Source organism: Tenrec ecaudatus, unplaced genomic scaffold (genome assembly GCF_050624435.1).
Source record: "Tenrec ecaudatus isolate mTenEca1 unplaced genomic scaffold, mTenEca1.hap1 Scaffold_1967, whole genome shotgun sequence".
Lineage (NCBI taxonomy): Eukaryota > Metazoa > Chordata > Mammalia > Afrosoricida > Tenrecidae > Tenrec > Tenrec ecaudatus.
In genome coordinates, this window is record NW_027458251.1 from 82363 (window position 1) to 226541 (window position 144179).

Consider the following 144179-nt stretch of genomic DNA (forward strand, 5'->3'; position numbering starts at 1 on the left):
CCCTATGCCACATTAGCATTTTTTTTTTAATATTTGCCTCAGCAGGATCATGTTTTACTTTTCCTTTTGTACCTGACTTACTTCACTTAGCATGATTTCCTCCAGTTCCTCCCAAGCCGGTATGTGCATCATAGTTGAGTTTCTTTCCCTGTGATCTATCTTTCTCAGAGTGGTGTGTTGAAGTCACCCACTATAATTGTCGGGTCTGTGATTTTTTCTTAATCTTTTGGAGTGTTTGGTTGACATATTCAGCTGGTCTCTCATTCAGGGAATATATGTTTACAATGCTTAGTGGTTCATTGTCTATGATTCCCTTGAGCATTAGATAGTATCCTTCCTTATCTCTTTTTATGGTTTGTACTTTGAGGTCAATTTATTCCGAGATTAGGATTGCAACCCCTGCTTTTTTTGTATTGCTGTGTACTTGGTAGGTCCTTCTCCAGCCTTTGATTCTCAGCCTATTTTTGTCTGTAGCCTTGAGATGTGTCTCCTGTAGGCAGCAAATGGATGGGTTGTGTTTTCTAAGCCATTGTGCTAGTCTCAGTCTTTTAATGCCTGCGTTCAGGCCACTGATTTCAGGGTTATTATCTCCATCTGTGGACTCTGTGATGCCATTTTATACCTTTTGTGTTGGGAGTTTTCCTACTTTCCTTTCTCATTAGTGTGTGTTTTTTGTGTGTATCATTCTTGACTTCTTTCCATCCTTAAACCAATGCTATCTTGGGGTCTCTTTTCTCCTTGTTGTGCTCTGGGTGAAGTTGTTCTATGTATTGGTCTCTTATTTGTGCTTGGTGAGTGTTGTTCATCTGCCCATACTGAGTCGGCGAGGATCTTTTGTAAGGCTGGGTTTGTTGTAATGTAATTTTTGAGTTTTTCCTTGTCTGGGAAGACTTTTACTTCTCCATCGATCTTGATCGATAATTTGGCTGGGTAGATATTCTTGGAGTTGCGTTGTTTTCCTTCAATTTTTGGAGTAATGTTACTCCACTCTCTCCTTTTTTTCATAGTTTCTGCTGATAGGTCTGAGCATATCCTTATGTGGGAACCTTTATATGTGACTGCTTGTTTTTCCCTGGCTGCTGTCATGATTTTCTCCTTTTCCTCAAAGTTGGATAGTTTAACTATTATGTGCCTTGGTGATTTCATCTTGGGGTCCTGTCATGCTGGTGTTCTTTCAGCCTCCTGGATGGTTGCCTGGTTTTCATTCATTAGGCTGGGCAAGTTTTCCTCCAAGAATTCTCTCGCTATTGTAGCAGATGATTCTTTGTTGTGTCTTCCTCCGGTAGGCCAATAATTCTAATGTTCTGCTTCATAGCATCAGACATAGCTCTTAGGTTTTCTTCAGCTTCTCTGATGCTCTTGTTAGATTTTTGTTCACGTTTATTAAAGTCTGCTTGGCTGTCCTCCAAGACACTGATAGGGTTCTCTGATTCCTCCAATCAATTTTCAAGGAACATGATTGTGCTATTGTTTTTCATTATCTCCTCGCTAAGCTCCTGTATCGTTTCATCCTTTTTCTGTATTGTTTCCCTCATATCCTGCATGGCTCCAAGCAGCATTCTGAGTTTCTTTGAGTGGCATCTCAATGTCTGCTTCTTCTATGTATGTTGTTATGTTCAGGACATCTTCTGCCTTTGTCTTTTTTTCTCCTGTTTTTTTCGTTGAAGTCGTTAGGGGTGATGGCTTTTTGCGTTGAGTTATTTTAGAGGGACCAGGTGCCATTTTCTAGTCTCTCTCTGGAAGACTTACAGGAATGCTTCTTCGAACTGCCTACAGCTGATTTTGCTATGGTATTAACCTACCACTTTATCTTCCTGTGGCTTCCCTATCAGGGGAGTACCCCAGATGGCAGGTCGGCTGCCTGCCCCAGTGTTGCACAGGCTGGGCTGATGTTCCTGTTATTGGTTTGAATGTTGAAAAGTGTTGGCTGAGCTGCCTTATGTCCCCAGGTACTCAGGCAGGAACTCCCTGGTGAGAAGTCTGAGGAGTATCCCCTAGAGAGCAAGCAGGCCTTTCCCTAGCCTTTGGCTATCTAAGCAGGGTGGAGCTCACCTAGCTGGGTGTGGCCAAGGCGCAAATGCCCTAGGGCAATGGGAGTGCCCCATATGTCTGCAATGGAGCATGAGAGAGCAGGGTAGGAATAAAGAGCAGGGGGAGAAAAATTAAAATGTTAGACTAGACTCTGCAGGGGTATAGGGAAGTGAGGGAAGCAAAAGCAACTATGTAGCTGAGTCCCACTCCCTGCCTGTGGAGCTACAAGGGCTTACTCCCTGCCCCAAGCCCCAGCTGCTATCCACAGCTGAGCCCCAAGAGTCGCAAGAAAGCTGCTGAGCAGCCCCCAAAGAAGTGGGGGGACACAGAGCAGAGATGTTAACAGATGCAGCAGTGTAGCTGAACCCTGATCCCTGCCTGTTGGGCTGTGGGGTGTTGGGTTTAGTCCCTGCTCAGACCACGTAGGCACCGCAAGCTGTGGCCATGACATGAAAAAGCTCCTGTGCAGCCCTCCACGGCTGTGTTGGAATAGAGAGCAGAGATATAAACAGAAGCAACAATCAATGTAGCTGAACCCTGATCCCTGCTGGTGGAGCTGCCAGGGTCCTGTCCCTGCCCTGAGGCAGGCAGGGGAAAACTGTGGCTGTGTTTAGACCAAGCCCTGCTACAGGCTCCAAATGGCCCCGGCTCTGGCAGATACATTGGCTGGGCTCCAAATGGTCCCGGCTCCAGCAGTTACAGCGGCTGGGCTAAGGTCAAGCCCCCGGCGGCTTCCAGTGATGTAAGCCAAAACCCACAGCCCTTCAAAACCCAGTGGATATGCGCCTACTTATCTTTATGATGCACCTCCTGCGATCCAGCAGCGTTGAATTTCCCTCTAAGCAACTCTCCTGGGCTGGATTCTGCAGAGTCCCCCTGGCATGTGTGACTACGTTGCCATCGTCCTGTGGGCTCGAACTGATAGTCCTTAAATTGGGGATAGGATTTAGTGCAAGCCCCAAACCCATTCCTTGATCTATTACTTTATTACCTTTTATTTGATAAAATTAAAATTATTTAACTTGGCAACCACTGTATAGGTCATATTGTTCCATAGTTCAATTCTGTCCAAACGAATTGTGCAATTTCTTGCATACTCATACATGTTTTCCAAATGATAGGGTTCCTTCCTAGACTTCTTCAAATCATCTCCCTTTTTTCTCCTCCACCCTTCAAGCACCCTAAAACCTTGTTATGCTTTCTTTCCCTGTGGGCACAACATCCCTAGGTTTCATTTTCTGAAAAATAACCAAACAAATTACACTGCTTCAAGACGGTGAGCTCCAATGGCGGCACACCTGTGAGAAACAGCCTAATGTAGATGAGTATAAGCAGACTGCAACAGAACAGCCACACAGTTGCCAGGATAATACGTCTTAACACAGCACACTTGCTGTACCAAGACTTGTTTGTTAGACAACCAATAGTAGACAGCTCTTGGTACAGCTATTTTCTTCAACCCCAGACACCATGTGTTTTCCAGCTTAATTCCTCAGGTTACAGTGAGTCTGGGGTAGAATCCAGTTCCCCCAGTGGAGTTCCCATTTGGGGATCCCACAGAAGCAGCTCTGCAGCATGACTTGTACTCTGAGAGTCAGGATTCAGTTTCCCACTGTTCTGTGACATCTGACCTGGCTTCCCAGGTAACCCCAGAGTCCTAAGTCAGCTCTGCTCTCCGAGTGCAAGTCATGAAATACCCTCCCTACCTGTTGATCCGAAGAGCACCTGCAGTCTCTCCTTACTCCACTTGGCTGTCAGCTCTCCTTTCCCACACCCGAGCAGACACGCACTTACGTTCACCCAAAATTGACTGTTCCATCTCCCCTCTTCAGTGCTGCCCACGCCCTACCATCACTAAGCCTCACCCCTTTGAGAGGGCCACCACCCTCTCCAGGGGACCTCACCCCAGATCCATATTGCTACTACTCAGCATCCTGCCCCCTTTCCCCCACCAATGGATCCCAGCTATCAGGAGATCAGGAAGTGTCCTCTGGCCAAATGACCTCCACTATACTTACCTTGACCAGAGGATTTGTGGTTCATGGCACTGGTCCAGCTCTTTCCCAGGCGATCTAGCTCCTAGCCAGAGGGCCTGATGACGTGCAAACTTGAGCTTGTGCCCTTTCTGCGACTTTTTCCAAGTGGAGTGAACTTAAATAGCATTTGTCCTTTTGTGCTTGACTAACTTCACTAAGCATGTCTTCCAGATCCTTCCACGACTTGAAGTGTTTCAATGCTGCTTTTTAGGGATTCATATTATTTGTGTGTTTACATCAGAGTTGTTTTTTAATGTATCCACTTTTCTCTTGATGGGAATTTAGGCTGGTTCCAGCTTCGTGCTATTGTGAACTGTGCTGCAATGATCATGGGGGAACACATGTCTGTTCGTCATCTCTTTCTTATTTCTTTGGGGTATATGCCCAGTAATGGTATTGGTGAGTCAGATGGTAGTTCAATTTCCATATGTTTTAGGTATCGCCATATCTCCTTCTATAGTGGCTGTACATATTTACATGACTACTAGCAGTTGTACAAAAGTCCTTATCCCACCAGACCCTGTCCACCCTTTATTGTTCTGTTATGTTTTGTTTTTAAATTGGGATACATTACTGGGCTTTAGTTGGTATCACATTGTTGTTTTGATTTCCAATTCCTCAATGACTACAGACCTAGAACATTTCCACATGTGTTTATTAGCCATTTATCTATCATCTTGTATGAATTGTTTGTTCAGGTCTTTAGCCCATCTTATCAAAAGTTTTTTTCTTGCTATAACCTTGTAAAATTCTGTGGATCTTAATCATTAGTCTTTTATATGATGTGTCATTACTAAATATCCTTTTCCAGTCTGTGGGCTCTCTTTTTACTCTTTTATTAAATAAACTCTATTGATTTACACAAGTGTTTTCTTTTTCATAGGTCCCATTCATCTATGTTACCTTCTATGGAGTATGTTTCTTTTGTTAATTCTGCCAACCCATGTATTCCCTGGACTAATGATCCTGCTAGCTCTGGATTTTACATGTAGGTGTTTAATCCACCTGGAGTTATTTTAGTACATAGAATGAGATATTTCATTTCATTCTTCTGCAGGTGGTTATCCAGATTTTCCAGCACCATTTATTGAGGAGGGCACCTGCTTCCCATTTAATGTCTTTTGGGCCAATGTAAAAATCAATTGTATGTGGATGTTTTTATTGTTGGGTTTTCTGTCCTGATTCATTGACCTGAGAATATTGGTCTTTTAAAATAAATTTATATGCTGTTGGATTCTATTGACCAGGGCTTTGTTGAGGATTTGGGCATCTATATTCATGAGAGATACCAGTCTGTATTTCCAGAGGTTATTGTGGTTTGGGGCAAGGGAGGAGTATAACCAATCCACTACAGTCCCTTATGTACCCTGTGAATTATTTTTAGAAGAGTGCACTTTTATTGTGCTTATAACAGTGGTTTCCTAAACAGCTCAGAATTATCCGCTGTTTATGCGTGGTCCTGGGGTGTCAATTTTCTATTACAATGAATGGCCCAGGGAGGAGTGTACATTCAGAAGTGGATCAGGCTACAGTCTGGGCACCAGTTCTGAAAGGTACCTGGCCTGTGCAGGACAAGTGCCGGAAACCTGGAAATACCAGGTCCTATTTCTACTAGCACGGTGAGGCATTTTGTGATTCCTTTCTCAAAGCAATATAGAAACACCTCCACCGACACCTAGCCCTGCACCTGGCAGATTCCAAGCACTCCTGTTTCCCCAGTGCTGAGACTCTCTCCACGTGGCCTGATCTAATCATCTGCAGGAAGGAGCTGGGCATAGCTAGGGATTATCACCAGTGGGAGCTCTCCTCCCTCTGCAGACCATGTGGTTCACCATCAAGCCTCCAGTTGTCTCTGCAGGCTTCTGTGGGATGATCCTGAAGTATCAACAGTTCGGCCGGGAGTTGCCACAGCACCTGCAAGGGAAGCAAAGCACAGGAAGGTGCTGTGAACTCCGACGGCATGATTGAGAGCACAGCTGTGCTCTCTGTGGATAAACCAATTTAAAGGACACCTGGTATTATATCCCAGGCCCCAACCCAGCTACCTACCTGCAAATTTGGCAATCCCACAGCAGTGAGCTGTTCACAGGGCCGATCCAACACTTAGCTTTCCTTTTAAATATATTTTTTCACTTGCTTTGCTTCAATTTAAAGGTAGATGTACAAAAATAGCCTTATTCTTCCTTCCAATAGTATCCCCCTCTATTGTAATGTAAGGTCAACTTAACAGCATGAATCTGTTAAACCATTGTCTGCGGTCCCCAGCAAAAGCACAGTTTACCAACAAATACTGCATGCAACAGTACTTTGCACACACAGAGAAGAGATGGAGCTGGCTCATCAGTAACGGGTCTCACTACCCCCAGCCAGCAGTCTCACTTTGCGGCCAGTGCAGGGATGTTGTTTTGTAAGCATCCTTCGTTTGAGCTGCTAAAAGAACAGTGTTCCCTCCTCACCAGCAAAGATGACAAAATAGGGCTGTGCTATGAGGGAGAATCTACTGGAAGGCAGGGAGTTAGTTTTGTCGTCGTCGTTTGTATTCCTTGTAATATATTTAACAATCAGTTTGGGGAATGTTAGCATGTGTTCAACCAAAGGTAGAAGGGGCAGGCTGTAGGACACCAGACCTAAAGAGTATGTTTGAACACAGAAGCCCCTGAAAAGGCAGTGATCCAGCAAGGTCACCACATCCCAGGAGCCAGACTGACATAATTGATCCTAAACACAACTGGTTCAGTCCTGGACTCCAGGGAAGGACAGAAGAGTACACTTGGACTGCCTTCTTCCTCAACTTGCAATTCCTTTTGGGTTCACCTCAGATGTATTTTGCAATTGGGGGTAATTCTCTTGAGTTTTGTTATGTGTATTTCTGTTTAACAGTATACGAACCCAGAATTGATAAATGTATAGAGGCAGCAAGACAAACAAGGATTTCTTGGAGATACAGTGGGGCAATGGGTGGGGTAAAAGGGAGCCGATATTAAAAAGTTCAAGAAAGATGTTTTCCTCCTGCTTGATGTGATGGAACTGTGGGATGATATGATATCTATGTTACTATGGGTAGACTAGAGAAACAAATTCATAGACACTCACGTCCTTGAGAAATAGCTTTATGTACAAGAGAACTCAAATATCAAGAAAACATCCCAGCCCAGTCCAGATCAATTCCTTAAGTCCAATCTTAGACCATATGTCCGATACGTATTTTTAAAGTCTTCTTCAGACTCACAAAACACATGCAATGATGCCAAATGCAGCAAGAGCACAGGCCAGTGGGTGGGAAGTCTTCTGGATCTGGTGGCATTGTAAGCATCTCAGCGCTCGCATGGGTCCACGTGATTTCTCCAGCTGAGAGCACTCACATAGTTCCACATGTCTTGTCAGCTGCAATGTCTCCCAGGAAGTCAACAGAAAGAGACAGAGAGAGACAGACTCCTACATTCAAGGAGGAATGAAGGAGTTCCCAGAATCCTCAGGAGGCCACTCCAACACAGAGGCCACATTGGCTATGATCTGATTAACTGGCTAGACTCCACCCCTTCACTCTTAATCCTGTGAAATTGACAAATGATTATATGACGACCACAGCTAACTATAAGATGGTTTGGGCAAAAAACAAATAATCAAATAAAATAATAAACATAGACTATTTCATTATGAAATTTTTTATTGTAAATTCAGTTATTGGTTTATATCACAATCCCTTTCCTGTTCAATATTTTAAAGTTTTTGAAATATTGTACTGGCAAGAATTTCTGTCCGTTTGCAGCTATGTGTGCAAAACTTTCTGTCATGTATTGGAACATATTTTTCTCATGAAACATGCAACAAAATACTATTTGCAACATTCTTCTCAGGTGTAGTTCAGTGGCATTAGAGTATTGTTTTCAACAATTAAAAACATCTGCAAAATTTCCCATCAAACATAACAGAAAACCACCCCCAAAATAATTCTGACTAGAAACTTTCCCCTTAACATCAAATAATTAACTAAAACGTTCCAGTTTCAATTATTTTGAATAGAAGCCTGATTTAAATACTTCCCCGTTCCTCTGTAAAGAAGGCAGCCTAAATCCTGTAGAATATCTTTGTCTTTGAGCCAGATTTTCTTTACCAGTATTTTTTGTGGCGTATATCTCAATATCAAAATCTGTATAAAGAGCTATGTCTGTAGATCATACTTCCTTTCACTGTATCCAGCTCACAGTGTTTGCAACTTGTAGCACTCTCTACCTCTAAAGCTTTTCCCACTGAGGGACCAGAGGTAAAAATAACCTCAGGGAGAAAGTTGACTTGCAGGGGTGCTTAGGCCCCACAGGAGCCTGGATACAGACTGCAGTTAGAGCTGCTGTGCTGACCACTATGGTAGCTCCAGTGCCCGTGTTTGGAAATCTGCAGAGACAACTCCAGGTAACACTCCTGACCAACAATCTGAATGCTTATGACCAGAGAAAATGTTACTGTGTGCCCCACAGAAGTTGGAAGACTGTGTAAGCCCAGGAAACACCTCTCCTGTATGTGATGGGTTGCTGTCAGCAGGGGGCTCAGAATACCCATCACCCACAGAGGGTACTAATCCATGGGAAGAAATATGACCTTCTTAAGACTTCTGTGGGTTCCTGTTTCCCCACAAATAACCTTGTTGGTAGGAAACACTTTTTTTCCAATATTAAACATGGACTATAACGCAGTATATTTTATCCTTTCCCAAATATTCTGAAATGTTATAGGGGAAAGGAGTTTTAGGGAGACATATACTTGTTTCCCTACGTGGTCAAAGGAATGAAAAGATTCAGGTAGGCCTAGTCTTGATTCCATTGCATGGTAAGCATAGAGATTGTCTTTAATTTCACCAGATCATCTGTGTACTTCTGATGGTAATAGATGTAAAGCTACATTAAACTTAAAATCTGCACAGATGTCCGCATGATTGGTAGAGTGAAGACCTCAAAGAGAGGGCTGTGTTCTCTCAAGGACTCCACCAGCATCACTTTTCTAGTGTGAGTCCCAGAGGCAGGGGCCCCATTCAGCCCTTTCCACCTTTACATACCATGCACCTCCCACACGCAAATGCCTGACAAGAACCCAAATAAAACCACAACATGCAAGGACTTAAATTCATAATCCTTCTCACCTGGAGAGCATTTTCTGGGTGTCACGAATCTTATCCACATGAACATGAAGCATGTGTGGGTTTTCCTCTTTCTGGCAACTCAGGGTGGTGAGTGGTTCAGGGAGTCAGACATGAAGTCTGGGAGTGAAGAATCGGGGCACATGACTCACTGGGTTTCTCTCTATCCCCAGCTGTATAGGCCCAGGTGCAGGTACAAGAGTCAGGCCCTGGACTAGTGAGGCCCTCACAGACCCTATCTCTCACTTGTGCGGTCTCTAGATTGTCTTTAACCAGCTATCATGTGACCTGGGTCCACCGGGCTCCAGGAAAGGATCTGGAGTGGATTGGGATAATATGGGAGAATGGGGGGCGCAAACTATAATCTAGCTCTCCAGTACTGAGTCAGCATCACCAGGGATACATCCCAGAACCAGGTTAATTTAAAACTGAGCTCTGTGAATCCTGACGTCACGGCCATGTATTACTGTGCAAGTTACACAGTGATGGGAACTCAGTGTGAGCCCAGACACAAACTCAGTTTCAGCAGAGACAAGGGAATGAAGGCAGTGAGGCTTTCCTCTCAGAAGCTGTGGTTTCCCCACCTTGTCAGCACTTCTCCAGGGACTACCGTGTATAGTCTAGGGAACCTTCATGCATCTGAGGAAGAACATGCACTCTGTGGAAGTCTGGAAGGTCATCTGTCGCCAAGATGGTGGGCCATGTCAGTAGAGGGACAGCAACACAGAACACGGGTACCCATATGGTAAGTCACAACTGTCCGTTCACACACTTGGCCCAGGCCAAACTCCAGCACCTCTTCCTTTGTTTTGAAAGCTTTGTTACACTAACTCCAATGAAAGTTTTTCTTGTTGAAAATTTCTCATGATTAACGAGATCTGATGTCCACATATAAGATGTTCCACATTTAATTCATGCAAAGGGCTTTTTTCCTTTTGTCAAATCTCTGATGTGCTGTAAGGCATTGTGTCTGGCTGAAAGCTTTTCCACATTCATCACATATATGGGGTTTCTCTCCAGTATGAGTTCACTGATGAACAGTAAGAGAAGCCATCCAGATAAAGGCTTTTCCACATTCATGACATACATGGGGTTTCTCCCGAGTGTGAATTAGCTGATGAACAGTGAGAGAAATCTTCTGGATAAAGCCTTTGCCACATATATAGGGTTTTACTCCTGTGAATTTTTATATGAGTTTTGAGATTTCCTTTACGAATGAAGCTTTTGCCACATTCACTACATTTATGTGGTTTCTCTCCACTATGAGTTTGCTGATTAATAGTGAGAGCAGTCTTCTGGATAAAGCCTTTTCCACATTCACCACATACATGGGGGTTTTCTCCAGTATGAGTTCGCTGATGAACAGTAACTTTACTCTTTCTGATAAAAGCTTTTCCACATTGACTACACACATGGGGTTTCTCTCCAGTATGAGTTCGCTGATGAACAGTGAGAGCATGCTTCCGAATAAAGGCTTTTCCACATTCACCACATACATGGGGTTTCTCTCCAGTATGGGTTCACTGATGAATGGTGAGAACATTCTTCGTGAGAAAGGTTTTTCCACATTGACCACATACATAGGATTTCTCACCAGTATGAGTTCGCTGATAAACAGTAAATTTACTCTTCTGGCTAAAGCCTTTGCCATATTCACCACATACATGGGGTTTCTCTCCAGTATGAGTTCGCTGATGAACAGTGAGAAGAGTCTTCCTGATAAAGGCTTTTCCATATTCACCACATATGTGGGGTTTCTCTCCAGTATGAGTTTGCTGATGAGCAGTGAGATCACTCTTCCTAGTGAAGCCTTTCCCACATTCACTGCATACATAGGACATTCCTGCCACATGAGGTTCCTGATGTCCCTTGAGGTATGATACACTGTGAAAATTTTTCCCACATTGCAAGCATTTTCCTAGCTTTTGTCCTTCATGACTTTTTTGATAATGTTCATTGAGTTTGAACATTTTCTTGAATATTTGCCCACACTGACTGCATTCGTAGGTCTTATCTAGTATACCAATAATCTGGTGTTCATAGAACACAGAGTCTTCAATGAAGGTTGTTCCACATTTATCGCCTGTGTGTAGTTTCTCAATTTCATCAGACTCCTGATGCTGAATGCACTGTGACTTCATGAACCTGGGTGGTTCACACTCAGGGAATTTCATTTCAGTATTAAATTGCTCTTGTTCACTGTGGAGAAAAGTTTTCTCATCTTCTGTATTTTGTTGCTTCTGTTCTGATTTAATTCCAGAATGATTAAATCTGATTTTACATTTTTTTCATGTAATCCAAACATCTCATAAGTTTCCTTTGGAGGAAAATTATTTTTATGCTGAGAATATGTATTACATTTGTAGCACCATTCCATTCTGTCAATGCATCTTTCACATTGCAAGTGCTCAAGCAAATGATCATCATCTTTCTGGATTTCTATAAAAGAACACAACATTGACTCTTTTAAATATCTTGGTTTTCAATGGACCCCATAAAATACACATTGATATAAAGTAGATCTTTAGTGACAACCCTCTTTTATGACTATAAATAAAACACTATGCTTAATGTTTATTGCCCATTGGACGAAATACAATCATGTAAACAATTCAAATGGTAAAAATAGTTACTATAGAAATCAGGTTGGATATGAAAGTGATAAATGGACACAGGTTTGATATTTGCTTAAAGAGGTACATGAATACATACAACAAACATAACAGAAGGAAGACATGAGACCAATAGACCACAGGAGTGATATGACTTGCTAATTCCATTTGGTAGAGGTTAAATGTATTCATTTAATCAATCTTTACTGAAAGATAACTAAGTGCTAGATAAAGTTGGGAATGCGAAACATGGCGAATATTCTACTTGGGAGAAAACCATTTTTACAGGTATATATGAAAGGGATTATGGTACAGAAACACATTCCTTATGTTTGTGGAGCCTGTATTTTAGCTCACAGCACTCCTCTTACAGTGCTGTCCTGTGGTGGCGTGCAGGTTGCTGTGATGCCAGAAGCACTGCCACCCAGTGTTTCAAATACAAGCAGGACCACCCATGGTGCACAGGTCTTAGTGGATTCTCCAGAAATAGGGACTGGGAGGAAGATCTGGTGATCGACTTCTGGAACATGAACCCCTCAGGTTTAATGGCAATGAAATAACACTGAACAAGTACTAAATCCTCAAAGTACAGTCAACCATAATGATGTAGATGGAGGAAAAGCTTTGGGGACCTTCAGTGCTTGACATGGCATGACTGAAAATGAGAAAAAATAGCTGCTAATATCCTCTAGTAAATGGAAAATGGCATACATGCAATATTGTCATGAAAAATTGCAAGTTGTCAAAACAAAATGGAATGGTAAAAATTGATAGTGTATGCATTATTCAACTTTAATAGACTGGTACTGGCTATTTTTAATTAGATAATCAAGTGGTTTATAAGGCTGAGATCGACAAATTCAAGAAGATTGGCATCATATTCATTATCCAAAAGCACACTGCAATATCTTCCCTGATGTATAATTTTGTCAGTGGTAGGCTAATATTCATATGCCTGCAAGCAAGACCAGTTAGTACAAGTGTTATTCAGTTTTGTGCACCAATTAAAGCAAACATAGAAGCATTCACAAAGTTGGAGAAGAGTCCCAGTCACATACTCTTAGTTAAATATCATCGCCACACTATCCTTTCATTGTAGTGCCACCTTAATGATACCTCATACAAGCGCATGGCTAATTACTATCTGCCAGCAGCTTTAACGACAAGAGCAGACATGTTGTTGTTATTGTTCTCCCCGCTCAGGAGACAATTACTCCACTCCACCTACCCTCAGCACCGGTCTTAAGTTGCTCATCCAATTATTTCAGGGATCCCGAGGCTAAAGATCCTGCCTACCTTGTTAGGTAGCTAGGTGTCTGCCTGTGTTTGTGTGGGAGGCGGGGGAGCTGCATGCCCTGAGATTATATAAATTGGTGAAAGAATGCAAAGCCTTTTTATTTCTGCCCTTCAATTACACACCAGTCCTTTAGGACCCATCCAGTGGGCATTTAAGAGAGAAAGAGATAATTGATTCCTTAAGTGACAGCAACAAAGGGAACCTGATTGCTTTCAAAGCTAGGCATCTTTCAGCTGAGAAGCAAGAAGTCAGGCACCTGTAGCAGCTGTATACTAACATCTTCCTGGAGGGCAGTTGGGGGGAAATCTCTGTCTGGAGATTGCTCATTAGCAGTTCTAGCTTTGGGACTTGTGGGGGTTTTCTTCCAGCACTAGAACTGGTCTTCCAAGCCCTGTGGTCAGGAGTACAGATATAAGGCTGCTGCTCACACTTTCATCCAGGTTCTGTTTACCACCACAATAATGAAATTGAGGGGAGAAGGGATAAAGGAGAGCTGATATCAAGGAATTAAAGAAGAAAAAGTTTTCAAACTGTGGTAGCTATTGTACAGGACTGCTCCATGTAATTGAACTATGGGAAGTTATGATATCTATAAGAGCTCCCAATAAAATATTTAAAAATATATATTGAAATTTTCACATGAATTTTTCAGCCTGACATTGATCAACCAAACAATCATACACACTGATAAGTGTAAAATTTGGGGAAAGTAGCAGTAGTTGGAAAATGTGACCTTAGTAACAGAAATGACACACAGGTTCACTAATAACATTTTGAGACTAATGATGAATTCATAGCAAATTCCTTATTAAACACCAGAAATGGAAACTACACATATGGATTTTCCGGAATGGAACAAATGAAAATCAAATCAACCACATCTACAGAAAGAAATGGTGGAGAAGCTTATAAGTCAAAACACGCCCAGGGGTTAACTGTGGAACAGATCATAAATTGCTCAAATCCAAGTAGAAGCTAGCCAAAGTAGCTAGAGCACAGCTTAGAGACTATGTAAAGAATAAACATGAGGAATAAAAGTCTGACTGAAGACTAATGACAGAGACCAGATGAGATGTGGGATGAAATGAAAGGCAACTTACACATGGAAACCAAAAGGCTACTCAAGAGACAGAAAAGAAAAGAGAGCAATATTGAATGTACTATGCATTGTTTGAATAACAGCAATAAAACCTATTGGAATATACTGCAAAAATGTTCTTTAGAAGCAGCAACAGTCATCTTTCGTGTATTGGACCTGTTAAGAAGGGGTGGGCCTAAGGAAGGGACACTACATAGTAAGAAATATATAGCAGACATTGCTTAATTTAAAAAAAACATGCCCTTTCCACTTACAAAAATTATTGGAGGAACAGACAACTTAAAAAAATCTTACAGGTAGAAAAAAATGTAAGGTACAGTGCTAAAGTATACTTTAAGCTGATAATTTTCTTGCTAGGAAGATGATTTTAGATACCCGGAAACAACAGAAGTCATAAATATATTTCACCAAAAGGAGTAAAATATGGGGAAATATGTCTGTTAAAGAATTCCAACAGAGAAGGCAAATTGACCATCTCTCTAAGAAAACAGAAAGAACTGACATCACCTGCATGAAGAAAACTTTAAAGGAACAGGACACCAAATGAGAATATGGACACCAAATCTTTAGAGAAACTCCAAGGGGGGAAGCTAAGGAAGCACAAAGGAGACCCGTTTATGGTGGGAGCTCAAGATGCAAGATGGTGCTGCATACTGCAAATGGATATCCATTCTTACTCAGTAGGGGAGGAATGTGCTGTATTCAGAGGACAGTTACTAATTCAGAGTTCTCTGTTTGGAGAGAAGTGTGCAAGACAGATTTTCATAGTAAAGTGGAAACATAAAAGAAGGGAAAATTTCAGAATGTTAAAGAAAATTATGGAAGCAAACACACTTAGTGTAAAACAAGAAAATGGAAATCTAATCTCATAAGAGCTACAGGTGTACTTCCCTCAACATCTTGGACAAGTGAACTCTCACATACAAAGTAGCACACACTTTTATGCATTTTCTGACACCTTTCATAGATATGAGGCCTTCTCCCTGTTCAATCAACTACCCCAGCCAATTCCCCTTAAGGTGTTTTGACCATGCATCTGAGAAAATTCCACTATAGTTTGCTTCTAATACCAAACACAGTTCTCTTGTTCCAATTGAGAGAAAGCTTCTGGGGTGACAATTAGATAACCTGTTTAAGGGAAATTACAGAATCTTGGACACACCAAAATTAACGTAAAGTGTGTAAAGACTGCAGTTTTGTATTTCTAGAAAAATAATGTTCAAAGGAACAAAGTAAATAGCATTCTTTCAAGGGTAGAAGACCTAACCCACTAACCTAGGATGAGAAAATGCAATGAGAATCTACCTCTTTGAGAATACCACAAACACCGCAAAGTTTTTAACATATAAGACAGGAAAAGCCAGTGACGAGGTCAATGACTTGAGAATTCTCCTCACCAATGGAAACCAGGTTGTGATAGTTCTCCAACATCACATCCTGATATAGGGTTTTCTGAGCAGAGTTCAGGAGCTACAATTCCTTCCGGGTGAACTTTACAGCCACATCGTTGAATGTCAGTGGTTCCTGTAGTAAGAGGGGTCTACTTAATGAAGTATTTTCCATTTGAAGATTTAAAAAAAATATATCTTACAGTAAAAAAAGGAAAACAATAATAAAAACTATTGTGGTAGTTCATTCCATAATGCGTCATTAACTGAGGACTTGGTACAAAAATATTTTACCTTATTTCTACATTCACGACCATCAGCCGAGAAAACTAGCCCTAATTTTAGAAAGATCTCCAGTGTTCTGAGAAATAAATGTTTTCAAATACATTCTCCAGGTCAAATACAGTGCCCCCACAATAGCTAGCTCCACATTAAGGAGCAGGCTTAAAGGAGCTCCCATAGTAGAGGAATCATTTCTGTACCTGGCTACTTCACTATGCCTGAAGGTTATCTGTATATCTGAGCAATCAGGTTCTAGAGCCAGCCCAACATAAATGTAGCAAACACCTGGGGAGGGCACAGGGCCAGTTTGAAGTCAACTAACACTAGGTCAAGATGGTAACTCAGCATCTTGCTTGTTTAGAATTTTACCCGCTTATGATATGACCCATTAACTATGTACATGCTAACTGCATGACACGAACGCCTTATGGAAAGACCTGTAAGCTCCATTATATATACCCACTGGAAAATATATTCACTCTCTCAGGCCTGACATGGGAAGAGAGCCCCTGTGTCCAGCTGTCTGCTCTCTGTCTTTTAATATTTTCACAATTGCAATGTCACTCCTGAGGATCACTTTTGGAGTGTTGGGGACCCCAGTGCCTGAAAATAATGCACCCACTCTTAACATTAGAATTTTGAGTTCCAGTGACATTATCTGAATGTTCTAGAAATAGCTCAGCTTTATAATCACACAAGGTAGATAAAGACCTATTTGTTATTAAATGGCATTAGGATTTCTACCAGCATCACCATTATTAGAGGCTCGGTACCTTCAGTGGCAATAAGTACTGGGAACAGTGCAGATGGGGGAGGTCAAACATACCTCAACTCTCCAACACTTTTTGTCAACTCTAAAACAAGTCAATCCTTCCACACCACTCTGTCTCACTTCTGGGTTTGATAATCTGTTGCTGTGGTCACACAACACTCAATAGATCAAAGTGGTCTATTAATGAACAAGGTACAACTCGGGATCAGGAACAAGAAGCTATAAGTCAGAACCAAGATCAGAATGTTCATAGACATTATCTCCCTTACTGAGTGCAGAACAACTTTCTAAGCTCTTAAAGGCCACCTTAGGACAAGCTCCTCTTGACAACCTTAGGACAAATTCTCCTCAGCCACCTTTGGAGTGAATTATCTTAACTTTAATTGCAAGGTCCTCTTGAACTTGCCATCTTTCACCACATGCTCTCCAAGGCGCCCCCAGCCTAATTCTGCTGGGTGGATCTCTGGAGCCTTCCTAATCTTGCCTAGGCAGGGAAGATGCTGGGTTGGCCCAAGAAGCCAACATATTAAGAGGGAGAGAGAGAACTGCCTGCAGGCATGGTTTGAGAGGAGACAGTGAGGCATTATCCTGTCATCTGAGCTGTTGATTTGGGTTTATTAGCCCCTGCAGCCACACAGTTCAGAATGAACCCATGGATTAGGGATTTGCAGCTTCCAAAAAATTAATGTGGCATTTCCTTGAATGGCAACTATGAGCTGCCTGTGTGACCTGACTTGAGAGCTTCCTCCACTCTATGAGCCATTAGCTTGCTGTCTGACCTTCCAATTTGGGTTCCTCAGCCCCTGCAACCTATTAGCTGACGAGATTCAACAACTTCTCTTTGTGAGGCAGTGGACTGTGGTCTGACCTGATGATCTGGTTCATCAGCGTTTATAAACAAATCAATGAGGAAAAACCTACAGACTGATTCCTGACCTTTATATAGATCTGGAACTCACCAGCTTCCACATCTTGAAGAGTGATTTATTTACTTGATGACTTTTGAGTTTTGTGAGATGTTGCTGAGCAAATCATGGACCATCTTGAACCTCTACCACATAGGGATGGGTCTACTGCTGCTCCTGCAAAATGAACTGTACTATTCATGGGTCAAGAGCTGCACCAATGGAGACAATGACCAGGGCAGAAGGGACAGAGTGACAGAGCCAATGGTGTCAGGTCCAGAAAGGGCTTTTCAGCCAAGAAAGTGGGACAGGCAGGCAAGATCAAGAAGAGGATATCCAAAAGTAGTTGAGAGGACCATATAAAGATGGAACTAAGAAATGAGCCTATCTTTAGAAGGAAAAATGTCTGATAGGGGACAGGGAAAACAGGCCTTCCCTGAAGAAGAGCAAATGTGCCTACATGGTTCTTTAATATGAAAGTCAATGTGTAGCCTACTAATTCTGGTACCAAATTATACTCTGTTACTGAGTAAAACTTGTACCTGTGACTCTGGACTGTAATTAGTCCATGGCCACTGCAAAAAAAAAAAAAAAAAGAATCAGCTGAGTAGGAGAGGAGTGTGGCAAAGATACTGGTGTCAGACTGGAAAACCATTGGAGGGTACAGGTCTGTCTAAGCTCTGCCTCATATGAATCAGAGCTGATGTTGACAGTTAATTCTCTCTCCTGCATCTCTAGTTAGAGGAGGTGAGATGCTGTCTCATTTTTAAACCACTAATGCAACAAGACCCATTTTAGATGCATTGATGAGAATGCTGCTGTGTGGGAGAGTATTTAACATATCACCTTCAGAAATAAGCATTAAAGAAAGTTACTCAAACAAAAATCCCATGGACTACTGAACTCTCCTAAAGAAGTGATTTTATTTCTCCTTAAAAACCATGTATAGCATATAATTTGAAAGATATGCTGGCCATAGAATAATAAATTATGAGCTGGAAGATAATGTTATCCAAAGAATCCTCAGTGCTATATTATATTCAATGTCAATAGTTTATTGTTAATCCTATGATCAATATATTCCTAATCTTCTCCAGCCAAATGTTGAAATCAGAGTAAAAGTTTAGCTCTAAGTTCTACTATTTCAAATTTCTGCTTTTCCAATGAACTGAATCAGTATTATACAGGCTCCTACAATTCCAGTAGAAAATACAGAAAAGGATAAAACACATCAGAAGCACCTGAGCCTTGGCCATTTTCTTTGGTCCTTAGGACACTACAGGCAACTGGGATGCTCTGTCTTATCTGGATCAGCTCTAATGATGCTCACAAATTTCAATCTCTCGTGAGGAAATCCCAAAAGTAATAATACAAGGCACTCTTCCTCCTTCCTCTAAGCTGCTGGTGATGCACCATCGGCAGGCTGATGGGAGAATACAGTGTAACACATAACCAATAGGTCCAGGTGCTGTTACTGTTCTTTCCTTCTTCTAAACACCCAAAGTCCCCAATACTGTTAACGGTGCCCTTATTGAGTAATGGGAAACATGCTTATACCATGAGCAATAAAATCTAAAACTCATAATGTTCACACATGTGAATAAAAGATTATTTTATAACAAATAGAGATTGGGCAATCAAATATAAATATAAAAAAATAAACAAAGAGTTGGATCCCTACCCCACAGCATACAAACTACCAATTCCTTACTGTGTGACTCTCAAAGAGAATGACAAATCAATGAACCTTTAAGATGATTATGTTAATTAAAGCATCTGGAAACATTTTACATGGGATATATAAAGAGCTATTATAAACTAAAGATTATTTTATAGGAGAACTATAAATTGTAAAATAACTTTAGAAACACTTTTAAACTCACCATCAAGTAGAGTTAGACATATAAGCTGCAGATAGGACACAGGAGAACTGCTGTACAGAGCTTCCAAGATTCTAAAGCCATGACAGGATGCTAATGGGTGTGTACCTCTGACCTTGAGGATAGAAGTCCAACACTTAACACATGTCAAAAACAAGGCTCCATAATAAACATTTATATGACATTTATTAGATTGAAATTTATATCTATACATATATAAATTACATATAAATGTAAATGAAGAAGTATATATCCCCCAATAATGAGTGCACTTTTGAATCCCAATATAGATAATGTTTTTAATATACCATTATTTGTAGTACCTAATGCAGTTAGATCAGTGGTTCTCCACCTATGGGTTGAGACCCTTTTAGGGGTTGAAGGACCCTTTCACAGGGGTTGCCTGATTCATAACAGTAGTAAACTTACTGTCATGAAGTAGCAACAAAAGTAGTTTTATGGTTGGAGCTTCACCACAACATGAGGAACTGCATTAAAGGGTCGCAGCATTAGGAAGGTTGAGAATCACTGAGTCAGACAGGTGGTCTATACAAGTACACAGTCTAGCTATGCCCCCTTAACTTCCTCCAAATTATTTACCTGGGTTTGTCGCCTGCCAATGTGAACGAGGAAAAGTTGTCCCTCATAGTGGTTACTGTCAGGCTGCTAATTGCAAGGTCAGCAATTGGAAACCACCAATTTCTCCTCGAAAGCATGAGTGACATGGCTTTTTACTCCGTTATAAAGTTACAGTCTTGGAAACCCACTGGGGCTGTCATATAAGACAATCGGGCAGCTTGGCCAACAATACATTGGTACCGTTGTGCCTTGTGGTTATGTAAATAAACTGTCTGAAACCTAACCTACAGATTAGTTACTTTGGAATTCATGTTACAACTAATTGAGTTATTTCAGAGACAGAAATTGGGATCTCACTACCAACAAAAAAGAAGAACCAGGGGGACTTCCAGCAAGATGGCGAAGGAGTAACAAACACCAGAGGAACTCCACAGAATTCAAGCTAGGAGAGTTACTTAGAGATAACTGAACACTGCTGGAATGCAGGAGGAGCATCATAAAGACAAGTAGGCACAGACCCATGGGGTTTTGAGGGGCTGGGGGCTTTTGGTTTACTTCAGTGGAGGCCGGCTGGGGCTTGACCTTTGCCCCGCCACTGTCTCTGCCAGAGCCAGGACCATTTGGAGCCTGTAGGGCTGCTTGGTCTCAACACAGCCACAGTTTGCCACCACCTGCCTTGGGGCAGGCACTAGACCTTTGCATCTCCTCTCTGTCACCCTATCAGTCTTGGAGGGCTGTGCAGCAGCCTTTTCTCAACACAGCCACAGCTTGCTGCTACCACCTCCGAACAAGGATTAAACCCTTGCAGCTCCTCTGGCCTGGATAAGGGCTCAGCTACATTGTTGCTTTCTATCCATCTCTTCACTATATTCCCCCTCCCCCGCCCCTCATGGGCACATTTGGCTTGCTTTTTAACTTTTTTTTCTCCTCTTTTCCTCTTTCTTGGTCTCTCACACTCTACTGCTAACCTCCAGACCACTCCCTTAGCTTAGGGCATTTACACCTGAGCCACACGCAGCTAGGTGAGCTCCACCCTGTGTAGTTAGCAGGCTGGAAAAATCCCTGCTGGCCCCCAACAGGGGATACTCTGCTCAACTTCTGACTGGGGAACTCCTTCCAGCCTTTGTGCCTGTGGGGCATAAGGCAGCTCGGCCAACACTCCTCAACAAAAGTTACTGCAGGAGCCTCTGCCCAACCTCTGCAACACCAAAGCAGGCAACCCTTCTGGGTCACTCCCCCGAGAGGGAAGCCACAGGAGGACAAAGTGGTAGGTTAATTCCATAGTGAAATAAGCTATAGGCAGTTCAAAGTCTCCCAGAGAGAGCCAGTGTTCTTCGACTCCCTGGAAAATGGCACCTGGCTCATCTAAAACAATGCAACACAAGCAGCCATCAGCCCCAAAAACCTCAACAAAAAAAGGAGAGGAACAAAAGGCAAAGCCAGAAGATGTCCTGAACATAATGCATGCATAGAGGAAGCAGACATTGAGCTGCCACAGAAAGAAATTTTCAGAATGTTACTTGGAGTCAGGGGATATGAGGGAAACAATACAGAAAAATGATGAAATGATAGAAAAGGTAAAAACCATAAATCAAAGAGAAATACAGGAGCTTAGGGAGGAGATAACAAAAACCAGTAGCACACTCATGGACCTCGACAAGCAACTGGAAGAATCAGAGGCCCGCATCAGTGACTTGGAGGACAGCCAAGCAGACTTCAACAAACGAGAACAAAAATCTAATAAGATCATCAGAGAAGCTGAAGAAAACTTAAGAACTAAGTCTGATGCTATGAAGCGGTACATCATTAGAATTATTGGCTTACTGGAGGAAGACACAACAAAGAAGTCATCTGCAACAGTAGTGAGAGAATTCTTGGAGGAAAGCTTCCCCAGCTTAGTGAATTAAAACAAGGCAACCATTCAGGAAGCTGAAAGAATCCCAGCAAGACTGGATCCCAAGAAGAAGTCATCAAGGCACATAATAGTTAAATTATCCAACTTTGAGGAAAAGGAGAAAATCATGAGAGCAGCTAGGGGAAAACAAGCAATCATATATAAAGGTTCCCAAATAAGAATATGATCAGACCTATCAGCAGAAACTATGAAGAAGAGAGAGTGGAGTAACATTTTCAAAAAATTGAAGGAAAACAATGCAAACCCAAGAATACGCTACCAAGCCAAATTATCAATCAAGATAGATGGAGAAGAGTCATTACATTGCACGCTCATCTCGATAATATGATCACTGAAGACAGATTTGTGCATAAGCAAATGTGGTGAAGAAAGTTGATGGTGCTCAGCTATCAAAAGATATAGCATCTGGGATCTTAATGGCTTGAAGGTAAAAAAGCGGCCATCTAGCTCAGAAGCAACAAAGCCCACATGGAAGAAGCATACCAGCCTGTGCAATCACAAGGTATCAAGGGATCAGGTATCAGGCATCATCAGAACAAAAAATCTTACCATAGTGAATCAGCGGGGGAGTGTGGAGTGGAGACCCAAAGCCCATTTGTAGGCCACTGGACATTCCCTTACAGAAGGGTCTTGGGGAGGCGATGAAACAGTCAGGGTGTGATGTAGCAACGATGAAAAATACAACTTTGATCAAGTTTCTGGGTGCTTCCTTCCCCCCTCCAACTGTCATGGTCTGAATCCTGACTTGCAGGTCTGACTAGACCAGGGGATGTACACTGGTGCAGATGGGAACTGAAAATGCAGGGAAGCCATGGCAGATAATCCCCTCAGGACTGGTGGTGTGAGTGGTGATATTTGAAGGGCACAGTGAGGTTGGGTTGGAAAAGTGGAACCTATTTCAAGAATCTACATGTGACCTCCTCCCTGGGGGACATACAACAGAAAAATGGGACACAGAAATATATGACAAAATAACAATTTATAAATTATCAAGGGTTCATGAGGGAGGAGGGAGTGAGGAGGGAGAAGAAAAATTGAGGACCTGAAGCCAGGGGCTTGGGTGGAGAGCAAATGTTTTGAGAATGATGAGGGCAACGAATGTAAAAATGTGCTTTACACAATTGATATATGTATGGATTGTATTAGGAGTTGTATGAGTCCCTAATAAAATGACTTTAAAAAAAAAAAAGAACCAGGAGTAGGGGCCTTTAGATCCCAGATTCTTTCACAGAAATTCTTCAATCCAGCAGACAGGCAGCTGTGACACAAGAGTGGACATGAAGGGAAGAAGCAGCAACAGAGACATGGTGGCAGCAGAACCAAGAGCCTGAGACAGAGCAGTGGCATTCCCAGACCACAGAACAAGAGAGCTAAGTGCCTTTGGGCAGGAGGTTAGAGGTGAAATAGGGGTACATTTGAGTTCTTATCTGGGGAACTAGATTTGCCAACCCACATAGAGCTAAGTGTGTCTGGTACAAGGCTAAGGTGCAGAGAGAGAATTTATCCGCAGAACTAAGAGAACTTTGTAATTTTTGTACATTTAGGACAGAAGCCAGGGGGTTGTAGGGCCTGACCTCACCTGCAGGTACGGCTGTCAAGATGCTGTCCCAGAGAACTGTACCTTGAGGCACTGATGATGCTAAATTGTGTGTTAGGGTGGAAAAGTGACTTCTTTGTCAAACATAATTTGAGGAGAGCATTTATTGAACTTTAAGAGACAACAAAAGATACGCACACACATCATATGGATAAGGGAGGCCATTAGCAGTTCAAATGCAACTGAGGATTCAGAGTCGGGACCCTAGATAAATAGGACACAGAACAAAAGGCCATGTCACAGATCATGATTGGTGGCAAAGCAATACATCAGATACAGGTGGGACTGCAGCAGCAGGAATGGGACCATAATTGGGACATGCACATTATTAGATAGAAAGACTTAAAAGATTGGTCCAGGGCCTTCAAACTGAGGCAATCAAGGCCAGACTCATAACAATGGCCCCTGTGCTGTCCTCGCTTAGGTGAGCTCCATCAAGGATACATCTAGGCAGGCCCTTGGAGGGGGATGGATGGAGAGGAGTGCAGGCAATCTATTTTGTAAGGCATTTTCCGCAAGGGTAAGATGATCTACATTCTTGGCTAATTATCAAAAGGAATTCAATGGAGGCTTAATCAAACTGGGGAGGCAGCAAATGGACAGAGTTGTCACTGTCATCAGCAATGCAAACCTTAAACCCAACTCAGTGCCACAGAGTGGATTCTGGTTACAGTGACCCTTTAAAGGGAGGTGGAATGGCCCCTTGTGGATTTCGGAGACTATAACTCTTACCAAGATTGGAAACCTTGTTTTTCTCCTCAGGGGTGACTTGTAATTCTGAACTGCTGACCTTGCAGTTAGCAGTCCAATCTGTAACCACTATGCCACCCGCCTTTTGCAAATTGGAGTGCTCACAATTTAAGTTCTAATACAATTATACATGGTTACATTATCAGCAAATTCTATCATTCCGGGAGATGCGCAAATTGCTCGGACCCCGACCAATGGGGCAGCCTGGGTTCTTGTACACTGGTGTTTCCTGGGTTCAGACCCCAGAAAGCTCAGATCCCTCCTGCTTCCCCTCAAACTCCTCTGCCCAGTGCTGACCCCAGGAACCCCAGGGATGCTCACCCTGCTTGGAGTCAGGTGAATGGATTTGGTTCACGACCCAGTCAGAAGTTGAAGTCCTTCCTTGTCATGCTTCAATGTGCAAGACACTAGTACCAGATTTCTAGCTCCCTAGACTGGACTGTATTTCTCTGTGGCAAATCTTTGTTCTGAAACAGAAGAGGAGGCAATGTTGAAAAAGGCATATCACTTTCTTGGCCTGTACTTCTTGCGCTAAATAGTGACCACCCCCACCACCTGGGATCAAAATCCTGCTCAAAGCTGAGGGTTTGCATCAAACAAGGGTCCACTCTATCTTTGCAGAGCAATTTTACTAATTTCCCAAATATCATGATCAACTTTGGATCCACAAAGTGGAAGTACTTAAGGCCTCAAATTTCTCAAGCTCCATTGAAGGTAAATATCTTCTTTTCACCAGCAATCTAACTGAAGAACGGAATATTTTATGAAGAATGTTCTTTAAAAGCCCATAACGGAACCTCAGACCAAAACCCTTGACATATCTGGTGAAAGTGATCAAGCTGAATCACGCTCATATCTGCCACTCCAACTCAGGCTGAGCTTCTCATTAAGTAAAACCTACTCCAATCCCCTTGCATCCTGGGTATTCTTTACAATATCTATTGTGTGAAGAAATCCCTATGGTTGGGTAGCCCATTTATGCACAATAGTGTAGTAACTAGAGAAAGTTTTTGTACAGGTGGACAACAAGAGACAGAGCGACACCCATAGCACATCCTAGAGGTACCTTGGCCAAGATAGAGATATTCTAAACAAGAAAACAAGCCAGGGGAATCCTTATTTGCTACTCTCTTAAGCTCTTGTGTTTACAGATGTCCGATTTTAAAGCCTTTGGGAAAGACTGCAGCTTACAGTCATGGAATGGCAAGGGGTCATGGTAAGAGCCAAGGTGAGGGAAGATGCTTAAAAATGCAAGATGTATCCAGAAAAGAGATGACTGATCAAACCATTTTGTCATCTTGACCTAAATTCTGGATTCCAAGCTTTCTAGGTAATGCTGACTGATGGCAAACAACACACACTGTAGTAGTGGGCTTATTGGCTTGGGTTCAAGGATGTCCCATCCATAGTCTCAGGTGTGAGTGACGATTTGTCCCGTCAAGAGGGGTGTAAATCATTTATCACTCTAGAGGATCCAGCCAGAGCAAGTGATCTATGAGAGTCGAGTGGGTTTCAGGATGTTCAGAAAGTTTACAATCAACTGAATCACAATTCAATTCCATGAGAAACTTCAAGGCTAACTGTAAGACAGATTAAAGTTGAAGATTCTGGCAGCTAGACAGGAGAGTATTCACGCAATATGAATAGACGCTTTATTCTTTTTGTCTAAGTTCACGTTATTGGGTGAAACATAACAATAATTGTCAGAGTAACCTTATTAATATTTTCTATGAGACCAGTAATAACCTGTAAACAAGGTCAGATAATGATACTTCAAGAAAACTGTAGAGCAATATTGATAATGGATCTACATGAAAAAGTTCTTGAAAACATTGGGAATAGAGTCAGAAAACACATGAAAATAATTACACATGATAATTAAGTAGAATCTATCCTAGAGTTGATTTAATATAAGAAAATGAGCACTGTAATATATACCAATTAATGTAAAAAAGAATTAATAATCTAAATAGACACAAAACTTACTAACCAAAGTCAAAGACTTTTCATGCTAAAGAAAAATAACTCTACAAATCTAACATAAAACAAATATAGTTCAAAATGTTAATATGCTAATATACATTCCTAAAAAGAAAAAGTCATACTTGAAAAAACATCACCCCACGTCAGAAAAAGGACAACCATAAATGTCCACTTTTACCAGTGATATTAAAAATTGACTGTATGTTCTAACTAGAGCTACCAGGTTCACTTTTTTTTAAGGAAGAGGCTTCCAAAAAGACATAAAAATTCCTTTAATCATAATTTAATTATCACATCCATAAAATATTCACGATATGCCATGAATAGCTAATAAATGCTAAAACATTGTAGGCTACATTTAAACACGCTGAAATAACTCTTGGTACTTAACTCCCTAACTATTAATTGTTAATCAGAAGTGGAAGGGGAAGGTGGGGGGAGAAAGAGGGAACCTATCACAATGATCTACGTATAACTCCCTCCCCAGGGGGATAGACAACAGAAAAGTGGGTGAAGGAAGACATAGGGCAGTGTAAGAGATGAACAAATAATACTTTACAAATTATCAAGGGTTCATGAGGAGGGGGGAATAAAAATGAGAAGCTGACAGCAAGGGCTCAAGTAGAAAGAAAATGCTTTGAGAATGAGTATGCCAACAAATGTACTAATGTGCTTGACACAATGGATGGAGGTGTGGATTATGATAAGAGTTCTACAAGACCCAATAAAGTGATTTAATAAAAAAAGAAATACAGCATGATCAAAATTATAGCATTTATCTTACAGAAAAGGAAGTACAAATGTATTCAGATTAAAACCCTGAAACAGGGAATTTGTTTCCACCCATTCTGTGATGAAAGCATGAATTTAGAGTCCTGTAGTTTTCTGTAGTGTTGAAGGTCCTCATATACTGATGAATTAATAAACTAAACCAAGGCATTCGTGTGCACATATAATATTAGAGTGACTATATAGACACACATATATGTATGTGATACACACACATATATGTATGTGATACACACACATATACCAAGCTGGACAACAGATAGGATTGATGCTCACCCAAAAACTGAAGTTTGGGGACTTGAACACACTGAGCCATGGATGCTCTAGGTAGCATTGGACCCATGGGCTTCAGTTGGACTGGGCTGGGATGTTCTCTTGATGAAAAGCTCTCTCTTATGCATATGTCAGTGTCTATAGTTTTATTTTTCTAGAGAACCCAGCCTAAGGCAGATCCCCATCACATTAGTGTCATATGAGGGCGAAAAGGTGTACCTGACATGCTGCTCTTGGAGAAAAACACATCACAAGGAAAGTGTGAAAAGATAATCAACAATTCCCTGACACTGAGCCAGTCCTATGCTCCTCTAGGTCTGTGGAATTTTGGTGGAAGAAAATCTATTTATAACAAAAATATCAGAGGGGCCAGCCCCAATCCCAACTAAGAGGACAGCTGCCCCTTCCCCCAGAAGAATTTACTTCAGAGGACAACACTGAAGCTACAGCTCAGGGAAAGGGACATGTCTGATCAGAGCACACGGGAGAAAATGAAGGGGGAGGAAGAGAGAGTGGAGCACACATCCTGGCCCACCAAGCTTTGAGGACAATATGCCTGCTCTGAGCAGCCCATGCAAAAAGAAGCACTATGGCTGCACCGACTATGAGTCATGACATCACTCACTGACCTATAGCCCTATAGGGGACAACACTGGAGACAGTTTGGGAATTGCATCCGATCTGACCCCACCACACCCAGGCAAAACACTAAGGGTGTTGTGCAACAGAACAGCAAGGGAAGTAGAGCAAGGAAGTCCCAAGAGTACCAAAATTAGACTCGGGGGCCAGGGCGTGGCCCCCATCAGACTCCACAGAAAAGCACTCCTAAAGGTCAACATAGAGACCTCTAACTTTTTACAGGCTTTTCTCTTTTTTCCCTTTTTTTCTTGTTGCTGTTGTTTTGTTTTCTTTTGTCATTTTGTTTTGCTCTTTTGTGTGTATGTGTGCTTGTGTGTGTGTATGTGTGTGTGTGTGTGTGTGTGTGCATATTATAACTGCACTTCTAACTAGATAATATAGGCCAGATAAACAATCTGGAGGAGAAAGCAACAGGACCCATGGTTGGGGCAGGGAGCATGACATGGGAGAAGGGGAGGTGGGGGAAAGAAAGTGGTGTTAACCAACCCAGGGAAAAGGGAACAATCAATAAGTGATCCAAAATAGTGGGAAACAGAAAGATTTTTCCAAGTCATCTCCCCCAAATATATGTTAGACTTAGGACACTGCTCACAATTAATGGTAAATAATTGTCAAGTTACCTCCCTGAAGGCAATCAGCTGTCAGAGGACTGTCTAGTCCCACCACATATAGGGCCCATCCCTGCTGTTAAGGACAATGGGATACTTCCCCCTAAAGGCTTCAATTTAGACCCTGCAAGGTGGGTTTACAGTACACCTTACTGATAATGATTTCTACAGTGAACCAGAGAACAGGTCAAACCTGCTCAGTGACATCCAAAGTTAGGCTGCCATGCTGAATCTCGGGTCCGCCCATCTTGTCACATGCACACCCTTACTCCCTCCTCTTCCAACAGCATATGAACCCCTACAGCATCCCACTCCCATTACTATATTACCTATAGCACAACACTTTCCTGTGATGGATTTCTTCACCTGTAATTAGGGGGCCTGCACATCCCCAGATGATATAAAAGCCTTGGTTAGCAATAAATATTTCTCTCCCCATGTGGACCCCCAAGTGAGGCTGAGGTGAACATGCAACTATGAAATGTGTCTGACTCCATTATTTCAATCTCTCTTCTATCTCTCATGCTCCCTATGACTTTACTATAATCTTTATTTATTATCACTGTACAATTGCACCAACCGACCCGCTGTGATGTGTTAGGGTCTGGCCTTTCCCCTGACACAAAATAAGTGGCAAGGAGGGTGTAAGATGCCTGGTAGGGATTGATCAAGGCAATGTAACTGAGAAGAATTACTGAAACCCTGAAATTACTGAACTACAGACAGAGCATGATAGTGGGACAAGAGGAAAGTAAAAGGAAATAGAGGAAAGAACTAGGAGACAAAGAGCATTTACAGAAGTCTAAATACAAGCATGTGCATATGTAAATATATTTATATTAGGGTGGGGAAATAGATCTAGGTGCATATATTAATAGGTTTAGTATTACGGTATCAGATGGACATTGGGCCTCCATGCAAGTGCTCCCTCAATGCAAGAACACTTTGTTCTATTACCTGGCATTCCACGATGCTCACCTTCCTAAGATGATAGCTGAAGACAACTGTGTGCAAAGAAAATGTGAAGAAAACTGATGGAGCCCAGCTACCAAAAGATATAGCATATGGGATCTTAAAGGGTTGAAGGTAAACAAGTGGCCATCTAGCTTAGAAGCAAGAAAGCCCACATGGAAAAAGCACACAACCTATGGATTGATTACAAGGTGTCGATGGGATCAGTATCGGGCATATTGTGAATGAAGGGGAGTGAAGATTGGGGATCCAAAGCCCGTCTGTCAGCAACTGGACAGCCCCTTACAGAAGGATCATAGGGAAGAGACGAGCCAGTCAGGGTACAGTGTAGAAACAATGAAAATACAACTTTCCTCTACTTCCTAAATGCTCCTCCTCCCCTCCACTATCATGAACCTAATTCTCTTACAAATCCAGCTAGACCAGAGGATGCACACTGGTACAGATAGGAACCTGAAACATAGGGAATCTGGGACAGAAGATGCCTTCAGGACCAGTGGTGAGAGTGGTGCTATCATGAGGGTGAAAGGAAGGTGGGGCAGAAAGGGGGGACCCATTACAAGGATCTACATAAAACCCCCTCCCTGGGGGATGGACAACAGAAAAGTGGGTGAAGGGAGACATCGGACAGTGTAAGGATGAAAAAATAATAATTTATAAATTATCAAGGGTTCATGATGGAGAGGCAGTGAGCAGGGAGGGGGGAAATTGAGGAGCTGATACCAAGGGCTCAAGTAGAAAGCAAATGTTTTGAGGATGATGAGGTAACACATGTACAACTGTGCTTGACACACAATGGATAAATAGATAATAAATAGATAAAGCTATCATGTTAACCTTGAAAAAACACAGAGCTCTTACAAGGCACAATGCACACATAGCCTCTCTGCACCAAAGGTCAACACTCACATTTATAACACGTAAGGAAACTTAGTAGACTCATAGTCACACTTGATATAAGAAATCAGTATAACACTAAGAGCCTTATATTCATGGGGAAACATGACATCATGCTCCTGAGAGGAAAGTACTACACTTGTTTATATAACAAAGTATTCCCATTACTCAGCTCACATACTGCAATAGCATCACTGAGTATGAAACATACACAAATATACATATACACACGCACGCACACATCTTTCCGTTTTTAATGAAAATATTCATACCTACTGAGGCCAGGTTTCTAAAAGTTTCCATCATCCCGTGTCTCTATAGTTTCCTCTCAGAAAGGTCCAGCAATGCCCATTCTTCCTCGGAGAAATTCAGAGCCACCTCCTCAACAGCCACAGTGTCCTAAAACATCCCGTATATTCTGGCTTGGCAAGGTACCATGCATTCCACTATGTGAAAGGATGAAGAAGACAGTCCTGGGGAAACAGAGACTTCACATGGGCATTAGACACAGGGGTCTTGCTCTAAGGATTTCCATCAGGGTTTAGCTAACCCACTTCACCCACTAGATCAGCTGTTCTGAACCTGTGGGTTGCAACTCCTTTGGGGGTTGAACAACCCTCTCAAAGGGTTCTCCCGTTCATAACAGTAGCAAAATTACAGTAATGAAAATAATTTTTTGGTTGGGGGGTGAGCACACATGAGGAACTGTATTAAAGGGTTGCAGCATTAGGAAGGTTGAGAACCACTGCACTAGACACACTCCCTCACTAATTACATGTTATCCCAAGGACTGCATGCTTCTAGCATAATGAGTTTATCTCTGTACAGTTTGTCTGTGACCAACTGCAGCCTTATTTCTATCTAGCTGTTTCAGAATAGAGAACAGTCAGAACACATAAATCAGATGAATGATCAAAAATAAAAGCCTCGATTCCAAATTCATATCCTCTCTTCCATTGGAGGGAGGATTGAAATTAGAATATTTATCAGAACAGGAAGCACAGGGTGAAAGGAAGATGACAACTAGGAAACACTGCAGAATTTGTGCTTCTCCCTGTCGCCCCTCCTTAGCCATTGGAGAGCTGCTGGTATGAACTAACAAAGTAGGGACCCAAAGCCCTGGAGTCATGGTATCCTCTTGGAGAATTCTACGTGATCAAGAGCTGACGTGTTACCTGGTGATAGAGATGATTATTTGGGGAATTATGAAATTTTCTATAGAGTGTCTATGTTACTCGCCTACTTTCCAGTCACTCTGCAGTTGCACGCTTGTGTATTTTGTATTTTCAATGAGATAGGACAAGCTATTGAAAAGGGAAACCGGGCAAGAGTGAAAGGTAACAATAGAATATAGATACCCTCTGTACACTGGTACAGATAGGAACATGTAAACAAGGAATCCAAGGTGGATGATCCATTCAGGTCCAGTGGTGAGAGTGGCGATACCAGGAGGATGGAGGGAGGGTGGGGTGGAAAGAGCGAACTGATTACAAGGATCTACATATAACCTCCTCCCTGGGGGATTGACAACAGAAAAGTGGGTGAAGGGACATTTTGGACAGTATAAGATATGACAAAATAATAATTTATAAGTTATCAAGGGTTCATAAGGGAGGGGGTAGTGGGGAGGGAGGGGCAAAAATGAGGAGCTGATGCCAGGGGCTTAAGTGAAGTGCAAATGCTTTGAGATTGATAATGGAAATGAATGTGCAAATGTGCTTTACACAATTGATGTATGGATTGTGATGAGTTGTAATATAATGATTAAAAAAAAGAATATATGCAGATATCTTGAAAATTTTCCCACTGAGACAAAGCTACTGTCATGTAATTATTATGGACTGCTCCCCTCAAAAAATACTGGATACGCACATCAATACACACTAAGCTCATAGGATATACTGACAAAAGAGCACAATATATTCAGTTTCATAATAGCATGTCCTTTTTGCTGATTGGGAAAATGTACTTAGGTTCCAATTTTCTTATAAGTTGACTGAACTTCAGTGCATTTCAATGTTAAACTGTTAGGATACTAGGACTTACATACCAGGCTTTGAGATGTTTTTCACATTTTAGATTTTTAAAGATTTTTTCACATTTGCAGATCATGGAAGGACGACTAGCTGAACATGATGACCACTAGCATTCTCTCAGCTGTGGGACTGGCCTCCATGACTTGTCATACTTTTGTTCCCGCATCTTTTCAGGAGAGACCAGTCCCTGGAGAAGGACATGGTGCTTGGTGAGGGAGAGAGAGGCAAAGAAGAGAAAGGCCTTCGCCAACATGGATCGACACAGGGGCTGTCGCAATGGCTCCAACGTGGGAACATGTGAGGATGGTGCAGGACAGGGCAGTGTGTCGCGCTGTTACATAGAGGGCTTTAGGGGCTGGAATGGACACGAAGCCACCTAACAACAACATAGAAAAGGTTGCACTTTATGCTAAGATTTCACAGCATGGCCAACTAGCTATGGCATAAAGTCGCATGAGCTGTCACGGTCACTCCACAATTCTGCTACAACAGTGTAACCTAGTGTCGATCCAATAAGCCTTTCAAAATCTCATCCACAGCAGTGCATCGGGTGCCGGGTTTTAAAGCCTTCCCATTCCTTCATGATGAACCAAAACCAAATGGACTGCGGTCAAGTACATTTTAACTCATTTTGACCATAAAACAGGGAGTGGAACTGCTCGCTAGTGTTTCCAAGTCTGTAAATCTTCACGGGCCCACGCAGCCTCCTTGGCCTCCCTTGATGGGCCTGGAATGCTGGAGCCACAAAGGGTCTGGCCAGCGGCATCGATTAAACCAGTGAACCACTAGGGCCTCTTTCACACAACATGTTCATGATAAAACACTGCATTTATTCAGCAACCACGATTCTGAGGCAATTTCCAAAAAGATTTGGCCACATTGGCTCATTTAGTCCTCTTGTCACTCACTTTTAAGCAGATGTTGCTCCCAATGGGATAGAGCTGAAGTCACCAACATTACTCACAATTTCAGTATTGCTCAAATGAAAACTTGTTGAACCAGGTCAGCATGCAGGTCCATGTGTGTACAACTAAATGCCTGGCAATTACATTTCTGTTCATATGCCCAGAGCTTTTTATTCTGTCAGTCATCAGTTACAGAGATGATCTGGATCTTCTGTGTAGTACAAAGAGGAGACGAAGAAAACAATCTATTCAATTCAGATAACTGGAACGCATTGTCCTGGAAAAGCCAGGACCCTCAGACAATACTGCTTACCTCAGGGCCGTACAACTGGCTCTTGCATATAAGAAATTATTAGATTGATTGAGCAAATAAAAAACCATTGAGCAAATCAGAACAAAACCAGACCAATGTGTTCTGAGAGGGCACACCATTCCAAAACCAACAGTTCAACCCTGCACACATGAGGTGGCTATGAGTTGAAAACACTCCACAGTAAATAACAAGAACAAAAGCACAAGGCCAAATGATAATAACTCTTATGAGAAATGCAACAGAGGTGGAGTCTAAGCATTAACACATACATATTTACATTTCGTGAGCTAGTGTAGGGAGAAATAAAATGATCACTTTAGGAAACACTAGCCAGAGAACCCTGGCATGATAAGGAAATTCTAACAACATGGGAAGGTTCTGTGATGAATTTGCAAATGCTCAGTTCGATTTCCGTTTCTCAAACATACAGGCTAAGGAGTCAAAGAGCACCCAGGTCTTCAGGGGCCGGAGAGGGAAGCTCCATGGTCAGCCACTAAATGAAAAGCTCGTTAGCAATAAGCATTCATGGAACTTCCCACACTGGAAAATAAGTGGAGCATGAAGAAGCACCAGCAAGAAAGTAAAACAAAAGAGGCAATAGTTAAAAGAAATGCAAATGAGGACGTTCAGGTTTATGACCAATATGTGAAGAGCTCAAAGTCACCATTCCAGTCTCAGAGATAAAAGCTGACCATGTTGAAGTCAGAGTACGGAGGTCACAGGGCATGTTTTTCTTTCTGGTGTACATTTTTTTAAAAAATTACTGTCATTGAGTCAATTCTGACTCAAAGCATCCCCACAGAGCAGAGTAGAACAGGGCCTGTGCGTTTCTGAAACTGCAACTCTTTAAGGGAGTAGAAAGCCTCATCTTCTACTGTGGACCAGTGAGCGGTTTTGAATGGCTGAACATGTGGGTACCAACCCAACGCATAGCACACTACATCACCATGGGTGCACAGTGTTGTAATAAATTGGAGAAAACTAGATGGTAACTAACAACAAGAAAAGCATCCTTTTAAATGCCTCTAATTAATTACTCTAGTTAGGACCCAGAGCAAACATCTGTCCTCAATACAGAGGGGCGGTGAAAACAGGTACTCTCTCAGCTGATTTCATTGTGAAATCATTCTGTGTACCTGCCTATGGGGCCCTTTTGTTTACAAGTGGTTTTCCTTATCTGCCCTTAGTAGTCTAATCAATTGCATTCATTGAAAACAGTGATTTGAAGGATGTGATGGGATTAACTAATGGGTAGTCCAAAAGAGTTTGTTCCTAGAGGAGAAAATACCAGACCACAGGGTATTAGGAAGAAATGTACTTGCTATGTTTTAAGGATAGTCAAAGCCCAGGTTGAACAAATACATTTTTATAAGGATAAAGGAAGTCAGAAAGGTGTGTCGTTGGGATTTCAATGAAGAAATGCAAAAAGATTGAAATCAATAAAAAAGTAGCATGTTCCAAAATTTCATACCATTGTGTGCTCACTTTCCCTATAAGATCACTAAAGACAAATGGGGGATGAACAACAGAAAAGTGGGTGAAGGGAGACATCGGACACAGTGGATGGATGTATGGATAGTGATAAGAGTTGTCTGAGCCCAACGTAAATGATTAAAAAAAATAGCATGTTCCAAAAAACTCTCCTCCACTAATATATCAGTTCCCAAAACTGTCAACAAAAAATATTCTATTTTTTGCACTTCACAAGAGTCCACAAAAAATGTGAATCAAATTGCATTTAGCCTCAAATAGCTAATAAGGGGTCAAGAACAAGGGTTGGCATTGTCTGCACATAACTCCCTGCCACCACATCTGGTCCAACTCACAGCAGAGCTATCACAGAGCAGAACTCCCTGTAGGACTCCCACGCCTGCACATCTTTAGTGGAGCAGGCAGACTCATCTTCTCTGCACATTTCTGGTGAGTGTGCACAGCTGCCCTTGCAGTCAGCAGCCCAATATTTAACCCACTGGACAAAAGGACTCCTTTGTTCACGTGTCCCACATACAATAAAGTATCATTACAGGAACTCATGAAAGACCTACAGAAAAAGAAAAGCAGCTCCAGAAAGGCCCACCAATTTGTAAGGGAAGCTAATTCCTGACACATCAGGCTACACAGGGCTCTGCCTGCAAGCACTCACACTTCAAGATGCAGGTCCCTAAATGGAGTCCCTGAGTAGTGTGAGCAACAGAGTGCTCAGCTACCAAACAAATGATTAGAGACTGAAGGCAACCTTAGAAGAAATCAACAACTTCTGAAGTTAGCCAATGAAAATCTTACGGAGCATAGTTTTACTCTGAAACCACATACGGTCACCATATGGAACCCAATGGTAGGCAAAATGATTGATATTTAACAAGTATTACTTAATTGAGATACAAGGAGCTCATTGGTAGCCAATCCTTCATGCCATGAATGCACAAGGGGTTTTTGAAAAAGGCCATGGGAAAATGGAATAAAAATAATGGAATTTTTCCATTTGGAAGCTACTGCATATCTTTTCCTAATAGATTATGCTAAACAGTGCAAAATTATGCTAAATAGAATAATGTCATAAATCTTTTTTAATTCCTCAAATATTGTACATCTTAAAAGTATTTAGGATCCCTGTTCATCTTCCATGATAATTCAGAAAGAATACTAAGCTATTTACATATAGCATCTCTCCTAAGATCTATTAAAGCTGATATTAATTTTATTCTCTATCTATGGTAAAGAGACCAGTTAGGTTACCGTATATATGTACGATACACATAAAAACTTGAGAGCTGAAAATTTACAGAATGACTTTATTTTTCTGGGTCCTGCAAATTTTACAAATTCAACTGTGTGGTTTTTCATGTTATAGTTAGAAACTCAATCTCCTTGTAGTTTTGAATTTTCCTTCTTTGATAGATTGCCAGGTTTCATAGGTTCTGGCATGTGTGTACATACACACATGTGTGTCTTGCTTAGTTTTTTATGTCCCTGAGCATGATAATGGTTACCATGGATAGGTGTTCATGGAAAGGCTGGAAGTTTGTGTCTACTCAGTCTCCAGGGAAGAAAGCCTGGGTGATGCACTTGAGAAACCAGTCACTGAAACCCCTCGGCAACATCCCTGCACTCTGACTCACATGGAGTCCCCAGGAGTTGGTGTGGGTTTGATGGCAGATGCTTGATTTGGTTCATTCCTTTGGGGGAAAAATGAATTCTGGTATCATTTGCTACTCTGCAGGCTGGCAGTTCAACCTCACCAGCACATCTGCAAAAGGAAAATGAGGCTGGTTGCTTCTGTATAGATTTTGTTATCAGATACCTATGGAGGAACACTATGAGTCAGAATTGACTGTGTGGCAGTGAGTTTGTTTTGGGGGGTGGGACAAAGTTTCTAGGTGGCACAAACAGCTTGCACTAGACTGTTCCCCTGAGGCTTGATGGGGGTAAACAGCCGGCATTACTGTGGAAGAACAGGAGATCTGCTTCCACAAACATGATGCTCCAGAAAAACTATGGAACAGTTCTGCTCTATAACACATGACATAGCCATGAGATGGAACTAACTCCATGACACCTAACCAAAGGGGAAATTGAACATGATCACATATTCTTGTCTATGTATACACATGGATATTACATTGAAATTATGACTAAATCAAAAACAAATATAATTCCCATTAAGAATCACCATGTCTGCAATGAATAACATGTCAGTGTGGCCCATCTAAATTAGTCCGTGAAGAAGCCCCACTGCTCCAGTGGTTAAAGGACTGGCAGCTCCATGAAGTGGCCATCTGGTAACGCATGATTATAGCCTAGAAACCCCAACGAGGAGTGGAAGGTGCTGTGACATCACTCACAGAATCCACTGTAGCACAGTGGACAAAACAAGCCTCTTATCAAGAACGCGTGGATAAAAGGCTAGAACATTCAAGCATTACCATGCAGTGGGGCACAGAGAAAATAACATGCTATCTTACTATATATAACAGTTATATATCTGGAGGTTGCCTTCTATTAGAAATAATCATGACACAAATTTTAAAAGGAAGAGCTATTAGTAGGACTCTGTTCTTGAACAGAAAATGCAAACAAATTGAAGAGCTAACATATGAAAAAAAAGTAAATCAAAAGATTAATCAGGGCCACAGGGAAAAGGATCAAATGCAAAGCTTCACTGGAGCTGGCCGCCAGGAAACAGCTGGCGCTCAATCCATCTGGCCCCAAGCGCACTACTTGAACTCTGGTTTATACAGCAAGAAACCAGGAACGGTCGGGAATACTTTTCTCCTCCGATCACAACTGTACACGCTGACTAAGGGGGGTGGAGCAGCTAGGGAACTTCCTGCTGATATCCAACATGGGCATGGGCAGCAGCCCACTAACATTTTGAATCTGGTGGGTCCGGGGACCAATGCAGAAATAGCAAGCTGAAGCAATGGAAATATAGAGGCGAGTGTCAGCAGGTTAGCAAATGAGACTTAGGGTCGTTCAGTCACAGTATGCAGCCATTAGGATGTGGATGTATGTCCACTATTAATGATTTCAAAATAAATCATGTGGGGAGAGGGGGTTGGGGAGGATGGGGACCAACTCAAGCATAAGCTGGAAAATATAGAAGCTAAATTCATCTGGTTAATTAATAAACATCAGGATATTTCAAACGCTTTCTGTATCCAGTAGGATAAATGATGGATTTCAATCTATGTCACTGTGAAAATAAAATAACTGAAATTACCAAAAAGTGCTGACCTTGACCACATGTGCCACTAACTTACATCAATTCTGACTCACAGTGACCCCCGAGGACAGAGTAGAACTGCCCTGTGGATTTTCAAAACTGAAACACTACAGGGGAAGACCTATTATTTCTCCACATTAATATATAAAATGACTTGAAAATAAGTAAGTAAAATAATTGCTGGGTCCTGCAAATCAAAAGGATGTAAAAGGAAACCAAAACTCCCTATTAAAAATATGAGTGGATATTAAATCTGGGCCAGCAAGCTCTAAGAGCCAAGAAGGATCATAAGAGGGTGGCGGCAGGGGGGAAAGTGGCAGTTTAAAGAGAGATGAGCCATCAATGCAACCAATCTCTGAGATGAGGCTTATAGGGGAAACATCCCCCCCTGGGGCTCTTCACACTCCAAGTGGAAAAGTCCAGCATCCGCAGACACAAATCTCAGGAGCTGTATTAGAGATTAAAGTCTTAGCACTCCAGTGAGTAAAGCGCTATAGGATAGATGGCTGTAGATTAAGCCTCCATTGAATTCTTTCTGATCATCAAGCAAGGAAATAGATTAAATTGGCCCAGGGACAGAGGAACTGGGAAGGTGAACACCATTCACTGATCTCCAGGTAATGCAGAGGGTCCTATAGTCAGGAGCCCAAAATGCCTTAGCAGTTGAGCCCTGACTGCCTGGGTCAGAAGGACTTGGAACAATCTTGTAAAATGCTCTATCTGGCAATGAAGGTGGCTCAGTTACAGTCCTGTCCCTGCTTCTGTAGTCCCATTTATAACATGCTGTACTGATGCTCCACCAATCAGAAACGTGTGACCGTTTCCTCTGTTGCAATCTTATTTCATTCGATTCCCGACTTGACTGTTTCCCTGAACTGCACTATGATCTCCATCCGGTGATGGGTCCGCGTCTTTGTATTCTCTTTGTCTCTTTTAATAATTAATAAATGTTCTCCGTAAATTATATTTGAGATTGGAGTTCCTTTTGTAGTCCAAATCAGAGCACAAGCTAGTTTTTGATGGGCAGAAATGGTTAAGAACATGCAGTAGAGTAAAAAGGAGACCGCGTTTTAAATATAGTTTAAAGAGAACATCTATTAAATCTTATGAGACAAAGACAGCACAAGGGCACAAACACATCATCTGAATGAAGGAAGCCACCAACAGGAGGTGGAAATGGCTTCCAAGGTTCACAACTGAGATGTGAGCCAAAGAGGGTGTGGGGGAGGGGCGGGGCAAAGGAAACTCACAAAAGCATGCATCTCAATGGCAGACATTCCATCCTTAGATAGCAGGCTTACAAAATGGGTCCAGGGCCTCCTGACCAATGCAGTCAGGGAAAGGCTAAAAGCAAGTGGCTCCTGACTAGGAGTCCCCTGGACTGTCTCCAGTTTGGTGACCTCCATCAAGGACACACACTCAGGCAAACCTCCAAGAGAAACTGCTTCTCCATGGGCTGCCTGCAGAGGTGAAGCAAAGCCACCCTGCAAAGCCTGAGGGTCAGATTACCTACTACCTTGGTTCCTGGGCAGAAACCACTCAATAGAGGCTCACTCCATGTGGGGCTCTGCAATCTATGCAAGGACCAGATCTGTGCGGGGATTTGGGGCTGTCACTGCTCTGGTACCCCTTTGCAAAGCAGGGTGCTGAGAAGTTAAGCTCTAATACAGACCTCGGTCATCAGTGGGGTGGCCTGATGACTGCAAGGCTGCCTCTCCTTTCAGTAAAGGCCACTCTGGGGTCCCCATGCTCTCATGCCCGCGACCTGACACGAAGGGACAGGCCCCAGGCAACCCCCCCCCCCCCCCGCCAAAAAAAAAAACAAAAAAAAACACGCAATCGCGCCTTTCTGGACGGAGGAGCTCTGAGCAGAAAAAGCGGCCAGAGTATTCCCGCGCCCGAAGGCAAAGGCCTGCAACCAATTCAATAAGGATTTAACTGGAAATGTCCCAGGGGGTCGCGGCGACCTGGAACACTGTTGTATGGGCTGCGGGAAGTGTAACGTCCACGGGAACCCGGACACAGCTGGGACTCCAGGCCTGCAGGGGATTCCGCGCCAGGGATCAGCACAGAAACACAGAAACTCACCCACAGAAGCTCTTGGGCCGCACTCTTGGATCCTTCTCACTCAGAGGAAATGGGTTCAGCAGGAAACTATCACCTGGGGAGGGGGTGGGGTGGTCTCTGTGGGAAGGGGCGGGGCCTGGAGGTAATGAGGGTGTCGTGGAGGGAGGTTCCTGGAGGTGAGGCTCAGGGCCTGGCAAGGCAAAGGATTCATTCTTAGTAGTTTCTTCTTAGTCTGGAAGCCCTGCTGAAATCTGAGCACTTTGGGTGGCCCAGCTTGCATTTGAAAAGCGTTTGCATTTGAATCCCAACACCACACAAGTCCAGGCACAAAGACAAACTGAAAGAAAAGTGATGGGTGGAAGGCATGCTTCCCAAGTGGGAATTTCCCCAAGAGACACTCCAGCAGCTAGGGCCACAGAGACACACACTTGACAGCATCTGCTGCCATCTGCTCCACCTGACCACATCTCTCCTGCTTTTCACCTGGACGCCTCTGAAACTCAGACACTGATTTCAGGCTCTGCTCCCTGTGCTTCAGGCTCTGCTCCCTGTGTATGATCAGGTGAGCATCAAGATGGGGAATCCCTGAAAATGCCAGTTATCCTGTTGTCTTCTTCTCCTCCCTTGCTCTCTCTCTCTCCCAGCACTGCTTAAGATTTATTTCCCCCCAATCTGTGGGTTCTTATGTTCACATAGGTTTTTATGAAACCTTTCTATGTGAACAAGTGTCTATTTTGACCAAGTTACAGTCAACTAATTGTCCTACACAGAATGTTTCCTTTAATATATTTCATGTGTTGAGGTCTCTCCTTTCTATTTCTATGTTATTGAGGGTTTTTATCAGGAATAGGTAGTAGATATTGTCAAATGCCTTTTACGCATCTATTAATATGATATGGTTCTTATTATTTGTCCTATTTATGTGGTTGGTTACATTAATTTTTTCTAATATCGAAACATTCTTGTATCCCTGGTAATAATCCCACTTAATCAAGTTGAAATATGAACTCAAAGTCAGGGATAGGCGCTCTCTAACTCAATCCATCCCATTTCCACAAATGTAAAGATAAACTGGTCTGATGTATGATCTACTCACTCACCTAAACCAATAGTTATGTAATCATCAAATATGTTCCTTTATTGTTAAAATATTAGTATCATATATTCTGTTGTAGAGTGTATTTTATAAATAATTTTACCCCATATTCTCTGTAGTCATAAAATTTTCTTTTAAAGTTTCTCATGCATTAATAAAAAGGTTTCTTGTACAAATCTATATTTATTCAATTTTGTCCTTTACTATTGATTCATATTGCAGGTATACATATTAAAACCATGATTATATTTTTTTTCAACAAGATTCTGGAATGATTATTACTTTACTGCTTATTTTAAAAAGAAACACTCTAACATTTCAGTACTTATTGTACATACAGTCCCTGTACAAGAGAGGTTGTTAGGTGTCACTAAGTTAGTTCCAAATCATAGTGACCATATCACCACAGGGAGAAACACTGGCTTGCCCTAAACCGTCCTCATAATTGTTCTTATATTTGAGCCCATTGTCTCAGCCTCTTTCAATCTAAAAAGTTTTCCTCTTGTTTACCAAGCTCCATGGTTGAAGTGATATATCTCTTGTTTTTGCCTCCGGTTTGCAAATACACAAAACTCTAAAGGTTTTACATATATGGAATAAGAAAATACATTTAAAAGAAGAACAATAAAGTCAGAGCTGTTGTGTGAATTCTGACTCATAGAACCACAGAGAGCAGAGAAACAGCTCCTTAGGCTTTTGTGTTTTACATTTTATAGAACATGTTTCATCTTTACCACAGCAAGTAGTGTCCTTATAGACAATAGTCCAAAACTAGACAGGTGATGCAGTGGTTGATTTTCTCAGTCTCAGACATGTATAAGCACCACCTGGAAGTTAAAATGTACTCGACTATCCAAGAGCTGAAGAACATATTCAGTTTATTTTGTATACAACTGTGTCGATATGGTAGAAGTGTATTCTTAATTGTTTTATGAGGCCCTGAGCACAGCTGTGAGATTCTGGTTGTAAGAGAATGACATCCTGACCCACTATCACAGTGACTCAGGCGTCACCTTTTCCGATGTGGATACTGAATGTCACAGGTTGGTGCTTTTAGCTCAGTGCTGTATGGGATATGTGACTTTGATCATACATGTAATACTAATCTAACCGTTTTTCAGGATAAGAATCTGGTGGGGGGGGGTTTTCCCCACTAAGACCTACACATTGCATTATTTCCAACTCATCTGAATTATTTCCTGTATGGTCAGTGTTATGAAGAACAAACTTTCAGATACGTTGGTGGGAATTTAAGCACCAGGAACTACTGTTTTTGATGTCTCTGCCACATCCATATTAACCTCTACCACATCCATATTTTCCTGAATATCTGTGCTTAATGAAGTCTGTCCTGACTGAATTTTCACTTATGTGTTTCCCAATCACACCCATGACTATGCTTCTCCTATTCCGGGTCACGCTGAGACAGGACAGAAGTGGCAGTGTCCTAGCCGGAAGTGAGGGTCATAGCTAGGTTCCTACTTGCTGTGCACGGTGTGGAGCCAGAGAAGTGTTGCAGCCTGAGCTCTGTGTAGTCGGCGCGCCCACGTTGGGGTCGTGTTGGTGACCAGTTGGGGTGACCTTGCCGCACACAGCAGCCTGGCTCGGGTGCAAGCACCCTTCTCCCCTCACCTCCTCTTATCCAGTACCTCTCCCCTTGTACGGTGAGATGTGGGAGGGTGTCCCAGAGACTGGTCCCATCCCCCTGTTTGGGGATTGGTTGGAATTCCTTGCGAGAAACCTGTTGGAGAAAGGGGGATCCCAGACTGGCTTTGGGCGTCTGTGTTCCCGATTAGTCGCTTTGCAGGTCTCTCCTAAGCCCCCTGCATTGTCTCCATACAGTGTGCCACCTCCCCGAGACTCCTGGAACATCTTCAGCTCAAAGATGAGCCCCGGGTCCCTTTCTTCTCTCGCTATGAAGAAGTGAACGCTATTCAGGAAGCGAGTGGTTGCAGCTGGTGCACAGAACGTTAGGGCTTCCTCCTGAGGTTTGCCCAATGTTGTGACCTGTGCAGTAACTTTCCCTGGGGAGCGGGGCGGGGGGAGAACCCAGGTCTGGAAATGCCCTGACTCCTTGCCAGCCAGTAGGGTGTCTGCGGGGAGTACACCCACCCTTGAGGTTGTTGAAGTGATATTCCAGCGCACGCACGGCGCACTGAGACATGATTGGCATTCCCAGGTAGCTGGGCTAAGTCCTTCCAGGACTGGAGGCCTCAAGCGAGGTGACCCAGGTTGGTGGCTATCAGTCAACAGTCTGGCAGGTGGCAAGTAAAAGGAGAAAGAGACAGGCCCAGCTGTACAAAGATGGGGTTCAGTGAGCAGGAACTCAGCCAAAGTGAAGGCCAGTCTTTCTTTGGGAAAGCGTATTGGTCTCGATAGAAGGGCAAGAGCCAAGTACGGAAGATCTCCCTTCCCACATACACTCTTCAAGAATTTTGCGTTGTTTCTTTAATTTTTACAAAGCCGGGGGAGTGTGGGAGCTGCTCCTGCTTATTTATTGCCCAAAGGTAAATTTCTGTTTCCTCTGAAGAAGTTTCTAGTAGCTTGTCCTATGTTTAGACTTATGCCGACTCCATTTTAACTGTGTATTCCCACCTGGAGTCATTTTATCTCTATTTTAATTCCCTGAGTGTGTTGCTTTGTTTGGGGACATTTTTTTAAAATTTGTTTTTATCTTGCACACTCATACAAGGTTGTGTCCTCAATTTCAATCCATTCATTTGCATAGGGAAAGTATTTTGAAATCATTTCTTGAGGTAGTTCATCTGCCTGGATTTGTGAAACATATTCTGCTGTGTGACCCTTGGCTTTATATATGGATCAATCTGTTCTAGTATATTCTCTAGAAACTAGCTCATTCACATCCAGAATACCTGAGACACAAGTGAGTGATTTTTTTTCCAGGTGGACATTTCCAGAGAAGACTGTCTTAGGGACTCAGAGACAAGTCTAGCGATGATCCACTTAAACTGTGATTGTCCGTTTTCCCATAGGTCAATCTCAGGTGCAGTTATAGGGATTGTCCCCCCACCCCCAAACACCCAACTTAACTGCTGTTGAATCAATTAAGATTCATAGAAACTGTACAGGACAAACCATCATTGCCCCTTTGGATTTCTGAGACTGTAAAACCTTCCATGATCAGAAAGCTTTGTCTTTCTCCTGAGGATTAGATGATGGTCTTGAACTGCAGAACTTGCAAATAGTAGTCTATTTTGTAATCTACAACACCACTGGATCTCCTAGGTATGGAGTGTCTGTGTAGTTTTGGCCTTTTTATGATGGATTTGTTTCATTTTTTTAAGTTGAAGAGTAATTTTTAATAAATCATTTTATTGGGGCTCATACAACTCTTATCACAATCCATACATACATCAATTGAGTAAAGCATCCTTATACATTCATTGCCCTCATCATTCTCAAAATTCGCCTTCCACTTGGGTTCCTGGAATCATCTCATTTTCCTTTTTCCCCTACCCCTCCCTCTTTTCTCCCCCCTCCCCCATGAACCCTTAATAGTTTATAAATTATTATTTTATCTTATCTTACACTGTCCGGTCTCTCCCCTCACCTTCCTTCCCGTTTCCCATCACCCAGAGAGGAGGTTACATGTAGATCCCCTAGATCGGTTCTCCCTTTCTATACCCCCTTCCCTCCAGGTGTCGCCACTCTCACCGCTGGTCCTGAGGGGTTCATCCGTCCTAGATTCCCTGTTTCCAGATCCTTACTGCACCGCTGTGCATCCTCTGGTCTAACCAGGTCCCCAAGGCAGAATTGGGATCATGAGAATTGAGGGGAGGAAGCGTTCAAGCACTAGAGGAAGGTTTTGATTTTCATTGTTGCTACACTGAACCCTGAGTGACTCATCTCCTCCCATTTCTTTTAAAATATGGTCAGTAATTCCATGTCCTTGAAGATAGACACTGGGATCTTGGTCAGAAGTTAATTATAATGGTAATTGCATTATAATTATAGATTGCTTAGAGTGTGTTATTTTCACAAAGCTGAGCCTTCTGCTTCATGAACATGGTCCATTAGTCTCATTATTTGCATTTCTTTTGGTAACTTGGAGTAGTGTTTTTCTTATAGACTTCTTTCTACAAGACTTTGGTTCTCTTAGGTTTATTCCATTTATTTTATCTTTTAGATAGCTATTGTAAATGATATTATTTTCTGATTTCCTTTTCAGAGCTTTCAACAATTTTCTTCTAGGGCTTTTGGATTTTCTATGTTTAGAAAATCATCAGCAATTACAGAGAGTTGTCATCAGCAATTATAGAGAGTTTTACCTCTTTGTTGCCATTTAGGATGCATTTGGTTTTCATTTGTTGACTGATAGCTATTGTTCAAAGTTTGTGTTAGTCAGGGTGGACTAGAGAAACAAACTCATAGACACTCAAATCTGTTTAAGAAAGACCTTTACATAAAAGAGCAATTGTATATTGAGAAAACATCCTATCCAAGTCCATACGTCCTATATTAACCCATATGTCCAATACCAATCTAAAAATACTGCTTCAGACTCATGCAACACATGCAATGACCCTGGATACAGGAAGATCGCAGGCCAGTAGGTGGAAAGACTTGTGGATCCAGAGGCAATGGAAACTCTCAATGCTACAGGATCCTCCAGCTGCAGGAATCTAGTGTAGCTCCATGTGTCTTATCAGCAGGAACGTGTCACAGGGAGTGTGAGGTAAAGGTCAGCCTCCCACAACTAATTGCAGGTTTGATAGGCACAATAGGACAGTTGAGATATATAAAGATTATAATAAAGTCCTAGAGAATACGGAGAGATTAGAAGAGAGATTGAAATAATGGAGTCAGACACATTTCCTGGTAGCATGCTCACCTCAGCCCCACTTGGTGGTCCACGTGGAGATGGGAGACAGGAGGGCAGGAGAGAGGGGGAGAGGAAGGAGGACAATGGGAAAGGGAACAGGGGAGCAAGGATGGAGGGAGATGAAGGGAGAGCTGAGAGCCAGGGAGAGTGAGGGGAGAGGGCTTTATATTGTTAACCCAGGCTTATATATCTTCTTTTGGGTGGGGCATGTAAGCCCCCGAATTACAGGTAAAGACATACATCAGAGAAAAGGGTTGTGGAATAGGTAATACAGTAGTGGTAGGGGGGGTGATATAGGGGTACATACACTATAGGAAGAGGAGGGATTAAGGGTTTACATGTGATAAGATGGGTGGATCCTAGATTCAGGATGGCAGCCTAACTTTGTATGTCACCAAGCAGGTTTGACCTGTTTCCTGGCTCTCCATGGAAACCATTAACAGTTGGGTGGGTACCCCACCTAGAGTGGAACAGATGCCTGCAGGAGGAATATGTCTAAGCATCTGACCTCCCACCATGAGCTTTCAAATAACCTCTGTTTGTCAGAAATTTGTGTGAGACAAAGCTGGGGGGCATTTTGTATCCCACAACTAGAGTGAGTGTGTATCCCTCCTCCAGCAAGCTATTTATTTCCATAGCATTACCAAATGAGGTCATCAAGCTGTGACCCGATTGACAGGCTAAATTCCACCCCTTCACTTTCAATATTCTCAAGCTGACACCAGATTATTTAACTACCACAGTTTCAGCACAATACGAATTAAGATTGGTATTTAATGATAGCCTTATCTGATTCCAATTTGAAAGGTGAATGCCTTCACTTACTCTGCATTGAGTTCAATGTTTGTCATTGACCTTGCATTTTGCTGTTTTAAGTCCTATCAAATAAATTTGGACCCACAGCAACACTAGAGAAAACAGAATGAAGCGTAGGTCTTGCTTCATTCTCACAGTTGTGATGTATGAGGCCTTTTTTGCAGTTACTGTGCCAATCTAGCTTGTTAAAGGTTACCTTTTTTAATAACCTTATGTTTCATAAAGCATTAGGTCCTTATCCAAGTTCTGATTTTCCTAACAAATGTCCGAAGTACTTGAGATGAAGTAATCACCTCCTCCCTTCTTTCTATTAAGCATTGCACATCATTCAATATACAATTGTTTGTTCTTCTGGTGGTCCATCCTACCATCAAATTATTCTCCAGTACCATAATTCAGGTACATCGTTTGATCTTTCATCCTTTTCATTCATTGTCCGACTTTGACATGCACATGAGACAATTGGAAACCTCATAATTTGGGCCAGGTACATCTGAGTCTTCAAAGAGACTTCCTTGCTCTTCACCTTTGACGAGGTCTGTGCAGCAGGTTTCCTCAACTAAATGCAGCAGTTGATTGAGTCAAGCTTCCATGAATATTGATTGTAGATCCAAGAGAGATGAACTTCTTCCAAATTTCAATATTATCCCCATTTATCCTGATACTTTCCATTGGTCCCATATTAGGGAGTTTAATTTTCTTTACATTGAATTTTAATCTAAAGTGAAGGCAGTAATCCCTGCTCTTTATCAGTAAGTTCTACAAGTCATATTGTCTTACAACATGTAGTTTTATGTCATTTGCATGTGCCGGATTATGAACCTGGCTTCCTTCAATCTTGATGTCATAGTTTTCAGTTAGTACAGCTTCTCAGGTTATTTGCTCAGAACAGCGTGTTGCACAGAGAAACTACTACAGCTTTCAATGATTCTGTATTACTGTGATGCACAATGAAAATTCATGGAAAAAACAAACAAACCACACTACAGGTTGTATTAAACATATATGTTTTAGAAAAAATATTCCGTGAAAGTGCTTAAAATGTTTTCCAGAAAATATGGCCAGGTATTCTGTAACCATTCCAAGAAAAGATCTCAAAAACAAAGTCAACCAAATAAACAATAACACCACCAATGAGTAATGGGAATTAACATATTTGTATGTGTATCTTTGCAAATTGAATGTCCCCTTTAGTCAAGTATCTATTCATGTCCTTTGCCCATTTGCATCTCAAAACTCTGTACATGTCCACCATCACAACTCGTGCTAATTTACATGTTAGGCTAAAGAAAGAGGACTGAATTTTCAAGAGACTATTCAGAGAAATGAGAGAACACAGTAGAAGTAATATCCACTGTCAGCTGGGGGTTAATGAAATCAGAATTTCTTAACACTCTCTAAGCTTTCTGTGTCCAGACATTTTCTCCACTCTTTGGTGTAAGGAACTTGAGTTCTCAATAAATGGAAGCCAATTCCAGAGAAGATGAAGACATTAGACTCTCTTTTCGGTTTTTTGAGAAAAGATTGAAAGTATCTCTACTTTGTTCTCCTTGGGCTCTAACATGCAGATCACTCCTTCAATTTCCAGGTTAAAGTTCAAAACATGGTGAAAGGCACCACACTGGTCACAATTCTCCAGAAACTGTATAACTTGTCCGCAAGTTTTTATTTTCTTTCATGTATTCTTTGGTCTGGAAGTTATGTCTCTGGTAATAGCAAGAGACTCCAAAAATGGGTTAACATAAAAGAGACTTACATTAGTTGTCAGCATGGATTTTTTTCCTCCCTGTCCTGGGTGCCCCGTGACAGGTACAGCATCAGGATTTGAGCCCAGGAGTGATGAATCCCTCACAAATCCTCTCCCTAAGATTTGCTGTCTCTTGTGGCTCCATATTTCTGGACCTGAATCTACCACAACCAGCAGAAAAGTTTGCAGCACTTGTTATCAATATGTTTGAGCATCAGGAAACAATTACCTGCCTTAATGCAGCTGACTCTCAAGCGCCAAAAGCATATCCACCAAGCAGTTCTCCCCGCAGCTGAGCGCAATGACCACTGAGGGCACAGCTGTCCATTACTGTGTGAGAGGAACAGTGAGAGGACTCAGTGCCATCCAGGCACAACCTTCCCTGTAATAATGACCTTAGTCTATAGGGATCACATGAGCTGCACAGAGCACAGGAGCCAGACTTCTGGGCAAGGGCAATGGGGGAGGCATGGGAGCAAGGAGCTTCCTCTTAGTATCTAGGGTTTCCTTTCCCTCCAAAACATTTTCTCTGAGAATCTTGTCTTCCTAAATATTACAAAACACCACATCAATTTCAATATTCATTCATTTATATGTTGTATGCATAAACACATTTAAATATATGTATGCATAAATGAATCCTGGTGGTGTTTTGGTTACTCATTAAGCTGCGACCTGAAATTTCAGGAGTTCTTAAGTACTAGCTGTTCCACAGTAGAAAAACAGGGCTTTCTTCTCCCTAAAGAGTTACAGTTTCAGAAGTGCTCAAGGACAATTCTACGCTGTCTATAGGGTCATGATGAGTCTGCACTGGCTCATGGCAGTGAGTGTGAGTGATGAATATATGGATATATACTATATTATTTGTGTCATGAACATGTGTTTAATGATTTTCACATCCTAGATGGCTGTACTGGATTAAATGAAATCACAAGACAACAAACCGTGGGGTTCATCTGAAGAGAACTTAATGAGGAATTCATAGCAACACACAGTTGTATAGTGTAGAAGTAAAACTCTGAGATTGATTACTTCAGTTTCCAACTAATGGAACTAGAAAAAGGTGAGTATGCATAGGTAATATCCATGGCATAGGTAGCACGGGCCTGGGAGAGACAATAAAAAAGTAACCAAGATAAATGAAATAACAGGAACACAACCAGTAAGCTGATTATATGAAAACTGACTCTTTTAGAAGATGAAGAAAAGTGATAAATAGCCAGGTTTCCTGATTATCACAAAAGCAGGAGGACTGGAATCTCTCAGATCAGAAACCGGAGAGGAGACACCATTCTGCATGTTTTGTGGACATGCTTTATGAAGAACTTCCTGTCCACACTGTACAAATATCACTGAAATATGGAAATGCTTAGAAGGAAAGAAAATCAGTAAGGTTCCCACACAAGAAACAGGTAATAGAACGGTCCACTATCATCATGTGAATCCACACCATAAGGGGAATCAGAGAGGATGCATTGTGAATGCTCATACCACTCAATTAGAAAGTTTGTTATGTATGTAATATAAAGTTTACAAATTGAAAACTATTTCTTAAAAAGATTGATAATTGATAACAATTAAAGCAATGCTTGATAAACAACCTGCTTAAGAGCTGTTTTCTGTTGGGAGTGCTCGTTCAGTCTGAGGGAGAACTCTTGTCCATATTCTCTACTCATCTGCTTCTAAATATCAGGGGACATGCAAATGCAGCTCTCTGCCTGCTGATAAAACAACCACAGGCCCTGATGTGGGACTTCTCAGAGGACAGTACCCATTTCTGGGGTCTCTGCTGTTAATATTTTGAAAGCAAGAGCTAGTCCAGAGGACACATAATGAATTTGGTACCAAACGTGGCTTTCATTTTGGCCATTTTACATGGTAATCATTGTAGAGCTTGCTGTGTGTGTGTATAATTGTGAGTGCATGTGTTTGTATGTAAGTCATCTAATCAGAGTGTCTGTTTGCAGGTGTTCAGTGTGAGGTGCACCTGGTGTAGTCTGTGGGCGATCTGAGAAAGCCTGGAGAGTCTTTGAGACTCTCTTGTGCAGCTTCTGGATTCACCTTCAGTGACCATGGATGAGCTGGGCCCGCCAGTATCCAGGGAAGGGCCTGCAGTGGGTCGCAGGCATTAGTACTGGTGTTAGTACATACTATACAGATTCAGTAAAGGGCCAATTAACCATCTCCAGAGACAACGCCAAGAACACGCTGTATCTGCAGATGAACAGCCTGAAAGCCGAAGACACAGCCATGTATTACTGTGCAAGAGACACAGTGAGGGGAAGTCAGTGAGAGCCCGGACACAAACTTCCCCTGGTGGGAGGATATTGGTCTCCAGGGGGTGCGCAGGACCCACAAAGCACAGGACTCAGACCCAGGAGCAGCTGGAGCTCAAGGCTGGTTTCCTGTGGTTATATGTGGATTCTCAGAAATCTCAGTTCCTTGTGGGAAATCTCTAATTTAAAAAATAATACTTCTGTGCCTACTCCTGGCATCTGTGAATTCAAAGTTATATTGTAACCAAAACTATATTCTGCCCCACAGCAACAATCCGCTTCTTAACCTTTAAGGACAGGAAATGACTTTGCCAGCGGTCCCTGCATCAGAGTTCTCAAGACGCTCAGATAAAATATTTTCCAATCAGACTTCAGGAAAATGGTGCCTGGGTAAAGGTATCTATTAAGTGTTTGAGTATTGGCTGAAAGTCTAACAGTATGTTCTTTCAGCACACTCTGAGGAATTCTGGCAATCATCTAGCTAATAATTTAATAAAAGATAGGCAGTCTGCCTATTTTATATTGAATTGTTTCTTCAAATGACACAATTTTTGTTGTTGCTGATTTTTGCTTTTTTTGTTTTCCTTTTTTTTACCCCAGGGTAGAGTGCAAACGCAGGGCTCTACTACCACAAATTATTCAGTCAAGTTTCCAACATTTGGGGAAATCTCAGGGGTCAGGACAGCTTTGGTTGTTTTTCCTAACCTTTGTGGCTGTGTGTGTGTGTGTATCTTTTCTGGAATCCCATCTGAAAATACATAAATTCGCCAACTGCATTTTATTATCTGGGTGTTAATATCCTATATCAGTCTATCCTTCAGAACCTGCAGCCCATGATAGTCCAGGAAACACACTAACTTTTTGTGAAAATTCAGGATTCAGGGAGAGCTTAGGGCCAAACGGGATCATTCAGTTCCTCATGCTGGATGTTGTATCTTCACCTTCACAGCCCCAAAGAATGTCGGCCACTCCTTCTGGTTTCACCCAGAGGGTCCACATTTGTCCTATTAATGAGCTCATCCTCCTCCTAGTGGCTTTGCTAGTATTTTGTTGTTTGATACCGGTAACATTCCCAGTATCCATTGACACACAACCTTAAGTGAAGAATTTCAGCTATTTTGGTATAAGATCCTGTATGAAATGTAAGATTAGGTGTGAATAACTTTATTAATGATGACTTTGTGGATACTACATGTCTTCCTGTGTCAAAGGTAATTTTTTTAGTGTTGCATGTACTCTTTCCACACTAGAATAACTCTTGAGTAGATGTAGGAGTGTAGTTGTCAAAGAAAAGTTCTTCCTTCTTAGTGACTTACAAAAGCCACTCCTATTTACAGCACGCATTGAATGGGAGCTATTTTTGGCTGAATTCAATGAGATTTCTAGATTTAGCTGACCTTCAAATATTTGAATATCTAATTTTACATAATCTATTGCAGAGAGAAAATGTGTATCTGACAATTTAAATGCTCTTGGTTTTGTTCTGAGTATCTTAGAAAGATATAAGTCCCTGAGAGGAGAGGACTACTGCCTTTATTCCCAAAGCTGTTCTCAAACTTAATTTGTGTCTCCCTCCTCAACCATCTTCTTCATCACTTTCTGTGGCCTGAAAGAATAGGCCTTGTTCTTGAAGAATGGAGAAGTCACGGAAGGGAATGTGTTCTATGAGGAAGCAGCCAACATTCTCATCTCAGATTGACCCCTTTTAAACTTTATTACAAAGTTACCACTCACATGCAAATCTGCACATAGTCCATTGGATATAGTCTCATGATGTATTTACTAAAATTTAGCTCTTATTCTGATTTAATACACCTGGGAAAATAGGCCTCATTGCCAATATGTCAGTTTCTTCCTCTTCTTGGGGAAACTCTCAGAGGTGAAACGCTCAGGGATTGAAGCATGGGGTTTTGTGACTGCTTTATCTGTGAATCAGGCTCATTCTCTCTAGGAGAAGCATATGCAAATAAAGGCCCTCCTTATGCTGATAAAAAAACACCCCAATCCCAACAAAACAGTTCTTGGAGAAGATCCTCAGTACCATAATCTACAAGAGTCGCTGTTCTGAAATTTGTATGAACACAGAATCATCATGGAGTCTGTACTAAGCTGGGTTTTTCAGGCAGCTATTTTAATAAGTAATGCTATTGAGAGCAAGTGTGTGTGAGTGGGTATGAGTTGCACACAGTTGACATGTGTGATCGCTTTCATGACCGGCATATATTTTGTTTGAAAATGGCAATTGCAATGTGCAACTGGTTGAGTCTGAAGGAAACTTGAGGGAGCATAAGACATTTTTGAGATTCTAATGTGCAAACTCTGGATTTACATTTAGTAACTTTTCCATGACCTGTATGAGCCAAGTTCCAGGCCTGCAGGGTGTCTTATTAGTACTGTTGATATCACATATTGTACAGATTCCATGAAAGCTGGTTTACCATCTCCAGAGACATTGCCAAGAACACATCGTATCAGCGAAAGGACAGTCTAAAAGTCAATCACACGTCCATGTATAATGGTGGGGAAGAAACACAGAGAGAAGTCAAAGTGAGTACAGACACAAACCTCCTATGCAGGGAGGGAGCTGTGTTGCAGGGCTCTGTAAGGGCATGAACAGAAGGAATGATTCTGGATCATGTGCATTTGGAGAGGGAGTTTCTAGTCTGGATCTCTATTGTGATCCAGGGTTCTTCATCTCACTATTTCACACGGGAATTTATGTTTTGTTTTCTTTTTATGATTCAGTTCCTACCCTTAATATCTGTGAATTCAAAGTTGTATTGTAAGAAAATAAAACATTCTCATAGAGAGAAAAACAACCAACCAAAATGAGCTTGTCCCATAGGGAGTAGAAATTTTCCAGGGGTGATCAGCGTGTATTTTGAGAAGGTCAGTGTTTTAGTCCTGGTGGACTGGAGAAACAAATTCATAGACACTCCTATGTGTATAGGAAAAAGCTTTATATAAAGAGCAACGGTATATTGAGAAAACACACCAGTCCAGTGCAGATTAAACCCATAAGGCCAATATTTGCCCATATGTCTGATACCATTCTGTAAATTCCTCTTCAGACTCATGCAATACATGATACAATGCCAGGTGCAAGAAAATCACAGGTTAGTGGGTGGAAAGTCTTGTGGATCCAGTGGCATTAGAAGCATCTTACTGCTGGCGTGGGCCTCCACGTGACTCCTCCAGCTCCAAGGTTCTGGCTGCCATTAGCATAGCTCCATGTGGCTTGTCAACAACAATGCCTCACAGGGAGAGAGTGTATCTAGCCTTCAGTGAGCTATTCATCTCCTTTGCACCTCCAAATGAGGTCATTAAGGCATGACCTGATTGACAGGCTAGACTGCACCCCTTCGCAGGTTCACAGGAGATCATGTAACTGCCACAGTCTGAATATCTTTCAGGAAGACTCAGTGGAGTGCTAACCGTTAAGGCCTCAATTAATGGCTGTAAAGTTGGTGGTTTGAAACGTGGTGTCATTTATTCAAGTACAATATATTGTAAAAAGTTGCTTTCACCCAAACTAAAATTCTGTTGACATTGATCAGTTCCAAGTCATAGTAATCCTAGAGGACAGACTAGAACTGCTCCTACAAGATTTCCAAGCCTGTATTTCCTTATGAGATTATTCCACCACAAATTCTCCCACACAGCAGTTCGTGGGTCTGAATGACTGAATTTTCATTTAACAGCTAGGCAAGTCATGACTGTCCCATTAGGATTGGTAGTTCTTACTTATCTATCAGTTATTTTTAAAAAATATTATATCCTGTCAAACAATCTTCATAGTTTAGAATTATGTTTTTCATCAAGCCTTGCTGTTTTTCATCCAGATTCTTCCCCTAGATCAGGGGTCAGTAAATTTCTTTTTTCAAAAAGACCTCTGAAAACTATAATTGATTATTCCATTGGTCATATAGACTTGGAGACAATTATTCAACCTTACTGATTGTGAAAACAACAGCAGGAAAGAGAAAAGGGCATAGCTGTGTGCTAATAGAATGTTATTCACAAAGACAGGCACTGGGCCATGAGCCTGTTAACCAAAGCCCTTCAATGAGGGTCTGTGTAAGTAACAGATGATCTTCTGTTTCTTTTCTAAAACAGTTTTATTGGAATTTCATGCACATGATATAATTCAATCATATCAAGAAGAGGCATATACCTGTCTTGATTTTCTCTGCAGTAGGAGCAGCTTGCCTGCCACTACCCCTCATCCCCTAAAAATTTTTGCCAGTGCCAAATTCTTCTCCACTCATCCCTTGGTCAGGAATGCCTCCCAGCTGATGAGGTGTCCCATCTGTGGCGCAGAAACATCCTAGACACTGACAGAAGAGCGCTTCAGCAGCTTGGCATCCCTACATTCCCTGACTTGATTGATCCCTAGTCACAGCTTCCAAACCAGCATATCTCAAAGGACATTGACACAGCAGCCAAGCTCATTGGGGCTGCCACAGTTGGAGTGGCATCTCTGGAGCCTGCATTGGGACTGGGTTTGGGAGCCTCATCCTTGCTTATGCCAGGAACCCTTCTCTGAAGCAGCCGCTCTTCTCCTATGCCATCCTGGGCTTTGCCTTCTCGAAGGCCCTCGGGCTTTTCTGCCTGATGGTGGCCTTCCTCATCCTTTTTGCCATGTGAAGGAGCCATATCTACCCCCCACATTTCTCTGTCCCAAGTCTCTCTGCCCAAAATTTCCCTTCCCTGCACCTCCCCGGACAGCCTGGGGAAAATAATTGGCTCAAGGTTTGACAGAGACAAATAAATACTGTATTAATAAAGATGCTTCTTTTTTTTAAAAAAAGTGGGGGGCATACAATCATCATCACTATCGATTAAATTTTTTCTTCCTTTTGTTCATATCATTACATTTTTGGCAAAATGTACACAAGAAAACATTCTCCAATTCAACCACTGTTATATGTACAATTGAGTATCTTTGATGATACTTTTCATGTTTACAACCATTATTGATATCCTTTTCAAAATTATCCCATCACCAATAATATAAACTGAATTCCCCCTAAGCAACAACCATTTCACCTTCACCCATGGTAACCATTGGTCAAGCTTTGTTTGTTTTTATATAGTTTTAAAAATAGATGTATATAATATTCACATATCAGGCATCAAAGAACAAAAAAATCTTTATAATTGGGTGCATACCTCCATGATACAATCACCGAGGACAAACAGGTGCATATGCAAATGTGGTGAACAAAGCTGATGGTGCCGGCTATCAAAAGAGATAGTGTCTGGGGTCTTAAAGGCTTGAAGGTAAACAAACGGCTATCTAACTCAGAAGCAACAAAGCCCACATGGAAGAAGCACACCAGCCTGTGTCATCAAGAGGTGTGGAAGGGATCAGGTATAGGCATCATAAGAAAAAAAAAATCTTACCAGAGTGAATGAAGGGGAAAGTGCAGAGTGGTGACCCTAAGCCCATTTGTTGGCCACTGTAGATCCCCTTGCAGAGCGGTCTAGGGGAGGACTTGAGTCAGTCAGGGTGTGATATAACACTGATGAAGAATACAGCTTTCCTCCAGTTCATAAATGCTTCCACCCCTCCCTCCACCCCACCCCACCCCACTACCATGATCCAAATTCTACCTTGCAAGTCTGGATAGAGCAGAGGATGTACACTGGTGCAGATAGGAGCTGGAGGCACAGGGAATCCAGGGAGGATGATACCTTCAGGACCAGGGTGTGAGGGGTGATACTGGCAGGGTAGAGGGTGAGTAGGTTGGAAAGAGGGAACCGATTACAAGGCTCTACATGTGACCTCCTCCCTGGGGGACAGACAACAGAAAAGGGGGTGAAGGGAGACTCTGAACTGGGCAAGATATGACAAAATAATAATTTATAAATTGTCAAGGGAACATGAGGGAGGAGGGAGCTTTGAAAATGATGAGGGCAAAGAATGTACAGATGTGCTTTATACAATTAATGTAAGTATGGATTGTCATAAGAGTTGTCTGAGTCCCTAATAAAATGTTTTTTAAAAATAGTATTCATTTACATAGATGTTTAAAATGTTGTACTATATGTATATATGCATATATATAATAATGAATTCTTTGGTTCTCTCCCCCTCCCACATTCATTGTTTGCTCCCGAAAGTTCCTCACCCTTCCTACTCCTCTACTCCCCTAGGGCCCTATAGACCATTGCATCAGTTATTGTCTCTAGGGATCCGCGCCTTCTGTGCTTTACAAACTTTGAAACCCAATAGAAACAACAAAAAACAAAACCAAAATAAAACAGCAAGAAGAAAATAATAATAATATAAAGATAAAAATGAAAATGAAGAATAAAGAAGGAAAGACTACCATCAATATTTTAAAGTTCAGCAAAAAAAAAAAAAATCCTGTCATGGAACAAGTGAGAAATGCTTTACCTTAGAGCAAGTACAGGTTGGATCGAGAGGTAGGTCAACTGACCAATTGTCATATTATGCCATGGTCTGATCCACCGTGATCAAGTTCGCAGTTATCTCTGTCTGAGAGTAAAGCTTTTCAAGGGGATCTGCCAGAGGTTTAATATGACTAAATATTCTTCAGATGGATTTTTTTGAGTTCTCACTGTTCACCTACCCTTCGACAAATTGGATGTTCATAATTTGAGCTCTGAAGGTTTTTCCTTCATCACATTTGAATTGTCACTATCTTTGGGTCACACATGCTGGTGTGCTTCTTCATTGTGGACTTCCTTGACACCTGACTTAGATGGCTGCTTGAAGACAAGCCATTTAGATCCCAGATAATTGATACCCTGGTACCATCTGCTTTCTTCACCCCACTTTGCTGTAATGCCCCTATCTTCATTGATTTTTCAATGAAGGTAAGTATTGAGCAGAGCCATGTTAAGATCCTGTACCCAGAATATGATCACCTAGAGGATGGATCTAGCTAAATCCTGTCATATACCATGGGCACCTCTAACTAGTGCCTGGAAAGTGAACATGTGAAACTCCACAACTATGTTAGTCTGGGTGGACTAGGGAAAAAAATTCACAGACATTCATATGTGTACAAGAGAGAACTTTATATCACAGAGAAATTGTACATTAAGAAGGCATAACCGCCCAGTCCAGTTCAAGTCCATAAGTCTGATATTAGCCCAGATATCTGACACCAGACTATAAATTCTTCAGACTCATGCAACACATGCAATGATGCCGAATGCATGAAGAGCACATGCCAGTGGGTGCAAAGTCTTGTGGATCCAGTGGAGATGGGTGGAAACATCTCAAAGCTGTTAAGAGTCTCCACGTGGCTCCTTCAGCTCCAGGGCTCTAGCGTAGCTCCTTGTGCATTGTTGACAGGAATGTCTCATAGGGCATGAGACTGTGTCCTGCCTCCAGCGAGCTATTTTTCTCCTCAGTGCCTCCAAATGATGTCATCAAACTGCACCCAGATTGACAGACTAAACTCCATCCCTTCATCTTAAGTCTCAAATTGACAGCAGATTATACAACTACCACAGCAACCATGGAGGCAGATAAAGAGCAGGACAGGAAAAGCGAAGTAGGTACCTTCTCTATTTGTTTTGTACTCTACTCTTATTTGTATCTTTATGTCATTATAATTTTTCTTTATGTTTAATTATATCTTTGTTTTTAATTGTTTTTGTTATTATCTCCAAGTTTGGAAGTAAAGGAGTGGATGAATAGAGACCATAACTGAGGCAATGGTTTATATGGAAGGGGGAGGAGTAATCAGTGGATCTGTGAAGCAGGAGGGAGCATTAAGCTTATTTTGAAAATGGGCATACAAATTTTTTTTAGAAGTGTTTTAAGTATGGAAATGTGAATGTTATATCAGGAAAAGAAAGAAAGAAAGAAAGAAAGAAAGAAAGAAAGAAAGAAAGAAAGAAAGAAAGAAAGAAAGAAAGAAAGAAAGAAAGAAAGAAAGAAAGAAAGAAAAGAAAGAAAAGAAAGAAAAGGAAGGAAGGAAAGAAGGGAGGAAGGAAAGAAAGAGAAAGAAAGAAAGAAAGAAAGAAAAGAAAGAAAAGGAAGGAAGGAAAGAAGGGAGGGAGGGAGGAAGGAAAGAAAGAGAAAGAAAGAAAGAAAGAAAGAAAGAAAGAAAGAAAGAAAGAAAGAAAGAGAGAGAGAAAGAAAGAAAGAAAACGATCTATGGTTACCATGTGTGAAGTGGGAAGAGATTTGGCTTAGGGGGGGCATTAAATTAAGTTTAACTGCAGTGAAACAATATGCAGGGGGATAAAAATAATGGTTGTACAACCTGAAAAGAATACTCAATGGCACTGAATTACACATGTAGAAGGCGTTGAATCGGTGAAAGTTTTGTTGCATACAGTTTTGCAAGTATGTGAAATATATTACATGAATAATAATTACAGAGGGGGAGAAATTGTTCTATAATTGACTGTGGTAAAGATTATACAACTCTTCTTGATATGGTTGAAGTATTGAATTATATAAGGGGGAAAGTTCTAATAAAAGTGTTTTGTTTTGAAGTGGATGCTCAGAAATGTTCATCATTTTACCTTCCACTTTAACTCAACAGCCTGCACATCTCATGGGCTACCCTTGTCCTAAGGGTAGAACTGGGCTGCCCAGAGAGAAAGTGGAACATTCCTAGGAAAATAGTATCCCCAGGAATTCCCTTCATTATGGCTCACACCTCAGGCCAACTGTCTGCATTTCTACAAATCTACCCATGGTTTTCAGGAAGAAATTGTTTGTCCACAGTCAGTACAAATGATGAAGGGTAGAGATTGACCTCACAGAACACAGGTCAGGAAAATCCCCTCTAGAGGCCATTACTGCTCCTCCTCAGAGCCATCCTCTTTCTGCTTCCACAAGCACAGCACACGTGGATCGCCTACAGTAAAATATGGTAACAGAGCTCCAAGTCACACATGAAAGTCAGGTATCTTAGGCCTTCATCCTTACCATGTTAATCAGAGATGCCTGTGGAGGTGACACCCTTCTGGATTCTTCTTGGTGACATGAATGTCCTACCCTGTAAGCACCTTCATGTCAAAAGCAGTTCTTTTCATCTTAGAATGGTTTTAAATTATATTTCCCCCCGTATTCCTAGGTGTGATCGTGCAAGTAGAGCTGCTACAGACCAGTCATGAGTTGGGAAAGCTATGTGCTATGTCTCAAAGTGCTATGTCTAGCTTCCAGGTCTGAAAATATCAATGTTTCTAGATCTAAAAGGCTCTGGGAAACACGACCTGTGTTAGGTGGCACAGAAGCCTTGTGATGAGTCTTAGCAACAACTCAGTTTTCACATATTGATGCATTGCAACCACTATAGCTCAACCAGCTGCATGTGTTTTAACAATCTGAAACCTGAGGACACTGACATGTAAAATGTAGGAAACGTACTAGGAGACACAATGAAGGCTTAATGGTCAAACATCTCAAGCATCACAACCCTAATTGGGCAGCAGAGGGAGCTCAGGGTACATGGGACACAATCTTTGCCACAGGAGCAGGTGCAGGGGGTGCCAAGTGTTTCTTTGCTCTTGTGTCTGGAGTTTTCCAATTCACCCATGTGGAAGACCACTTCAAGGAACCTTCAGCAACTAGGTTCGCATGTCTCTTATTTTCCTGGAGGGCAGATCCTAAAAATTAAAAGCCCATATTCTTCCTCAGAAGACAGGGGAGAAAGAAATCACACTTGGGACAAGTTGAAATCAATCCCAGAAGGACTGGTAGTCTCTCTATGCCGTTAAATTCTGACCTCCATGTGCTTCACTCAACACAATCAGTTTCTCTCCATCCTAATTATTTTTTCCAAATTACTTTAGGTTGAAATTGTATGTGTGTGAATCCCAGCCCAAGTATCTCCTGTGAAGAGAAAACCAAACCAAACCTGATTTTACCATTTCTGAAATAATTGACAGTTGTATATTATTTTTGTCAATATTTATTATTTTAATAGGTAATTATTCTCTTGAGAAAAACATATCCTTTAACCAGGATTTGTCAAATTATTTTTTTTACATTTTATTAGGGGCTCATAAAACTCTTATCACAATCCATAAATATACATACATCAATTGTATAAAGCACGTCTGTACATTCTTTGCACACCAGCCTGTATGATCATGAGGTGTACACGTGATCATGTATCAGATATCAAAGACCCAGAACAAAATAATATCTTTGTGAATGAAGAAGAGTGTGCAGTGGAGACCCAAAGCCCATCTATAGACAATTGGACATCTCCTTACAGAAAGGTCACAAGAAAGAGAAGAGCCAGTCAGGGTGCACTACAGCACCGATGAAACAAACAACTTTCCTCTAGTTCTTTAATGCTTCTCCCCCCACTATCATGGCCTCAATCCTACCTTATAAATCTTAGTAGACCAGAATATTTACACTGCTACAGATAAGATCTCACAACACAGGGAATCCAGGACAGATAAACCGCTCAGAACCAACAATGAGAATAGAGATATCAAGAGAGTAATGGGAAGGTGGGAGTAGAAAGAGGAAATCAATCACAAGGATTGACATAGAACTCCCTCCCAGTGGGACAAACAGCAGAAAAGTAGGTGAAGTGAGACAGCAGACAATGCAAAATATGAAAATCATAATTTATAATTTATCAAGGTTCATGAAAGAGGGAGAGTGGGAGAGGGAGGGGAAAATGAGGAACTGATATCAAGGGCTCCAGTACAAAGCAAACGCTTTGAAAATGATGATGGCAGCATATGTACAAATGTGCTTGACAATGGATGAATGCATGAATTGTGATAAGAGCCCTAAGAGCCCCCAATAAAAGTATTTAATAAAAAAGAAAGCATTAGTATTGTAAAGCATAATACCTAGATTTTGGAGAGCACAATCAACTCCTCAAGCATGGGAGACTTCCTCTAGTTTTTGGAAGATGCCCTGGAAACGTCCCGATGTGTTATGCAAATTCACAGACAGCATTGGCTTCTCTGGGTATGTAGAGACCTTCAGCATCTACAGAACTTCTAAGTTTAACTCAGTACCTTAAAATTCTTGGTGTGCAAAAGATTTGTGAAGGGAAGGCAAGCTTGATTCAAGGCAAGACAAACCTGCAGGGAAGGAGCGAGACTCAGGAGCCGCTGTCATATTCAGCTCAAGGGGACAATTAAGGGAAGGTCTAGAAGGGGCTGGGGAGGGTTTTACTTTTAGCATATGAATTTTCTTTTCCAAAAGATAATTTAAAAGAGAATTAGACAAGGGAAGCTTGTGTCAGATTAAATATATATTTCTAGGGGAATATTTATTTAACTGCATCAAGAAATGAATAAGCACCACACTTAAGGGGTGGAGAGGAGGAGGGCACATTTCAAGGCACTGTCTCTAACTGTAGGTTGACATTTCCATTAAGTCAATTCTTTCTCTTAACAACCCTATAGAATAGGGCTGCCCTTGTAGGCTTCTGAGTCTATAAATCTTCATGGGTGTGTAGAGAATTCTTCCCCCTGCAGAGCCATTGGAGATTTAGAATGACTGACCTTGCATTTAGCTGCACACTGCATAATGAACCCCACACGCAGGGCTTTCCAAGATATCTAGAACATTCTTATCTACTCTTGGAGTGACTCTCTTAGAAGTCATTCAACATTACTTATGACTATATAGGCAGAAGGTATGCAAATAGACCCCTCCCCTGCTGAGGAAAACCATCCAAGTCCCAACTCTGAAGCTCTTGGACAGTTGCTCCACCTCTGGAATTCCAAGGTACCCCCATTCAAGACTGAACAAATCAAGTCACAATGGAATCTCTATTGAGCTCAATTTTCCTTTTTGGAATTTCAAAAGATGCTTTGATGCAGAGAAAGTGTGCATGAGGGGGCATGAGTGAGAGGCAGTAAATATGATTTTCAGGATCAGGATGTCTGTGTGTTTACAGGTGTCCAGTGTGAGGTGGAGCTATGGCATCTGAGGGAGACTTGAGGCAGTCGGAGGCTTCTCTGATATTCTCCCGTACAGTCTCTGCATTCATTGCCTGTATTTATAATATACACTGGATCTGCCTAGCCCCAGAGAAGGGGCGGCAGTGGGTTTCATACATGAATAGTGTTGGTAGGACTCTCTGAAGGGCCAATTCACCATCTCCAAAGACAATGGTAAGGACATACTATAACTTCAAATGGACAACCTGAACTTCAAGGACACAGTTTTGTATTTCTGTGCAAAAGATGCACAGTATGGTAGTTACATAATCTGGTGTGAATTTGGGACTTCAGAGGATAAAGAGGGAAGGGTTGGAGTCTGTCAATTGGATCATAGCCAATGAAGCCTCTGCGTGGGCATGGCCTTCTGAGAATTCTGGGAAATCCCGTATTCCATCTTGGAGGTGGAAGAGAGACTCTCTAATCCCTGGGAGACACCCTACTGACAAGGGTGACTCTCTGTGAGACATCCCTGAATAGAAGCCACATGGACCTACCCCATGCAGCCCTGGGTTCTGGAGAAGACATGTAGAGACCCGTCTCCGCTGAAAAGCTTACAATGCCACTGGATCCAAAGACTTTCTGCCCACTGGCCTGTGACCATCTTGCATTCTGGATCATTGCATGTATTTCATAAGTATGAAGAGGAATTTATACATTGGTATCCGACACATGGGCTAATAATGGACTTATGGGCTTGGCCCTAACTGGGGTTAAGATGCTTTCTAAATGTACAATTGCCCTTTATATTAAATCTCTTATACACAACATACGTGTGTCTATGGATTGGTTTCTCTAGTCTACCCAGACCAACGCACACAGTGAGGAGAAGTCAGAGTTAACCCAGACATGAATGTACCCTAGTGGAAGAGGTTAGGCTGCAGGAACCCCTCAGGATCTGCAGAGCACAGGACTCAGACCCAGGAGCAGGTCCAAATGGAGCTTCACTACTGGCTTCCTGTTGTGTCTGGGGATTCTTCTCCTTCTCAGCATCCCTCAGGGAATCAGTGCATCTCCTCCCGTCTTTCTGAAACACTCACCCAATCTCCCTCTGATGATAGGATGATTTCAAATTTAGCTTGTTTCGTTTTTCCCTTGAATTGTCTCAAATTTCCCATGTAATTGGTAATTCCTGCATCTAGGACAAATTCTGTTCAAATCATCGGCTTCATCAAAAACTTTATCCCTTGCTTTCAATAACCCTCCTGTATTCCCTCCTTCCTCGGGATAACAGTCCCTGCTGTGCAAAGGATCTCACTTTATTATCTTTGTATGTGTGTGTGTGTGTGTATATATATATATATATTTCCACACAACATACTACATGAACTTACCACCAGTAGCCCAATCCTAGATCAAGTCACCTCTCTCCATTCATCCAAATGGAGACTTTCTTCTCTGAGTTCATTCATTTTATTCATTCACAGCTCCTGTCTGTCCTTGTCCACCACAGGCTAATTTGAGAGTCAGTGTTTTTTTCTCCAAAGGCTGTTTAATTTAGCAGTTGTGCATATTGATACAAGAGTAGGAAAAGGGAGATAAGACACATTTTATGCTTAGTCTCAACATGCCTCCACAGACCTCACCTCCCTTCCTGCCCTATGTCTCCTTTTGCATGGGCTATAAGCATCCTATTCTGTACAGGGCACCCACAGGTTCCCTTCAAGTTCTGTCAGAATATCCTTCTCTAGAGACATGCCCAGGGACTGATTTTCTGTCAATCAGTACTGTGACTGCTGTAGTTATGATCACATATTTCTGAGTCAGGCAAACACAGAGGGAAAGGCTATGGGAACCCAGACACATACACCCATACAGGGAGAGGGCGGGGCTCAGGGGTCACTCAAGCCCACAGATAACAGGGACCCTCAGGGGAGAAATGTAGAGGAGCCTAAGAAGGATTAGTTAAATTAGGTACCTATTTCCTCTACCTGCAGAGAAAATGTCTCTGCCACACACCTCCACATTCTTGTAGCTCAGTGTGTATATTCTTGTATGCACTTTGTCTGTTTTTTTGTATGTGCTAGTACACATGAACTACTCTGTGCCTTAATATGTTATACTATGTGACAGAACTTGTAGTCTGTTCTGCATTGATTCTATTATTATAATTCTAGTATATTTTAGTGTGTCTTTGTGGGTTTTTTTCTTAAGTAAATGCATGTATATTTATTAATCTGAGGGTATTGTATGAAGATTTGTTAGTTCTAGTATATGTGCTGATTTGTTCATAGTAGGCATGTGTATGTTAATATGACTGTTAAAACACAAATGCCATTATGTGAGTTTCCTGCTTGCGTGTGTTCAGTCCAACCCATGTGAGCTCTTCAAACTTTATGAGCTCACATCTCCTTGAATAAAATACTTTATTGAGTGTTAAGAAATTACTAAGCATGGGGGAATCCATTAGAGGCCCATAGTAATATGCACAGCAGAGTACGCTAATCCGTGAAACTTCTTTTTAAAGTGGACAATAAGAAACAGAAGGACATGAACAGCAAATCCTAGAGGTGAACTAGTCAATGCAGAGACATCCTTAACTAGGAAACAGGCCCAGAGGGATGTTTATTTTCTCCTCTCTGAAGCTCTTGTGTTTATGGATGGCAATGATAAAGCCTTTGTAAAAGAATGCACGCTACACTCAAAGGATGTCTAGTTGTAGGTACATGGGTGATGCCAAGAGCCAACGTGAATGCAGAAGTTTAAAGGTAAATGAGATGGATCAAGGAAAAGGATGACTTATCTTCCATCATCTTTGCCCAGAGAATGGGGTTCAAGCTCTCTACATAAGGTTAACTGATGAAAAATAACACAAACTATTGGAGAGGGCTTACTCCTATTCCTTTCAAACAGCTAAAAGAACTCAAGGTTGCTTGTGCTCAATATGGCCCAACTGCCTCTTTTACTCAATCTTTATTAGATACACTTTCCTTCGAGGTGCTTCCCGCCGCAGAATGGAAACAATTGGCTTTTGAAAATGCAAATACTGCCTGCCAGGCAGCGCTGAGACCTTTTGGAAAAAAGGGCAACCTGTCCGATTATATCAGACTATGCTCAGACATTGAACCTTTCTTTACTCAGGGGCTTGCGATAGCAGCTGCTTTGTAAGGAAAAACAGTAAAGGAGGGTTAATGATACTATGGAACTTATGGGAGCCCTGCAGGCTGGGCTCCCTTCCCCCTCTGCTATTCCAGCCAATACATATAAGATCATTTTAGATTTAAAAGATTGTTTTTATACCACGCCCTTGGATCCAAAATATTGTAAAAGATTTGCCTTTAGTGTCCCTTCCACCAACTTCAAAGAGCCTATGAAGAGATATCATTGGCTTGTTTTGCCTGGAGGAATGGCCCCAACCCGCTATTAATATGGGGAGGAGGGCATGTTTGGGTTTTTACACAGGATGCTGATGGAGCATGGGGGCTGCCTGAATGGTTGGTGCAGTTTGCAAACCATGCAGATGGTAATTTGCCTCAGAGTGCTTCTGGGGACATGGCTCAGTGAGAAGTACTAGGCTTAAGTTTCTGATCCACCACTCTTACTTCCTGCTGTCTGGGAAGGTCTGGAAATCAAGATGTGGGTTAATGACTCACGCCCTCCCTGTACAAAGTGAAGGAAATGTTATTCCACCCACTCCACAGTCTTTTTCCTCATGTAGACTAGAGATTCAAAAGAATAATAAAACCATATTGTGGAGATCGTGTCTCACAGACAAGCCCATCAGGTATAACGTCACAAAAGAGAGATATATCATCGATTGGTCTGTCAACCAGGACAATACTCAAAAAAAAAAAACACTGCCAAATGGGAAAAGGGGCTGTCTGCAGGGCTTTGGTGGTCAGATTTGGGTTTTCCACAAACTCAGTGGTGGAAAATAGGGGCTGCTTAGGGGGACATGAAGCTTATGGGCCCTACCTCCAGACCACAGGGAAATGTTACTGCCTGCGTACCATCGCCTTATGTACTTTTGGCAGGGAATATTACTATAGATCATGATGACTCTAAGTTTAACAGGTCTTGTAATAACTGCAATTTGTCTAATTGTATTACCTGGTCCCCTGAAGGTATTGTCATCGCCATTTTATATCAACCTTCTTTTGTTATGCTGCCAGTGAATATTACTGGGCCTTGGTATTCAGAAAGAGGGTTACAGGTATTAGAAGAGACTGAAAAAGCATCAACCAGATTTAAGTGTTTTGTAGGTTTGCTTATAGCAAGTATTTTAGCTATATTAAGTTTAGTTGCTACTGCTACTACTGCAGCAATTGTACTTTCACAAATCTTACAAACTGCCCACTGTGGAAATGAATTATCCAAAGATGTGACTAATGTTTTGGGTACTCAAGAAGATATAGACAGGAAGTTAGAACAAAAAGTAAATGCTCTTTATGACATGGTCATGTATTTAGGAGACGAGGTGCAGGGGCTTAAGGCCAGGTCTAGTCTACAGTGCCATGCTGTACATACATGGATCTGTGTTACACCTAAATAGTACACTAACAGTCAGTATAGCTGGATTAAAGTGTAGAATCATCTTCAAGGTACTTGGCACAATGCTAATGAGTCTTTAGATTGATTACAACTCCATCAAGAAATATTAGCCATAAAAGATGCTAAGTCTCTTTATTTTGATGTCGACAAGGTTGCTGAGGATTGGCTCCAGCATTTTCAAGATTCTTTCCCTTCGTTAGGAAATCTCAGAGGCCTACCTCACATGCTTTTTCTCTAGTCACAGCGGGAGTGTGTGTATTGTTTATCTTATGCATACTCCCTATGATACTGCACAAGGTTATGGTTGAATTATTGGCTTTAGGAACAAAATTACAGGAAGTACACCTGCATACTTCACTCCCTCCCCAAACAGGAGTATAAGGCAGAGGCTGGTTAGTCAGACGGGTAAAATCGAGTCTGAGTATTCCAACCTAAGACAGGTCATAGTCTCCTGCAGACAGTGACTGATGACGGGTAAGGGCGATTTCAGGACTTCACAACCTAAGACAGACACAGTGATCTGCTGACGTTTTGAGTAAAGACGTCTTCAGTAAATAAAAAAGCAGGGGCTGTTGAAGGCCATTAAGACTCAGCTTTGAAACAGCTGATAAGTCTCATGAACTATGTGTCAGTGTTTGCTGATTTCTTCTGTGACTTTACGTTTTGAACATACTGTTAAGAACAAGAACAACAACAAAAAAAAAGAACAAGAAAGTATGCAAAGTCTGGGAAGATACGTTGTTTAATTTTCTCAGGGATGTCTGCCTTGGCAGAAGACAAAATTGCTATGTGTAGCAAATGTGCTTGCTTAACAATGAGATAATAAACCCCGGGTTGTTTCTGCATGGATAAAAGGAGTATGTAAAACAAACCCGAAGCTTCAGTATTCACTGTTGCCCTCCCAATACTTTTAATCTCTTCTTTTTACCCTAATAATCATTCCCCCTCTTTCAGGACGGTTTGACTCCTGAGCTGGCTCCGACAGCCCCTCCTTGATCAAAATTCTTAATCTAAAGCTTGAGTAAATTTTAACTCCTTCCAGAAAAAAAATTGGTTGGTGTATAGAAAAAAGACCAAAGGAAGAAGCACACCGGCCAGTGCGATCACGAGGTGCCAAAGGGACCAGATATAAGGCATCATGCAAAAAAAAAAAAGATATAAGTGTGTGTATGTATGTGTATTTATGTGTATATGTATATATGTATGCGTATATATATATTATATTAAATGAAGGGGGAAGTGCAGAGTGGAGACCCAAGGCCCAAGTGTCGGCCAATGGAGATCCCCTCATAGAGGGGCTTAGGAAAGGAGATGGGTTAATTAGGGTGTGAGGTAGTATCGATGAAGAACACAGCTTTCCCCCAGATCCTGGATGCTTCCTCCCCCCAACTACCATGATCCGAATTCTACCTTGCAGGGCTGGATAGGACAGAGGCTGTGCACTGGTACATGTGAGGGTTGGAGATACAGGGAATCCAGGGTGGATGATACCTCCAGGACCAAGGGCGTGAGGGACGATGCTGGGAGAGTGGAGGGTGAGTGGGTTGGAAAGGGGGAACTGATTACAAGGAGCCACATGTGACCTCTTCCCTGGGAGAGGGACAGCAGAGAAGGGGGGAAGGGAGACCCCGAATAGGGCAAGATATGACAAAATAATGAGGTATAAATTACCAAGGGCATATGAGGGAGGGGGGAAAAGGGAGGGAGGGGGGGAAAAAAAAAGAGGACCTGATGCAAGGGGCTTAAGTGAAGAGCAAATGCCTTGAGAATGATTGGGACAGGGAATGTATGGGTGTGCTTTATACAATTGATATATGTATATGTATGGATTGTGGTAAGAGTTGTTGGAGTCCCTAATAAAATGTAAAAGAAGAAAAGAGGAGAAAAAAATGATTAGGGCAAAGACTGTACAGATGTGCTTTATACAATTGATGTATGTATATGTATGAACTGTGAAAAGAATTGTATCAGCCCCAATAATTTGTTAAAAAATAAAAAATAAAAAAAAAAATAAAAAAAAAAACCAAACAAACAAATATCCTGAATACTGAAAGTATAACAGTCAAGAGATCAATCATTGCATTAGATAAATCTGCTGAACAATGCCTCTTTAGAGTATTGAAAGGAAAAGATATTACCTGGAGGACTGGTTTCACCTGACCAAAGCAGGCTATTGTCAATTGACTCTTGTGCATTTGAAAGATGAACAAAGGAAGGCTGAAGAAGAATGAATATATTAGAATTGTAGTTCTGGACAAGAATGTCCCACATACCATGGACATGCAAAGGACAAACAAGTCTGTTTTGGAAGATGTAATGTCAGAGTGCTACTTAGAGGCAAGGATGGTGAGAGTTCATATTATATACTTTGGACATATATCAGAAAAGATCATTCCTCGAAAAGGATATTTTGTTTGGTAAAGATGACGGGCAGTGAAAAACATGAATCCCACTACCAAATGGATTAACAAAGTGACTGCGACAAATGGTTCACCAAACCCGAAGAATGATATTCCTGCTCAAATTGCCTAATGCACAGAGAGGACCATAGGGCCATCCCAATCACAAGACACGGCATCCCTTAATGACCCACAGCGCTATGAGGGACAACACTGTGGCACACTGTGGGAAATGTGCTCGATCTGACTTCACCACACTGGGGCAAAACTCTAAGGGCATGCAACAGAGCAGCAAGAGGAGCAAAGCAATGAAGTGCCCGGGAAATACAAAAAAACAGACTGAGTGGCCAAGGCATGGTACCACATCAGACTCAACCAACAGTAAAATACTCCTAATGATCAACGAACAAACCTGGAATGATTCTTAAGTCTTTTCTCTTTTTTTCCGGTGGTTGCTTCCTTTTTTGTTGTTGTTATTTTGCTCTGTCTTGTTTCTGTGCTTATTATTGTCTCTGCATGTCTATCTAGATAAGATTGGCAGGATAAACACACCAGAGGAGACAACAATGGGGCTGATGGTTCTGGGGGGGGGGGATAAAGGAAACAGGGAAGTGGGGGAAAGGAAGTGGCTGTAAGCCTGGGGTCAAGGGCACAACAAGTGATCTAAAATCGACGTTGAGGAGAGTGTAGGATTCCTGGTAGGGCGTGATCAAGGGCAATGTAATGAGAGGAATTACTGAAAACTGATGAAGGCCAAACATGATAGTGGGACAAGAGGAAAGTAAAAGGAAATAGAGGAAAGAAGTAGGAGACAAAGGGCATTTATAGAGTTCTAAATACAGTCATTTACATATGTACACATATATATGACAAAAGGGTAACATATCTATGTAAATATATTTAAATTTTAAGTATAAAAGTAGCAGATAGACATTGGACCTCTACCCCAGTACTCTCTCAATGAAAGAAGACTTTGTTCTAATAACCTGGCATTCCATGATGCTCAGCTTCCTGACACAATCGATTAAGACAAAATGGTGCAGAAGCAAATATGGTGAAGAAAGTTGATGCTTCCTGGCTATCAAAAGATATAGCTTCTGGGGTCCTAAAGGCCATCAAACTGAGAAGCTACAAAGTCCTCATGGAAGAAGCACACAAGCCTGTGTGATCATGAGGTGTCAATAGGATCAGGAATCTGGCATCAGAGACACAGAACAAAAAATCCTATCAATTTGAAAGAGGGGTAGTGTGGAGTGAGACCCAAAGTCCATCTGTAGGCAATTGGACACCCCCTTACAGTAGGGTGTGTTACACAGAAACAAAACCAGGACACTTGTGAATATATATAGATATATGCATACATACATCTATTACATATACAATATATAATCATTATATATAAAACCATTATATATAATCATTATATATTATTATATATTCTATATAATGGATAGACATATAAAGCACAAAAGAATATAGCAGCTAATTTGTTCACACAGCTGTCCAGAGTGCTCAGTTCAACTCACTTCCGTGAAACATTTAATATACTGGAAGTCCTTCAACTCATGAGGGCCACTGGGTCCAAGGTCAAGGAAGCAGACAGGTGAGTCTTATGTACGGCAATGCAGGCAGTCTGGACACAGGCAGCAAACAAAGGGCAGATCATCAACAAAGAGCAAGAAGATAGGATCCAACAGTCCCAAGCTCAAGTGATGCATACATCAGCAACATGATGAAGCACTTCTCAAAGGAACCTCAAGCTCTAGCGACATGATCCACAGGTTGTTAGGCCAACACTTAGTGTAGCTCACAAGTTGTGGCAGAGAACTAGCAGGCGCACCCTGATCTGATGAGAAGAGTGCAAGAGAGAGAGAGGCACGGTTTGCCTAGCCATTTATCTCTTTGCCCTCCAATCAAACTGCAACATTATTTATACCATGTTCCTATGAGCCAGGTTGGCACAATAAACTAACCTATCAGAATGGGTCACAAGGATGAGCCAGTTAGGGTTCAGTATAACACCTATGAAACATACAACTTTTCTCTAGTTGTTTAGTGCTCCCCCCACCCCACAATCATGACCCCAAATCTACTGTACGAAACTGGCTAGACCAGAGAATGCACATGGGTACCGAAAAGAGCTAGAAACACAGGGAATCAAGGGCAGATAAACCCATCAGGACCAATAATCAGAGTGGCAATACCAGGAGAGTAAGGGGTAGGTGAGGGGTGAAAGGGGAAATGAACACAATGATCTACATATAACCCCTTCTCAGGGGGATGGACAACAGAAAAGTGGGTGAAGGGAGACTTCAGACAGTATAAGACACGAAAAAGCAATAAAAAATTATAATTTATCAGGGCTTCATGAGGGAAGAATAAAATGAGCTGATACAGCGCTCAAGTAGAAAGAAAATGTTTTGAAAGTGATGATAGCAACATGTACAAATGTGTGTAACACAATTGATATATGCATGGATTGTAATACAAGCTGTACAAGCCCATGATAAAATGAGTTAAAATAAATAAATTTTTTAAAAACATGCGTTCATCCTCAATTATGAGGATGGCACAGGAGAGTGCAATGTTTTGTTCTGTTGTGCAATGGGTCCCAGTGAGATGGCACTGACTCAATGACAGCTGATATGACAACAGTCTCAGAAACCACAAATATACACCCAGCGCAAACACAAAGACATTAGTGTGTTATGTTTACAAAAGATATTATTTCTCTCATGAAAAAAAGGGAAAAGGTTTCTTCAGTTAAAAAAAGTTGGAACAAACAAGGTGACAACAAAATCACTGAGGCATTTCCACCCCTCATTAGTCCATTCTTTTGGTGAGCTGAAGGCAGTTCTCTAAGGGCCTCACAGCATGCCAGGTGGCAGAGTACTTTCAGGAACATGGGCTCTAGTCTAAAACAACACACTCACTAAGTGGTGAGCAGCTATTTGTCTGTCTAGGAAACTGTAAATCATGCAGTCCTGTACACTGAGGGTTCAGCTGGAAGTTCAGAGGATCCAGCAGAGCAAGAGACTGACAATAATTACTCACTGGATTGCAGGATGCTTAGAAGGTCTATAATCAATTGAATCAAAATAAAATTTCTTGAGAAACTTCCAGCCTAACTGTAAGATAGATGAAAACTAAAAATTCTGGCAGCTAGAGTATTCACATAAGATTAATAAGCACTTTTTTACTGTTTTGTTGCTTAAGTTCAACTTATTGGGTTCCAACATAACAATAGTTTTTAGAGCACTTAGTAACATTTTCTATGAGACAAGAAATAACCTGATACCCATGTCAGATGACGATATTTTAAGAAAAATATAGACGAGTGTTGATAATGGATCTGAATGAAAAAGTTATTTTTAAAATAGGAAACTGAGTCAGACAATATATTAAAATAAGCATGCATCAAGATTAATTCTAATTCATCCCAGAATTGATTTAACACAAGAAAATGAACACTCAAATATGCCTAGTGATGGGGGAAAAGTCAATTATCTAAATTGACACAGAATGAATAATAAACAAAGTAAAAAGCTTTTCATGTTAAAAAAAAAACAACTACAAATCTAACATGAAATAGGTAAAACTCAATATGCTAATATACATTCTTGTAAAAAAAACTTTGAAAATGTCACATGTAAGAGAAAGAGAAAAAAGTTCACCCCATCGCAGAATCAGGATAAACATACATATCCATTTTCACCACTCATATTAAAAATGATACTAGCTAGATTGATCAGAAAAAAAGAATTAATAAAAAGAAGAAAATGACTTCCAAAAAGAAGAAAAGAAAATTCCTTATTCATCATAAATTGAAGATGTCATGTAAAAAAGTTGCCAATTGAAGGCAAACAAGCGGCCATCTAGCTCGGAAACAACAAAGCCCACAGAGAAGTGCGCAACCTAAGCGAATACAAGGTGTTGAACGGACCAGGTGGCAGACACCAAGAACAAAAACCATCATTGTGTGATCACCTTCCTCTAATCTCTGGGGGATGGGCAATGGGAAGGTGGGTGAGGGGAGAGGCCTGGAAGTATAAGATAACATAATAATTTATAAACTATTAAGGGTTCATGGGGGAGGGGAGAGCGGGGAGGGAAGGGAAGGGATAAAAAGGAAAACGAGCTGATTCCAGGAACCCAAGTGGAAGGAGAATTTTGAGAATAACGAGGGCAACTAATGTATAAGGGTGCTTTACTCAATTGATATATTTATGCATTGTGATAAGGGTTGTATGAGCCCCAATAAAAAGATTTATTCAATTTTTTAAAAGTTGCCAAATAGGTCATAAATACTATATATAGGTAGTAAATGTTAAAATGTTCTAGGCAACATTTCAACACACAAAAATACTTGGTACTTAAATCCCTAATGATAAACTGCTAATCTCCAACTCCCAAACCATTAACCCTTACATATTAAGATGCTGACCATCTTTCAAACACACCTATACCCTTCTAAAACACAAGAGGAGGAGGAGGTGATGCTGTTTGCCAGAGAGCAGGGAGAGCCGGCCAGCCTGCCTGCAGGGCTAAAATGGGCAAAAGCAGTACTAGGAGATTTATATATGCAGTTAGCAGGTAGCACACATTTTGCCCTAACAAAACTACTGGTAAACATCCTTAGTTGTTATCAAAAAGGATACTACAAAAACATGTGTATGGTACACACACATGCACTTATGTACACACCAAAATCACATAAATAATGAAATTGAAAATATATTTTTGTGTGTGTGAAACATTTTGAAACAATGATAAGATCTACAAAAATAAAATGGGATCCAACTCAACTATTCAAGTTTGTGAGACAGGTGGGAAAGCCTGGGGACCCCAGGGTGGGAGAGTGCCGACAGCGGGCCAGGGATCCAAACGGCATGCTGACACACAAGTGCACAATGTGAGCATCTCCAACCCATTTTCCTAACAGGACCTCCTCATTGACCACCTAGGTAGTGTCGAGAAAAACAAGTCCCCACTCAGTGGCTGGCCTACACACCTTTTCCAGCATGTGGCTGCCCGGGGTTCAAGGCTAGGGGCGATCAGGGAGTGTGGAGGCAGCTCCAATCATTCCCTCTCACCTCCTTCCTCTCTCCTGTCCTCCCTCCTCTACTCCTGCCCCTCACCCCTCCACCCCCATCTTACAAGGAAGATTAGATCAAATCATCCGACATTGAAGGATTAAAAAGTGACATCACTATGAACACTTGGCCACCACAAGCCAGTTATCCCTGTGGTAACTTTTCCAACACTTCCTGCTGAAACCCCAACAGGTCAGAGGGATCTAGAGGTCCTTCTTTCATGGTCTAAATTCCTACTAAAAATCAAGATCCAGTGAGCTTCAACAATTTCTGCTCCAGGGGAGGTTTCTGTCCTCCCTCAACTCGCCTTAGGACACCTACATTACCTTTACCAGGTGTACCGTCCCAGTCAAACAACCCACCTGACCCTGCTAAGTCCCTGCCTGCTCCAGGGAGGAGTCCCAAGGAGGCTGCAGCTAAGGCTCAAAGGGAGCACAGCAAGAAATGCCAATGCAGCGGCAAGGAGACCTACTGTGTGTTATGTGCACAAGATGCTCCAGTAGGTCCACTCAGACTCCAGTATCTCGTTCAGGGCCATGAGCGTTGTGCACTCGTTGATCAAAGACACCTTTGGGCACATCGCCGACCAGGCATCTCAACTGGCACATTCCAAACTACTCCACCATCACAGCCTGCGACATCCTGGTGACCATGAGCCTGCTGCTGCCTGGACAGCTGGCAGAGGCGCCTTGGCCAAGGGCCCCAGGGCCAACGCCCACTACACCAGCCCCAAATAAATTGTCCTTCAGCCTCACAACATTCAAACGCCAAGGGCCCATTTCAGGGTCACTTCCAGTTTCATCCCCCAAATAGAGGTTGAACACCTTAACATTACCTTGTTTTTGGTTCCTTTGTTTCAGTTTGGTTTTTGATTCTTCTGTGCATAGTTTAGTTAGATTACTTTTGTGATGGAGAGCATCTTTCTTTCTTTTTAACATGTTTTGGGGCACTTAATCCACATATCCCACATAATCCCACAATTCAGCCATCTTAAGCATTCCACAATCATTACCACAATCGATTTCACATCGTCTATTTTCCCACTATGATTAAATCGCCTTTAAGCAGACTTATTAGTCACCTTCGGTTGTAGTGTTCAGTCCCCTCAATCCTTCATTCTTACTCCCCAAGTCCCCTCACCCTCCCCAACTCCGCCAGCGACCCACCCCGACCCCACCCAGGCATCCTTACAGACACTCGCATGTTATTTCATCTCTAGGCATCCACTCCTTTTGTGCTTCACAAACTGAACCCAACAGAAACAATAAAGAATAGAAAGGAAATGAAATGGGAATGATTTTAAAAACCTTAGTAATATATAGATAGAAATAAAAACAAAGAGTAAGAAGAAAGGGCGGCCACCAATATTTTAAAGCCAGGGAAGACGTTTCTGTCACGGACCAGCAAGAGATCTTGCGCCTAGAACAGACTCTGGTCGGGTCCAGAGAGAGGTCAGCAGAACAAGATCCCGGGCTCACCTTTGAGCTGAGGAGGCGCAAGGAGTCTCGGGAGGAGGCATCACTGTGCGGAAGGAAACAAGGGAGGGGGGTTAGGAGACCCGCAAAGAGAGAATCAGGGAACCCCGAAGCCCCAAACCCCAGCCGGGATCCCCTTTCTCCAACAGGGACTCCCACCATGAACCACAACCAATCTGAAAGCAGGGAAATAGGACCGGCCTTGGGGACACCCGCCCACCTCTCACCAAGAGAAGCGCTGGCAGGGTTCCTGGGGGAGAGAAAGGGCGCTTGCACCCTAGTCAGCTGGACTAAAACAGCCTCCGCCCACATACATGTCCCGGAGCCCAGAGCCTCCCACCTGGGAGCGCCGGCAACAGGGTGCTCAGGCTGTGGGCGCTTCTCTGGCACCCCAAGCAGAGCACCAACAGTGGAATCCTTGCAGTGAGTTGCAGTTCAGAATAAGACACCGCCACTTCCGGCCCTGTCTGGGCGTGACCCGGGGTGGGAGGAGCTGGCGGGGTCAGAGAGGGGTAGGGGTCTGCCTTCACTTCCTCTCAAGGCAGCTCTTTCCCCGCCCATTTCTGCTGAGATGCCAGCACAGGCGCCTGGTGAGGGGGTGGGCGGGGCCTGGCCGGCTTGGGGCGGGGCTCGGGGAGGAGCCAGAGAGGAGAGAGGCGGTCCACGCCAAAGGGCCCACACCTGTGGCTGAAACTCCAGCGGCAAAGACTCAGATAACAATGGCTGAGGCACCAGTAATTTGGCCCTTTGCAGAGGGAGTGCATGGGTGACATGGTTGAGATAGAACCATGTACGTTGGGTGTGGATGTGTATCCTCCTAACAAACTGGAAACACCCAACCCCCCAACTCTGCCAAAGTGTTAATGGGGCTGAAGCAAGAACTGAGGGTCCCTGCTTAACATATGAGTTCAAACAGTTACTGTACCATGGGCTCAGAAGATAAAGGGGGGCCTGGCCTCTATCACTTTCTGTTTATAAGGACAGGACTCCCTCATATGCAAATTATCTTTCAGGCACTAGGGTACAATTTCACCCTTGGGGTGGGAAAACTATCAGTTCTCTTCAGACAGGGCTGTGGGTCTCTTGGGAAACAGAGCTGTGGTCTAAAGATGCTATTGCTGTGTGTTCTGCTGTGCCTGTGACAGTTCCCCAAGGTGAGAGATTCAGATATCCGACCTGGGTCTATGGAGATAGTTGTGACTGACATGGAATTTTCTTTTTTTAATTTGCAGGCGTCCTGTCCCAGGTGCAGCTTCAGGAGTCGGGTCCAGGACTGGTGAAGCTGTCCCCGAAGCTGTCCCTCACCTGCATTGTCTCTGGTTTCTCCATAACAAGCAGTGGTTACTGTTGGAGCTGGATCCGCCAGACCTCGGGGAAGGGGCTGCAGTGGATGGGGTGCATAGATTATGGTGGTAATACAGGTTATAACCCGTCCTTCCAAAGCCGACTCTCCATCACCAGAGACACATCGAAGAATCAGTTCTCCCGGCAGCTGAGCTCCGTGACCGCTGAGGACACGGCTACGTATTACTGTGCAAGGAACACAGTGAGGGGAAGTCAGTGTGAGCCCAGACACAAACCTCCCCTGCAGGGAAGACACTGGGCAGCAGGGGGCGCAGAGAAACCAGCCTTAGACAGGCACAGATGGATGACAGGGAGGATTTCCTGTTGGAATTAGGGCTTTCTCACTTAACTCTTAGCCTCCCCTGGCACAGGTTTTCATTTTGCCATCTTTTTATCTATTTTACATTGGGATGCAAAGTTCAATGTCAGTAGTTTGAAATCACCAGCTCCTCCAAGCGAGAAAGATGAGGCTGTTTGCTCCTCCAAAAGATTAACAGTGTCTGACACCCTACGGAGCAGTTCTACTCTGTCCTAGAATCACTGTGATTCGGGATTCAACGGTGCCAATGGCTTATAGTTATCGAATTTCTGAATTTGCATCTTGTTTTGTTTATTTATGTCCATTAATTTGTTTTCTGTGTATTCTGCATTGTGTTTAATCATACTTCATATTATTATCAGGAATTGTTCTATTTTTTAAAATTGTTCTATTTTTTCCATCATCCTGGTCTCCACAAAACTTCATATATCGTATTCTCATTTTAATTATATCATCCTTTTCTGTGACATCTTTTATATTATTTTAAAAATCTTTCTTAACATGTTAATGGTTTTCCTTTTAAATATATTTTTCCTGATTGTGCTTCAATTTACAAGGTTCTTTTATAAAAATAACCTTATTCTCCCTTCCAGTTGAATTACTCCCCTTCTTGTGTACTGCACACATATAACTGTTGATTTCTGTTAAACCAGTGTCGGAAGTCACTGACAAAAGCTCAGCTCACACACAGGCTCTGTGTGCAACAGTAGTTTGCTCACAGAGAAGAGACAGAGCCGGCTCACCATCAGAGTAGGCAGCAGTCCTCACAGCCAGTGGTTTCACTCTGTGGCCAGTGCAGGGAGGGAGGTTTGCAAGCATCCCTCCTTTGTGCTGCAGTTGAAGAACAGCAAACATAGAGAAATAAGGCTGTGCTGTGAGCTGAAATCTCCTTGAAGGCAGGGAGTAGGTGTTTTTTGTTGTTTCTTGCTGTATTCAATATCATGCATATGACAAGCAGTTTGCGTGTTCAGCATGAGCCACAGGGCGTGTTGCAGGACACCAACTACTAAAGAGTGCTTTTGGATCCAGAATATCCTGAGAAAGGCAGTCAACTGACAAGATCCTCACATTCCAGTAGCCAGACTGACACATCCGAAGCACACCTAGGTCTGTTATGGATTCCGAGGAAGGGCTGCTGACTGCACTTGGACTGCCTGCTTCCTCAATTTAAATTCTTATTGGAGTTTATCTCATGTATTTTGTCATTGGGGGATAGCATTCTTGAATTTCAGCGATATGTTTTTCTTTTTGATGGTAGATGAAAGCCAGAATTGATTAACATAAAGAGACAGCAAGTAGAATAGGGGTTTCTGGGACTACAGTGGAGTGGTGGTGGTGGTGGAATAAAGGGAGATGGTGCCACTAGTTGAGAAAGGAAGATGATGTTTTCAAGCTAATTGGGGTAGCAGTTGTATAATACTGCTTGATGCACTTGAACTACGGATGGATATGACAACTGCATTTGCTCCCAATAAAACAGTTTTGGAGGAAAAGTGAGACAATAAATAAAATATTAAATAAAGAATATTTATTCCATTGCTAACACTTTTTATAAATTCAAATTTCTGGCTTATATCATAATCTCTTTTCTGATTGAATATTTTAGCTAGTCTTTTGAAATGTTGTACCAGCAACACTCTCCATCAGTTTCTAATTGTGAGTAAAAAATGAAAACTATGTCATATTCTGTTATTTTTATCATATATGTGCTACAAAATAATATTTTCAACATTCTTCTCATACATAATTCAATGGAGAGGTACATAGTTTATTGTGCCAACCTGGCCGATAAACACTTATGGGGTCAATTGAAGGGCCGAGGGATAAATGGCTTGGTGAGCCTCGCCTTTCTAGTTCTAGGGTCACTTGTTTTCTGATGGTCAGACAAGGGTGCAGCTGCCTTAGACAGTTCCCTGCTTCATCTGGCAAGGCTCACTTCCTGCAAGAACATCCCTTAAGAGAAGCTGCATGGACCTACCCCCATGAAGCCCTGAGTGCTAGAACAGCTGAGGGGTGACCCTGCCTGTGCTGAGATGCTTACACATTCTCTTACTTGGCTTTCTTCCTGCCATCGGCCTCATTGTGCATGTTTTGTGAGATGGAAGAAGACTTTGTGGATTGGTGTTGGGCATATGGGCTAATGTTGGAGTTGTGGGCTTGGGTACCACTGAGTTAGGATGTTTTCTTGATGTGCACTTAACCTTTATATAAAACTCTCTTATACATATGAGTTTCTGTGGATCATTTATCTAATGTACCCAGATTAACACAAATGGCATTAGATTATTATTGTGTTCAACAATTACCAACAGCTGCAAAATTCCCTCCCAAACGCATCACAGAAACCCATAAAAAGAATTCTCACTTGACAATTTCTTCCTTAACATGGAATAAATAACTCTATAACTCTCTTGCTTGAATTACTTTGAATAGAAATCTGCTTTAAGTATGGTTCCTATTTCTGTGGACAGAATGAACCCTAACCTCTGTTTAATACTTTGATTGTCTTTCAGGCAAATGTCTTTCTTGATTGATATTTTATTGTGGCATATATCTCATAACAATATCTATATAAATATCTACATGAATCGATCTCACTTCATTTCACTGCAAACAATTCAGAGTGTTCGCAACTTGTATCATTCTCTATGGCCCAAGCTTTTCACGGTGAGTGAGAGTCAGTGTGAGTCCAGACAGAAAACCAGTCTCAGGGAGAAAGCAGACTTGCATGGATGCTAAGGACCCACCAGCTCTGGACCAAGAGAAGATAGAAGTGAAGACAGGAGTCTGGGTAAGGACTGCAGTGCCTGGTCAGCTAGAACTGCTGTGCTGACCACTATGGTAGCTCTACTGCCCATGGCAGGAAACCTGCAGAGACAACTCCAGGTAATACTCCTGACCAAGAGTCTGAAAGCTCAGTACCAGAAAAGAATGTTGCTGAGGTACCCACAGTTGTGGAAGACAGTGTAAGTCCAGGAAACGCCTCTCGCTGTTAGCAGGCGCCTCTCAAAATACACTGAGCCCAATGCCCACCCTCGGTAATAACTCATGAGAGGATAAATGCACTTTTTCTTATTTCTGTGGTTTCTTTTAACCACACAATAACCATATTGTTAGGAAACCTTTTATTCCAACTCTAAATCTAGAAGATAGGGTTAAAGTATTTTTACTCCTTTCTAAATATTCTGAAATATCATAGGGCCAAGGAGCTTTATGGATGACATACTCTAGTTTCCCTATGTGTTCAGATGTATGGAAAGATTCAGGTAGGCCTGGTCTTGTTACCTAAATATCGTGAGGATAGAGATTGTCTTTAATTTCAATAGAACATCTGGGTATTTTGATGGAAATGACATAAAGCTACATTAAACATGAAATCTGCACAGATGTTTGTATGATTGCTAGAGTGAAGACCTCAGGGAGAAGACTGTATTCTCCCATGGCTGTCAGGGTAGCCAGCGCCTCACAAATCATCCCAGGTCTGGTAGGCACAATTGTACAGTGATAATAATTAAAGATTATAGTAAACTCATAGAGAAATACAGGCGATAGAAGAAAGAGTAAAATGATGGAATCAGACAAATTTCATGTTAGCATGCTCACCGTAGCCCCGCTCGGTGATTCCCATAGAGATGGGAGACCTGAGGGCAGGAGAGTGAGGGGAAGGAGAACAAGGGGAGAGGGGACATGGAAGCGAGGACCGCAGAGGAGAGCACCACGGGAGAGAGATTCTTTATTTCTAACCAAGATTTATATACCTTTGAGGGTGTGCAAGCCCCCTAATTTCAGGTAAAGACACACATCACAGGGAGGGGTCATACTATAGGTAATACAGTAATGAGAGGATGAAAATCTAGGGGTATACAGGCAATAGGAAGGGGAGGGATTGGGGTATACCTGTGCCAAGATGGACGGATCTCAGATTCAGGATGGCAGCCTAACTTTGGATGTCACTGAGCAGGTTTGACCACTTCTCTGGCTCTCCATGGAAACAATTACCTCCCACAATACGCTGGCAAATAGCCTCTAATGTTTGGCATATTTTTAGGGAAGACAAAGCTGGGGAAAAGTCTTTTTAGATTACACACTTGGACACCACCATTCTGCCCTTTCCACCTTTTTACATACAACCGCACCTCCCACATGCAAATACCTAATATGCATTCAGATGAAACCACAGCATACATGTACTTAAAGTCATATGCCTTCTCACCCTGGAGAGCATTCCTTTATCATGAATCTCAGCCACATGAACATGAATTGTGTATGGCTTTTCTTGTTTCTGGTGGCAACTCTGGGAGGTGAGTGCTTCAGAGATTCGTACATGAAGTCTGAGATTACAGCATTTGAGCACACGACTCACTGTGTTTGTCTTTATACCCAGGTATCCTGGCCAAGGTGCAATTATGAGTCAGGTCTTGGACTGGTGAAGCCCTCACAGACCCTGTCTCTCACCTGTACTGTCTCTGGATTCTCTTTAACCAGCTATGGTGTGTACTGGATCTGCCAGGCCCCAGGAAAAGGACTGGAGTGAGTTGGTGATATACGGGGTGATGGGAGCACAGACTATAATCCAGCTCTCCAGGCCCAAGTCAGCATCACCTGGGCACCTCCAAGAGCCAAGTTTATTTAAAACTGAGCTCTGTGAATCCTGAGGACACAGCCGTGTATTACTGTGCTAGAGACACAGTGATGGGAAGTCAGTGTGAGCCCAGACACAAACCTTAGTACATCAGGTCATGGTTTAAGCAGATGCAAGAGACTAGGTCAGTGATGCTTTCCTCTCAGAAGCTGTGGTTCCCTCGCCTTGTCAGCACCTCTCTAGGGAGCATTGTGCAGAGTGTGATTCTAGGGAATCTCCAGGCATCTGACCATACTTCTTTTTATAGGGATGGCCTTTATTTACCATCTACCCAAAGGCAGACTTCACAACAATATGTACTCAGATCTCAGTTTACAATTCAGGACACTAACTAGTGCCATTTGTTGTCAAGTTAAAAATATTAAAAGAAAACCAAACCCAAACCCACTGCCATTATTTCAATGCCAATTTATAGTGAGTTTCTGATTTTTACTGATGTAGAATCCCCTGTCTTTCTTCCATGGAGTGGCTAGTAGTTGCAAACTGGTGAATGCAAATCTTAGCACAATGCATAACCACTATGCCACCAAAACTCCTTATAAAAATATTAATGCAGTATAAAATTCTTATGTGAGCCTCAAATTTTCTCCAATCCATCAGCTGCATGTCCAATATTTTCCTTCCAGTGAATACTCACAAATATATGTTTATGTAATAATTTTAACTTACAATAACCTGCATAATATTTTGTTAGGGATCTTTAAGTTGGCTTAAGTTCACAGTGATCACATGAACAACAGTGAGGTGGTTAGTTTATTGTGCAATGTAGCGGATAAACACGTGGTTTTAATTGAAGGGCAGAGTGCTAAATGGCTCGGTGAGCCTCATCTTTCTAGTTCTCGGGTCTCTTGTTTTCTGATGGTTGGACCAAGGTGCAGCTGCCTTAGTCAGTTCCCTGCTTCAGCTGGCAAGGGTTACTTCCTGCAAGACATCCCTGAGAATAAGCCACATGAACCCACCCCAATGCACCCTAGATACTGGAGCAGCCATGTTGAGACCTCTGCCAGAGCTGAGATGCTTACACATTAATTGACTCAGCTTTCCTCCTGCAGTCGGTGTCAATACATGTATTTTTGAGATGGAAATGGACTTTGTGGATTGGTGTTGAACGTATGGGCTAATGTTGGACTTGTGGGCCTGGGCAGCACCGGTTGGGGATGTTTTCTTGATGTGCACTTGCCTTTATATAAAACTCTCTTATACATATGAGTTTCTTTGGATTTGTTTCTCTAAAGTACCCAGACTAATACAAACAGGATGAAATACTGCCCGAAAGTGCGCCATCCTTACAATCATCCCTCTCTTTGGACTCATCATTGCAGCCTTAGGACAATCAGTCCCATTGAAAGTCTCTCACATTTTCATTGACATTCTACTTTACCAAGTACAAGATCATTCTCTGGGTTCTGGTTCTCCTTAATGTCATGCCCAAATAAGTGAGTTACAATCTTATTTGAATGATTACAAGAATTAAACAAGATGTGTTTACTCCAAGACAGACCTGCTTGTCCTTCAGGCAGCCCATGACAGATTTAATATTATTCTCTAACACCATGTGCTATTCTGGGTATACTAGAGAAACAAATCCAGGGAGAAACTCACATGTGTGTAAGAAAGAGTTTTATATCAAAGAGTATTTGTATATTAAGAAAACATCCCAGCTTAGATCAAGTCCATAAGTCCAATATTAGCCCCTATGTCTGATATCAGTCTATAAATTCTTCTTCAGATTCATGAAACACATGCAATGATGTAGATCACAGGCCGGTGGGTGGAAAGTCTTGTGGTTCTTATGGTGATGGAAGCATCTCAGCACTGTCATGGGTCTGCACATGGCCCCTCCAGTTCCAGGGCTCTAGCTGCATCAGTGTAGCTCCATGTGGCTTTGTAAACAGGAATGTCTCAACAAGAAGAGATGCTATCTGGGTCTGGCTTCCAGGGAGATATTCATCTCCTTTGCACCTACAAATGAAGTCATCAAGCTGAGATCTCATTGACAGGCTAGACTCCATCCCTTCCCAAGTTGACAAGAGATGATGAAACTGCCACAACATAACCCAAATGCATCAATTCCTTGATATGTCTTATGGGGTATTTGGCCATTACAGGAGTCACTCTTAGTTTTCACAATTCTGGGAGGTGTTTCTGGCACTGAAGACGGTGCCCAGGGTTACTACTAAAATCACACAATGCATTGGACAGAATCCCATATTAAACACTCAAGGAACAAATAATAGTAATAGTATTGACCTAGAAGAACTCTACATAATGTCTTAAGACCAGTCAACATACACATAAATATTCACCTGTAGGAAGTAAAAGTAGATACATGTAAATTATATGTAGTAGAACCTGGACCACGAAACTATGTGGGCATGATTAAATGCTCAACTTCTAGCCAAAAGGTTGGCAGTTCAAAACCACATGGTGACTCAGTTGGTTAAAGACCTGATAAGGTTATCCCATCATTATTACAGAAAAGAAAATCCTTTCAGAGAGTTCTCTTTCATGTAGGGTCACTAAGAGTCTTTATGTTCCTGCACCCAAACAACCTTGGATGCTTAATGTTCTATAAATACGAAGACAAGACTTTTGCAACCAATATTTAACCAAGGCAAAATGAAATTCCACATAAGAACAATTATAAAGAGTGTAGTCTGTTACATATTTCCTTTTGCTACGGAAAATAAAACATATATCCTTTCCCCAGCACTGTCATTCAACTTTGGAAGAATATTGTGTCTTTTCATTTAATTTTGATGATGTTAAGTGCCACAGAATCAATTTCAAATCTCAGTGATTCAACGCAAAACAGAACTGAATAATGCCTAGTTCAGCACCATTATCACAATAAATATGTTTGAGCCCATTGTTACAGCCACTGTGTCAGTCCATCACCTTCTTCTTTACTGATCCCCTTTATCATTGATGATGTCTTTCTCAATGGACTGGTGTCATGATAACATGTTCAAGTACATGGAACTAAGTCTCACCATCCTTCATTCTAAGGAACTCCCAGGCTATGTTTCCCTCACAAGAGATCTGCTTGTTATATTGATAGCCCAGTCCATGGTACTTTCAACATTCTTTTCCAAAAGGTAAGTGAATGGCCATAAATTTGGTTATGGACCCCCTTATTCATAGTCCAGGGCTCATATTCATATAATAATATTGAAAGTATCACCACTTGGCTTCTCAAAGTGACATTTAAAAAGCCCTTAATATGGGCTTCTTAGTATAAAGATATACAGAGATGTGGTGATGTAATGGGATAAGTATTGGGTTGCTCACCACAAACCAGCCAACCATTCCTCCTAAGTAAGATGAGGTTGTCTTTTCCTGTTATTATTTACAGTCAGAGAATTTCTATGAGCAGCTTTAATCAATCTTATAAGGTTCCCATGATTCAGGACAGGTGCACTCGCAGTGGGTTTAGTTTTTGAGGAAGAGATCATTCATTTCCTAGCTCAGTTGCGTGGTTTACTGATTTTCCCTCAGTGCAGAAGAATGTCTGGCGTGTTCATAGCTCTCAGAACTCAAATGAATAAATTAATGCACACACTAGTGGATGCATTTTTTCAAATCAAACAATACAAGGTACACTGGAACTCGGATAATTTTATGATTGCAAATATTAGGATCTGGGAGGGTATAAATTCAGTGTATGCCTGTGGGCCACCCCACTCTCATTGCTTACATATCACTGCCATACAACGTGCTTCAAGAACCAGCTCTGGAGAAGCTTCCATGTGGAGCTGTGAGCCCTGTCAATTAGCACACTCTTAATAGTCATCCTCTGACCCCCTGATAACAGCCAGTAACACTCATAAGCAAAAGCCTGGTGTGGTTTATTATTTAAATGATATGAACACCCACCCCACCCTCAAGATTCCCCTCTGGAACCAGCAGAATTCCAGAGCCTGCTGTACCAGGGAGACTCTGATACAGAAAGGTCTGCTTGCATTCTTTTTCTCATTTTGATGGTACTGTGTCTCCCATCGTGTCAGTGGCAGGGAGATACAGTAGGTCACAGCAGTTTTAATGACAGGTGGGATATTTAATACTTGTTTTGTAAGTCTCCTTGTGTCCCGTCCAAAGTGAAGCTGCAGGAGTCAGACCATGAGGTGGTGAGGGCATCACAGACCCTCACGCACACTTGCACCATCACTGGGGACTCAGGCTCCAGAAGCAGCGCTATTTGGGAGCAGATCAGGCAGCCCTGGGAGAGGCCCTGGGTGGATAGGAAGGAGCTTCTACAGGTAAGAGTGGTTTAGCGAATACACACCATCCTTCAGAGATCATCTATTCATCAACCCAGACACATCCAAGAACCAGTTCTCCCTGCACCTGAGCACTGTGACCGTGGAGGACCCGGCTGCGTATGACTGTGCAAGAAGACACAGTGAGGGAAAGTTAATGTGAGTTCCCATATAAACCACCCTGCAGCACAGGGTTGGGGTTGAACTGAAGGGAATTCAGGGTAATGGGTGTGCTCAGGCCCAAAAAGCACAGGCCCAGGATCCAGGAGTAGGTGCAAGTGAGAGCACAAATAGGATGGTCTGCTGTGGTTTTTAGTTTATTTTGTTCAAACAAAATTTGGATTTTAGCAACAGATTTAGTAGGAATTCCAGTAGGAACCATTCTATTTTCTCTTAATGTAAAAGAAAACGAAGATGAAGCAGAAGTAGTTGAATTAGTAGAACAACAACAAGAAAGGGATTGCTGTAAAGCTTTAGAAAGGAAATAGTAGCATAAGGTAAAACGTTGTGGAAAGGGAAAACAAATATATTCCATGAAATAAGTGCTAAAAAGTGGTCAGGTGGAAAGCTGGAAAAACCAGGGGTAGAGAGTAGGGTTAGCCTCATTGGAGTTCACAATGACTGCTCTTCACTATAGTTTGCTGGGTCATTCAAGCCTGTGTCCTCAGGTTTCAATCCATTAATTTGCAAGGGGAAACTGTTTTCAAATCTCTCTTGAGTGGTTCATCTGCCTTTCCTTTATGAAGCATATTATGATTTGTGACCATTGGACTTATGTAGAAATAAATTCTTTTCAGCCTCTTCCCTAAAAACTGGTTGATTTATATTTAGAAAAATCAAATCAAGTGAGTCCATTCTGGGAGCTGTTTCCAGAGGAGAGTACCTTAGGAATTCAGACATGAGAGTGGGGAGATGCTCCTCTTGAACACATGGCTAACTGTGATTGTCCTTGTTACCTTGGGTCTATCTCAGGTGCAACGCTAGAGGCTGGACCCCAAACATACAATTCACATCTGTCCAGTCACTTAAGACTGATATAAACCCTATAGAGCACTGGTTCTCAACTTGGAGGGTCGATACCCCTTTGAAGGTCGAACTACTCAAGGTAATTAGTTTATTGTGCCTACCTGGCCGATAAACACATGTGGGATTGTTTGAAGGGCCGAGGGATAAATGACTCGGTGAGCCTTGCCTTTCTAGTTCCCAAGTCTCTTGCGTTGTGATGGTCGGACCAGGGTGCAGCGGCCTTGGCCAGTTCTCTGCTTAAGCTGACAAGGTTCACTTCCTGCAAGACATCCCCAAGGAGAAGTCGCATGGACCTACCCCAATACAGCCCTGGAGCAGCCGTGGCAGACCCCTTCCAGCACTGAGATGTTTACATGTTCTCTGATTTGGCTTTCCTCCAGTCATTGTGTGTATTTTGTGAGGTGGAGGAGGACTTAATGGATTGGTGTCAGACATGAGGGTTAATCTTGGACTTGTGGGCTTGGGTACCACTGGGTTGGTATATTTTCTCGATGTGTACTTAACCTTTATATAAAACTCTCTCTGATACACGAGTTTCTTTGGATTTGTTTCTCTAAAATACCCAGACAAACACCGTTTTGCAGGGATCGCCTAAGACCATCAGAAAACACATATTTCTGATGGTCTTAGGAACCAAGACACCAATCCTCTATCTGTCTCCAGGCAGATCCTCCCACATGCAAAAAACACCCACATATGAGTAACTGGCGTAATGATATCATAACTCCAACCCAATCACATACACCCCGTACAAATGCAAGTGTGTGTGACAGGGTTAGTGCCATAATGTGCTTTTGCTTACCAGTAACACATGTGTAGAGAGCAGCTACTTTGTAGAGAGCAGCTGCTGTGTTGAAAGTATCTAGTCTGTTAAAAGCAGCTACTGGGTTGGAAGCAGCAATACTGGAAGTAAAACAACACTTCATGAATTATAATTACAGGGTAAATGTAAAATCATGTACTGTGAAATCAACTACTGCAAAAATATGTAAACATCTGAACCATGGGAACTTAATTTGGACGCTGAATTGGAAACTCACAAGGGCAGTTCTACCCTGTCCTATAAGCATCCCTCTGAGTCCATATTGACTCGATCGCAGTGATTGATTTTTTTGTTTGCTTGTTTTATTTTTTTGACAATTCATGATTTATCCATGGGGGCAGAAAACCTCACATGAAAGCAGGTGTAGTAGTTACATAATTTCATATTCCCCTGATAAATTAGTCTAGGGGTGAAGGTTAGCCTGTCATTCATGTCACAGCTCCATGATGCTTCCTGGTGGGCTTGACCTTCTCATGAGAATTCTGGGAACTTCCACTCTTTCTCCCTGGAAGTTGGCCAACTTCTTTCTCTATGCTTCACCTTCACACTGTTCAGAGAGCCAAAAGAGCCGCATAGAGACCTGAGCCAGCACTAAGAAAGTCTACCGCCATTGGATACACAAGAATTTTCAGCCACCGACCTGTGATCCTTCTGCATTCAGCATCATTGCATGTGGTGCATGAGTCTGAAGAGGAATATATGGACTAGTATTGGAGTAATGGGCTAATATCAGACTTATGGACTTGGTCTGGACTGGGCTGAGATGTTTTCTTGATATCCAATTACTCTTTGATATAAAGCTCTTTCGTATACATTATGAATGTCCCTGGATTTGTTTCTCTAGCCTACCCAGTCGAACAGGGCAGGTATTTCAAGAGAAGTCCCCTTTTCTTTGCAAAATCTAGTCTCTGTTTCCCAAGATTTAAAGATATGGCGAGTCCATCAGAACTGGCAACATAAATCAGTTTAATTCAGTAAATATTTGCTGATAAGTGACTTTTTTTTTGATTCCTTATAAAGTTAGGCGACAGTTTTCCATCGTCTGTGGAATGATCTCACCAAATTGGGAAATGTAACAATATTGAAATTCTTGTATCTCCATTTTCAGCCAGCAACTTTGGAATCTGACTCGAACTTTCATAATGAAATTATCTAGTATAACAGCCATAAAAGAAGCATAGTCTTTATGGATGCAAATTAATAGGGACATGCTTCACTTTGATCTGTCCCATAAGCACTTGTTGTGAGAGACCAAACAGAGTTACTTGGAGGAATTAAATTTAAATTCCAGACCTCGCAATTTGGAAGAGTCTCTACAAATATTCTGCCCATGCACTTGAAACCATTGGATTGATAGAACCTCTGGTGAGTGATAAATTAAATTAGCAGAGTGGGGAAATCATGATATGCATAATTGAATCGAACTGTCATGTTTAACTGCCCCAATAGCATTCAAGCAAAATAAAACAAGATAAAAGTACAAACTCCAACTCTAAGGACAGTCAAGTTTAACAACTCCCCTCCCCCTTCTCCCATCACGTTTTAGTGCTCCCGCTTGTTTTATATTTAAATTTTGTTACTCTGACATAAAATTTACCTAGAGCATTTGATGGCAGCTACTTCTTTTTTCCTAAAGGCAGTCTTCATACATGACAATGCTTTGGGGAGCAGAATGGCCCTTCACCTCAAAGGTCATTAGTTTCGGTTCTTGCGTCAGCACCATTAACACCGTGGCAGGGTTGAATGGCTGGATGGTTCATGTTAGTGAGGAGGATGCCCCATCTGGGGAATCTGATCACAAGCTTACACAGTCCACGTACGTTGTACATCGTTTTATGTCTCCCATGCACACTCTCGGTGCTGGGAGAAAGTACCGTTTCTGCCCTCAGGTGACTTGGCCATCATTATCAAAGTCTGAGGGCCCATTGTTGCGGGAGGACTATCACTGGCTCCTCCCCGCGCCGCCCCAGGCCCCGCCTCTGGCCCCGCCCTCAGCCTAAACAGCACTCTGGTTCTTCCCTTCCCCAGACACCTGGGTGTGTGCATCCAAGCCAATGGTCCGGTCCAGAACCGCCTCAAAGGTGAAGTGAAGGCAGAGACCAACCCCGCCGGCTCCTCCTAACCCGGGTGCTCAGAGATGGGGTGGAAGTGGCGATGTCCCAGCCGGAAGTGTGGCTTATTGGGCGCGTCCTAGCGTCCTACTTACTGTGCGCTGCATGTGGTGCGAGAGAACCTCCTGGTACCTTAGTTCTGCGTAGTAGCCAGCGCTCCCAGGTGAGGGGCGCTCTTTCCCAAGCATGTGCGTGTGGGCAGCAGCCAGTTTGGGGTACCCTGGTGCACACAGAAGTCCTGCTGGGGTGTAAGCGACCTTTCTCTTCTCCTCACCTTCCCCAGGGGACGCTCCTCTCCTGGTGAGAGGTGAGCTGGTGTCCCATCCCCCAACTTTTGGATTGGTTGGGGTTCTTGGTGGAAATCCCTGTTGGAGAAAGGTAATCCCAGGCTGGGGGTCTTGTCTTCGAGGTTCCCAGGTTCGTTGCCTTGTGGGTTTCTGCTCACCCCCCTTTTCATTGTTTCCATACATCGATACCTTCTCCCAGAGACTCCTTGCACCTCATCAGCTCAACGGTGAGCCCTGGGGTCTGTTGTTTCTCTCACTACGAAGAAGAGCACGCGTCTCCAGAAGCTAGTGGCTGCAGCTGGTGCGCAAAACATTAGGGCTTCCTCCGGAGGTTTGCTAAGACTTGTCACCTGTGCGGTACCTTCTTCTGAAGCAGGGCCGGGGGAGAACCCAAGGTCCAGTTCTAGAAACTCCCTGGCTCTTAGTGCCAGCTGTTGTGTGGCCGCAGGGAGCCTCAGCCTTGTGGGTGTAGAAGTGGTATTCCAGTGCAGCCACCATGCACTGAAACTGATTGGCATTCCCAGGTTGCTGGGCTAAGCCCTTCCAGGACTGGGGCCTCAAGGAGATGGCCCAGTTCGGTGGCTCTTAGTGGACACCTTGGCAGCTGGCAGGAGAAGAAGAGACACGCCCTGCCCTAGAAAGATTGGGTTCAGTGACCTGGAACTCAGTCAAAGGGAGACCCAGTATTTTGGGGAAAAGCTTATAGGTCTCTAGAAGGGCCAGAACCCTTCTAGGGTTCGTTGGAAGCCTTTACTAAGGAAAGCATAGGTTTCTTATGTTTACAAAGCTTCCTCCATCTATCTTGCCACCCAGCTGTGTTGTCAGTCTGTGGAAGCTGGCAGCCAGTCCATTGGAGTTATCCAGACCACCCACAAAGATGTGGGGGAACCCTCCTATCAAAAAGAGTACAGATATCCCAAAGACTTACACACTCAAATTGAGCCTGGATTGGATTGGGCTCCTTCTACCCTCCTGCTGCTCTGGCCTCTTTTGCTCTCACCTCTTCTCTCTACCTGTAAGGCTGGCTCTCCCTCCCACTTAGATTCTTTCTGCAGGTTCTGCAGCAGACATTAGAGCTGTTTAACCCCTTCCTCACCAATTCTACTGTAGTTCGTTCATGTTCTCTTATGTAATAGTGGGTCTCATGGATTTTACACATTTTAATTTAGCTAATCCTCTGGTTTTAGACGAAGGGCCAGCTCTAACCTTTCTTACCTAACTATTCTAAACCCCTATGATTTCCTGTTCCCTACAAACCACACCTCCCTCAATAAGTCTATAAATTAAAGGTCTCACTCTGTCTCTTATCTCTGTAAAACCTGAGATATGGTGGCCTGCACGGGGGAGGTGGGGGGCTGTCGAGGCTAGGACTGGAGCGGCACTTTCCTTTCCCTAGCCTCTAAAGTTCCCAGCAGCCTTCCTGGACCCCCTTCAAGCCAGTGAGCCTAACAGAGGGATCTCCACATCTTCAGCTAAAGACCCTCTGACAACACATTGGTGAGTGTTAAATCCAAAGCTCCCTACTTCAAGGTCATCTGCTCATTTTCTCTTGGCCTTTCTGAAAATGTCCACGTACCAGAAAGCTTTGCTCAGTCAGATTGTCTTCCCAGCCCCGGGGGCTTAGGTGGTAATTACCCAGTGTAAGGATGCTCTCCTGTTTTACTACCTCATATAACAGAGCTCACATTTTCACTCAGCATTTTAAAATGGGTTGTAAGAATGCTCAGTGTGTTAGTCCAGGTAGGCTAGAGAAATTCATAGAAAGTCGTGTGTATAAGAGGTTTATATAAAGAGAAATTGTACATTAACAAAGCATTCCCACCCAGTCCAGTTCAAGCCCATAAGTCTGATATTAGCCCATATGTCCGATACCAATCCATGAAGTCCCCTTCAGACGTAAGAAACACATGCAATGATGCTGAATGCAGGATAATCACAGGCCAGTGGGTAGAAAGTCTGGATTCAGTGGTGGTGTAAGCATCTCAGCATTGGCAGGGGTCTCCATGTGGCTTCTCTAGTTCCCAGGGCATGGGGTCTATCAGCATAGTATCATGTGTCTGGTCAGTAGAGCGTCTCTAAGAGAGTGAGCCGAGAAAGAGAGAGAGAAAGAGAGAGAGAGAGAGAGAGAGAGAGAGAGAGAGAGAGAGAGAGAGAGAGAGAGAGAGAGAGACTGTCTCCTGCCTCCAAGAAGGAAATTCCGGAATTCCAAAATTGTCAGGAGAAGGCCGTACCCACACAGGGGCCATTGGTTATATTTTGATTGGCAGGCTGGACTCCACCCCTTCAGTCTTAATCATCAAATTGTCAAATGTTTATATAACTACCACACTAAGCAATGGCATAAAATACTTCTAGTTTGTGTACTGGCAAACTTCAATTCACTCGGTCTTAAATCAGTTATTCATAGGGGAAAATTGATTTTCTCATGTAATAATGCATGACTGCAGTACAAATTGGACAACAATTCAAGATGGTCACCAGGTGGTATACTTGATTTTAAATTTTTTCAAGATCTCAATAATTTCTTTTTAATCTACAAAATATATTCTGATATTCCGTATATCCAAGTTTTCTCCTTTGTGCTCAACCTCATTTATTTCAGAATTGTTCCACTATGCAAGTCCTACTGGTTCAGGAGAATGTTCCTCTCTCAGACTAAGAATCAGTCTGTGATCCTTCTGTTCATGATATGCCGCCAATTTCAGTGCCTATTGTCTCTGACCAAACTGCAGCTGTGCCTTCTTTCTTCCCTCCCCTTTACAACCTCCTTCAGGTTTCTCCAACCCACAGGATGCTGCTACATTCTCCCAGTTGCCAGACTGTAACCCTATATCTCTTGCTATAGTGTCTCATTCTTCTTCAGCCTTCCTCCTCACCACCTCCTCCCACTCCTGCCTTGTTTCAACACCCTCCCACCACCTCTGAGCCCACACTCTGTAATCCAGTATCCCCTACCCTGTTACCTCATACACTTTCTACCCAAACTCCTCCCTTGTCCATACCATGATTGTCCAGTCCTCCCACCTCTCTGTCACCAGTTCCCCTCCAACCCTTGCCATGTTATAAGACATCTGACACCTGTCCCCTACTGCCAGCACCATCTCCACCTCTCATTCTTTTATGTCCAGCCCTCTCCAGCACAAAGACAGCTCCTTCAAATCCAAAGCATCCATGCTCAATCCTATCCCCCCTCAGTACCCTCTGTGATGTTGCAGGAGCAGAGAGGCTAGTAAAAATTCAGATCCCTTTTTTGTTAAATTATTTTTCAGGCTTAGGAAAACATCTTAGATGCTATACATTGGACCCAGACACTTACATTAAAGAATTTAAATATCGGCTTTGCAGATGCTGCTGCTTGAATTTTTAGGGTTTCTGGTCCAGCCACGGTCACCCCTACTGTGTTTTTCGACATAGCTGTCAATGGTGAGCCCCTCGGCTGCATCTCTTTCAAGCTGTTTGCAGACAAGTTTCAAAGACAGCAGAAAACTTCCGCACTCTGAGTACTGAGGGGAAAGGCTTTGGTTATAAAGGCTCCTTCTTTCACAGGCGCATTCCAGAGTTCATTTGCCAGGGTGGTGATTTCACATGCCATAATGGCACTGGTGCAAGTCCATCTATAGAGAGAAATTTGAAGATGAGAACTTCATCCTGAAGCACACAAGTCCTGGCACCCTGTCTATGCAAATACTGGGCCCACTACGAACGGTTCCCAGTCAGTTATCTGTCCCGCAAAGACTGAGTGGTTGGATGGTCTGGTGAAAGAAGGCATGAATATTGTGGAAGCCATGGATCGTTTTGGTTCCACGAATGGCAAAACCAGCAAGAAAATCACCATTGCTGACTGTGGACAACTCTAATTAAATTTGATCTGAATTTTCATGTTTTATCTTAAGCACCAGACCATTCCTTTTGTAGCTTGAGAAATCACCCTTCTGTTCCCAATGTGCTTGCAGTATCGTTTAATCTTGTGCTCTCCCTCCAGTTACTCAGGTTTCCTACTTTCCTTATTTCTCCTGTGTCCAGCTGGAAAGCAGAGTTAAGTTTATGATTATGAAATAAAAGATAAACAATAAAATAATTTAAATATGTCACTCAGTCATATGATCTTACCTGCCATGACATCCATATGATTTTAACAACTACCTTGACCCCTGAAGATCGGGAGAGAATCTGGATAGCTGCACAATGAGAGCTGATGAAGGGTATGCCCAGACTGGGTTAAGCCCGTGGACTTCAAGGCAGTTCCCAAGCACAACCCTAATTAGAATTATCAGATGATCATGAGCACCCAATTCTTCAAAATGATATGATTTTCATCTCATTGAGGGCTTGCCAAAAGCCTCAAATAAAGCAGCCAATTATGACAAAATTAGGGAAATCATTTAGGAACCAAATGAAAATTCTGCCAAATTTCTGTCACATCATCTTCCAGAAGGTTTAAATACATGAAAGTAGACCCTACTACACCAAAAGGGATCATTGTACGTCACTCAAATTTCATCTCACAATCAGCTCCAGACATTAAAAGAAACCTTAAAAAGTTAGACTGTGACCCCAGACTTCACAGCAAGATCGCAGTGCAGCATTCAAAGTTTTCAACAGTAGCGAGGATCAGGAAAAGTTATATAAGCTATCAAGACTTAAGGTTAAATTTCAAATGTTAGCAAGTGCCATCCAGGACCGAGTGGGTGTATCTAAACTAGTTATTGGGCCGCCCACGAGTTAACCATGAGCACCCTGCTTCAGATGCTCCCACTCGGGGCCATGGGCAAATGTATGTCCTAATTTGTTACCTCCAAGAAAGTAATGTCCATAGTATGAACAGAAAGGTTGCTGGGGAAATGACTGCCCCACTGAACACAAAGTGTGTGGTACAGTTTATTCCACTACACCTCCGGAGCAACCTGCTCAAGATGCCTCAGTAGAAGAGCTGCTTGGCTTGGCCTTGGAGGATTGATGGTACCCAGGGTATAAGGCCCCACTGAAGATCACCCACCTCAAGTCCAGGTAACTACCATTGCCTGAAGTAAGCCCATTTCTTTCCTTTTAGAACCTGCATCTGAGATACGACTTTCTCGTTGTTTCTTTCCTCCTGCAAAGGTCGAGAAGCTGTGCCTGCCCTTTCCTTTTTCCCTTGTTGAAAAATATTTTCAGCTACAAATGTCTATGTTCCTCTTGAAATGGAAGACTTCATACACAAACAAACTGAAGAGTAACTTCTGGACATAATTTCAGATTTGTTCTTATCTGTGTCAGATATAGATTTTTATGAATGTACACCTAGCCTTTCAGTGATTTTATTCTGTTGAGTTTCAGGAGAGGTAAGTTTGGTTGCATTTTGTCAGTGATTACTCTCCTGCTACCCTAGCCACCATCAAGCGATTAGAAGGAAATCAATTTTGTTTGTTACTTACCTCTTTTTTTTTTACATTTTATTAGGGGCTCATACAACTCTTATCACAGTACATACATATACAAACATCAATTGTATAAAGCACATCCGTACATTCTTTGCCCTAATCATTTTCAAAGCATTTGCTCTCCACTTAAGCCCTTTGCAACAGGTTCTCTTTTTTTCCCCTCCCTCCCTGCTCCCCCCTCCCTCATGAGCTCTTGATATTTTATAGATTGTTATTTTGTCATATCTTGTCCTATCTGGAGTATCCCTACCCCCCCTCTCTGCCATCCAGCTCCCAGGGAGGAGGTCACATGTGGATCATTATAATCAGTTCCCCCTTTCCAACCCACTCACCCTCTACTCTCCTAGTATCACCTCTCACACCCCTGCTCCTGAAGGTATCATCCACCCTGGATTCCCTGTGCCTCCAGCTCCCATATGCACCAGTGTACAACCTGCCCAATCCAGTCCTGCAAGGTAGAATTCGGATCATGGTAGTTGGGGGAGGAAGCATGCTGGATCTGGGGAAAGCTGTGCTCTTCATCAGTACTACATCACACCCTGACTGACCCATCTCCTCTCCTAAACCCCTCTGTGAGGGGATCTCCAGTGGCCGGTAAATGGGCCTTGGGTCTCCACTCTGCACTTCCCCCTTCATTCACTATGGTATGTATATATATACACACACACATATATATACACATTTTTTTTTGCATGATGCCTTATACCTGGTCCCTTTGGCATCTCGTGATCGCCCAGGCTGGTGTGCTTCTTCCATGTGGACTTTGTTGCTTCTGAGCTAGATGACCGCTTGTTCACCTTCAAGCCTTTAAGACCCCAGACACTATCTCTTTCGATAGCCAGGCAACATCAGCTTTCTTCGCCACATTTGTTATCTACATCTTAAGATATGTTCTGCAATAAAACAAGTATTGTCGTAAGTCTGTGCTTCTGGGAGATCCTATTGACTTTGACACAAGAGGCTTTAAACTATTAAATATTTTAGAAAAATCTTTATGCAGTTCCAATGTCATCTAAGACATCTTCTCTAGCAAAGTTAAGACTTTGGTGTGTTTCTGTCCTAATGGGAACGCTCTCACTAAAAATATGGTATTTATTGTTAATATTACAATTGTGTTGAAGAAAAGTTTACTGTAAGGCCATGTCTGTTACTGTGATTTCTTGTAATATTAATGTGAATGCTTTTTTCTCTTCTCTTTTATTTCAACCCAAATAGTAACTTTCATTATAAAACCAGAAATGAGAAATAACCTAAATGTCTAAAAAGAGATAAATTGTAGTATATGCGTGTTCCTTCTCTAAGATGTTAAGCATTAAAATCAATTCATGCTGACTAGATATAAACTTATGGGTCTATTGCCACATAAATGAAATAAATTGAGTGAAATATGTTAAGCAAATGAGCATACATACTGTCTTAAATCAGCTATATATAAATCGCTTATTGTGTATGAAACAATATGAACAGGACTGTATTCTGTGTATCGCAATCACATAATAAGGAACCATTTCCAAGTAATAATCCCAATGAATCCTTCTGGGAGACTCATTTACGTTTAAGGTGGAACAGTGAGCATTTTGAAAATATTCAGCCATAGTTGCCACTGTATATTAGGAAGATATGCAAATACCGCCCCCCCCCTTCTGCTAATAAAATCCACACCATTCCCAACCATACAGCTCTGGGCAAAGATCCTCAGTACCAGAGTCCCCAGGTAAGCCCATTCAGTAGTTTGTATGAACACAGACTTGTCTCACTCAGGTATTTTAACAAGTCATTTTATTGAGAGCTAGTGTGTGGAGCAGGAGACTGGAAATATGTCATGGTTTTCATGACCAGCATATTCTATGTTTGCAAGTGTCAACACTAATGTGCAACCGGCTGGGTCTGAAGGAGACTTGAGGGAGCTTAAGATGTCTTTGAGATTCTTTTGTGCAATCTCTGGATTCACTTTCAGTATCACTGCTGTGACCTGTATCAGTCATGCTCCAGGCCTACAGTGGGTTTCACATATTAGTACTGTTGCTATCGCATATTATGTAGATTCCGTGAAGGCTGGTGTACCATCTCTAGAAACATTGCCAAGAACACACTGTATCAGCGAATGGACAGTCTAAAAGTCAATCACAATTCCATGTATTACGGTGGGTAAGACACACGGAGGGAAGTCAGTGTGAGTACAGATACGAACCGCCCATGCAGGGAGGGAGCTGTGTATTGTAGGGTGCTGTAAGGGCCTGAAAAGAAGGAAGCATTCTGACTCTGGAGCATTTGGAGAGGGAGTTTCAAGTCAGGTTTCTTACTTTGATCCAGGGTTCTTCATCTCATAGTTTCCCACTTGGAATCTATATTGTTTATGATTCAGTGCCTACCCTTAATGTTTGTGGATTCAAAGTTGTAAGAAGAGAAAACATTCTGTTGGAGAGGAAAACAAACAAATGAGCTTGTTCTACAGGGAGTGTATATTACTCTGTCAGGGGTGATCAGCATATGTCTTGAGGTCAGTATGTTAGTCTGGGTGGATTGTAGAAATCAATTCATAGGCACTTCTATGTGTATAGAAAGAGCTTTATAGAAGCAGCAATTGTAAATTGAGAAAGCATACCAGCCCAGGACAGATCAAACTTATAAGTCCAATAGTAGTCCATATGTCTGACACCAATCTGTAAATTCCTCTCGATTCATGCAACATATGCAACAACGCTGAGTACAGGCAGATCACAGGCTAGTTAGTGGGTGGAAGGTCTTGTGGATCCAGTGGCCTTGAAAGCATCTTAGTGCTAACATGGGTTTCCATGGGACTCCTCCAGCTCCAAGGCTCTGGCTGCTATTTGCGTAGCTCCATGTGACTTGTGAACAGGAATGCCTCGCATGGAGAGAATGTATGTGGCCTCTAGTGAGATGTTTATCTTATTTGCACCTCCAAATTAGGTCATTTAGCTGCAAACTGATTGACAGGCTAGAGTTCATTCCTTTGCAAGTTGACAGGAAATCACTTAACTGCCACAGTCGAATAGCTTTCAGGCAGACTCAGTGAAGTTCCTGGGTAGTGCTAACTGTTAAGGACTCAACTAATGGCTGTAAAGTTGGTGGTTTGAAAATTGGTGTCATTTATTCAAGTATAATATATTGAAAAAAGTTGCTTTTCACCCAAACTAAAAGTCTGCTAAAACTGATCATTTCCAACTCCTAGTAATCCTATAGGACAGATGAGAACTTCTCATATAAGAATACCAAGCCTGTAGTTCCTTATGAGGTTATTCTACCAAAAATTTCTCCCACAGAGCAGTTGCTGGGTCTGAATGATTGACTTTTCATTTAACTACTGGGCAAGTCACCACTGTACAACCATGGTAGGTAGTTCTTACCTATCCATTCAAGTGAAAAATTTAAAATATTATATTCTGTCAAATAATCATTATAGTTTAAAATTATATATTTCCGAAAGTCTTTCTGTTTTTCTTCCTGACTCTTCCCCTAGATCAAGGATCAGCAAATTTCTTTTTTGAAAAAGGCCTGAAAATCATACTTTATGATTCCACTGGTCATATACTCTTGGAGACTATTACTGAACCCAACTGATGGAGTGTGAAAATAGCAGCAAGCAGTAGAGAAGGACATAGCCGTGTGCTGATAGAATTTTATTCACAAAGAGAGACTCTTGGCCATGAGCCTGTTAACCAAAGCCCTATCTGAAGGTCTGCACATCTGTACATTCTTTGCCCTAATCACTCTCAAAGCATTTGCTCTTCACTTAAGCCCTCTGCATCAGGTCCTCTTTTTTTGTCCCCTCCTTCCCCGCTCCTCCCTCCCTCATGAGCCCTTGATAATCCACAGATTGTTATTTTGTCATCTCTTGCCCTTTCCGGAGTCTCCCTTCCCCGCTTCTCTGCCGTCCATCTCCCAGGGAGGAGGTCACATATGGATCCTTGTAATCAGTTCCCCCATTCCAACCCACTCACCCTCCACTCTCCCAGTATCACCCCTCACACCCCTGGTCCTGAAGGTATCGTCCACCCTGGATTCCTTGTGCCTCCAGCTCCCATATGCACCAGTGTACAGCCTCTGCCCTATCCAGTCCTGCAAGGTAGAATTTGGATCCTGGTAGTTGGGGAGAGGAAGCATCCAGGATCTGGGGGAAAACTGTGTTCTTCATCGGTACTACATCGCACCCTGACTGACCCATCTCCTCTCCTAAAGCCCTCTATGAGGGGATCTCCAGTGGTCGACATTTGGGCCTCTGGTCTCCACTCTGCACTTCCCCCTTCAATCTCTATGGTATATATATATACCCATATACACACAGATATATATATATATATATTCTTTTATTTTTGCATGATGCCTTATACATGGTCCCTTTGGCACCTCGTGATCGCACCGGCTGGTGTGCTTCTTCCAGGTGGGCTTTATTGCTTCTGAGCTAGATGGCCGCTTGTTCACCTCATCTATTTGCTCTTATGAAGGAGTTGGTCTCAAGCAAAATAGAATACCTTCCATAATGTGGGAAGGGGTATACCTTTCAGCCAAAGGCCTTCAGCGCAGAAAGGGAGTTTCCCTAGGGTGTGTTCTGACCATTCTTATTCTTGTCTTTTCCCATCACCTAACCTATCGATTTTAGGATGAACATCTACAGAGCTCTTTAGGCTGTTGCCTGACCTCTGAATTTGGAACTTGCCATTCCCCTATGTGAGCCAATTCCTAGAAATAAGCCTCACTCTCTGGGGCACTGGTGTCATAGTGGGTAGCCCATTGGGCATCCAACAGCCAGGACAGCAGTTTGAAAACACCAAGGGCTCCTTGAGGGAAAGATGAAGCTTCATAATCTCCTGAAGAGTTACAGTCTCCAACGCCCAAAAGGTCAGTTCTATACTGTTTTACACAGTCACTTTGAGTCCACCTTGATGGCAATGAGTGGCTGGTGCAGTGGTTAACCATAGGAGCCCTGGTGGATATATCGATATCTCCAGTTACAGCTATATAACTGGTTTGGTTTCTCTAGGGAACACTGACTATGACACTCTCCATAGGCAGGGCTGAGACCTCTGTTGAGATTTCCCTCTTGTGCCCTTCCTTGATTCCTCCCACAGGTGCTTATTCCCTGCGCATTCCTCAATAAATGTCAGGAATCCAGAGCTAATTCCATCACAGTGTCTCCTTCTTGCAGGGAGTCTGAATGGCTTCCAGGGAGTATGAACTGCAGTCTCCATCCAACTTCCTCCTTCTATTTCTATGATCTGGATCTTATTTGGGGCTCATTTGGTTGTAAACAGGCAAAGAGACCAATACTTGGAAGAGAGAATCCTAGGAGAATGGAAAGGTGGGGAGAACAAGAGGACAGCTGGCTCTGTCGACCATTCCTGACCACCACTGGCATGTTCCTGTGTTCTTTGTGTCTGTCTCTCAGGGCACATGCTGTAATCTCGCAACATAGACCGCCTCCTCCACGTGGCAGGACATGTGCTTCTGAATTATGCTTCTTAGATGCCAGGCCACTTGCAAAAGCGGGACTTTCTTTTTCGTTTTTTGGTTGGAAATGCTCCAGAAAAAGCATCTAGTTGACCCATCTTATGTCAGTGTCTCCACTGGGCCAATGAAAACAGCCTTGTGACCATATTGAAATGTGGTGTCTTCCCCAGGGAACTGATATTTCAGCCAGTGAGGTAGTTCACAGGGAGAGATAAGAAAGGGGGTTGGGACAGATTAAAATAATAATAATGTCTATTTGCAAAGAATAGGGCCTTGTTATTTTTCGAATGCCCCCCATCTGAACACCTTACCACTGAATATAGGCAGGAGGTAGGGCCCACCTGTCACTCAAGCAGCTAAAAATGTACAACACTTGCTGTAGCAGCTGCTAATGTGCCCATGTATTAGCACTTGGCATCCACCACTCCCATAAATGCCAATGGTCTCACAGGAAGCACATGTAACTCCCCACACAGGGAACAGTCATTGAGCAGACAGGGGAGTTGACATCCTCCAGGACCTAATGCCACTTTAACCAATGACACATGGGGATAGGTGGAGCCACACTCCAGTTCCCTCAGCCTTTGGGTGGGACAACTACAAGAGGATTTATACTGTCTCTGGGAACCTACTCAATGACATTTCTTTATCGGCCCCTTCCCTTTGCTCTATCAGTATTACCCTTCTCTACTGGTCCTTCCTGGAGGCACCTCCCAAGGAAACAATAGTCTAGCTGCCATTCCAATTCTAGTGGATTCCAATTCTTGGTGACCGCATTCATGTGAGTCAATCAGAACTGTGCTTTCTGCAGATTCTTTCTCTCCCCTTTTTAAGAGTAGTTTTAAGGACACTGTGAAAGCTTCCCACCATCCAGTTCCAGAACATTTTCATCGACCCTGCAGCCATTAAGCAGTCATTCCCCATTGCCCCTCCCACCCCACCCTGGGAAACCACCAATCTACTCTATGGCTCTACGGGATTTACCTGTCCAGCATTTTCCCTCTAAATGGACTCACAATACATGGCATTTGGTGTTTGGCGTCTTTCACTTCATGTCTTGCGTTCACCTGTGTTACAGAGTCTGTCCGAATCAAAGGCCTTAGTTTTCTTGTGACAGACTATATGTATACCCCACTCTGTGTAGATCATATTTTCTCTATTCTTCTACTGATGGGTATTGTTGGCTTATTGTTTACCTTTTGCCCATAGTGATTAGTACAGCATCCATCTGGGTACTCGTCTTTCATTCTTTTAGATATGCACTTGGGAATGGACTCCCTGGATCAGCTGGCAAGGGTTCATGACCAAGTGGGTTATGTTGGGCTGCTAACCATAAGGTCAACATTTTGGACCCTTTAGCTACTGCGAGATAGAAATGCTCTCATAATGATCCACAGTCCCCGCAGACCCACCAGCCGCAGTTCTACTCTGTCCTTTCGGGTTGCTGTGAGTCAGAATTGACTCGATGGCAGTGGTAGTGATGAAGCCAGCGACTTGAGAGTGGAACCAGGGACCGTGGAGAATTCTGGCAGTAGCCATGGTGTCCTCACTACCCAGATGCCAGCAGCCACCAGTGAACAAAGGAGGCACAAGCAAGGTTCTCGCTGACCTCATTCTGGCGACCCGGCTGCCCCTGCTTCCTCAAATGCCATTTCCTCAGCTTTACTGGCAAGGGGGTGTACTCCCTATTATCATGTCACCAACTCTTTCAATGGTCCACCTAGCCAGGTGTGATTCCAGACACTCACTGTGCAGCCACCATCAGCGAAGGTGGCTGCCCACCTCATTTGTACACATGTAAAGAATGTGATCATTCTTGGCACTGGTGTCCTTAGTCATCCTGGTTGGTATATTTACATCCTTGGGGAGCTGGGTCAGTGAGCAAGCGATTCTCAAGGTGCCCATATGATCTGTTTACTGAGAGTGCCAGCCCAAGGATCTGACTTGCCACCCACAGTGAACACACCTCTGAGGCAAAGGGGAAGGCTTCTTTCTAACTGGGAGACCAGCAGGTCTTCTGCAGACATCACTCCCCTGCAGCACTCTGATCCAAGACCTTTCATATTCCAAAGAGCAGCATTAAGATTCCCATCTGCCACCTAGTCAGACTCACATGTGCGAATTCTCTTTTCAGAGCAAGACAGCCAATGCAGTGAGCTGGGTAAAGGGGCAGTCTCACTCTGAGGAGACTCAGCCAGGAGTGTAGGGACAGGGAGTGAAATGTGCAGCTTCCAGCTGCCACCCAAGCCTCCTTAGTGCAGTGGCATGAGAGCAAAGAGATAGTCCTTTGTGACTCTTTGATGTCCTTCCTGGCCTTGGTGGAATTAACACTGCTCAGTGCCAGTCTCTTCTGAATATATGGAAAAGATAGCTCAGAAAAGAATAGAGTTAAATAAGAGCAGGACAGAGTAAGGTGGCTTCATGGTGTTGCATTTGTGTGTCTCAGAGCCCATCCTGGCTCACAGTGACCCTCTGTGACAGAGAAGAACTGTTCCACAGATTTTTCTAGGCAGAATTTTAAGGAAATGTACCTAGCAGCACAGGGGTTGCATGTGCGGCTGTAACAGAGAGACTGGCAGTTTGAACTCGCTGATCCCCATCGAGAGAGTGAAGACGTGACTGCCTGCTCCCATGAAGACTCCTAGCCTGTTGTTGTCTATCCATTTGTGGTGCTGTGGTGAGTTGTGTGTTACTGTGATGCTGGAAGCCACGTGACTGGTATTTCAAATGCCAGCAGGGTTACCCCAAGTGAAGAGGTGTCAGGGAAACTTCCAGGCTTAGAACAGAATACAAAGAAGGGTCCCACTGCCCACTTCAGAGGAAGTAGCCGCTGAAAACCCTAACACTATAGCACAGTGTGCCTTTCCTTCCCGTCACAGGGAGTCAGAATCGCCTCAATGGCACATAACAACCAACAACACCTTTGAGGAGGGAAATCTCCTTCAGTAGGGCTGGGTGAGTTTAAACTGGGTGGCTTCTTGGTTAGCACTTGAGCTCTGAATCATCTCACCACCAGGCTACCATCTTCATGATGCAGGCAAATAAAACCATCTTGGTCCTGCTCGGTATTGCCAGCGTCATCATGCTCTTTCTCCCATAAGCACATGTCTGGTGGTTGGACCACAGCAAACCCGGTTGACACTCTTTCCTCATCACCCCGTGTGTGTCAGAGTAGAAGTGAACCATGAAGTTTTCTTTGATTAAAAACATTTTTATTGTGATTTGGGTGAAGGTTAAAGAGCAGCTCAGCTGTCCATTGAGCAATGCATACACATTTTGTTTCATGTCATTGACAGCAATTCCCACAATGTACCATCACTTCCCCCACATCTTCTTGTTTCTTGTCTCCAAGCTTCCTTCATTCTCAACTTTTTTGAACTTCGTTCTTGGGGGAATGCTGTCTTTTGATCTCATGTGATCTATTATTCTACGGTATTTGTATGTCTCTAATGTCATTGTTCCCATTATAGACCTGTCTATTGTTTGGTTGAACATCGAGCCATGATGAGTTCAGTTCCAGACCTGCAGGGTAACTAAGCACCATAGTCTTGCAATTTCACCAGCCTTTATCCAAACAGTAAGCTTGGTGTTTTATCATGATTTTGAGTTTTGCCCCACATTTCCCTTCTACTCTAATCAAGCCCTTCTAATGTGATCTCTTTCATAGCAGTCGATAGTGAGAGCTAGGCACCATCTAGTTCTTCTGGTCTCCAGTGGTGGAGGGTGATCGTTGCTTGAGTCACTAGTCATTAATTCATTGTGCTCAATCAGTTCTCCTCTTCTGCTGTCCTCTGGATGGGGAGAGACCAACTGTTGCCCCTTTCCTGATTGCTCAGGAACTTTGAAAATCCCAGAGACGATGGTCCTGATCCCCCAGGCTCAACAACTCATTCCCTCACAGTTTTTGCATCTGTCTCAGAGATTTTTCCACCCCCACCCAGTTTTATGACGTTGGTCCCTGTATGCTCCACCATATACCTGGATTTATTTAACAACCAAGGCCAATACATTCTATAAACTTTTCAATGGCCGAGGATTCTGAAGAAGATTGCCAGGCTTCTCTTTCACAGCTCCTCTAAGTGGGTTGGGAATGACAACTTTTCCCTTAATAGCAGAGCTCATTAACTGTTTACACCCCTAGATACTCCTTACTCTTAGAAAACTCATTGCCATCGAATCCATGCTGACTCACAGCCAACTTATAGGGCAGAGTAGAACTGCCCCTGTAAGTTTGCCCCTGTGAATGTCTGAAACTCGAACTCTTTATGGGAGCCGAATGCCTTATCTTTCTCCCCAAAAGCAGCTGGTAGTTTCAAACTGCTGTTATAGCAATTAGCAGCCCAACCTGTAGCCACTAGGCCACAAAGGCTCTTTTTCTTCTTAGCAAAGAGAGGGAAAATAAGCAAACGGAACATTTCCCTGGTGCTTCCTGTGGATGCTGCGATGGGAGCTGGATCCTGAAGGCCCGGATTGGCAGAAGCTCCATTTACACAGGAACACATGCCTCCCTTGTTAGTATTTGCATTGGGCAAGCAATTTCCTGCGCTGACATTTTGCATCTAGTTAAATGCCAGCAACTCCAGAGAGACATAGCTTTTACCTGTGGCTCTGCCCTTCTGGACAAGCCTTTGGTGCTCGAGGGGGCTACTTTCAGTCTATGATCTTACATGTCCTTTTGGATCCCTTCGTCTCTTGTTTTTGTTTTGATTAACACAAACTGGATGAACAGCTTCAGGCTTAATATAATCGCTGCTGAATATTTCATTGGGAAATGTTCTTAAGAAGGCAGTTGGCATCCATGATCTAAGTGTATGCATAGAGATTTCTTTTCAGATGGTAAAGGGGCTTGAATAATTATGGTTATTATTAGTGAATTAAAGACAAATGTGCCTCAAAATGTGAACATCAGGTGTGTGTGTGTGTGTGTGTGTGTGTGTGTGTGTGTGTGCATGTTTTAAAGAGCACATGGCTTGGTGATAGAGAGGGCGAAGCACTGGTGAGGAGCACATGACAGTGTTCAGAGAGATGACAAAGGGTAGTGATGAAACAAAACAGATTCCAACCTCACATCCTCTGCTCCCTGCCTCAGCGGGAGGTCGCAACAAGGAGCAGAAAAGCCAAGGGCATTTACTGCCCTCTCACAGCTGGCAAGCGCCACAGAAGGCATGGGGTTTTAATGTGAAGGCTTTGCTGCTGTGAGGCAGGGAGGGGGGCTTGCCATAGTTTCCACACGCTGACATCACAAACATACCGCAAGTGGGTGCCTTTAACACACTAAAGTCAATGTTCTCACAGCACCGGAGGCTGACAGCATCATGCCAGTGCACCAGCTTGATGGGCAGGCTCTCTTTGTCCATCCCTGGGGGCTGAGGGCTCGTGGGCGGTATTCTTGTTTTGACTTCAAAAACCTCCAAGGTTGGTGGTCCTTGGAGCTCTCTGCCTTCTTCCCTTGGAGTTGGTTTGCTTCAGTGTTGAATTGAATCCTTTTGTATCAGCCAAGTGATTGGTGTAAGGTACAGCCTCTTTAATGTCACAAAGAAAATCTCTGCCCGGGTGGGATTACATCCACAGTAAAAAATCCCACTCCTGTAGAGCTCACTCCAGCTCATCATGGCCCTCTCCAGGGGGGTTCCATGGCTGGGCATCTTTATGGAAGCACACAGCCACAGTTTTTCTCCAGAGAAACAGCTAGTGGGTTCTGAACTACCGACTTTGTTGTGAATAGCCCCCTTCTTAACATGTGCGCCAGAAGCCCTGCTCTGCGGTTTGATGAGCAGCCCTTCTGGCCATTGCTAAGGGCTACATGGCAAAGCCATTTGGTACAAGCAACGTTGTCATCAGCAAAGATTGAGTTTAGCTGGCCTCAGTAGGATGCTCAGCAAGGAAGTGATAAACTGCTTGGCTTGGGTTTTATGCAGGAGAACCATGGGAGCTGAGATGTGCAGTCTCTTGATTTGAACCCAGACACTCTATCTCCCAGCCTGAACTCTCACCATCACACTCAACTTTTGGGGGGTCAAATGTTTGACTCACCTGAGAGATGTGCAGGTGAAAGCGTGCCCCAGAAACATCTCCCTCCCATCCCTGTCATCTCGGAGAGTTCTCCAGATAAGGATTTGTGGTTCATGTGAAGGGACAGATTGTAGCATTTCCCTTGCACTCCTCAAAGGCAAGAAAATGATCCACAGCACCTCGAGTTGCCAGCAGTGTCAAAGGGGATGTGCTCCTTAAGACTCAAGCTGAGTCCCCAGGAGACGAGCTCTCAACTATGGAATTAGCGCTTTTGAAAAGGGGCAAATCTTCCAGCAGTTCTCTCTTCAGAGGCCTGGCCGTACGCTCTGCAGACTTGTGGGCACGCTCACTCTGGTGAACCCAAATTCTTGGGAGAGGCTGATCTGTCCCTAGAAAACTGGCCACATGCAAAAGCATAGAGACCAATATCTGCCTCCTGCTGGAAGGATCTGGAAGGAGAAGGGTGGCTGGAGTCCTCTAGGAGGGAAGTTGAGAGCCAGGAGAGGCAGCAAAGCCACAGTTCCAGCAGGTGGTGTCCTAAGGCTAAGGGAGCTTCCCAAGGATCAAGTGAGTCCTGGAGGTGTCTGCAGCCCATCTTGCTGAGGGCCTCCATTTATTTCAAATATCTATGGATAATGGGAAGGGCCCCCAAGGCCTGCTGGCTGACCTCATATGATACACCGTGACAGCCCATTGCTAAATGATTAGTTCCATAATCATTACGCTTACTTAACTCTACATTCTTTTAATTATTTCTCTATCAGTCCAAATTGCATCTGGCTACATGGGAAAAAACAAATCGACACTAGTGGTCTAATCACAAAAGCTTCATTTTTCTTATATTAACACCAAAAATACCAAACCAGTTGCCACTGAATTGATTCTGATTTACAGTTACCCCATATGATTCAGGGGAGAACTGTGCCCCATAAGGTTTTCAAGGGCTGAATTTTTAAATGTAGATTGCCAGGTTTTTCTTCCAAGGCATCTTTGTCTTAGCAGTGAATTGTGTTAACCCTTTGCACCACACAGGGGTTTGCCTTATACAATAGTAAGTCTTGAAATAGGTAGCCTAGGTCTGGCGTATTTGCTCAGGGACTCATCTTGGATATAGGAGAATGCATGCTTTTTGGTCTGCCAAACTCATGTAACCTATGTGACTCTCTCATCTTTCAATATTCTGACTAGGGAGCATGACAGCAGAAGAGCCAAGGACAAAAATGAAATGGGTTATGCCAGACAAGTGTTTTGCCTTAAACAACAAAAACTTTCTTGGGAGTCCTACTCAGTATCTTTCACCTACACATATTTGGCCCAAACTGGGTCAAATGCTTATGCATAGCTGCAAGGGAGCCTAGGAGGGAGCGATTTAAGTAGGTACATTATCACCCTAAACAAAACTGAGCTTCTATTAGTAGTAAGAATGAGAAAAATGGATACTGTTTAGGCATATAGCAGGGTTGGGTAGAATTCTATTTTGTGTCTTAATTTACATTTTGAATGAACTCAGAAAAAGTCATAGAGAGTAGAACAAAGGGACGGATGCGCATCCAACCACCTCAACTACTCATTTCTTTTCATGCTCTCCCTCTAGCTTCCCTGAATAGTTCTTGGTTACACATTGGGCTGCTAATTGCACGGTCGGTATTTTGAAATCACCGGCTGCTCTTCGGGAGAAAGATGGGACTCTCCTCTGTAAAGAGGTACAGTCTCAGAACCTCACAGGTACAATTTTACCCATGTCCTGTAGGGTCGATATGAGTTAGCATTGATTCAATGGCAGTGAGCTTGGTTTGGATAGATCTGTGGAATCTTAGGATGGAATAGTTTGAATACACAGAAAAAAATTCAGTGGAATCATAACCCTCTAAATAATTACCCTCTAAAGCCACAAAGATCAACTGTGTCCAGCATGGTGACAGTTTAGCATATGCCATGGGCACATTGCTCATATCCCAGTGTTGTTAATCAACAAAAACTCACGCACTGCCACTTATAGTGACCCTATGCACAATAGAATAAAAGCCTTTCTAGTCCTGTGACATCCTCACAATGGTCATATTTTAGCCTATTGTTACAGCCACTGTGTTGATCCATCTCATTCAGGGCTTACCTGTTTTTTGACGATGCTCTACCAAGTATTTTGTTCTTTTCTAGGGACTAATTTCTCCTGATACCATGTTCAAAGTATATGAAATGGAGTTTTACCATCCTCACTTCTAAAATACATTCTGGCTGTACTTCTTCCGGGATAGACCTCTTTGTTCTGCTGGGCATTCATGGTATATTCAATATTATTTGCAACATCATATTTTAAAGGCATCATATTTTCTTCAGTCTTCCTTATTTATGGTCCATCTTTCACATGCATATGTCAAACATTACCATCAAGTCTATTCTTATTCATAGTGACCATATAGGGTTTCCAAGGCTGTAAATCTTTACAGGGTCAAATAGCTTCCTCTTTCTTCTGTGGAGCAGCAAGTGGGTTGAACCACCAACCTTGCTGTTAGTCATTCAACCCATACCAGACACTGAAATTAAGACTCCTTTCACATGCATCTAAGGTGATTAAAAATATCAAGGCTAAAAGCAGGCATAATTTGCTAATCCCCAGAGTAAAACATTTGCTCTTTCACATTTTAAAGAGGTCTTTTACAACAGATTTTTCCAATGAAATACGTTGATTTATTGACTGCTGCTTCTGTGAGTATTGATTGTGGGTCCAAGTAAAATAGAGTTTAGCTACATTTCTCTATTTGTAATGATGTTGTGTGTTTATATTTGTCAAGTTGAGAAGACATTTGTATTCTTAGTGTTGAAGACTAATTCATACTGAAGGTGTACTATATGAGCTTTATCAGTAAGTACTTCAAGGCCTATTGACTTTCAGCCAGCAAGATTGGGTCATCTGCATAATACAGGTTGTTAATGATTCTTCCTCCAAACCAGATGCCTCAACTTCTTCATACAGAGCAGCTTCTCAGATTATTTGAATAAGTATAGTGTGATAGATAGGTAGGTTTATAGTGCCAACCTGGCCAATAAGAACATGTGGGATTAATAAGTTCGCAGTTTGATTCGTGGGCAAAGAGATAAATGGCTCAGCAAGCCACACCTATCTCTCAGTTGCTCTCTGGTGATCAGACCAGTGTGTGGCTGCCTTACCTAGTTCTGCAGTTTGCTGCCTGGCTGTACTGCCATATTTACTGTTGCATGGAAGTGAGTTAAACTGAGTCCTTTGTACTGCTATGTGGACTAATTAGCTGTTATATTCCTTCGTGTTCTATCTATCTATCAAATCATAAATGTCCTGGTTTTGTTTCTCTAGAGAACCCTGTCTAACACATATGGTGAAAGGATATAACCACAACACACACTCTCCTGATTTTAAACCACGCACTATCCACTTGTTCTATTCGAACCACTTCCTGTTGGTTTGTGTACAGGTACCACAGGAGCACAATTAAATGTACGGGAATTCCCATTGTTCTCATATGTATTCATATGCTACCCAAAGTTTGTTATGATACACAGTAAAATCCTCTGCATAGTCAATAGTACATAAGTAAGCATTTTCCTTGTATCCTCTGTTTTCAGCCACGGTCCATCTGAAACCAGCATTGATATACCTTGCCCCATGCCCTCTTTTAATACAGCCTGGATTTCTGGCAGCTTCCTGTTGACATATTGCTATAACTACTTTTAAAGGTATCGTCAATAAAATTGTACTTGCATGTCATATTAATGTTATTTTAAATTAATTTGCAGATTTTGTTGCGTCATATTTCTTTAGAGTGGACACAAATATTAATCACTTCCAGTTGGTTGGCCAGATAGCTATCTTCCAAATTTCTTGACATGGACTATCACTGCATGAGCGTGTTGAAATATTTCCATTCCTATCCCTTCCTTGCTTTTCACTAATGCTTACATTGCAGCTTCAACTTCCTCTTGGCCTTTTGAACTAGTAGAACCTCAACTAATTCTTGGGAACAGAGACTCTGTACACTCCGTCCATATTCTTTGGATTCTCCCTACATCATTCAATAGTTTGATAAATAATCCTTGAACATTGTAATCCGAGGCTTGGATTTTTCTTCTGTTCTTTCAATTTATGATATGCTGACTGTACTCATTCATTTTGCTTTCCTAATTCCAGGTCTTTACACGTTACAATATAATTCTTTACTTTATCTTCTCAAGCTGGCCTTTCAAATTTTTCTGTTCAACTCTTTTATTTCATCATTTCTTCCATTTGCTTTAACTGCTTTAGGTTCAAGAACAAGTTTCCCAGTCTCCTCTGATATCCACTGTAGTATTTTCTTTCTTTCCTGTATTATTAATGATCTTTTTGAGGAGCCCCCAATAAAATGATTTATGATAAATAAATAAATTGCCACAGTTTACATGACAAAAAAAAAGATTGATGACCTTTATGCTATTTCACAAGTCTTCTGGTAGCTGATCATTAATGTTCAATATGTGCGAACCATTCTTGAGATAGGCTCTAAATTCAGGTGAGATATTGTGATAGTAAGGTTTCGTGTCAATTTAGCTTGACCAGGATCTTCAGAAGGTGCAGCTCACACTCTCCTTGGGGGTATGACCTATTTCATAGCTATAAGTAGACTGTGGAGAATGGGCTCACTCTTTTTCTTCCTGATGAAATGACCCTGGACCCTACGTCTGGCTTCTTGGGATGGCAATCACCATGAGACCTGCTGACCCTAAGAGCTGTCTGTGGCCTGCCAACTGCCTGTTGACATTGGATTCTCCCAACTCTGCTTCCACCAACCTGTGGTTTTCCTGTTTCTTGGGCTATTCCTCCAACAGCTTCAGGAGTCTGGAAGGGCCTCTAGTTTGCATCTGATTTATGGGCTGGAGTTGGACTGGGGTTTCTTGTTGTGTGGACTTCTTAATGTAAAATTCTTATTGATATAAATTTCCTTCTTCTACATGTATCAGTATCACTGGTTTGTTTCTCTAGAAACCCCAGCCGACCACAGATATAATATAGACTGTATTTGGGCTCTTTTGCGTTCTTATTTTAATTTTCTTCAGGTTTGATTTGAACTTGCATATTAGTAATTGATAGTCTTTTACATAGTTGGCCCCCGGTCTTGTTTTGTCTCAATGATATTGAGCTTCTCTATCCTGTCTTCCCACAGATTTAATCAGTTCCATTCCTGTGTATTCCACATGTATATATGCCGCTCCTGTTGTTGAATAAAGGTGTTTGCAATGAGGAAGTTATTGCTCTTGCAGAATTCTTTCATGCAGTCTTCAGCTTCTTTTTGATCCCCAAAGCCATAGTTTCTAATTACTCTTCCTTCCTTTTTGTTTCCATGTGTGCATTCCAATTGTCAGCAATTATTAATGCATTTTCAGTACATGTGTGGTCAATTTCAGACTAAAGAAGTTGGTACAATTCTTCATTGGCTTTAGTGGTTTGTGAGAAAATTTGAATAATGGTTCTATTAACCGGCCTTCCTTGTGTATGAAGATAAATATTATTCTGTCACAGGCAGCATTGCACTTCAAGATAGATCTGAAAATGCTCTTTTTGAGGATGAAAGAGACATTCTTTTGAATTTGTCATTGTCAGCATAGTCATTCTTATCATTTTAAGATTCAAAGGGACTATTTCAACTCACCAATGCCTAGGATATTGATCTTTGTAGGTCAGATTCCGTTTTTTTATGATTTCCAATTTTCCTAGATTCTTATTTTGCACGTTTCATGTTCTGATTATTAATGAATGGTTGCAATGATTTTTCTCATTTTGAATTATAATCCATTAGCAAATGAAGGTGCCAGAAGAAGCTTTAGTACACTTTGTTGCTAGATGCCTTCAAGTCAGTTCTGTCTCATAATAATGCCTACACAACAGAATGAAACATTGCCTGGTCCTGCCCCATACTCAAAAATTTTGTTATGTTTGAGTCCATTGTTGTAGGAATTGTCTCGATCCATTTGATCGGGTGTCTTCCTCTTTTTGCAACCCCTCCACTGTAATGTGTATGATGTCCTCCAGGGACTGGTCTGTCCTGATAACATCTGCAAAGTACATGAGATGAAGTCTCGCCATCCTATCTGCCAAGGAACATTTAGCTGCACTTCTTCTCAGACAGATTTGTTTGTTCTTCTCTCCACCCATGGTACTTTCAGTATTTTTTTGTCAGTACCTTAATTCAAATGCACCAGTTCTCCTTCAGTCGTTCTCATTCAATGTTCAAATTTCACATGCATAAGGTGTGGCAGAAAATGCCATGCCTTGGGCCAGGCGCAACTTAATCCTAAGTGAAATTCTTGATCTTCAGTACTTTAAAGTGGTTATGTGCAGTAGATTTGCCTAATGCAATATGTTATTTGGTTTTTTTGATTGTTGTTTCCATGAGCATTAGCTGTGAATCTAAGCAAGACGAAATCCTTGATAACTTCAATATTTTCTCCATTTATTATGATGTTATCTACAGCTCTAGTTGTGAGGTTTTGAGTTATCATTAAGGTGGACTCTACTTTGAGGAAGCTCTCTTTCTCGGTGATATTTTGATTGTTTTGCAATCTGAGGGACTCATTTTCTGGCATTACATCAGACAATATTTTACTGCTATGCATAAAGTTTTCAATGGTGAATCCCTCAGAAATGGACTGATTGTTTTGTCGTCCTGTCAGTTCTTAGTCTGGAAGCTGTGTTGAAATCTGTTCACCGTGGGTGATCCTGCCTGGTATTTGAAGTACTAGTGGACTAACTCCCAGCATCACAGCAAAGCACAAGCTACCACAGTGCAGCAAATTGACAGATGGGGCGCGGGAGGGGAGTTTTCATTGTTAGACACTGTTAATTTGGCTCTAACTCATAGCACCCACAGCCTGTTTCCTCACAGTTAATGTTGGAGACCATTTTTGCAGCCAGTATGCCAATTCATCCCATTGAGGACCTTCTTCTTTTTTTCACCACTCCACTTTACCAAGCATGATAACCTTCTCTAGGGACTATGCTCAGCTGTTAAGATGTCCAAAGTATGTGATATGAAGTCTTGCCATTCTCACGTCTAGGAAGCATTCTGGCTCTACTTCCGCCAAGAAAGATTTGTTCCTTCTTCTGAAAGTCCATGGAATATTCAATATTCTTCACCAGCATCATAATTCAAAGACATCAACTTTTATTTTACCTTTCATAATTATTGTCCATTTTCAAGTACATATGAGGTGATTGAAAATGCCATAGTATGATAGTTATATAATTTTATGTCAGTTTGAAGATATGTAAAAGTGTAAGGTTGGTATCCAATCTGTCAATCACACCATAGCCTGATGGTGCCTCATTGTGACCATGGCCTTCTCATAAGGAGGGCCCTGGGAACCTCCCCTTCTTTTTGCATTCACCTGACTGCTTCCTGCCCACGTTGAGAGCTGCCAGAGTCTTGCCATGCTTCCATCGACCTTGGGTCCACACGACATTGCAATCACTGGCCTTTGACATCCCTGCATTCTGCATCATTGCATGTAACTGCGTAAGTTGGAAAGGAACTTATGGGCTAGTGTTGGACTTATGGACTTGAGTTGGACTGGCCTGGGCTATTTCCTTGAAATAGAAATACTATAATGACTTCTTGATTAAAAACTATTTATTGCACATATATGAGTGTCACTTGATTTGTGTCTCTAGTCAGCCTGGCTTACATCCAGTTCACTGCCATCAAGTTGATTCCAACCCTTAGCAACTCTATAGGACAGGGGAGAGATATCCCTGTGGGTTTCCAATACTGGAACTTTGTATGGGAGCAGAACTGCTGATCTTGTGTTGAGCAACCCAACTTGGTTGGTTCTGACGCATTATGTTTGTAACCACTATACCACTAGGGCTCAGCTGTGCCTTATTCCTCAAAGTGACATCTTTTAACACTGGAAATTGGTCTTCAGCAAGATCTACCAGTGTACTCGGTCATATGACTTATTTTCTTTTTACACTGTTTTGATTGTGATGTGAGGGAAAATCTACAGAGTAAATTGATTTTCTTTACAATTCATGCAATGTTTTATGATATTGATTGCAATACCTACAATGCAATACTACTTTTCCTATTCCCTCCCTTTGTTTGCCGTTTCCATTGGTCTTTCGTTCCCATGCCTTCCTGCCTTCTGAGTAACTCCCTGACAAATGCTGGGCTCTGAATTGTACATCGTTGACAGTATAGGTCTCCTATTTGGGGGCTGAAAGTTGAGCCATGGAGGTGAGGTCAGGTGTCAAATGGGAATTCCACTAGTGCCTATCATATCCTAAGGTTAGTCTTCTTATTTTGAGTTCTACATTTTCCCCAGTTGATCCAGGGCCTACTACTGTGAGCACTCTCAGAGCAATCTGCAGTGAGAACCCTATGCTATCTTGGTCTTATGGACTCAGCGCTGTGGAGCCTGGGCTTCATGTGGTCAGTGAATCCCTTTCATCTTCTTTTGATGCTATCTGTGTAATTCTGTATTTTGAATTTCTCTTCCATTTTTTCAGCTAGTGAAATGCACATGCTTTTAATTTTTGCTGTCCTAATTCCAGGTCTTTGCACCTTTTCATATAATTCTTTATTCCATCTTTTTTAATTCCCCTTTGAAATTTTATGTTCAGCTTCTTTATTCAGCGTCTTTACTTCATCAATTATTTCTATATTTCTCTCTCTCTTTTTCGTACTTCATCATTTCTTTCATTGGCTTCAGCTACTCCACATTCAAGGTGACATCCGTTTTGTCTTTTCTTTAGTTTCTATCTTTTTAATTATCTTTGAATTTCTTTATTTATGATGTTCTTGATATTATTGCAGAACTCGTATCATCTCAGGTGATTTGTGTTCAATGTGTCAACTTTCTTCTTGAAGTATCCTCTAATTTAGATGAGATATACTCAAATTCATACTTTGACTCTTGGGGACTTGTTTTAATTTTGTTGGAATTCGAGTTGAATTTGCCATTGATGGTTTGTTCCACAGTTCGTCTCCAGTCTCGTGACTGATGATATTGAACTTCTTTATACCGTAAATACTTGAGTATAAGCCGAGGTTTTTTCAGCACATTTTTTATGCTGAAAAAGCACCCCAGCTTTGGGGGGTAAAATTAGTTGCCTTGGGTTATACTCGAGTATGTATAGTAGTTTATTTCAACAGATATAGTTGATTTAATTCCTGTGTATTTCTATCGAATATACATGATCCATGTCTATGGTTACTGTTTACATCCCTGAAAAATAAATCTTCAATCAATAAGCCATCCTTTTTGGAAAATTCTATCATGAGATCTCCCATGTGGCTTCCATCCCCATGGCCATATTTTCTAACTAGTGATCCTCCTCCTTAGTTTCCAATTTTTGCATTCAAGTCATCAGTAATCTTGATTGCATGTTTCATCAATTTCAGACTGAAAAGGTTGGTAAAAATCCTCAATGGCTTTATTGTTAGCATTAGTGGTTGGTGTGTAAATTTGAATAATAACTTTATTAATTATTCATCCTTGTAGGTGTAATATATCCTACACCTAACAATGGTGAACATTGGAATCGATGTTGAAACATTCTCATTTTTAACATGAAAGTCATCCATTCCTTTCAAATTTGTTACTCTGGTATGTAAACCATATTATTGTGACATTCAAAATGGCCAATACCAGTCTATTTCAGTTCAATAACACCTAGAGTGTTTGATCTTTATGTGTTCCATTTTTTCATGGCTTCCAATTTTTCTAGATCCATATTTCATGCATCCCATCTTCTTGTTAGTGGTTATTGCAGTACTGCTGTTTCTTCTCATTTTGAGTCATTGCCACATCAACAAATATAGGTCCTGAAAACTTTATATCACTAAGGTCAACTCTACTTTGAGGAGACAGCTCTTCCCCAATTATATTTTGAGTGTCTTCCAACTTGAGGGGTTCATCATCCTGCACTATATGAAACAATATTCCACTGCTATCAATGTGCTCCACAAACACCACTATTTTTTTCAGATGTAGATTGGCAGGTTATTCTTTCTAGTCTATTTAGCTTGTAAGCTTTTCTGAAAATTTTCCACCACGGGTAACTATGCTTGTGTTTGAAATACCAGTGGTATATCTCACAGGATCATGATGACTTTCAAGTTATGATAGTTCAAGAACCTGACATGTCTGACAACTTGGCATGCTAGCCTAATTCCGAATGGCCAGCACATCTCTCTTCTTGCTTTCTCTAGTTTCTGTAGACCACTGTACCTGAGCATGCATGGCTTAGGAGGTTGTGGAGTTAATTCTTGCTTCCTGGAGTAACCCTTAACCAATGACCCATAGGAGTTGTTGGACAAATAGCCACACTCCCTCACATTCTGGGCAGAATAACTAGTGGATTTTCTACAGTGTCTCCAGTAAGATTAACCTCCAGTTGCTCACAATTTTAAATTGTTTGATAATGTACTTTTCATTGGCTGCCTTCTTTCTCTTTTCTATTTCCCATTTCCTTATTGATATCTCCCCAGAAAATGGCTTAATTAAAACCTTTGTCTCAGGATCTAATCCTATGGGGAACCCAAACTCAATCACACAAGACATTTGTCAAATCATGGACTTAGTGGTTATAGCTATTATATGTGTAGGTCATGGAAGAGGAGAATTCATACCATCACTTTGAATAGTCATTCGGAGTGCCAACTGGGTCCCCAGCATAGATCCTGGACATCAAAACTCACTGTTTCCTGTATCATAACACTTCCTTTTAGACTTCAGTCATTCAAAAAACTCAACAAATAGCTTGCTGTCTCACTTCAAATTTTGTAGTGTGCAAATATGGCTATGTTTTCATTGTGTGTTTAGCCCTGGACAAATCAGCTTTGACCAGGAAGGTGAAGTCATGTGGAAAAACAAACCAAAAACACTAGCAGCTGTGTGTTGTAGAAGAAAACCCTGTGGATGAAGTGCAATTTTTAGGGAACAGAGACCAGTAAGATAAACCAATAAGTGTCCACTGTTTTGATGTTAAGGAGAACCCTGATGAGGCAGTAATTAAGCACTTAAGGGCTAATCAATCAGCAGTTCAAACCCACCATCTTCCCCAAGGAAGAGTTACGAAGTGGCAGTCTGACCCCCTTAAGATTTACATTGATTACCACTACCAACTGATCTGAGAGGGATAGCATTAGGGGATGCTGGATCGCATTCTTAACGAGCTCTAATGGCAGAGTGGACTCCTCATTGATCTCCTAACCACAAGGAAAGTGGTTCTAACCTATCAGTTGGTCCATGTGAGAAATAGGAGTTTGTCTGCTCTGGTAAAGATTTAAGCCTTGGAAAATCAAAGGGTGAAGTTCTGTTCTATCTTGTAGGGTCTCTATGAGTCAGCTTCAACACAATGATAATGAGTTTGCTTTGGAATTTTGGGATAGAATAGGAGAAATATGAGCAACAAAGTTTAAACTTATTTTAAATTTTCAGTGGTATTGCTCAGAGAGAGATTCTTGGAACCCACAAGACTGTTGTCCTTAGGCACCTTCAGATCTGGAACTGAACTCACTCCCTTGGCTCAATCTTCAGCCAAACAATAGGTAGATTTATAAGGTAAAAAGTAACACTAATCAACTCTTTGAATCAAAAGGATATAATTTATTCAAAGATAAAGTTCAGAAGGCTCAGGAAAGAAGGGGGAATGGAAACAGGAAATACAAGGAGGAAGTGCGATAAGTGATATTACGTTGAGCAGATTGCAGTCAATATCATGAAGCAAAATATGTGTGAACTGTCAAATGGAAAACAGATGTATTCTGTAAACCTTCACCCAACTCACAATAAAGAGATTTTTTTTCAGCCTTGGAAACCTATGAGGCAATACTATTCTGTCCTATAGGGTACCACTGAGTTGAAATCAACCCAGTGGCAATGGGATATTGATGCTGATGCTTTCTGCCAATTCTAAAAAATAGGGTTATTAGCAATTATTGTGGAAATAGCATGAATGAGACTATGTAAATGGGGTTGGTTACAGATAAATTCTTGTAAATGTTAAAGGATAAGTGATTGAGGATGGACTTGCCCAAAAAGAGAAAATTATTGCAAGATTTTGTTCCAGGGATAAAATAAAAATAGGTTTCCTGTGGGTAAGACTTAAGCCTATAGATATGGAATTTAAGGAACTGGTATTCCATAATGGTCACCTTCCCGACACAATCACTCAAGACAAAAAGTGGGTGTATAAACAAATGTGGTGAAGAAAGCTTATGGAGCCTAGCTATCAAAAGATAAAGAGTCTAGGGTTTTAAAGACTAGAAGGTTCACAAGTGGCCATCTAACTCAGAAGCAATAAAGCGCACATGAAAGAAGCACACCAGCCTGTGTGATCACAAGATGTAGAAGGGATCAGGTATCAGGCATCAAAGAACAAAAAAATCATATCATTGTGAATGAGGGGGGGTACAGTTAGGGGATCCAAGATCTATCTGTAGGCAACTGGACAACCCCTTACAGAAGGGTCGCTGGGAGGAGATGAGCCAGTCAGGATGCAGTGTAGCAACGATGAAACATATAACTTTCCTCTCATTCCTAAATGCTACCGCGCCCACTATCATGATCCCAATTCTACCTTACAAACCTGGCTAGACCAGAGAATATACACTGGTCCATATAGGAACTGGAAACACAGGGAAACCAGGACAGATGACCCCTTCAGGACCAGTGCTGAGAGTAGCAATAACAGGAGGATGGAGGAAAGGTGGGGTAGAAAGAGGGATCTGATTACAAGGATCTACATATAACCTCCTCCATGAGGGAGGGACAACAAAAAAGTGGGTGAAGGTAGATGTCGGACAGTGTAAGATAGGACAGAATAATAATTTATAAATTATCAAGGGTCCATGAGGGAGGGGAAGGGGGAAGGAGGGGAAATGAGGAGCTACTACCAAGGGCTCAAGTAGAAAGCAAATGTTTTGAGAATGATGATGGCAACAAATGTACGCAGTGGATGTATGTATAGATTGTGATAAGAGTTGTAGGAGCCCCCAATAAAATGATTCTTTTTAAAAACCTCAAAGAGCAAAACACACTATGGTTTATTGTACATCAATGATACTTCAATAAAATTACATAAGAAAGGGGACAAAGAAATGGAATTTAAGGTAAAGAAAGTATTCCCTTTGAGGACCATATTGCAAATATATATTTAGGCAGGCAATTAGATAAAGACATTTTAAGTCTGGGCTTCTATACCTGCCATCTGTCTGTTATGAAAAGTATAATTAGCAACTAGAATCTCTCATACAAAATCAACTCAATATGGTCTTTCTGGTCTGACCTCCGTGGTGTTCTACTCTGCTTTGATGGAGCTCATCATATCATGACTCTATAACAAGATTGAGGAGTTATTTGCATTCTTATGTGGAAGGTAAATCTGTTTGGCCATTCTGTTAGACTAGTTCATTTTCTTTCCTACCATCCCATCTGCCATTTTAATTCAAAACAGGGAGAAAAGCATGTATGTGCCTTTTGAGGAAGGAGAAGATTTTGGTGTGGAAGAAATTCTCTTCTAGACTGCAAGGTAAGTATTTACCCCCTCTAGCCCTGTTGGAGGAGGGGAAAAGGAAGAGAGACAAGGCAAAGAGAACAACATAGTTAGTTTCATGCCTCCTTACTTGACCTGGGGATTGAGGGGAATATCAGTGACTATGGACCTGTTGTGCTCCCCATTTGGAAGCATGAAGAATAGAGGCTGCCAGGCAGAGCAGCCCTCTGGGAAGTCACTGAAGACAAACATATAGAGAGTGCCATCAAGTCTACTGTGATCCATGGAGACCTTATATGAAATGGAATGGAGTGCTGTCTGATCTTGCACCATTGTCACACATTCCTGAATGTTGAAGTCCATTGTTGCAGCGATTAGGTCAATCTGCCTCAATAAGGATCTTCCATGTCCCTCTATTTCATCAAATATGATGTCTTCCTCTAGCAATTGTCCACTGATAGTGTGTCCAAAACACATTAGTCAGTCAGTGTTCTCTTGTGATCCATAAGGTTTTCTTTCAGTAATTTTTGGAAGTGGACTAGCAGGCCCCTCTTCCTTGTCTGTCTTAGTCTAGAAGCTTCACTGAAACCTGTCCACCATGGGCAATCCTGCTGGTATTTGAAATTCTGGGAACAGAGCTTCCAGCACCATAACAATACACAAACCATTATAGTACAACCAACTGACAGATGAGTGGAGGATATCTATATCTATATATGGAGAGAGAGAGAGTAAAACTGGCAATGCAGTCTGATTAGGCAGTATTCTGATAATCTGCTGCTAACAGAAAGTATCCCCACAAATAACATCTTAAAGTAATGATAATATCAATTTTGCTCACAAATCTGCAATCTGGGCAGAGCTCAGTGAGGACACTAGTTTTGGCTTCATCAAGCATTAGCTGGGGTAGCTCAAAGGACAGACGCTGCAGCTCTCTTAAGACTCACTCCCTCACACGACTGATACTTCTATTGGTTGGAGCTCAAGAAGAACCCTATATGTGACATTTTCATTTGGCTTGGTCTTCCTTGCAACATCCTGATAGGGTCCCAATGGTGAACAACCCAATACGACCAGGTGGAAGTCACAGAGCAACACTTCTGCCATAGTCAAAGGCCTGCCAAGATGCAAGGAAGAGGGAAAGCAGGCCCTGTTTCTGGAAAAATGAACACAAACTCATCTTGTAACAAGAGAATGTGCGATGTGCAACGTTAGGACAGTCATCTTTGAAGGACACAACCTGCCATGAGCCAAGATACAGAGACAGATTTCTACGAAAGCGAAAGGGCAGGACTTAGACTTAAAGATAAAGCCACAGACTTCATAGGACAAGAGCAATAGGGAGACAAGCAAAGGAAAGCTCTAGGACGCAAGCCTAACATGGCTAAAGATAGGGACAATGTCAGGACTGAACTGGAAGCAAGCAGACACCTGTGCAAGGCAGAACCCGTGAAGTTGTGAGTGCCTTCAAAGCTAAGTCAAAGTACCTTGGGGCGTGAGAAGGGAAGGAGCAGGAGAAGGAATTAATGGGTAGGTTTATGGAATTTGTAAGTCTGGAGACAGAGCATCAGGAATAGCTGGGTTCTGGCACTCAGTTGATACCATCAGAGTTTGAACCTTTTCCTTTCAGAGCTGTTTCCTTTTGAGTTTCACGCAGGCTTCCTGATGACAGCTGTAGTTTTATCTAGAAGCTCAGGAATTCTATTAGAGAGAGGCTCTTTTCCTTTCTAATCATTGGTGGTACTATCAGGTAAGCATTGGATTGCTAACTGCAAGGTTGGCAGTGCTACCCTACCAGCTACCTCATAGGGAAAAATATGGAACTTTCTGCTCACATAAATATTTACAGTCTGAGAAACCCCACAGGGACCTTCTATGATTCAAAATGGACTCATTGGCAATGGGGAAATTGTTTCTGGGGCATTTTTTAGGGTTAGATATCATTAACCTAGCATGAGTCTCATACTGAGTCTGACCCAGTCCCTTTGGACAGAGGAAAGTCATGCCCTGACTAGCCAGGCCTGGAGCTGGCAGATTGGGTCAATGCCAGCAGAAGCATGGAGATGGAGCATGGTGGAAGAGTGATCCCAAAGATACAAGCCATGTGCTGTGAGTGGAAGAAGGGCAAATGAATGCTGCATTAATTAACCAGTCATTGACAAAATGAGGTTGCATGACAAATGGCTCCAAAACCCAGCAGTTCAACAAACAGCCCAACCCCTTCCCTCCCACACACACCGTTCTTAAAATTCAGGATCAGGGAGATTAACTGGAACTTTGAACTTGGCACTTCAGGGCTTGGAAGAGGTGACAGTGCATGTAAAGGCCTTGGGGCAGGAGAGATCTTGGTGTGACTGAAAGCCCAGAAGAAGACTAATTTGGGGGAGGTGAGATAATAGGAATGGAGTTTTCAGTGAGCATTTCCTTGAGAGCCTTCAAGCAAAAGCGATTTTTCTATATTCATGTTTTAGAAGTAGATCTCCACCCATTGTGTAAAGCTTTGGGTATTGGATTGGTGTCGGTATGCAGGGAAAAAATAAATGGGCTTGTTATGGATTAGGAGCCTGTGGTAGTCACCTAATCTTGTGTCAAGTTAAGGATTAGGAGTGTAGGCGTGGAGTCTAGGCTGCCAATCTGGAGATAGTCAGTGAGATTTTTATGTGGGCATAGCCTTCTCCTGAGAACTCTGAGAAATCTGGTACTTCCTCCTTGGAGGTGGAAGACACCTCTCTCTCTCTCTCTCTCTCTCTCTCTGCTACTCCTTGGGAGACATTGCAGAAGGCAAGCCAAATGGATGCGACCAGACCTCTGAAGCCAAAGAAGCCTCAGAGAGATCGCAGCCAGCACTGAGATGCTTACAATGCCACTGGATCCACAAGACTTTCCACCCATTGGCCTGTGATTATCCTGCATTCAGCATCACTGCACATGTTTTATGGGTCTGAAAAGGAATTTATAGATTGGTATCAGACATATGGGCTAATATCAGACTTATGGATTTGATGTGCACTGGGCTGGGATGTTTGCTTAATGTACAATTACTGTTTGATATAAAACTCTCTCTCTGGATTTATAAGGTAGAATTAGACCAGAACATGTACTCTGGTACAGACAGGAGCTGGAAACACAGGGAATCCATGACAGATGATCCCTTCAGGACCAGTGGTGAGAGTGGCAATACCAGGAGGGTGGAGGGAAGGTGGGGTAGAAAGGGTGAATCGATTACAAGGATCTACATAAAATCTCTGCCCTGGGGGACGGACAACAGAAAAGTGAGGGAAGTGAGATGTTTGACGTGTAAGATATGACAAAATAATTTATATATTACCAAGGATTTATGAGGGAGGGGGAGGAGGATGGAAGTGGGGAAATGAGGAGCTGATACGAAGGGCTCAAGTAGAAAGCAAATGTTTTGAGAAGGATGAGGGCAACACATGTACAAATGTACTTGACACACAATGGGTGGATGGATGGATGGATGGATGGATGGAATGACTGTGATAAGAGTTGTATGAGCCCCCAATAAAATTATCAAGGGTTCATAAGGAGGGGGGAGTGGGGAGGGAGGAGAAAAATGAGGAGCACGTGCCAGGGGCTTATGTGGAGAGCAAATGTTTTGACAATGATGAGGGCAATGAATGTATAAATGTGCTTTATAATGGATGGATGGATGGATTGTGATAAGAGTTGTATAAATCCCTAATATAATGATTAAATAATAGGGAAATGATTTTTAAAAACCACCAACTCTCTCTCATACACATGAGTCTCCCTCGATTTTCCTCTAGCATACCCAGACTAATACACAGTTCGCCCCTGTCCTATAGGGCCGCTATGAGTTGGCATGGACTTGAGGGCAGTGGGTTTGTTAGGGCTTTGGAGTTCAGCAGGCCTTTGTTGGTGTGTTTGAGTCTATTTTTGTAGCTGTTGTTTGCAGGTCAGTGGCTCATCTTCCAGCACTCTATAGGACCATATTTTGTTGTGACCCATAAGGCTTTCATTTGTTAATATTTGGAAGTAGATCACCAGGTCTTTCTTCCTAGTCTGCCTTAGGCTAGAGCAGTGGTTCTCAATCTGTGGGTTGTGACCCCTTTTGGGGTCCAGCGACCTTTTAACACGAGTCACCCGATTCATGGCAGTAGCAACATTACAGTTATGAAGTAGCAAGGAAAATGATTTTATGGTTGGGGGTCACCACAACATGAGGAATTGTATTAAAGGAAGGTTGAGCACCACAGGGCTCGAGGTTCCACTGAAGCCTGCCCATCATTGCTGACCCTTCTGGGGTTTGTCATATCGGTGGCACAGCTTCCAATTTCACAGCAGCACTCTAGCTACCACTGCACCACGAACTGATAGACAGGTGGTGGACTGTTCTTAAAAGCCACCTGATTTACGATGCTTTGTTTTGACAGCACTGGAAAATGGATACAGAATCTAGTTTCATAGTCAATGCAAGACACACCTTGGGGCAGTAGGGATGGCATGAAGTGAATAGATTCAAAGTATATTTTAGGGAGAGGAAGGATGACAGTTAATGCCTGGGGGGTGTGCAAGAAGAAAGGAAGCAGAGACACCATTGATATTAAGTGCCTGAGTTAAGACAGGAATTTCCAGGGAAGCTGGTGGGTCATGATGGGAGAATTTCACACTCCCGGGGACAGGGGGAGCATTGATTAGTTCATATGTCTGCGCATCTTCTCAGACAATAGAGGCTTTGTCATCCTCAAATGAAGCATGCAGTTGGAGCTCAGAGAGGGCATGCAGTGCAAATGAAGACTGGGTTGGTTGAGATGGGTGGACCAGGGCCACTAGTCAATTCTGAGGAGCTTCAGAAAACCTGCCCAGTGTCTCTTGGAGAGTGGGCATGTCTCATGGCCACAGAGGGCCTTTTAATGTTTCACCTCACACTGCAGCAGCGAGAGGCTCTATCAGCTCATCCTGGAAAGGAAACATACTACCTGCCATCAGGTTCATTTCTTCAGAAAGGATGGAAGAATACAAATGAAAGACTACAGTTTGAAGGGGTCTTAGGCAGACTATCAGGCTCATTAAAGCTTCATTTATTAAAACTTCATTATTCAGAGACATTCTCCCAGTAGGATGTATGCTGGGGTGGGGGTGGGCATGAGGAGGAAAGCTTGGAGCAGGGTAGGGGAACAACCCCACACCCCCAAAAAATACCTTCCCAAGAAGCAATTCCAGTGGGCACAGATTAGATAGAAGTTTCATCCTCTGGTCACTTGATGTTTGTCCCTCTCTTTTATCTGAATGCTCTTTCCACATTGCTCAGATGAATCATCAAATTTATATTAAAATGCAAGTTAGGAAGCATCATCCCCAACCAACCTTGTTCATCAAAATGGTAGTGCTCTCTCCGGGTACCCTGAGTTCAGTTTGTCAACAAGCTGAAGCAGTTGAGCTGGGGCTCTGTGAGGCCCAGGAGCATGAGTTCATTAATATCCGACCCATAATGCCTTGCTGGGTTTATGCCAACAAAGCCCTGTCACTCCTTACCTTAGGATTTACTCACTCTTTGAAACAGGCATTGATTTACACACAGTTTGACCTCATGATGGTGTTCAGCAGATGTGGATCTTACTTATTTGCATTGTTCTGTGACAGTTGCAAAATTCGTTAGTGGCTCAGGGATCAATCCTCTGTGGACTGCCCCGAAGATAGATGAAGCAAGCGGGTTCTCCCTGATTCATCCTCCCTCCTTAGCAATGCTTGCTAGTCAGGATAACATAGTGCCCATTAAAGAAACTGCCTGTGTCACTTTAAATTTGTGAGCTGGGCGGGAGGGAGGGTCATGATCACAAGTGACAGAAACTGACGCTTGACTAACTTAGGGAAAAAGGCCTAATGGTGGATAAATGTTGGGAAGACAAGAAAATGTGGCAAATGCCTGGGCAATCTCAGGGCTGTGAAGCAGGTAATGGCAAAACACTCCTCCTGAGGCCAAAGCGTGCCCTCTGTAGTACATTAAATCACATTCACACACACCCATTCATGTTCACATGGGACCTGAGGCTATGGCCTTACTTGGAGAGGAGGTCTTGGCAGATGTGCTTAGATAAGTATTTCAAGAGCTCCATCTTTCTGGGTTTAGATTTCAGATGGATACTACATGCACTGATTGGTGTGTTCTTATAAGAAGGGGAGTGGGCACACAGAGACCCCGTGTGAAGACACTGGCAGAGATTGGATCAGTGCATCTATAAGCCAAGAAATATCAAGGATTAGCAGCAGTGACCAGAAGCAGAGAGAGGCTACTTTGATTCTCCTTCAGAGCTCTCAGAAGGAATGAATCTTGCCCACACCTTAATTTTAACCCTTTGTCCTTCAGAAAAGTGAGAGAACAAATGCCTGCTGTTTAAGTCACTCGATTGGTAGCCATTTGTTACAGCTACCCAAAAGAACCATTATGGATTGATCTGTAGCCCCTTCAAAATATGTGAGAAATTTGAACCTTGGTCGACATGATCCTGTTTGAAAAGAAGGGAGTTCTTTTGTAATATAAATGAGGCCGTATGGCCACTGGAGATCCCTTCATAGAGGGGTTTAGAAGAGGAGATGGGTCAGTCAGGGTGCGAGGTAGTACCGATGAAGAACACAGCTTTCCCCCAGATCCTGTATGCTTCCTCCCCCCAACTACCATGATCCAAATTCTACCTTGCAGGGCTGGATAGGGCAGAGGTTGTACACTGGTGCATATGGGGGCTGGAGGCACTGGGAATCCAGGGTGGATGATACCTTCAGGACCAAAGGTGTGAGGGGCGATGCTGGGAGAGTGGAGGGTGAGTGGGTTGGAAAGGGGGAACTGATTACGAGGATCCACATGTGACCTCCTCCCTGGGAGATGGACAGCAGGGAAGGGGGGGAAGGGAGACTCGGGATAGAGCAAGATATGACAAAATAACAATGTATAAATTACCAAGGGTACATGAGGGAGGGGGGAGCGGGGAGGGAGTGGAAAAAAAAGAGGACCTGATGCAAAGTGCATAAGTGGAGAGCAAATGCTTTGAGAATGATTGGGGCAGGGAATGTGCGGATGTGCTTTATATAATTGATGTATGTATATGTATGGATTGTGATAAGAGTTGTATGAGCCCCTAATAAAATGTAAAAAAAAGAAAATGATTAAGGCAAAGAATGTACAGATGTGCTTTATACAATTGATATATGTATATGTATGGGTTGTTATAAGAGTTGTATGAGTCCCTAATAAAATGTTTTAAAAAATGAGGCCATATGAGAATAGGCTTGAGCCTAAACCTAAACACTTCTGAGTTAAAGGCCAGGATAGACCCAGTAACACACAGTACGGGGAGAAAGATAGCGAGGAATGCCAAGGAACTTTCTGCTATCCACAAAGAAGGACCCTGACCTAGAGTCGCACCCCAAATTTGAACCTGTAAGCTCCAAAGCAGGGGGAAAAGTGTTTTAAGGCTACTGACTTGTTGGATAATTTTTGGTTAAGGAGATTAAGACAGAAACTTAAGACATCCTCCAATCCTTCCTCTGGCTTCGTTCCATTTTTCTCACATTCAAGAGTCCTCCTAGAGGATTCAGTCAGGTTGTTGTTGTTGTTGTTGTTCAGTGTCATAGTGAGGGTTTGGATTCATTGTGACCATACATACAACATAATCATACACTGCCCGGTCCTGTACCATTCTCACAGTTGTTCTTAAGTTTGAGCCCATTGTTGCAGCCACTGTGTCAATCCCATTTGTTGAGGGCTTTCCTCTTTTTCATTGCCCCTCTACTTTCCAGAACACGATGTCCTGCTCCAGGGACTGATCTCTCCGGACAACATGTCAAAGTTAAGGCGAAGTCTCATTATCCTTGCCCTGAGGAACATTCTGGCTGTACTTCATCCAAGTTAGATGGGTTTGTTCTTTTGGCAGTCCATGGTACATTCATTACTCTTTTACATCACTACTAATCAAATATATCTATTCTTCTTTGGTCTTCCTTATTCAGTGTTCAACTTTCACATGAATATGAGACAGTTGAAAATACCATGGCCTGGGTCAACCCGCCCCAGTCCTCAAAGTAATCTCTTGCTTTTCAACACTTTAAAGAGGTCTCGTGTAGCAGATTTGACTAGTGAAATGTGTCATTTGTTCTCTTCTCTGCTGCTTCCATGAGAATTGATTGTGGATTCAAGCAAGACAAAATCCTTGACAATTTCGATCTTTCCTCCATTGATCATGATGTTATCAATAGGTCCAGTTGTGAGGGTCTGGGCTTTCTTTACATTGAGTCATAATCCAAACTGAAGGCTTTAATCAATCCTTCATCTTCATCAGCAAGTGAATCAAGTCCTTCTCATTTTCAGCAAAATTGTGTCATCTGTATAATGCAGGTTGTTAATAGGCCTTCCTCCAACCTGATGCTCCATCAGGCACTGCCCCTTAATGAGTTTAGGTCATGAAGGATAGTCCTCCATAGGCACATTGATTATTACACTACCACCCTCACATAATAAATTCAGAGAGAGAAAATTTCCCCAAAGCAATGGAAAGCTTACTAGAGAAGTGGAGGGTGCTAAAAGCCAAAGGTGACACAAACCGGAAATCAATACTAGTTTTCAATACCTGCAGTCATCTAATAGTTCACTGCACTATCTAAGGAAAGGTGAGGAGAACTGGGGCAATTCCATTAAAAAAAGACAATGCAGGGTATATAAGTCCGTCATTCCTCTGGAGAAGAAAAACACATAGTTGGGTTGTAGAGCTTTGTTTGCTAATCAACCGAATGTAGTTGTAAGGCAGGGGTGTGCGTGGACGCGTGTGTGTGTGTGCGTGCGTGTGTGTGTGTGTGTTGAAGGGAGGGGCTTGCCATTCTGTTTCATAGCCAGGAGAAAGATGAGCCTCTTCCCATATCTTTTGCTCTGTGGCAAGTTACTGATCTACAAGGAACTTTTATTTGACAAGGACATTGCCGAGAAAAAAACGGGAAGCTTGTGTTCATCTCTGCTGAGAGGTGGAGTCAAAGAGATGGGCTTTATGACAGACACCCTGATCGTGCAACCAAACTATGAAATGGCCTCATACATTCAACACACATTTGCTGCACCTCCCCAGTGTGCTGCCCAGATATTACCAGGCAGAGTGTTTTATGGGCAGCATTTTAGAGTTAGGCAGGCAGAGGGAGTGTCTTTGTGGGTGTTGCCTTTACCAGTCCTTGGATTGTTCTGGGACAGGCATGTCTTTTTCCTCTAAAGTAACTGATCGCATGTAAAGAAGGAGTCTCCTCAGTAAGACGGGTTGAACCAAACCCAACCTATGACAATCATCTCAATTGGAACACATAGCGACCCTATACAAATACCCGTAGGGTTTCCAAGTTTGTAACTCTTTTGGGGGGTCAACTACCATATCCTTCTCTTGCAGAACCACTACAGAGTTGAGCGTTGTGTTAGCAGCTGAATGCTTAATCACTGTGCCCATTTTGTTTGCTGAGCCGCCCTCAAAACACTGAACAGTTTTTCTGGGTACCAAGTATGTCCACTTCTATATCTGGCCTAGGGTGTTTTCTCCAAGTTGATAGGAGGTGCAAATCAGTTACTAGGGGTTTGGCAGAGTCAGTATGGAAACTGGGAGGGTGTGTGAAATTTGAACCAGAGTAGAACAATTCCAAGACACTTCCTAGGGATTCCTGGCATATAATATGCAAATGATAGTCAAGATATATAACTGTGTCTCTGTTCTTGGTTCTGTCAGTACCTGGTGTGGCCACACAGGAGAAACCTGGTCTTCTGCCATTTTGAGCATCTAGTGTGAATGACAGGAGATAAGTCACATGCTAATGAACCCTGGTGGTGTAGTAGTTAAGCACCATGGTGCCCGGCTATCAAAGCATATAGCGTCTGGGGTCTTAAAGGCTGGAAGACAAACAGGGGGCCATGTAGCTAAGAAACAACAAAGTCCACATGGAAAAAGCACACCAGCCTACACCAACATGATCGCTGAAGACAAAGCGGGTGCATAAGCACATGTGAGCATGTTTTCTTGATGTGCACTCACCCTTTATATACAACTCTCTTATACATACGTGTTTCTGTGGATTTGTTTCTCGAATGCACCCAGACTAACATAAGCAGCGTGGAACGCATTTAAGAAGCCTAGACAAGGGCAGGGCAGGATATTCGGAGGGACTGGATCCAGAATTTGAGAGGAAGGAGCCCTGGTGGCAAAACGGGCTGCTAGCTCGCTGTCCCAAGGGGGACAATGAGACTGCTGGCTCCCATGAAAATTTACAGTCTTGAAAACTCCATATAGGGTCACTGTGGTTGGAATCCACTGGACGGCAGTGACCTTTTGGGATTGAAGGTGGAAGCCACCAATGACTTCCTGCCATTGAGCCAAGGAGCCTCAGGAGAGTGTGTGAACTTCTGGAATGCAGTGAACAACCTCTGCACATCTGCTTTTCGTGCTGCCCAAGTCATGCCCTTGGCCTTTGCTTAAACATATTCATCCAGAAGTGAACCATCACAGCTGCTCCCTCGGGAAGCTGGGGGCTGAGCTCTCTGGTTCCACTCTGTCAGCATTTCTGGTCCGGGTACCTCCCCTCTTCCCCGGCACAGGCAATGTGCTTTTGGAAGCAGTGCTCTCTGGGTAGTGGGTGTGATTTGCCTCCTCTGGCCTAACATGATGAATGCTGAGAGGGGGTGGATACTAGGGGGTTAAACTCCCTGAACTTTACCTAGCCCAGGGGAAAGCTTATTATTTAATGTAAGCTTTAGACAGAATCTTTAGAAAGAGAAATGGTTAACTTTATGTACACAATTACTCCCCAACACATAGGCTCAACCTCATAGGCTGTGGATGACCTTGAGCAGGTGCTCAGTCACAATGGTTTTCTATCAGGATTGAGAGTTCAGCTCTCTCAACTCTCCAACTTGTTATTACCACCATAGTCTCATTTCTATTTTTGTATTTACTTTGTTTTTAGGGGAAAAAGACTCCCAATCCAATTATATTTTATTAGGAACTCCTTTGCTAAGTTTTACACAAGAAAAAGGCACAAACTGCTGTTCTGGATGAAGGAGAGCATCCGCATGAGGCCACAATGGTGTTGGAAGGACCCACAGCCACAGTGACTTAAATAAAATGACACCCATTCTGTCCTGCTGACTCTGACTCATAGTGACTCTGTGTAGGGATCCTGAAGTTGCTACCTTTACAGGAAGCAATAACCTCATCTTTCTCCTGTGGAATGACTAGTGGCTTTGAACCAGCGACCTTGCTCTTAATAGTCCAACACTATCCAGCATTACCACCTGGGCTCCTGAAAACTTAAATAAGACATAGAAAACAAACAACTTTGTCACAAAATTGTGACTGAAGACAGATCAATTCCTGGAGTTTCAGGAGGGCCTGTGAGAGCATGAGCGGGACCTTCATTGGGATGTGCACACTACCGTATATCGTGGAGTGTGGCCCGGGGAGTGGACGCAAGCACACTGCCTGAGGGACAAGCTTTCCACTGCCAGTCAGAGTAGGAAAGAACTCAATGGTGGCTGAATCTGTGGCCCCTCAAAATGGATGTAGGGTCTCCACATAGACTCTCACTGTGAGCCACAGCCTATTGCTCAAAATTTAAGCTCAAATACGACTTAAACGCCAAACATTCTGTTTCCTTAAAATAGGGTACTGCCAGGATCAGCTAGAAGTCTGCATGACCTATCAGATCTCAACGCCGATCTCAAATCACTTCACATGATCCATTCTACCAGTCATGTCAAGGACAACTAGAGGTCTGCATGAGCGAGCCCAAATCGCCTCCTCACTTACCCATTCCAGAGGCTGTGCCTGTATAACCTATCGACTAACACATTCCCATATGCCGTGGTTATGAAACCAACCATCATGCTGGAATAAGGACCAATCACGATGCAAGGGTCAGGATCAATGGGAAAGCAAAATAGGGGCTGAGGGGAGCCAAGAGGGGTCGCTTCACTCAATCCCTAAACCTGATCTAATGTCACTAGACTGGGGTCTTCCTCACATCTCAAGGGCACCCGATTCATGATTGAAGTGAATTGTGCTTATTCAATCTTTGTTCTGCTTGCTGTCCTGCTGTGCTGCATCCTCTTCTTGCTTTTTAGTGCATGGCTCCCTCTGTTGTGGTGACAAATGGCTTGAGAGGGATTTGACATAGGGAGAAAGCCCACCCACATCAACTGTCACCAGAAGCAGACACTAAGTCCATTTCTCTCACCTCACAGAACTATGCACACCAGACACTGGTAGGGCTGCCTGGGAGGGGAACCCTTAGTGCAGTGGTTCTCAACCTGTGGGTTGCGACCCCTTTGGGAGTCATATGACCCTTTCACAGGGCTCACCCAATTCATAACTGTAGCAAAATTACAGTGATGAAGTAGCAAGAAAATCATTTAATGGTTGGGGGAGGGGGGCATCACCACAACAAGAGGACCTGTATTAGGAAGGTTGAGAACCACTGCCCGAGTGTGTTTAGGACTTTGCTGCCCTCAAGGTCATCAGACATTCCTGAAGGCAGAGCCACTGCAGGAAGCCCTTCTGGGAAATGCCCTGAAGACAGGTCTCAACCAACTCCACCCTCACCCTCTGAGATCCTAATCATAGGACGCATGGAAATGCTCCCTGCCACTTCGAAGGCTGTAAGTCCATGGGAGCAGAAAGCCTCCTCTTTCTCCCTTGGAGTGGTGGCTGGTGAGTTCAAACTGCTCACTTTCTGGCTAACATAACCCACAGACCAGCTCCCCCTGAGCTCAGTTTGGTTTGCCGCACAGCACACATTGTTTGGAACCTTCTGAAATAGCTATGCACATGTGCAGGTTGGGGGGATTTCGCACAAGATGCAGTTTTCCACCCTCTCTTGGAAAAATAATTTTTGCAAAAGGCTTGTATTCTCTTCTGGATCTGAGTAGCAGCTACTCTCATGAAGTCATAGCACATACATTCATGCTACAGTCCTCCCAACTCCCTAATATCTTACGCCGAGTCTGCTCCATGCTTTTCTGTGTCCTACATGGCAGCTGTAGGCACCCAAGGCATGGGCTCTGCAGCCTGGGTCCAAATCTCTCCTTCCCACTTCCTCACTGTGTGGTCCTAGGCTCATGACTTTATCATTCTGTGCCACTGATTTTTCATCTGTAAAAGGAGGCCAAATAGAGTCCACACATAGGCTTGTTAAGTGGAATAATTGAATTACTATACACAAAAAGCTTAGAACGGTGCTTGGCATCTTGCAAATACTATTAGGTGGTTTAGCATAGGGACTGGGTCATCCATTACATATGCTCAGGTTCAAACTTCCGGCCAGGAAGGGGTGGTACACCTAGGTGGGCATTACACCTGGATTGGCCCATCTGGGCCAGGTGAATTCAATCCAGCCATTGGGGTTGACCATGACCGTCAACCATGCCTCCCTATGGAGGAATTGAAAAGGCAGGATCTTGACCGCTCCGATGTCTCCCTTCACCCACTTTTCTGTTGTCCGTCCCCCAGAGAGGAGGTCACATGTAGATACTTGTAATCAGTTCCCTCTTTCCAATCCACCCTCCCACAATCCTCTCAGTATCACCACTCACAAATTATCAAGGTTGCTTGAGGGATGGGGGAGCGGGGAGGGAGGGGAGAAATGAGGACTTGATGCCAGGGGCTTAAGTGGAGAGCAAATGTTTTGAGAATAATGAGGGCAATGAATGTACAAATGTGCTTTACACAATTGATGTATATATGGATTGTGATAAGAGTTGTATGAGCCCCTAATAAAACGATTTTTTTAAAAAGAAAAAAAGGCAGGATCCCGGAGCCCACTGAGTGACTTTCTCTCCAGCAGCTTCTAGGTAGGCTGTGCCCCGTGAGGGGCCCCGAGGTGCCTGTGTAAACCTGAAACTTCTTCTCTCAAAAAACCCACTTGGATCACAATCCAGGCTTCGAATTGAATTCTTTCTCGCGCGAAGCCAAGGCCTGAGGTATATCTCTCCCAGGAGAGATCTAACAATAGTATCTCTTATTATAGCATTAGGAGCCCAGGTGGTGTAGTGGACTGTGCATTAAGCTGCTAATCGCAAGGTCGGGGGTTTGAACTGACTAGCCCGTCCGTGGGAGAAATATGAGGTTGTCTATTTCGGTAAGGCAGTGGTTCTCAACCTTCATAATGCCCCCACCCTTTAATACAGTTCATGTTGTGGTCACCTGCAACCATAAAATTATTTTCATTGCTACTTCATAACTGTAATTTTGCTATTGTTATGAAATGGTTGACCCCTGTGAAAGGGTTATTTGATCCCCAGAGGGGTCGCGACCCACAGGTTGAGAACCGCTACTGTAAGGATTTAAAGTCTCAAAACCCCAAAGGGGCAGTTCTTTGTCCTATTGGGCCGGTATGAGTGGGAGTCAATAAAATGGTAGTTAGGTTTTTTTCTGCATCAGTATCAGATTCTGGTGGCAATCTCAGTCATCACGCATTGTGGTCTGGTTTGAACTCTGGTAGATCTGTGGGAAATGACTGCCCTGGTTTGAGGTGAGGGCCACGGTGCTTCAGTGGTAGATCTCTCATCGTCTTTCACCGGGAAGACCCGGGTTCGATTTGCAGCCAATGTGCCCCAGACTGTCAGTGAAGGTTTGTGTGTTGCTATGACACTGAGCAGGCTTCAGGGATGTTTCCAGACTGAAATAGAATAAGGACGAAAGACCTGATTATCTCCATCCACACATCGACCTATGGCCCTCCACGGTTGGCTTCCCTTCCCAGCCCTGGTGATAGCACAGACTGTCATAGTTTGCTCTGCTTCCCATGAGGTGTCCATGAGAGGCTGACTCGACAACCACGGTCAAGATCAACAGCTTGAACTCCTTTCTGGGTCTACAGAAACAAGAACAACCTTCTGAAAGGAGGTCGCATTGCTATTTGGGACTGGGAGAATGCCTTTGTGACAAGGATTGTGCTCTGGATCCCAAAGGCGACTTTTAAACACAGCCACATAGCAACTCCGGAAATTGCCATAGCAGAAGCCAGGTTTAAAAAAAAAAAAAAAAAGTTCTACTGGCTTGCTCAAAGGAGGCCAGAGTTGGATGGGGGTGGGGTGGGGTGGGAGACTCCTCTAAAAATGAACAAATTTGTTTGCTTACATATTTGTCATGTCTTTTGGGCCTGAAAGAAAGGGGGGGAAAAGCAGACGAGAGGAGGAAACGGCGACTGACAGTCATCTTGTTGGTATTCCCACAGCATCCCCTCCTTAGGCACTTGCTGCCATCTCATCCAACTCCACTCAGTATATTTTCACCCAGCAATGATGCAGAAATGTCTGTGTACTCCAGTGTTATTGTAGTCGGGCAGCGTTTACGGGTTTGACTTTCAACTCAGCATGGCAGGACGTCTAGAAGCAATTATAACCAGCACCTGCTCTGTCTGTGCGGTGGGCAGGCAGTGACGGATCCCCAGCTTCCAGAACACTAGTGCCCCCTCCCAGCTCAGGATAATGACGGTGACACTCGGCCTCCTTGTTGTCTGGGGGAGCTCTAGGAGCTCTCCTCTGAAACCTCATATTATTGGCATTTCTTTGAGTGAACACATCAAATTAGTGACTGTAAAGGAAGGTGTAGGAGATGATTATTGGTGACAAGCCTCAACCACTTCCAGAGAGCATGTCTCCTAAGTGCAAAGTATGGAGAGGGAGGAAACAATTGACCACAAATGGAACAGGCTCTGAGTCTCGCCACACAATGTATGTGCATGGTCACTGAGGCGCCAACATTATGGCTGGAGGACGGATATGGTTTGTGCAGCCGTGATTGCCATCCAGAACGTGCCGTGCTATTGTGAAAAACGATTTTTTTATTCTGAGCAAATCTCTGCTTCCACTTGCTTTAATGCTTCGCCAGAGAGCCAGGGACTCTGGGAGGGGTGGGGACGCACAGGGCTGGGCTGACCTCAGGAACTCATGTGTAAAGGGCTTTTTCTCACTTGGAAGCAGGCTGGGTTCACAGCTGTTCTTTCTGGTAAAGCTTGTTTCTGAACCTTGCCACGTCTGAGTCCGAAGAGGGAAATGAAGGTGACAAATGCTGCGAGGAGCCCTGGGCACATCTTGGCTATGGTCCTGCTTAAGTCTGTTTCATTTGAATCCCAGTTTTACCTTTCCTCCTTTCTGGGTTCCAAAGCATCAGATGGGTGCCAAACGCTTCCACGGACAACTAAAGCTGAACAAGGTGCAGGCAGATGAAGAGCAACGGGAGGTTGGTGTTTGGGAGAATGAATACTTGGGCTTCCTAGGCCAGTCCAGCTGGTGGTTAGAGCCCTGTTTCAGATTCCACTGAAATCTCCTAGTGTCCAAGGACCAAGTGGCTCCTAAGTCCAGAATTTCTGTTACATGTCTCACCAAGGAGAAGCTTGGCCAAAATGCATTGAAGAAAAAAGCAGGAGCTTGGCTTGTGAATCCACTCTCTGATTCTGAAATTTCAAAGGCTCCGTGCACAGACATTTCAACACTGAAAGCACAGCAGGGAAAATCAAAGACTTGGGCTTCCTCCTTGCCCCTCTTTTGGGGCTTTTATGGTTTTCCAAGGCGCCTCCCAGAGCCGAGTGTTGTGTAGGTCATGTTTAAAAATGTCGTAGTTCTGAGGGACTTGCTGTTCTGCTTTCTTTTGCAAGGAGACCCGGTTTCTTGTCTTGTGGCCAAACACAGAGCACAGATGTCTGTGGGCCCCCTCCCTTTCCCCTGACCTTTGCTCTCTTCTCTGGATACCCTACTGACCTGTTCTCCCTTACAAGATCTGAACTGCTCACACACTTCGTTAAATTCTCATCCTAGCGAGAAGCATCCGAGCATCTTATTAGAGCCTGTATGAGTTCTGTTCTGGATGCCTATTTGTGTAACTTCAGGTCTCTGGCATGGAAACGTCCCATGCCCACAGACCCACACAGGTAATATAAACTCCAACAGTAGTTTAAGGTTTAAGGTGGTCACAGGGAACACTGGGGCCCGTGTCTCCTGGTGAACCCCTCAGGCTGTCTAAAGGGGCTAGTTCCATCTCAATGTAGCCATGCAGGAATGTAGACCGGTTAGGTAGCAAGACAAGGGGTTGTTCCTCTCCATGCTTAGGGGGCCCCCTACAGGAGGTTGGAAGCCAATGCGGGCTAAGCCCAAGCCAGGAGAGCTTAATTGATGCCTCCCAGCTGAAAGCCCTTACAAGGCTGGAATCTGGAGACCACTGCCCCTTCCCTTCAGCTGCTTCTCTGCCTTCCACTCAGCAGGGCTGAGTGTGCAGTGTCATGAGGGTGCCCGTGTTCAGTTTAGTGTAACGCCGGAACCTTCTTCTCTCATGTATATAAACCCACTCGGATTACCACCCAGGCTTTGGTGTGAATTTCTTTCCAGTGTGTAGCCAAGGACCGAGACATTTCCCACCCGAGAAACCTAACAGACCCAGACTTACAATAAACCCATATTTGTATTTATAAGGCAAGAGGTGACCAGGTCTAGACAATAATGGTGAAGAGGGCCCTGGGTTTGAGAAAGATTCTGAAGTAGAATCCATAACCCTTAGAAATGTATTGGCCTTAGGGGAGGGGCAAAGAGGGCTGGATTGAGAAAGTCTCTGGCATCCAGTTCTGACTTGACTTCTGGATCCTGAATCCTTCAGGGCCATGACCTTGCCCTCCAGCCAGACCTTCCAATAGCCATCTTCTCAGAGCCTTGTTAAGTTCTCATAATACATTACACCTGCCATCCTGTGAGCAGCTACCAAAGCCAGGCACTTTTTTCAAAGACAAGCTCGCTCTCTCTACCCCTAAGAGCAGGTAGTTTGGGGATGATGGATATGAGATACCACAGAAGACAAATCTGTTATCTTCCATGGTGCACAGAACATGCTGTCACAACCAGGACTCGTGACAATCCCTCAGTTTCCTAAATTGCTTCACTGCTACTTTTAATTAAGCCTCATTAGATTGTCATATCTTGATAAGAGGGATGACCCTGAACTAGATGCATAAATTAAAGCTATCCTCATCCTGTGCTTTTATATGAATGTGTTAATTATTTTTGTCTTTAGGGAGAATAATGGAGGGATGGAGCAATACCAAACGGAGTTTGACAAAGTGTTGGTGTTTGCTGCGGCAAACGTGGTGCGTGTCAGATACAATCCATCACCAAGTGAGTCTGCAATTAACACCAAGGGACAAAGGTAGGATTCCCTGTAATAAATAACCTTCCTCCCAGATGCTAATGGAGACCCAGCAGGACCCACTGTTGTGTTGTCGCAGTTGTACACGGGCCCTTAGAGGAGACAGAGCTGGTGTTTGAAACGAGTCTTGTTTGCCCCCAGTTGGCTCACACATTTGTTTTTTAAATGGCATAATCACTAACATTTAAACACAGGGTGATGTCACGTAACAATCTGCAGCTTCTGAGAAATGGAGAGGCCCGACTTTGCTGGTTGACAGTGCAGAGGGACTGGGGGAGCAGTCAGATATGGTGATCAGAGTTTGGAATCCTTGCTTTCCAAGTACATGTGTCAAGGAGTTCAAGGGTTCAGAAATTTAGGAGGGAAGTTCCAGAAGACAAGTTTGTGTGGTCGATAATAAACCAATATAGGGGTTGAGATTTCAATCTGTTGGCTATTTATTTTGTGCTTGGTAGCCAACCAGCCCAGAATTCCTGACCTCGCCGACCTGTGAAACAAGGACCATTCCAGAATGAAATAGAAGCAAGCACGGAAGCGAGGGCATCCATTACCCCGAATGCATAGGGGTCAGGAACTAAATGCTTTCTGTAGAACAGCTCCAGAAGGCAGACCTTTGGCTGGAAAACCTGTTAGGGAGCTAGCATAGGGACTGGCAGGCCTATTACACATGCTCAGAGGTCCGAGCTACCGGCTCATGAAGCAGTGGCTCACTGCATGCTCAGCAGTTCAGGTTTCCAGCCAGGAGGGGGAGCTATGCCTGGGTGGGGCTGTACCTGCATTGGCTCACCTAGGCCAGGTGAATTCAATTCAACAATTCAGCCAATGGGGTTGACCCACGTCATCGACCACGCCTCCCTAACCGCTCATAAAACTCACGGGGATCCCAAACCAGGCCTCGCCGTGAGCTGTTTCTCGCGTGGAGCCATGGACTGAGGCACACCTGTCCCCGGAGAGGTCGAACAGAAGCGGTGCTGTGTGATTTGGAGCTATGAGGTAAGCCGGCCCCAGGAGTGGGCCCTCCCATGTTGGTCTCACGGATTGGGTGCCCCTCTGGGCTCCTTTTACCTCACCACCCTCGGGAGAATTGTTGGGTTGAATTCACGGTGTCCGTCTTTGCGCCGTTTCTTGCTGGTGTCCGTCTTTGCGGGGTTTCTTGCTGGTGTCCGTCTTTGCGCCGTTTCTTGCTGGTGTCCGTCTCTGCGCCGTTTCTTGCTGGTGTGCGGGACTTGACGTGCCTGCTTTCCCAGGAACTCGCCTGCCTTCCCGGGCTGCATTTGTGAGGGGGCTGGGACGCTGCTGCCTGGAGGCTGGGAGGATTTTGACTCCAAAAGCCTTCTCGAGGCTCAGTGTATAAGGTTTATTTGGACGTGAAAACAGAATCAAAGATGCAATTAACGAAGTTTTAGAAGCAGGCTTTATTGAGAAGCTTGCGGGCAGGTTCAGCAACTCAGGGTATTGAGCTATTGAAGCCGCGCAGGGGGAAAAAATCCTGGCAGCGTTTTTATGCCCACTGCTGGCAGGCACAGCTGGGGAGGATCAAAGCTGGGGAGGATCTGCGCACACAGGTGCTTCAGAAGGGAGAAGGTCGTTAATCTTACCTATATGTCAGGGACGCGTGGAGTGACCATATCTTCAGAAAACATTCTGGCTTTGTGACGAGCTGGTTCCAGGAATTTGGGGTTGAGCTGGGGAGGGGAGGTCGGTTAGGGGTCAGCCTTGAGAGCTAAGATGGAGGTGCAGGACTCAAAATGGAGTCTGTTGTGCCAAGACTGGGAAACAGTGTTGTGCCGCGGCTCCGGCAAGCAGCAGGCCTGGGGGCGCCTGCGTCCACCCTGTTGGTTTGGGCAGGACTCTGGCTGGGTGGCCGGCTCCAGGCTGGCTTTCGGCTAGGCCACAACCTGGGGCCTCCATTTTCCCAGCCACGTGACTCCACTCACAGGCAGAATGGCACCACCTGTGTCTGTTGTAGCTACACTCCATTCCCAGACAGCAAACCGCCCAGACTGCCGGAAAGTTCAGCAGAACAAGTTTCATTTCCTGCGCAGGGACCAGACCATCAGCTCTCTTGAGGGGAGACTGAGCGGCCCCCCAGTCTAATTTTCCAAAGGTTTTTATACTTTTGCAATGTGCAGGTGTGCAAGCAGGCAGAGCTCAGAAGCGGGGTATTGTGGTTAGCCATTCTTAGTTGAACCAAAACTGCTCTGGTCGTTCTCGCAAGCCTTCTGAACAGCCTTTTCCTTCTGTACGTTCCCTTGGGCTACGTCTGCACAGCCTAACTCCCCAGTATCAGCTAGTTCATTGGCAGTTCATAGCTAGTTTATTTACTATTCATAATGGCTTCTGAAAGCTCAAAATGACTTCTCTTGTCAAGGCTACTTAAGCTTTGCCCAGAGCTGCTATATACTCTCCTGTTCTTAGCCAAGTTCAAATCATTGAATCTTTGGTAGCCAGCCCAGTGTATGGTGGGCTCAGCACTAAGAGTTTTGTGGCTTGTACTTTCTGTGTAAGGAATGCCACTAGCTTATTGGTTATTACTGGGCCAAATGTGAGGCTTAGCAGGAGGAGGATTAGGGGCCGGCTAGGGCCGTTCATAGGGTAGTTAGCCAGGCTGACCAATTAAGTAGCTTTTCAAACCAATTGGTTCCTCCATTTCTTTTCTTGACTCTTTGTTCTAATCCTTTCCTAACCAGGGCTCATCTATCTTTATTGATTCCTGAATGCTTTGCATAGAATTAGTTTCTCCCAATGCTGTGCACAGCATTCCTTGTTTCCAAAAGAGCAAGTCAAGCCCTCGGCGGGTTTGCAACACAACTGCTACAAGGGAGTCTAGGGATCTTTCTAAATGGGAGACAGGTTTTTTTTAATCCCTGTAGATCTAAAGCAATTTGCTGACTAAGAGTCTGATAGTTTAAGTTTCCTTGTATTAAAGCAACTGACCCGACTGCAGCTAATCCCATAATCCCAAGCCCTGTTACCAGTGGGACCAATACTGGGGCTCTTTGAACTCATCCGGAAATTCCAAAGTTATCCCTACACCTCCTTCACCAGAACACAGGTACACTTGAGGAGTAACATGCACTAGCACACAAATACCCGGGGAAAAGAGACAGGGTGTTCGTCCTGTGGAACAAGTAAAGCAAGTACTCATTGGAGCAGATAACAAATTAGGATCAACATTTTGTTCAATGGGAACAGATTGAAGGCAAAAATCTCGATATCTTGATATATTAAAGGGATACTTAGATGAATAAAAACACAGTCTTGCCCTTGCAAATCTTTTAAAGTGAGCTTAGACTTGAGTCCATACTAACATCACCTATAGACTGCTGCTTCGTGTAATCCTTTTTACTAACATTTCTAATTGGATTACACTCTGTACCAATAGTGCTATTTGTACCTGTGCCTACATAGTAAGGGGAAGCAGGGTTCAGACAAAGCCAACAATCAGCTGTGAGGTGAGGATTTGAGTTCATTAATTGGAATACAGCATCCCGAGAATCAAACACAGAACCTTGAGGTGGCTCCTGAATGAGAAGGGCCCTGTGAGTTGGGCTGGCAGTGAACGGGAAAGTTACTGGAGAGTCTGGAGGGTGCGGCAAAGGAATCTTAATGACACCAGCTGTGGCTCTTCAGGATTTATCCCGAGGTTTGGGCCTTTATACGGATGGCAGGTTGCCATATTTTACTTTGCTGGATAGAAAAGGTTGTCCGGGATCTCTATCATTTACATAATGTTGAATTCCCCATGTTTTCCCAGTGAACCCAATAACGCTTGAATCCAATTCTTATTGGGTTATATTTGGAAACCATACACGTAGTGGGATCAAACCCTTCCGACTTGAGTCTCATTCTTGTAAAAATAATAGGGTCATCTTTAACAAGTTTCCACCCTGAAAATGATGGTTTCACAACCCCAAGCTGCGCAATGGTAATGTCCCTCCCCTTGGCAGTTAGGGAGTCCATGAGCCAGGCATATATAGACATGGTTTGTTTGGAGCCTTCTTTCTATAGAGGGTATTCCGCACCCATAGGACGGGATTCGAGTATAGGTCCCATTGTGCCCTTTACCTTTAAAGGATCCAGAATGCCAATTCTTTCCTAGCAAATCAAACAAATCAAAATGAAAACAGGGGGTCATACCCAGTAT

At 42.9% G+C, this 144179-nt stretch overlaps 1 long non-coding RNA gene across 4 annotated transcripts; it reads right to left on the reverse strand.

Moving 5' to 3' along the window:
* Positions 1 to 10547: 10547 nt before the first annotated feature.
* On the reverse strand, positions 10548 to 77103 carry LOC142436288 (uncharacterized). Of its 4 annotated transcripts, none has more exons than XR_012781853.1 (7): positions 76972 to 77103; positions 76635 to 76677; positions 30708 to 30881; positions 24596 to 24741; positions 19437 to 19548; positions 15604 to 15730; positions 10548 to 11637 (listed from the first exon to the last, which is right to left on the reverse strand). It is a non-coding gene; the product is annotated as an uncharacterized LOC142436288 (long non-coding RNA). The 4 variants fall into 4 exon arrangements; XR_012781852.1 differs by having other exon boundaries at positions 30708 to 30908; XR_012781851.1 differs by lacking the exon at positions 30708 to 30881.
* Positions 77104 to 144179: the final 67076 nt, after the last annotated feature.